Source organism: Scylla paramamosain, chromosome 31, assembly GCF_035594125.1.
Source record: "Scylla paramamosain isolate STU-SP2022 chromosome 31, ASM3559412v1, whole genome shotgun sequence".
In the NCBI taxonomy this organism is placed as follows: domain Eukaryota; kingdom Metazoa; phylum Arthropoda; class Malacostraca; order Decapoda; family Portunidae; genus Scylla; species Scylla paramamosain.
In genome coordinates this window covers 6,702,156-6,833,839 of record NC_087181.1, presented here as the reverse complement: position 1 = coordinate 6,833,839, position 131,684 = coordinate 6,702,156, and the positions used below count along the sequence as shown (strand labels likewise).

At 38.1% G+C, this 131,684-nt stretch overlaps 3 protein-coding genes and 1 long non-coding RNA gene across 11 annotated transcripts; 1 reads left to right on the top strand and 3 right to left on the bottom strand.

Moving 5' to 3' along the window:
* The first annotated feature begins 30,166 nt into the window (after positions 1 to 30,166).
* Positions 30,167 to 30,961, top strand: LOC135116312 (uncharacterized). Its single transcript, XM_064033664.1, has one exon. The coding sequence runs from the start codon at positions 30,167 to 30,169 to the stop codon at positions 30,959 to 30,961; it is 795 nt and encodes a 264-aa protein (XP_063889734.1).
* Positions 30,962 to 34,647: 3,686 nt separating this feature from the next.
* LOC135116311 (uncharacterized) lies at positions 34,648 to 35,777 on the bottom strand. Its single transcript, XM_064033663.1, has 3 exons — positions 35,384 to 35,777; positions 35,150 to 35,263; positions 34,648 to 35,108 (listed from the first exon to the last, which is right to left on the bottom strand). Exons 1-3 carry the CDS (start codon positions 35,775 to 35,777, stop codon positions 34,648 to 34,650), a joined length of 969 nt encoding a protein of 322 aa, XP_063889733.1.
* A 5,781-nt stretch (positions 35,778 to 41,558) lies between these two features.
* On the bottom strand, positions 41,559 to 115,619 carry LOC135116431 (SUMO-activating enzyme subunit 1-like). 6 transcript variants are annotated; one of them, XR_010276315.1, is made up of 7 exons: positions 115,346 to 115,619; positions 97,939 to 98,110; positions 91,549 to 91,805; positions 82,063 to 82,244; positions 62,964 to 63,108; positions 44,657 to 44,851; positions 42,560 to 42,700 (listed from the first exon to the last, which is right to left on the bottom strand). XR_010276315.1 is itself a non-coding variant. In XM_064033884.1 (6 exons), exons 1-6 carry the CDS (start codon positions 115,465 to 115,467, stop codon positions 42,541 to 42,543), a joined length of 1,065 nt encoding a protein of 354 aa, XP_063889954.1. In that variant the 5' UTR covers positions 115,468 to 115,619; the 3' UTR covers positions 41,559 to 42,540. The 6 variants fall into 6 exon arrangements, 5 of the variants coding, with proteins under 5 accessions (XP_063889954.1, XP_063889955.1, XP_063889957.1 ...); XM_064033884.1 differs by lacking the exon at positions 44,657 to 44,851 and having other exon boundaries at positions 41,559 to 42,727; XM_064033885.1 differs by lacking the exon at positions 44,657 to 44,851 and having other exon boundaries at positions 41,559 to 42,700; positions 115,346 to 115,618.
* Positions 115,620 to 119,229: 3,610 nt separating this feature from the next.
* Positions 119,230 to 125,524, bottom strand: LOC135116430 (uncharacterized). Of its 3 annotated transcripts, none has more exons than XR_010276312.1 (4): positions 122,269 to 125,524; positions 120,456 to 120,558; positions 119,932 to 120,094; positions 119,230 to 119,559 (listed from the first exon to the last, which is right to left on the bottom strand). It is a non-coding gene; the product is annotated as an uncharacterized LOC135116430 (long non-coding RNA). The 3 variants fall into 3 exon arrangements; XR_010276313.1 differs by having other exon boundaries at positions 122,317 to 125,524; XR_010276314.1 differs by having other exon boundaries at positions 120,456 to 120,555; positions 122,317 to 125,524.
* Between the last annotated feature and the right edge of the window lie 6,160 nt (positions 125,525 to 131,684).

Below are 131,684 nucleotides of genomic sequence, written 5' to 3'. Positions count from 1 at the left end.
AAGCACACGTTTTTCGTAAAGTTATACTGTTTCTTCATAAAGGGTCTTTTTGCAAATGTTTGAGCGTTTTGTTACGCAAAAAGCTGAAAACACTGAAAAGAGACGTTTTAAATAACTTTTTTTTCTATATATAGATAGGGCTTTCATGCTTTTTTTTTTTTATCGTTTTGGTGCCTAGCACGCTTATAAACATTCAAAAGACACGTTTCTGGAAATCTCATTTCCTTTCTTCATATGTGATGCTTTGCATGTATTCTGGCGTTTTGGTAACTAACAACCTAGAGCTAAAAAAAAAAAATCATAATACACGTTTTTTGTAATGTGTTTTCATTTCCCAATATTGGGTACTTTGCATGCATTTTGGCGTTTTTGTAGGTAAAAGCTCAAAAACACTCTTTTCTTCGTAATATAATTGTGTTTCTTAATAAAAGGTGTTTTGCATGCGTTTTAGTGCTTTGGTATGAACGTAGCTTTAAAACACTGAAAAGAGATGATTTTGGTAATGTTGTGTTTTACTTTCCTAAATTTTTTTTTTTTTTATGTAGGAAGGACACTGGCCAAGGGCAACAAAAATCTAATAAAAAAAATGCCCACTGAAATGCCAGTCCTATAAAAGGGTCAAAGCAGTGGTCAAAAATTGGTGGATAAGTGTCTTGAAACCTCCCTCTTGAAGGAATTCAAGTCATAGGAAGGTGGAAATACAGAAGCAGGCAGGGAGTTCCAGAGTTTACCAGGGATGAATGATTGAGAATACTGGTTAACTCTTGCATTAGAGAGGTGGACAGAATAGGGGTGAGAGAAAGAAGAAAGTCTTGTACAGCGACGCCGCGGAAAAAGGGGAGGCATGCAGTTAGCAAGATCAAAAGAGCAGTTAGCATGAAAATACCGGTAGAAGACAGCTAGATATGTAACATTGCGGCGGTGAGAGAGAGGCTGAAGACAGTCAGTTAGAGGAGAGGAGTTGATGAGACGAAAAGCTTTTGATTCCACCCTGTCTAGAAGAGCAGTATGAGTGGAACCCCCCCAGACATGTGAAGCATAATCCTTACATGAAAGGATACGGCCCTTGTACAGAGTTAGCAGCTGGGGGGGTGAGAAAAACTGGCGGAGACGTCTCAGAACACCTAACTTCATAGAAGCTGTTTTAGCTAGAGATGAGATGTGAAGTTTCCAGTTCAGATTATAAGTAAAGGACAGACCGAGGATGTTCAGTGTAGAAGAGGGGGACAGTTGAGTGTCATTGAAGAAGAGGGGATAGTTGTCTGGAAGGTTGTGTCGAGTTGATAGATGGAGGAATTGAGTTTTTGAGGCATTGAACAATACCAAGTTTGCTCTGCCCCAATCAGAAATTTGAGAAAGATCAGAAGTCAGGCGTTCTGTGGCTTCCCTGCGTGATATGTTTACCTCCTGAAGGGTTGGACGTCTATGAAAAGACGTGGAAAAGTGCAGGGTGGTATCATCAGCGTGGGAGTGGATAGGACAAGAAGTTTGGTTTAAAAGATCATTAATGAATAATAAGAAGAGAGTGGGTGACAGGACAGAACCCTGAGGAACACCACTGTTAATAGATTTAGGAGAAGAACAGTGACCGTCTACCACAGCAGCAATAGAACGGTCAGAAAGGAAACTTGAGATGAAGTTACAGAGAGAAGGATAGAAACCATAGGAGGGTAGTTTGGAAATCAAAGCTTTGTGCCAGACTCTATCAAAAGCTTTTGATATGTCCAAGGCAACAGCAAAAGTTTCACCAAAATCTCTAAAAGAGGATGACCAAGACTCAGTAAGAAAAGCCAGAAGATCACCAGTAGAGCGGCCTTGACGGAACCCATACTGGCGATCAGATAGAAGGTTGTGAAGTGATAGATGTTTAAGAATCTTCCTGTTGAGGATAGATTCAAAAACTTTAGATAGGCAGGAAATTAAACCAATAGGACGGTAGTTTGAGGGATTAGAATGGTCACCCTTTTTAGGAACAGGTTGAATGTAGGCAAACTTCCAGCAAGAAGGAAAAGTAGATGTTGACAGACAGAGCTGAAAGAGTTTGACTAAGCAAGGTGCAAGCACGGAGGCACAGTTTCGGAGAACAACAGGAGGGACCCCATCAGGTCCATAAGCCTTCCGAGGGTTTAGGCCAGCCAGGGCATGGAAAACTTCATTGCGAAGAATTTTAATAGGTGGCATGAAGTAGTCAGAGGGTGGAGGAGAGGGAGAAACAAGCCCAGAATCGTCCAAGGTAGAGTTTTTAGCAAAGGTTTGAGCAAAGAGTTCAGCTTTAGAAATAGATGTGATAGTAGTGGTGCCATCTGGTTGAAGTAGAGGAGGGAAAGAAGAAGAAGCAAAGTTATTGGAGATATTTTTGGCTAGATGCCAGAAATCACGAGGGGAGTTAGATCTTGAAACGTTTTGACATTTTCTGTTAATGAAGGAGTTTTTGGCTAGTTGGAGAACAGACTTGGCATGGTTCCGGGCAGAAATATAAAGTGCATGAGATTCTGGTGATAGAAGGCTTAAGTACCTTTTGTGGGCCACCTCTTTATCATGTATAGCACGAGAACAAGCTGTGTTAAACGAAGGTTTAGAAGGTTTAGGACGAGAAAAAGAGTGAGGAATGTATGCCTCCATGCCAGACACTATCACCTCTGTTATGCGCTCAGCACACAAAGACGGGTCTCTGACACGGAAGCAGTAATCATTCCAAGGAAAATCAGCAAAATACCTCCTCAGGTCCCCCCAACTAGCAGAGGCAAAACGCCAGAGGCACCTTCGCTTGGGGGAATCCTGAGGAGGGAGTGGAGTGATAGGACAAGATAAAGATATGAGATTGTGATCGGAGGAGCCCAATGGAGAAGAAAGGGTGACAGCATAAGCAGAAGGATTAGAGGTCAGGAAAAGGTCAAGAATGTTGGGCGTATCTCCAAGACGGTCAGGAATACGAGTAGGGTGTTGTACCAATTGCTCTAGGTCATGGAGGATAGCAAAGTTGTAGGCTAGTTCACCAGGATGATCAGTGAAGGGAGAGGAAAGCCAAAGCTGGTGGTGAACATTGAAGTCTCCATGAATGGAGATCTCTGCAAAAGTCAGAATGTCAAAAGTCAGAAAGTCAAAAGATCAGAATGTGCTCCACTTTGGAAGTTAAGTAGTCAAAGAATTTCTTATAGTCAGAGGAGTTAGGAGAGAGGTACACAGCACAGATAAATTTAGTATAAGGTGCTTTCCAAACTTTTTAGCTCAAAAGAGTCGTTTCTGGAAAACTTGCGTCATTTCCCCATATAGTGTGCTTTGAGAGCATGTTATCATTTTACAACAATGTGAAATACACTCAAAATACACTTTTTTTTTGTGTCTGATATTTCTTCATATAGAGTGTATTCATACGTTTTCCCGTTTTGGTACCTTAGATTAAAACATTTATAGTACACGATTCTCGTAATGTCATTTCGTTTCCCCATATAAACTACTTTCCATTCATTTTGGCGTTTTTGCACGTAAGAAATAAAAAAAAAAATCCGAAAATGCTTGTTTTTGTTAATGTTAATCTGTTTCTCCATAAAGGTTGTTTTGCTTGAATTTTTGCGTTTTTATACGTAAGTCGCTGATAAACACTGAAAAGCGAAGTTTTTGGTATTGTTTTGTTTTCCCATATAGGGTGCCTCTCATTTTTTTTTTTTTTAGCGTATTAATGCCTAACACGCTAATATACTCTCAAAGACACATGTTTGGAATTTTCGTTTCCTTTCTCAATATATGGTACTCGGAATGCATTTTGGCATTATGGCACCTAACAATGTGAAATACACTCAAAATACACGTTTTTTTTGTAATGTTCTTCTCTTTCTCAATATATTATGTTATCATGCGTTTTAGTTCAAAAGCACTCATAATATACGTTTCTCGTAATATCTTTTCGTTTTCCTTTATAAGGAACTTTGCATGTTTTTTTTTTGTTTTTTTTTTGCGTTTTTATACAGAACAAGCTCAAAAACAATCAAAATTTTCGGTAGTGTTCTGTTTCTCCATATAGGGTAATATCAACGCGTTTTAAAGTTTTCACAATAAACGTTTTCGTAATGTGTTGTTTCACTATATTGGGTACTTTACATGAATTTTGGCATTCTTCTACGTAATAAGTTCAAAACCACTGAAAATACCTGTTTTTTGGTGATATTATTTTTTTCTCCATAAAGTGTTTTTGCTTATATATATATATATATATATATATATATATATATATATATATATATATATATATATATATATATATATATATATATATATATATATATATATATATATATATATATATATATATATATATATATATATATATATATATATATATATATATATATTATATTCAAAAGACACGTTTTTCTTAATGTTGTTTACTATTCCTTTATAGGGTGAATTCCATGCCTTTTAAGCTTTTAGTGCCTAACATCTTTAAAACACCCAAAAGTCAATTTCTCGTAATTTCATTTTGTTTCCCCACATAGGAGGCTTTGCATGCATTTTACCTTTTTGGAACCTAAAAACGTAAAAAACACCAAAAATACACGGTTTTGTTAATGCTGATATTTCATCTTGATATAGGGTGCTATTCATGCGTTATATCATTTTCGTACGTTTTTCGTTTTTCGTTTTTTCGCTTTTCGTTTCCTCATATAGCGTACTTTGTATGGATTTTGGCATTTTTCTACCTAACAAGCTCAAATACACTCAAAATACACGTTTTTCGTAAAATTATACTGTTTTTCCATATTTTTTTTCCATGCCTTTCAGCGTTTTAATACGCAAGAAGCTGAAAAAAAAACTGAAAAAGACGTTTTCGGTAACACAGTTTCTTTTTACTTTTGTTGTTTTACCATATAGTGTGCTTTCCATGCCTTTTATCGTTAATAAGCGTGCCTAGCACGCTTATTAACACCCTCGTTTCCTCTTTTCATACAGAATGCATTCCATGCATTTTGGCGTTTTGGTACCTAACAATGTAAAATACACTCAAAATACAGGCTTTTGGTAATGTCGATCTTTTGCTTTATATAGAGGGCTATTCATGCCTTTCAGTGTTTTGGTACCTAAGAAGTTCAAAAACACTCATAATACACGTTTCTGGTAATGTCTTTTCGTTTCCCAATATAAAGTACTGACCATGCATTTTGGTGTTTTTATACGGAACAATCTCAAAAACACTCAAAATATTTTTTTTTTTATAATGCCATTGTGTTTTTTTTTTTTTTTATGAAGGGTGCTATTGCATGTGTTTTTGCGTTTTTGTACATAAATAGCTCAAAACACTAAAAAGAATTTTTTGGTAATGTTTTTTTTTTTTTCCTATATTGGGTACTTTCCATGCTTTTATAGCGTTTTGTGTCCTCACACGGTAATAAACTCTCAAAAGAAACGTTTCTCGAAATTTCGTTTCCTTTTCCCATGCGCCATTTGTGTGTGTGTTTGTGTGGCGGATGCGCAGGCTATGTGTGTGTGTGTGTCATTCCTGGCTCTGCTGTGTTTTTGCTGGATAAACCCCGTTCCTTGAGCTCCAAACGCAGTTATTGGCTACAAACCTCTCTGTGAATGCAGTAAGTCCAAATTGAGAGTGTTATGGAGTGATAAGGGTTTCGGGATGAGTAGATATAGCCAGTTATACCTGAAAGTCCAGACTACACCTCCTCTTCGTCAGATTTTCCATGCCTGCACATGCGCATTAGAACTGATTTTTACCAAGACAAAGATAAAACCCTAAGCTATCTCCTAAATATCGAGATTTAAGAGGGAGTAGTCAGCTACTGGCACGTGCAGTCATGGTGAAGCTCCTCTCTGAGCTCAGGAAGATGCAACGCAACCAACTTAAGTCAGTGACGAAAGATGAGCTCATCGATAGTATCCTGTGCTCTCAAGAAGGTGATGCATTGCAAACTGTCACTGCAAAACTAGGCATGCTGATGAACGATGTGACTGATCAGAAGAAAGCAATTGCAACCAACGACAGCTAAACTCTAAAGAAAATTTCAGAACTTTAGTCGTAGGTCAACAAACAAGCTGAGATATTAGAGAGGCAGCAACGATTTCTCGAAAACATCGATAGGAAGGAACGAAAATGCAACCTGGTCATCACTGGGGTCCCAGACGAAAATGAAAGCTTGGAGGGCGCTACATCGGATGTTGAGAAGATCAAGAAGATACGGGAGAAGGTGGGTGTCGCTACGGATGTGAGTGCTGTTCGCCGACTTGGTAGCAACGCTTACGCCAAATCATTTTCCAAGTAAAATGTCTTATGAGCAAGGCAATATATGAGTCACAGAACTGGATGTATGTTTGGTATCTAGTAACATGATTGATTACGTAGATGAGTTTGAGGTAAACCAAACAGATTTTTTACCTTCTGACCATGCTCCAATTTCGTTACAGATAGAGGTACCAGGTACAGACATTCATAATCTTTTCAGTAGAGCGTGTCAACTGGGTGAACATCCCATCCTGGAATATTCTCGCCATAATTCACGTGTGAAAAAACCTATCAAATGGTCACGTATAGATCATGAAGCATTTGCTAATATTATTTCTAATATTGATGTGACTAATATCGATTTGACTAATGTAAATGTGCTTGCCAGTAATGTAGCGAATTTGTTGTATGAGTGTTCTGAGGCAAGTCAGGCTCCTGTTGCTGTTGCTGTTGCTGTTGCTGTGTTGCTGTGTAACGTAACTTCAGGTGGTAACCGCTGGGACAGGTTGCTGAATGACCGCGATGATGCAAGGGCATAGAAAGCCATCGATTGGCGAGGAAAATTCCAGAATAGTTCTACTAACGGTACCACCCCATCTGATGATGAATTTAAAACTTATTATGAGACATTTTGTAGTCCCGGTGTAGACGAAGATATCACTGATTCTAACCAGTCACCTCATGTACCATTTTTAGATGATGCTATCACAGTTGATGAGTTATGCCTGCAGATTCAGAAAATGAGACCTGATAAAGCTTGTGTCCTTTCTGGGCAGGAGCCCAGAAAGGACGAGGATATTTGGATCATATTGTAACTCTAAGCCTGTTAACAGACTTTGCAAAGAAAAAGAAACAAAAACTGTCTGTAACATTCGTTGAATTTTCTCATACGATTTAGTACCCAGACAAGTTCTATTTAAGATTACACAGAGGTTGGGTTGTGGAGGAATAATGCTGGCTGCAATAATTGCTATGTACCGTATTACTGATAGCATACTTGGCACAGTAATTATATCAGTCTCAGTGGGTGTACGTCAAGGGTCGCCTTCTTGCATTTTGTTCATTATTTATGTTAGTGACCTCATCAAGCTTATTAAAGAAAACTGAAACAGAGGGCTTTCTATCTTGGCTCCATGTACTTGTACTAATACTACGTACTCTTGGCTACTATGAAAGAGAACATGCGGAAAAAACTTAATATCTTGTTACAGTTTTGTGATAGTTATAGGATGAAAATTAATGAATCAAAGACATTTTTTTTTTTTTTTTTTGTTATCTGTGGAAGCCAGAGTGATAGAGAACCTTTTGAGTTGGGTGACTTTGTGGTGGAGCATTGTGAACAGTACATATATTTAGGTTCCCCATTCACATGTGATGGCTCGGTTTCTTCTTCTGTCAATGTTCACGCTAACACAAAGATGTTAATAAATTTGTATAATTTCTAAAGAAAAACAATGATGTTCTTTATATTGTTAAAAAGAGTTTTTACTGCAGCTTTCATGTCATCTTTGTTATATGGCTGTGAATCTTGGCTAAATGCTGATCTCCGACCTGCAACAAAAATTTACAACGTATATCTGAAGCAATTACTGGGTGTGAGAGGAACGACTTGTAACGAAATGTGTTATGTTGAGTTAGGGTATCCACCACTGAAGGAACTTGTTCGAAGCAAGCAAAGAAAATTTTTCGAGACGATCTGGCAAGAACGTGCAAACATAACTGATGACCCTCTAATTCTTGCAATCAGTGTAACTCTTAATGAAAGGTACAGCACAAAAATATATGCATCGGACTTACTATTCCATTACAAAGATGACATTACCGTAGGTATGGAATTCCTAAAGCAGAATATCTTTCTTTCGGACTCGTCAAGAAAGGTAACATACAAATAAATCCTGACTTAACGGTACACGTATACACTTGTAGACATGGAGTTAGAGAAGACCATTTAGCCGCTTTCGCCTGTCAGCACACTGGCTGGTTGTAAAGGTGGGCAGGTGGAACAGGCGGGGACGTGGCCGTCTACCGCTGGAGGAGCGGTTATGTCCCTGCGGAATGGTGCAGACAGAACGTCATGTCGTACAAGAGTGTCCCTTGTCACAACAAATCCATGACGCATATGGCTTAGTTGGACTTTATAATTTATTCTGCGGCACATAGATAACTCAACTGTATGTTTCATTGCAAATCCAGTTTTGAATTTGTATTCTCAGAATTAGCCATAGTCTCATCGTATCCTACCCTATACACATGATAAACCATATTGTTTTATATCTTTAGTGTATATGTTACTGTTGTTCTTTTTTTTTTTTGGTTGGTTAGATATTCCCTTACTGTAATTTTGTTCTTTGGTAACTAAGTTAAACCTTCTATGATTTATGTAATTCAAGATTATGATCTGGGATAGACCCAAAATTATTGTAATTTTAAATTAATGTTATGTATGTTGTTGTGGTCAATAAAATTATATATCTAACTATAGTGCTTTGCCTGCATTTTGGTCTTATGGCACCTAACAATGTGAAATAAACTCAAAATGCATGTTTCTGGTATGGATGTTCTGTTTTTTCATATACAGTGCATGCATTTTAGTTTTTTGGTACCTAAGAAGCTCGAAAGCACTCATAATACACGTTTCTCGTAATGTCTTTTCTGTTTCCCATATAGGGTACTTTGCATGCATTATTACCCTTGTGTGCGTAACAAGCTCAAAAACACTCTAAATACCCTTCTTTGTAATGTTGTTTTGTTTTTCCATATAGAAAAAAGTAAAAAAAAAAACCCTTTAAAGAAACATTTTTCGTAAATTCCTTTTCTATATATATTGTGAACTTCAGGGTTTTTTTTTTTAGTTTTTTTAGTGCCTAACATCCTTAAAAACACTCGAAACACACGTTTCTGGTAATGCAGTTTTGTTTCCACATAAACTAAGCTTTGCATGCCTTTTGGTGTTTTTTGCACCTAACAATGTGAAATACACTCAAAATACACATTTTTTGCAAATTTGTTCCCTTTATATCGAGTGCTATTCGTGCGTTTTAGCGATTTGCTACCTAAGATACTCAAAAAAACATTCATGATACACGTTTCTCGTAAACACTTTTTTTTCTTTTCTTTTCTTCATGTCTAGTACTTTCCATGCATTTTAGTTTTTTTTTTTTTTACGAAACAAGCCCAACACAATCAATCGATCAATCAATCAATCAATCAATATATATATATATATATATATATATATATATATATATATATATATATATATATATATATATATATATATATATATATATATATATATATATATATATATATATATATATATATATATATATATATATATATATATTTTTTTTTTTTTTTTTTTTTTTTTTTTTTTTTTTTGTGGGGGGGTAAGGTTATCCTTTTTCCTCATAAAGGGTGTTTTACATGCGTTGTTATGTGAGTAAAAAAAAAATGAAAAAAGACGTTATTGGTAGTTTTTTTTTTTTTTCTATATAGGGTGCTTTCCATATTTAAATTTTAGCGTTTTGGTGCCTATTACGCTCATAAACTCTCAAAAGACGTTTTTTTTTTTTAATCTCTTTTCATAAACTAGATAGGGCGATGTGCATGCATTTTGGCGTCTTGGTTAATGTTAATGTTAATGTTAATGTTTTCTGATTTTTTTTTTTTTTTTCCTATATACAGTGGTATCCATGGATTCTGACGTTTTCTACGTGACAAGCTCAAATATACTCAAAATACTTGTTTTGGTAATATTATTGTGTTTCTTAATAGAGGGTGTTTTGCACGCGTTTTAAGGTTTGGTATGTAAATAGCTCAAAACACACAATTTTTTTTTATATATTTATTTATTATTATTTTTTTTTTTTTATTTATACGGTGCTTACAAAGTTTTTTTTTTTTTTTTGCGTTTTATTACCTAACAGGCCCATAAACACGGAAAAGTCACGTTACTAGGACTGCCGTTTTCTTTTCCCATATAGGATGCCTTCCATGCATTTTGTCGTTATGTCACCTAATAATATGAAATACTCTAAATATACTCATTCTTGATGATGTTCTTTTTGTCTCTATATAGTGCTATTCATGCGTTTTACCGTTTTCGTATCTAAGGAGCTCAAAATTAAAAAATATATATATATATATATATATATATATATATATATATATATATATATATATATATATATATATATATATATATATATATATATATATATATATATATATATATATATATATATATATATATATATATATATATATCATTGAATGTGATAGCTAGTTGAGCATTTATTATTTTTCTTAAGATATTTTCCTTATATCTTATGATTGTCTTATATTCTTTTTTAATTGGCTGTATGACTTCGCCGAAGCTAGTCATTTTCGCTAGATCGCGATTTCGGGTCCTTGACCCTTCTTCAGTAGCGAAGGTCTGTCTGTGTTGAGGGTGTCGGAGAGAATGGCTCAAGCTGATTGCGGGGGTGTATTTATACCGGTAGGCTTGTCACCCCGCTGCGCGTCCTGGTCTCTGATTGGCTGACGGCTGTCGCGGGCTGTGCTGGGCTGCTATCCAAGCTGGGTCTTCGCGCGCTTGGTAATGCTTGTAGGTCTTCGGATTGTTGATTTAATGTAGGGTTTGTCTCTTTTATATATAGTGCTTCTAAGATGGGGAGACGCCTGGTGTCTGGGCATGTAGTTAGGATCTCCGTTTTATCTACTAGCATTCCTCACAAAAGGAATGCTAGTAGCGCAGCGGGGTGACAAGCCTACCAGTATAAGTACACCCCCGCAATCAGCTTGAGCCATTCTCTCCGACACCCTCAACACGGACAGACCTTCGCTACTGAAGAAGGGTCAAGGACTCGAAATCGCGATCTAGCGAAAATGACTAGCTTCGGCGAAGTCATACAGCCAATTAAAAAAGAATATAAGACAATCATAATATATAAGGAAAATATCTTAAGAAAAATAATAAATGCTCAACTAGCTATCACATTCAATGAGATATGTATTAGAGAAAGACTCCTGCCCATATACACCCTTAATATATATATATATATATATATATATATATATATATATATATATATATATATATATATATATATATATATATATATATATATATATATATATATATATATATATATATATATATATATATATATATATATATATATATATATATATATATATATATATATATATATATATATATATATATATATATATATATATATATATATATATATATATATATATATATATATATATATATATATATATATATATATATATATATATATATATATATATATATATATATATATATATATATATATATATATATATATATATATATATATATATATATATATATATATATATATATATATATATATATATATATATATATATATATATATATATATATATATATATATATATAGTAATGTTCTTTCGTTTCCCTCTATAGGATACTATGCATCTATTTCAGTCTTTTTTCACGTAACAATTTCAAAAGCACTTCAAGTATTTGTTTTTGGTAATTTTATTCGGTTTCTCTATAAAAGTTTTTTTTTAATGCTTTTTAGTTTTTGGTACGTAAGCAGCTGAAAAACAAAAAAACAACAACTCAAATTACACGTTGTTGATATTGTTCTGTTTTCCATACAGAGTAATTGACGCGTTATAGCGTTTTGGTACCTAAGAAGCTCAGAAATACTCGTAATACACGATAATCATAATGTCTTTTTGTTTCTCCATATTGGGAGCATACATCCATTTTGGCGTTATGGCACCTTACAATGTGGAATAGACTCAAAATACATGTTTTTGATAATGTTCTTTTTTTTTTCATATAGAGTGCTATTCATGCGTTTTAGCGTTTTGGTACCTAAGAAGCTCAAAAACTTTTATAACACACGTTCCTCGTAATGTCTTTTCGTTTCCCCACATATTGTATTTTTTTTAATGCATTTTGTATAACCTAACCTAAACAAAATACACTTTTTTGTTAATGTTTTCAGTTATTTTTTTTTTTCTTATATACAATGGTATCAATGGATTCTGACGTTTTTCTATGTAACAAGCTCAAAACGCTGATTTTTTTTTTTTTTTTTGTGTTATTCTGTTTCTTTATAAAGGGTGTTTTACATGCGTTTTAGCATTCTGGTACATAATAAGTTTAAAATACTCAAAAGACACATTTTTCGAAATGTTATTTTGTATTCCCATATAGGGTGATTTGCATTCTATTTAACGTTTTGGTGCCTAACACGTTCATAATTAATCAAAACACATGTCGTTTCGTTTCTGTGTATAGTAGGCTTTGCATACCTATCGGCGTTTTAGTACCTAATAATGTAAAACAAAAACAAAAAAACTCAAAATACACTTTTTGGATTTTTTTATATTTTTTTTATTTTACCATATACAGTATTATTCATACATTTTAGCGTTTTGGTATCTAAGCTGCTCAAAAAATATTCATAATACACGTTGCTCGTAAAGTCTTTTCGTTTCCATATTTAGGGTACTTTCCCTGCATTTTAATGTTTTGACTCTAAATGGTGTAACGAAATGCTCTTACCAGACACATGACTTTTGAGTGCCTTTGAGCGTGTTAGACACCAAAACTATATATGGGAATACAAATCAATATTAGCAAAAACTTGTCTTTTGTATGTTTTAAAGCTTCTTCCATACCATCACGCTCAAACTCGTGTAAAACATCCTTTATGGACACACGGAATAACATTACCAAAATCGTGGAAGGAGTGTTTTTAACTTCTTACGTAGATAAACGGCAAAATGTATGCAAAATGAAACAATATCAACAGGAACGTGTATGAGTGTTTGTGAACTCCTTAGTTACTAAAATGATAAAACGCTTGAAAAGCATTCTATATGAATAAACTGAGCAATATTACCAAAAACGTGTGTTTTGTTAGGTACCAAATCGGCAAAATGCATTCAAGCAAGTCATTTGAAGAAACAGAACAATATTACCAAAAAACGTGTATTTGTGTGTTTAAGTTAGTTAGGTACCAAAACGTCATAATGCATGCAAGCCACTCTTTATGGAGAAAAGAAAATACATTACGAGAAAAGTGTATAATGAGAGTTTTTGAGCTTCTAAGGTACCAAAACGCAAAACCGCGTGAAAAGTACTTTATTATGAAAAAATAGAATGTTATAATAAACATGCATTATTATTATTATTATTATTATTATTATTATTATTATTATTATTATTATTATTATTATTATTATTATTATTCATTTATTTATTTATTTATTTATTTTATTTTTTTTTCTTTATTTATTTATTTTTATTTTTTTTTTTTTTTTTTGTAAAGCTCCAAAACACTGAAATGCTTTCGAAGCACTCAATATAGGGAAACAAATGGACATTACGAGGAACATGTATTATGAGTGTTTTTGAGCTTCTTAGGCACCAAAACTCTAAAACGCCTGAATATCACTTTATATAGAGAAACATAAAATCACCAAAAACGTTTATTTATTTATTTTTTCATATTGTTAGACACCAAAACGCCAAAATGCATGCGAAGCACTCTATTTGGGGAAACGAAATGACATTACCAAAAACGTGTTTTTGAGTGTTTTTGAGATTGTTAAATACGAAAACTCTAAAAAGCATAGAAAGCACTCTTTATTGGAATACAAAACAACATTACCAGAAACATGTCTTTTGACATGCTGAAACGCACGCAAAACACCCTATATAGAGAAGCTGAATAACATCAGCAAAAATGTGTTTTGAGTATTTTCAGCTTGTTAGATAGAGAAGTGTCAAAATGCATGGAAGATACCCTATATGATGAAAAAATTATGTCATCAGAAACGTGTATTGTGAGGAGGGGTTTTTTTTTTCTAGATTATTTAGTACTAAAAATCCAAAAACGCATGAAAAGGATTCTATATGAAGAAACAGTACAACATTACCAAAACGTGTATTTTGAGTGTTTTTCACTTTGTTAGATACCAAAAACACCAAAATGGATGCAGATTACTGTATGTGGGAAAAGGAAACGATAATACCCGAGGCGTGTGCTTTTGGTATTCTTTATCGTTTTAGGTACCAAAACGATAAAATGCATGGAAGGCACTCTACATTAGAATATAAAACGATATTACCAATATATTGTTTTAAGAGTTTAGGAGCTTCTATGTATCAAAATGCTAAAACGCGTGCAAAACACCACCTATGGAGAAACAAAATAAGATTACCAACAATGTGTATTTTGAGTATTTTTGAGCTTCTTACGTAGAGAAACGGCGAAATGCATGGTAAAACATAATTAAATAACCAAAAACATGGTTCCTAGTGATTTTCGGCTTGTTAGAAAAAAAATTAGACAAAATGCTTGGAAATTACCAGTTATTGGGAAAAGAAAAGATATTAATTGAAACGTATTATATGTTTTTTTTTTTTTTTTTTAGATTCTTAGGTACCAAAAACGATAGAACGCATGAACAGTACTCTATATGGATAAATAGAATAACATTAACAAAAACGTGTTTGATGTTAGGTACTAAAACTCTAAAACGCATGAATAGTTCTATATAGAGATAAACAGAACAACATTACCAAAACCGTGTAACTTGAGTGAATTTCACATTGTTAACTAAACGCTAAAATGCATGGAAATCACCTTATATGAGGAAAGGAAACGAAATTTCCAGAAACGTGTGTTTTGTGATTTTATAAGCGTGCTAGGCATCTAAATGATTAAAAAGCAGAAAAATGGAAAACACCCTATATGGGAAAAAAAAAAAAAAAAAAATATTCTAACCTACTTATGAACCAAAACGCTGAAAAGCATGTAAAAGTTTTTTTCTATTTTATTATTGAGAAGCACTATAACTTTACTAAAAACGTATATTTTGAATGTTTTTTTTTACATTGTTACGAACAAAAATGACAAAATGCATGAAAACCACTCTATATGGGAAACGAAAATAAGAAACGTGTATCATGAGAGCTTTTCAGCTTCTTAGTTACCAAAAATGGTAAAACGCATCAATAGCACTCTATATCGAGAAACATCAACATTAACAATATGCATATTTTGAGTGTTTTTTTTCATATTATTAGGTAGCGAAATGCCAAAATGCTTGCAAAGCCGACGAAATGAGAAAACAAGCTACTTTAAAAAAAAATGTCTTTTGAGTGTTTTTGAGCTTCTTACCTACCAAAACGCTATAAAGTATGCAAAAACACACTTTATAGAGAAATGGAGTAACAATACCAAAAAACAAGGATCTTTGATTGTTCTCAGCCTGTTACGTACAAAAACGCCAAAATTCATCGAAAGTATCTGAAAAGGGGAACGGAAAAGACATTACGAGAAATATGTATTATGGGTGTTTTTGAGCTATATAAAAACAGAGAAACGCATCAATACCACTCTATATGGAGAAACACTATATCATGTCCAAATACGTGTATTTTTAGTGTATTTCACAGTTAGGTATCAAAACCCTAAAATGCAAACAAAGGACCTTATATAGGGAAAGGAAACGAGATTTTCAGAAAAGTGTCTTTAGAGGGTTTTTTGGGTGTTCTAGGCACCAAAACGATGAAAAGCATGGAAAGCACCGTATACGGTAAAAGAAAACAATATTACCAAAAACGTCTCTTTTTAGTGTTTTTGAGCTAGATATGTATCCATCGTCCCATCCTGGAGAAACAGCATAACTTTACCCAAAACGTGTATATCTAGTGTTTTTTTTTAGCTTATTACGTAGAAAAATGCACGGAAAACTACTTATAAAGGGAAACGAAACGACATTCTAAGAAACATGACTTTTGCATGTTTTTATACGTAGAAATAGCATTATGTACGCTATGTTTTAAAACAAAACATTATCAAAAACGTTCCTTTTTAGTGCTTTTGATGCACTTACCTACCAAAACGGATGCAAAACCCCCTTAATTGAGACACAGAGTAATATTACCAAAAACGAGTGTTTTGAGTGTTTATGAGCTTGTTACGTACATAAACGCTAAAATACATGCAAAGTACCCTATATGAGAAAATGAAACATAACGAGAAACCTGTATAAGGACTGTTTTTGAGCTTCTTAGGTACCAAAAAGCGATAACGCCTTGAATAACGCTCTATGTGGAGAATCAGAACAACATTAATAAGACGTGTATTTTGAGTAATTTTCTTATATTATTAGGTACCAAACTGCCAAAATACATGGAAAGCGTTCTATATTGGAAAACGAAGCGGCATTACCAGATGCGTGTATTTTATTTATTTATTTTTCAGCGTTTTAGGGACCAAAACAATAAAAATGCTTGGAAGTACCCTATTTTGGACTACAAAACATCACTAAAAAGGTGTCTTTTGGGTGTCTTTGAGCTTCTTACGTACCAAAACGCTTAAAACTCATGAAAAAACTCTCGTTATGGGGAAACAGAATAACATTATCAAAAATGTGTATTATGAGTGTTTCTGAGCTTGTTAGTTACAAAAACTGCAAAATGCATGCAATGTACCCTATATGGTGAAGCATAACAATATTACCACATGTACATGTGTTATGAATGTTATTAAACCATCGCTAAGAAAACGCACTCTATATATAGAAACAGAACAACATTACTAAAAACGTGAGTTATGAGTGTTAGTAAAATTGGTATGTACGAAAACGCGAAAGTATCATGCGAAGTATCTTATATGGAATAACGAAAGGACTCTACACAAAAAAAAAAAAAAAAAAGAATGTATTATGAGTGCTTTTGAATTTTTTTAAGGTTCCAAAACGCGAAAACACTTCAACAGCATTATATGTGGAGAAACAGAACATTACCAAAAGCGCGTATTTTGAGTGTTTTTTTGCATTGTTAGGTACCAAATTTCCAAAATGTATGCACCCTCTATGGGGAAAATAAACGAAATTTCCAGAAACATCTCTCTGGGGTGTTTATAAGCATGTTATGCACCAAAACCCTAAAATTCATGGAAATCACCCTGAATGGGAATACCCAACAACATTACAAAAAATGTATCCTTCAAGTGTTTTTAGCTTCTTACATGCAAAAATGCTAAAACGCATGTAAAACTCACTTTATGGAGAAAGAACAGCATTACCAAAAAGAAGTATTTTGAGTATTTTTTAGCTTGTTTCCTATAAAAAAACGACAAAATGCATGGAAATAAAACCCTATTTGATGTAATGAAAGACAATTACTATAAATGAGTGTTTTGGATCGTCTTAGATACTGCAGTATCGTTTCCCCATATAAGAGTCATTAAAAGCATTTTCGCGTTTTGGTACCTAACAATGTTAAAAACACTCAAAATACACGTTTTTAGTTAAATTGTTCTGTTTCTTCATATAGAGTGTTATTTATATGTTTTAGCGTTTTGATAATCAATAAGCTCAAAAATATTCGTAATTCACGTTTCTCGTAATGTAGTTTCTTGATATTAGGTGTTTTCAATACATTTCGGCGTTTTTCTACGTAGGAAGCTCGAAAACACTGAAAATATTTGATTTTGGTACTGTTATTCTCGTTCTCCATAAAGTGTGTTTTCCATGCATTTTAGTGTTTTGGTATGTAAGTAGCTCAAAACACTCAGAAGACAAGTTTTTTTGTAATGCTGTTTCCTTTTCCCATATATAATTATTTCCATTCTTTTTAGCGTTTTAATGCCTAACACACTCATAGACTCTGAAAAGAAACGTTACTGGATATGCCGTTTCATTTCCCCATATCTAGTTCTTTGCATGCATTTTGGCATAATGGCACATAAAAAATGTGAATTACATTGAAAATGGTTTTGGGATTGTTGTTCTGTTTTATCATTTAGAGTCCTATTCACGTATGCAAGCGTTTTGGTTCCTAAAAAAAAAAAAAAAAAAAATACACGTTTCTTATGATGTTTTTTTTTTTCGTTTTCCGATATTGGATAATTTGCATGCACTGTTACGTTTTTTGTATGTAGCAAGCTCAAAAATATTCAAAATACTTGTTTTTGGTAATGTTATTCTGTTTCTACATATAGAGTGGTATTAAACGCGTTTACTATACGTAAGCTAAAAAAAAAAAAAAAAACACTAAAAATACTTGTTTTTGGTAATGTTATACTTTTTCTCCTTAAAGGAAGTTTTACATGTGTTTTAGGGTTTTGGTTCGTAAGTAGGACAAAAACTGAAAAGATGCGTATTTTTTGTAAAGTTATTTTGTTTTCCCATATAAGGTGTTTTCCATGCTTTTTTTTTTCGATTTTGGTGCCTAACACGCTCATGAGCACTCAAAACACACCTTTCTGGAAATATCTTTCCTTTTCCCGCTATGGGGTGCTTTGGATGCATTTTTGGTGTTTTGCTTCCTAATAATGTAAAATATGCTCAAAATACATCTCTTTTCCTAAAAATGATCTATTTCTCCATATAGAGTGCTATTCATGTGCATTACCCTTTTGATAGCAAAAAAAAAAACACTTACAACACGTTTCTTGTAATGTCTTTTCTTTTCCTCATATTTTTCCAAGGAATTTGTCGTTTTCTACGCAACAATCTCAAAAACACTCAAAATGTTTGTTTTTGGAAATATTATTCTGTTTATCCATCATGGGTGTTTTGCATGCGTTTTTACGTTATAGTTCGTAAGTAGCTCAAAAAACATTCAAGAGACTTTTTTTTTCTATACACTAAAAAGATCACGTTACTGGAAATATTGTTCCTTTCCCCATATGGGATACTTTACATGCAGTTTGGCGTTTTGCTACGTATGAATGTGAAATATCCTCAAAATACACGTTTTTAATAATGTTGTTCTGTTTCTACATATAGATTTCTAGAAACACGTTAAATAGTTTTGGTGCCTAAGAAGATCAGAAACACTCATATTACACGTTCTCCATCCTTTCGATTCCCACAGAGGGCATTTTCATCGCATTTTGGCGTTTTTCTTCGTAACAAGCTCAAAAACACTGAAAATACTAGTTTTCTTTGTAATGTTATTCTGTTTCTCCATAAAGTATAATTTGCCTGCGTTTTAGCGTTTCAGTAATAAAGAAGTTCAAAACACTAAAAATACATGTTTTTCGTAAAGTTTTTTATATAGGGTGAATTTCATTATTTTTTGCGTTTTGTTGCTTAACACGCTCAAAAACAGGAAACACTCAAAAGACATTGTTCTGGTAATGTCGTTTCGTGTCCCTATTTAGGATTAATTGCGTGTATTTTGGCGTTTTATACCTAACAATATCAAAAACGCTCAAAATACATGTTTTTGCCAATGTTGTTCTTTCTCCATATAGAGTGCGGTTCATGCGTTTTGGCGTTTTGATACCTAACACACGTTTCTCGGAGAGTCTTTTCATTTCCCCATATAGGGTACTTTTCATGCATTTTGAGATTTTACTACGTAACAAGCTCAACAACATTTTTTTTTTTTTCGCTGTTATTCTTTTTTTTTTTTTCCATAAAGGGTATTTTGCTTGCGATTTTGCGTTTTGGTTAGTAACTCAAAAAAATTGCAAAAGCCGTTTCTGGCAATTTGCGTATATTTTGGTGTTTTGATACCTAATAATATGAAAACACTCAAAATACACATTTTTGGTAATGTTGCTCTTTCTCCATATAGAGTGCTATTCCTGCGTTTTGGTGTTTTGATACCTAAAAAGCTCAAAAAACTCTCGTAATACACTTTTCTCGTAATGTCCTTTACTTTCCCTATATAGGATGCTTTTCATGCATTTTGGCATTTTACTACGTAACAACATCAAAAACATTTAGAATACTTTTTTTTTCGTAATGTTATTCTGTTTTTCCATAAAGGATGTTTTGCTTGGGATTTTGCGTTATGGCTCGTAAGTAGTTAAAAACATTGAAAAGCCGTTTTTGCTAATGTTTTCTTTTCCCATATCGGGTGTTTTCCATAATCTTTAGTGTTTTGATGTATATCACGCTCATAAACACTCAAAAGACGCTTTTTTTTGTGGGGGAGGGAAATCTTATTTCCTTACCCTATATATGATTCTTTGAATGCATTTTGGCGTCTTGGTAATGTTATTCTCTTTCTCCATATGCAGTGCTATTCATGAATTTTAGCGTTTTGGTAGCAAGGAAGCTCAAAAACACGTTTCTCGTTTTTTTTTTTTTTTTTCTTTTCCTCATATAGGGTAGGTTGCAGTATTTTGGTGTTTCTCTATGTAACAAGCTACATAACCCTCAAAATACTTGTTTTTGTTAGTTATTCTCTTTCCCACATGTTTTACATATGTCTTAGCCTTTTTTTACGAAAGTAGCTCAAAACACCTGAAATATATGTTTAGGGTAATGTTTTTTTTTTCTTTTTTTCAATAGAGTGTGCCTTTTATCGTTTTGGTGCCTAACAAGCTCATAAACACTCAAAAGAAGCGTTTCTTGAAATTTTGCTTTTGTTTCCCCATATTTTGGGCTCTGTATGCATTTTGCTGATTTGGTACCTAACAATGTGAAATACTCACAAAATATACGTTTTTGGTAATTTCATTTGTTTTTGTTTTTTTGTTTTTTTTCTCTAAGAAGTTTGAAAGCACTCATAATACACGTTTTTCGTAATGTTCTTTCGTTACACCATATATGTTATTTTCCATGCATTTTTTGGCGTTTTTTCTACGTTACAAACTTAAAACACTCAAAATACTTTTTTTTTCTTTATATAATCATGATTTTCAATAAAGGGTAAATTACATGTGTTTTATTGTTTTGTTTCGCATGAAGCTAAAAAAAAAAAAAAAAAACCACGAAAGACAAGTTTCTCGTAATGTTGTTTTGTATTCCATATAGGGGGATTTCAATGCTCTTTAACGTTTTGGTGCTTAACATGCATATAAACATTGAAAAGACATTTTTCTGGAAATCTCGTTTCCTTTCTCCATATATCGTTTGCATAAAGCGCTTATAAACACTCAAAAGAAACGTTTCTGGAAATTTCCTTTCGTTTCCCATTATGAGGGGGGTTTGCATGCATTTTGGGGTTTGGTACCTAAGAATATGAAATATACTGAAGAAATGCATGTTTGGTAACGTTTCTCTGTTTCTTCATACTGAGTGTTATTTATGCGTTTTAACGTTTTTTGTACCTAAGCTTAAAAGCACTCATAATATACTTTTTTTCGTAATGCTCTTTCGTTACCTCATATTTTTTATGCATTTTGGCGTTTTCATGCGTGAAACGGTGAAAATACTTGTTTTTGGTAATGTTAATCTGTTTCTCTATAAAGTGTGTGTTTTAGAGTTTTGGTACGTAAGGAGATCAAAAACACTGAAAAGAGACGTTTTTGATAAATTTATTTTCTTTTCACATATAGGGTGTTTTCCATTTTTATTTTTATTTATTTATTTTTTTTTTTTTTGCGTTTTCGTGCCTAACATGCTCATAAGCTAACATGCTAACATGCACTAAGAGACACGTTTTTTTGGAAATCTCGTTTCCTTACCCCAAATAGAGTGCTTTGCATGCATTTTGTCATTTTGATATTTAACAATGTGAAATATACTCAATATACACGTTTTTGTTAACGTTGTTCTGTCTCTTCATGTAGAGTGCTTTTTATGCGTTTTAACGTTTTGGTATCTATGAAGCTCGAAAACGCTTATAATACGCGTTTCTCATCATGTCTCTTTCTATCTCCATATAGGGCACTTTCCATGCATTTTGAGGTTTTTATTCATAACAAGCATGAAAAAACTCAATATACATGTTTGTGTTTTTTTTTTTAGGTTTTTATGCCTACATGCTTGCAACACTCAAAAGACATACTCATTTCAGCCCCGTTCCATTTCATGATATACTCCAGTATAAACGTGTACGTTCTTGCCAGGTGGCAGGGCAAGTAGGAGGATTTGCTTTCCACTACAAAGTTGGGTGAGATAACTTCTGTAACTTTTTGTCCATGGACGTAGGTCAATGTGCAGGATCGCTGCTCAGGGACTGCATTGGCCGTCTCCGGACAGTTCACACGCGTCTCAATCATGATTACATCACGTACCGGGAAACCCAACCACTTTGTCATGACTGCCTTACAGTGAGACACTTTATAGTGAAGTGTCCCCATCTGGGAAGGGGACCACAAATGTCCCCAGGTCGGACTGCTCTTCCGATATCGACCCTAACTGTCTTGACACACCCTGCAACTTTTTCTTCATTAACTTCTGCAACATCCGCGTTCTAATATCCAATTTTCAATATATATAATACTACCTCTCCTCTACTAAACTTCTTCTTTTCCTCACCGAAACACAGGTGTCTGAGGAAATTGACATTATTCCCTTTTCTGTTCCCTAGTACTTTTTCTATCCTCATTTTCAATCCAGATGTTGATGTTGCATTTATGTGCACAACGACTTTACCTGCTCTCGTGCCCACTCTCTTGAATCCCCTGAGTTTTCCAACATCTTGCTACGACTACATAGTCACTCTCAAACTAAATATATCTGTGCTGTATATCTCTCACCCAACTCCTCTGACTATAAAAAATTCTTTGACTACATAATTTTCAAACTGGAACTCATCCTGACTCTCTTCTCTTTTGTGGAAATCTCAATTCTTCAAGATCTGGCTTTCTTCTCCCTTAACTAACCATCCTGGTGAACTATCCTTCATCTTTGCTATCCTCCACGACCTAGAGTAATTGGTGCAACACCCTACTCGTATTCCTGACCGTCTTCGAGATATGACTAACATTCTTGACCTTTTCCTAACCTCTATTCCTTCTGCTTATGTTGTCACTCTCTATTCTAGGTTGGGCTCCTCCGATCACGATTTCATATCTGTATATTGTTCTGTCGCTCAGATTCCTCCTCAGGATCCCCCTAAGCGGAGGTGCCTCTGGCGTTTAGCCTCTACAAGTTGGGGGAACCTGAGAAGGTATTTTGCTGATTTTCCTTGGAATGACTACTGCTTTCATGTTAGAGACTCATCTTTGTGTGCCGTCTTTGTGTGTCTTTCTAAACCTTGGTTTAACATAACCTGTTCTCGTGCTATACATGATAGAGAGGTGGCGCACAGAAGGTACTTAAGCCTTACATCACCAGCATCTCATGCGCTTTATATTTCTGCCTGGAACCATGCCAAGTTTGTTTTCCAACTACCCAAAAACTTTTTCGTTAATAGAAAGTGTCAAAATCTTTCAGTATCAAACTCCCCTCGTGACTTCTGGCATTTAGCCAAAAATATCTCAAATAATTTTCATTCTTTTTCTTTCCCTCCTTTATTTCAATTAGATGGTTCCACTGCTATCACATCAATTTCTCAAGGTGAGCTCTTCGCTCAAACCTTTGTAAAAATCTCTACCTTGGTCGATTCAGGGCTATTTCCTCCCTCTCCTCTACCCCCTGATTACTTCATCCTACCTATTAAAATTCTTCGCAGTGATGTTTACTATACCGTCGCTGGTCTTAACCCTCGAAAGACTTATGGATCTGATTGGGTCCATCCTATTGTTTTCCGAAACTGTGCCTCCGTGCTTGCACCTTGCCTAGTCAAACTTTTTCTACACTGTCTGTCAACATCTACCTCTCTTTCTTGCTAGAAGTTTGCTTATATTTAGCCTATTCCTAAAAAAAAAGGTGACCGTTCTAATCTCTCAGACTACTATCTTTTTGCGTTAATTTCCTGCCTATCTAAAGTTTTTTCATCTATTCTCAACAGGAAAATTTTTATACATCTATCACCTCACAACCTTCTAATTGATCGCCAGTGTGGTTTCTGTGAAGGTCGCTCTGCTGGTGATCTCTTGACTTTCATTACTGAGTCCTTGTCATCCTCTTTTATAGATTTTGGTTGCTTTGGAGATATCTAAATCTTTTGATAGAGTCTAGCACAAAGCTTTAATTTCCAAGTTACTCTCCTACGCCTTCTGTCCTTTTTTTCAGTAACTTCATCTCAAGTTTCCTTTTTGACCATTCAATTGCAGCTGTGGTAGACGGTCGCTGTTATTTTCCTAAATCTATTAACAGTGGTGTTCCTTAAGGTGCTGTCCTGTCACCCACTTTCTTCTTGTTATTTATCAATAACCTTCTAAGCCAAACTTCTTGTCTTATCCACTACTTCCCTGATGGTATCACCCTGCACTTTTTCACGTCTTTTCATAGAAGTCCAACACTTCAGGAAGTAAACATTTCATGCGGGGAGGCCCAAGAACGCCTGACTTCTGATCTTCCTAAAGTTTCTGATTGGGGCAGAGAGAATTTGGTATTGTTCAGTGCTTCAAAAACTCAATTCATTCAGATCTATCAACTCGACATAAAATTCCACACATCCATCCCCTCTTCTTCAATGACACTCAACTTTCCCCCTCTTCTACGCTGAACATCCTCAGTTTGTTCTTTTCTTATAATCTAAACTATAAATTTAACATCTTATCTCTAGCTAAAACAGCTTCTATGAAGTTAGGGGTTCTGAGAAGTGTCCGCCAGTTTTTCTCACTTCCCTAGCTGCTAACTCTGTACAAGGGCCTTATTCTTACATATATAGAATATGCTTCACATGTCTGAGGGTGTTCCACCCATACCGTTATTCTAGACCAGGCAGAAACAAATGCTTTTCGATTCATCAACTCCTATCCTCTAACTGACTGTCTTCTTTCTTTCTCTCACCCATATTATGTCCATCTCTCTCTCTCTTTCTCATGCAAGAGTTAACCTGTATTATCAATAATTCTACCATTTTTCTGGTAAACTCTTGAAGTCCCTGCATGCTTTTGTTTTTCCACTTTTTTCTGACATGAATTCCTTCAAGAGGGAGGTATCAAGACACTCATCCTTCAATTTTTGACTACCGCTTTAGACCCTGTTCTTGGACTGGCATCTCAGTGGGATTTTTTTTTTTTTTTTTTGGGGATTTTTGTTGCTTTGGCCAGTGTCCCTCGTACATGAAAAAAAATAAAAAATTCTGGTGAAGCTGAAAGAGCGATACTTTTTCCACTGTCGCGTTGAGGTATGGACATTCCCAAAGTCACTAATATTTGGAGAGAGGCCTCTATTAACGGGAGATGAGATTCTTGTTTGTTTTGGAGAAGACTAATCTTTTGAACAAATTATAAATTCCATTTTAATGATTTTTTTTAAATTATTTTATCAGTAATATAGTATTGGGCAGAGCATTATCCTTGCAGTGGGACAACATGGAGGTAAGTGATGAAGACACACAACGAACAACGCTTTGTCTTCATGCCTGGGTCAGTAGGACCAATATCTTAGCCATATAACGAACAACACCATGTATGTAGTTCAATGAGGTCAGTGCCTTGGGTACAGAAAGAACAACGCCAGTTGCACTGTTCTGGGCCACTGGGATCAGTTCCACGTTACTTTAAATCATTTATTTTAAAGACTATCTCTTTCTTTTTTTTACACTTAATGTTTGGGGAGTCCATCCCATTTCATTCACTATGCTCACATTTTTAGTGATTTCAATATTTTTACCGTAACATACTTTTGTTTTTTAATACTAATATTGTAACCTGTAATCATTGTTGTTTTTAAAAAAATTGTAGCAGCGCCATATGTCAGCGATGGTGCAGAGCCATTAGACTAATAAATCAATCTACTACAACTACTACTACTATTACTACTACTACTACTACTACTACTAGTACTCTTACTACTGTTGCTGTTGTTCTTGTTGTTGTTGTTGTTGTTGTTGTTGTTGATGTTGGTAGTGGTGGAGTTGTTGTTGTTGTTGTTGTTGTTGTTGTTGTTGTTGTTGTTGTTCTTGCTGTAGTTGTTTATAATCATTATCATTTGTTAATGCATTGGCTTCATGTGAACCTCAGAAAAATATATGAACCAATAGACAATCAAGACATTTATTAACTAGATCACAGTCCATGGAGATGTAGATTGGAGAGCATACAGTGCAGCCTGACTGTCAACAAAGAAGAATACATCCTTACGGAGAGGCGCCACAATATGGAGCGCCTCCTGAACAGCATACATTTCTGCCCTAGTGGAGGACATGTGTGCAGGGAGCCACCTGGAAACCTCAGTGTCAGTGCAGTGATTGGCAGAAATGTAGTCGCGGATGAACAGCCCACATCCGGACCTGCTGCCATTGACTGAACCATCACAATAAACATGAATAGCCTGAACGTGGGGGTACTTGGACAATTTAGTCATGAACATGTCTTGCAGCACATGAGGGAGCCAGCCCCTCTTGGGTTGATGCAGTGAGTGAATATCAACCCTGACACGGTGAGGGTTCCAAATGGGTTGAAGCGGTGACATAACAACGTTAATACAGGCCTCGGGTATACCTACCCTTGTAAGAACTCCTAAGATCTTCCTGAGGTATGGAGTTGTAGGAGTCCGAGGATCACGATACAAGGGGGTCAGTGATCCCTTCAGAGAGTCGGACCCTGTGCATAGCATCCGACCAACAGTACGACAAGTAGTTTCCTGTATCCTACACATAATACTCAGCAGGTGTAGTTCAGCTCTGAGGACCTCAATCCGAGCAGTCCTTGGGCATCCCAAAATTATTCTCATGGCTTCATTCTGAACAAGCTCCAGGGGACAGAGCTGAGTGGCACTAAACTGTATTAAAACAGGGGCTGCGTAGTCAATGAGGGACCATACGACAGATATATAGAACATCCTTAGGACTGGAATGCCAGCCCCAGGCCCCTGTTTGCTAGCAGCCGAAGTGGCGCTAGCCGTGGCAGACAAAGGTCTCGAACATAGTGTACAGCGTGGAGTGACTTCCTGAAACTCAGCTGTACACCCAGGTACTTGTGTGTATGAACTCTAGGGATGCTCATCTCTTCAGTACAAGACTCACAGTCACTGCGGGTGGTGGAGCCGGAGCCGGACACCAGCTGAGCCCACTTCACACGAGCGGATGGGAGTGACATCATAGTTGAAGCAGAGACCGGGTGCGGAATCCACAAAAACATACTAGTGTGAACCAGCCTTTAATGTCAACTCGTTGGAGATACCACAGATTCCTATAATAATTGTTGGTGTGTCCTACCCCTTCCCAACAAGAAACACCAATGATATTCACGATTCATATGCGATTGAACATTAAAAATATGATAATAAATCAATATATTTCTGTGCTAAAGGAAAATAGTATCCATCATCGTAAGAAAGAAAATGAGGTGTTTATAAATGAGCGCGTTTGGGTGCCTTTAACCGTGTGACTTATGTTTCGTTTGCATTGTGTGGATCACCCCACCAGATTGAAAGCTGTCAATTTCCATCATCTCTTCAAGGTTTACATCAACTTCATATGATAATTGCAACAGTTTTTTTTTCTCTCTCTCTCTCTCTCTCTTTTCTTTAATGCATAAAAATTTTATTTCAGTTATTCTTGGTCAGAAACATTATATGCTCCAACTGGGCTTTATCAAGCTTGAGCTAGCAAACAGCATTACGTAATAGATGGAAAAACTCGTATTTATTTAATTAGAGACGTCGCAGTGAGGCTGGTAGATACCTATCAGCGCCAGCATTTTTAATTGTCTCCAATTTCGTGGGGCAAAGGGGTGACTTAGCTAAATTTGAAATCGATGTGCAGGAAAAGTACAGCATGAATTGCTGCACAAGTGTATCTAAAATTAAAAACATAACCCTTAATATTAATATTCATACTTACTGGTGTATGATAAGGCTTTGTTAATTGAATTATAAGATAAAACTAAAAATAGGTAATGAATTTTTTTTTAAGTAAGTATAAACAGTAAAAATAAAAGGATGTTGACTTCGGCTTGTGCATTTTATCTGGGAATGTTGAAAAATATCAGATATCACTGACACGTCCTGTATATGAAAGTAATCAGTGAAATAAAAAAAGAACAGCACTGCTGGCGGACGTACGACGTACTTATCTTGATCATGATTCTTCAGTTAAAGAAAGCGCCGCGCGCCGTTAGGGAGTGTAAAGTGTAAAGAATAGCCTCTCAGTTCTGCCGATACAAAGGCCTTTACTTTGCTTTACTATATCCAGAATAGGGTATAGCTCGTTCTTTCAAGAATTTTCTTAATTCCGCTGTAGTCCATGATTGTGGCGGTGATGTATCCATTGTGCAGGGTAGTCGAGTGTCTGTGTTTTGGTTTGCTCGCTGCCCAAGTACCCGAGGATAGTGATCGTACCGCAAAAATAAAGTCTCTGATACAAAATTATATTTTCTTTACATTAAATGGATTTGCCTGTTGTTTAGTACATGAAAATGCAAGTATATATTAGTATACTTCCATTGAGGTCAGTAGAAAATTACAGATTGCCTGCCTTGATACACTTATAGGCTCTTTTAAGAATATTATCTGAAATTATGAATAGAGGCTCAAACAATGTCATGTGCTGTCAGTTATCACGAAATTAATTGACTTAAAATTCAGACGCATTACTGTGCAACGATACACCTTTGTAAGTGTAACGCTCCTTTTTATTATTTCTGTGTTTCTTTGAGTCTCCCCAATAATTGTTTTCTTTTGTAGCTTGCGGTGAAGAGGAGGATAATAGCGGTAATTAAAGGTTTAGTGATTATATGAAAAAGTATATTTATAAGGCGTGTATTCGTGGGAGTGATTTAAAAGTCTTGAAACATTTATTATAAATAGTCTTACTTATTTCAACTGTGGTTTTCTCTAATCAGTGGTAATACGAATAATAGGATTACATCATGTTGCGTCAGCCTACCAGTAACTCATAAGGTGTCATTCCCTAGCTTATAAAATATGTTAGTAATTTAGAATTCAATTATTAACTTCAACTAATGTCCAGCCTATATGCTCACCTTGCTAGCCAATTATTCCTGCATTTTTATTTAAACTCACGGTTCAGTAAAATTATTTGTGAAAGAAGAGAGAGAGAGAACTAGCTAAGGTTCCAATAACTTCAGAGGCCTGTGGGTGTTGAGGGAGAGAGCACAGAATGGCGTCTCCCTTCCCTCTGGCAACAGGTGGGTCTCGTAGCTCTGAAATATTTATTTTTTCTTTTATTTAGAAGTGAATATTACTGTGTTCATGTTTATTATTCATGTCTCTAGTGAAGATATAGTGACTGTACGTGTTGACAGAATGGCGTCTCCCTTCCCTCTGGCAACAGATAAAATAGCCGGTGTTGGTCCCACGTGGAGACAGGCCACAGAGTCTTGGGAAAGTGTTAGCCATGTAGTGTTTCTTTGGTCAAATGTAGTCTACTGTGAATGTGTTGTGGGCAATATTATTGCCGTAGAGAAGTGATGGATGAAGGCTGTGACGCTATTTAGGGATATAACGGTGCCCAAAATCAATGGTACTCTTGAGGAGTTATAAAAGTAATTATTTTCTTGTGTATTCGTAGTGTTAAGTAACGGAGTATAAGTGTATATGCCATACCAGAATTTCAAGTGCCTTTTTTTTTTTTTCTAGATTAACTACTCGATAAAGTGTCATAGTGGGTCAGTCAACCCAAAGAATCCCATCAGTATTATTCATATAATTATTTTTGCTATTTTTATATTTTTCGTTCCTCCTAATAAAGCCACACTGTAGGTACTGTGTGATAATTAACCTCTCCCTACCCTCTGGCCATGACGATGAAGGCGAGAACCATTACCAATCAAAAATGTTTTCTTTTTTTCTATTGTGTGTGCGTGCTTCACCTCTTCTCTCTTCCTCTTCTTTTTTTTTCTTCTTCCCCGTGAAGATCTTTGCCTCGTCACATTAGAGCTCTGATCGGACCGGTGAGGAGGAGGGAGGAGGGGGGAACCGGAGGAGGGGGGGGTGGCGTTACACTGGTGGCATAGCGGTGGGATGCGCTGTAGTCTTGGCCAGTCGTATTGGGAGAGACAGAGTACTGGCAGTTGGGTAATATTGGGTCAAGTAATGTTCAAAGTGTCACTTCTCTGCGGCAATGGATTTGCTCGCGGCACGTTCGCGGTGGACTGTATTTGACTGGGGAGGCATTGCATGGCTGAGCTTTCCCAATACATCTCTGACTTTGGCCGGCCACTCTCCATCCTGTGTGACAATGCCTTGGAGTTCACGGGACGAGAACTAAGAACCTGGGCTGGTCTTCATGGGATAGAACTGCTCTACACCACTCCCTATCACCCCCAGTCAAACGGACTCATCGAGAGAATGCACCGGACCCTGAAGACCGTGCTGTCCCAAATGTGCAAGGGTTACCCTTTAAGGTGGCCTGCCCTTCTCAGTGAATGTCAGTCACACATGAATCTGGCAGTACATAGCAGCACGGGGGTCTCTCCATATGTAGCATTCTTCGCAAGACAGCCACCTCGTTTCGTCACGGCGCCTCTCCTGACGGTGCAGTCTGAAGATAGTGACGTTCAGCAACTTAAGCGCATGATTAAAGACGCTAGTGTGACGTCACAGAGGAGGTACCGTGCAGTGGCGAACAGAAAACGACGTGATGAAAAGGTCTCAGTTGGGTCCTTGGTGTGGGTGAAATCAGAAACTCCGTTGCCTGGTACCTCTACCAAATTGAATGCTAAGTGGAAAGGACCATATCGAGTGAGTGAGGTAATCAGGGACGGTCAACTGTATGTAGTGGAGGACCCCTATTCTGGGAAGTTAGTACAAAGAGCAGCAGAAAAGGTGAAACCGTATGTGAGCCGGAGTGAAATTATTCCGGAGTTGGAGGAGAACTATTCAGACGGATGTGTTGAGGAGGAGGAGGAGGAGGATCAAGACCTCCCTCCCCACCGCCGTCGACCTCCCAGACGTCTTATTGAGGAGTGCTAATGTGATGCACAAACTCAGGAGTGAGAAGTGAACAGTGTTATAATGTATAGGATGTGAGGGTTAGGAATGAAGTGAGTTAAGAGCAGGAAATCCTCATCCGTCACAAGTGTTCGAAGGTCAGTGACACTGTCTCAGCCACAAATAGAGTGGGGCATTTCGAGAAAGTCGTCCCCAAATTCTCGTCGTGTCAAAACAGTTCATACCAGATGGTAGCTTATGTGTTCCAGTTCGGGGAAGTGTACCCCATTCTTGTGGGCTTTAGTTCGAGAAGTGAGGTTTCCAGGGAACGTCGTACTTGGTTACTTCCTCCTCAAGTTACAGTCATCACCTGTAACGGGTCCTAAGTTTCCCTTGAGGACGTATTACCCCAGTCTTCGTTGTAGTAAGAGGAATGATTTGTGTGAATGTTGGCGAATGTGTCGAATGCTGCGAATGTAATAGATTATTCCTTTTCTATGAGACGGGGAATAAAGAGAGTGACGGAGTTAGTCAGGTGACTTCTCCATAGATTACCCGTAGAGCAGAGGGTGACTGGGGTCCAAGTTCTCTTTTCCTGTAAGTATTCTGTATGTGAAAGGTGTTGGTACAATTTCCTACGGGAAGAAATGTACGAGTCAGGTGACTCAAGGGTAAGTGGTTGAGTCAGTGTCAGCTGTTTAGTAGACCTTATGTATGGATAGGATAGGGAAAGTGTATAGATAGGATTTTGCATGTATTCTTCACCGTGAGTTTAACTCTGGGAGAATGGGCGTGTGTAACGCTCCTTTTTATTATTTCTGTGTTTCTTTGAGTCTCCCCAATAATTGTTTTCTTTTGTAGCTTGCGGTGAAGAGGAGGATAATAGCGGTAATTAAAGGTTTAGTGATTATATGAAAAAGTATATTTATAAGGCGTGTATTCGTGGGAGTGATTTAAAAGTCTTGAAACATTTATTATAAATAGTCTTACTTATTTCAACTGTGGTTTTCTCTAATCAGTGGTAATACGAATAATAGGATTACATCATGTTGCGTCAGCCTACCAGTAACTCATAAGGTGTCATTCCCTAGCTTATAAAATATGTTAGTAATTTAGAATTCAATTATTAACTTCAACTAATGTCCAGCCTATATGCTCACCTTGCTAGCCAATTATTCCTGCATTTTTATTTAAACTCACGGTTCAGTAAAATTATTTGTGAAAGAAGAGAGAGAGAGAACTAGCTAAGGTTCCAATAACTTCAGAGGCCTGTGGGTGTTGAGGGAGAGAGCACAGAATGGCGTCTCCCTTCCCTCTGGCAACAGGTGGGTCTCGTAGCTCTGAAATATTTATTTTTTCTTTTATTTAGAAGTGAATATTACTGTGTTCATGTTTATTATTCATGTCTCTAGTGAAGATATAGTGACTGTACGTGTTGACAGAATGGCGTCTCCCTTCCCTCTGGCAACAGATAAAATAGCCGGTGTTGGTCCCACGTGGAGACAGGCCACAGAGTCTTGGGAAAGTGTTAGCCATGTAGTGTTTCTTTGGTCAAATGTAGTCTACTGTGAATGTGTTGTGGGCAATATTATTGCCGTAGAGAAGTGATGGATGAAGGCTGTGACGCTATTTAGGGATATAACGGTGCCCAAAATCAATGGTACTCTTGAGGAGTTATAAAAGTAATTATTTTCTTGTGTATTCGTAGTGTTAAGTAACGGAGTATAAGTGTATATGCCATACCAGAATTTCAAGTGCCTTTTCTTTTTTTTTTCTAGATTAACCACTCGATAAAGTGTCATAGTGGGTCAGTCAACCCAAAGAATCCCATCAGTATTATTCATTTAATTATTTTTTTGCTATTTTTATATTTTTCGTTCCTCCTAATAAAGCCACACTGTAGGTACTGTGTGATAATTAACCTCTCCCTACCCTCTGTCCATGACGATGAAGGCGAGAACCATTACCAATCAAAAATGTTTTTTTTTTTTTCTATTGTGTGTGCGTGCTTCACCTCTTCTCTCTTCCTCTTCTTTTTTCTTCTTCACCGTGAAGATCTTTGCCTCGTCTCATTAGAGCTCTGATCGGACCGGTGAGGAGGAAGGAGGAGGGGGGAACCGGAGGGGGGGGGTGGCGTTACATAAGCTTGTAAAACCTTGCCCCAAAAAGTATTTATTTTCCGGCGAGAATTAAAAATTCTGGCGCTATCTGGTATCAAAACGCTCACTGCGACGTCTCTAATTGCATACAGCACATCATATTGAGAATGTGAAATTTTGAACTGGATCGGCAAGTAAAATCAAGATAGGCTATATATGCTACAGGCGCAGGGGACTGTAGGCTACGCGGTGGTTAGTGAGTTGCTTATTATTAGCTAGTACGTAAGTACATCTAACCATTTTCAACATGAAACCACTATGGTAATATTCTAGAGACCTTTTCCCCCGTTATTACTGACTGTTTTAGCTCTATTCTTTCGCAGACACATTTGAATAGAATTCGGGGGTTACAGGGGAGGTGACATTTCCCCCCCACTTACGTTTTACATCTATTCAAATGTGTCTGCAAAAGAATGGAATTAAAACAACTAATTATAATGAATGGATTTTAGAATATTACTACCACTTTTTCCAGATTGATTTTGATAGTCTTGTCAATCAATCTCGTATTCACAAGCACAAGGCACCATAACCTGATTTCAAACTAACTACAGTAGTTGGCAACTAAGAAATATTTCTACTATAGTTTTGAAAACTCTTGAAAACAATTATTAAATTGCATACATTTGCAGCACACTTAGAACTCCTTGATCTTGTGTATCATGCTGAGGAGGTGGGGCTTCCCAGAGTTGTTCCCAAAGACGCACAAACTCTGTTCACTTGCCTCTGAGGAGAGGCTCTCACCTGTTTGTACAGTGTACACTCCAACTATTAGAGATTACAGAGTGTACAACCCTAACCAAGTAAAAAAAATGATAAATAGGTAAGTGTGTGTGTATATATATATATATATATATATATATATATATATATATATATATATATATATATATATATATATATATATATATATATTGTCACATCGCCCACCCCCTCGTCAGGTAGGCCTTCTAGAACACACCCGCAGGTTCCGTCTGACTCTTGAGGTGAAGATACAGGTGCCAGGGCAGGGCAGCAGTACTTATTACAGGAGTCTGGGCTGGAATGAGGACTTATTTAGCTATTTCCCTACAGTCTGGTTGTTCACACACACTAAGGGAAAGGGTGCAAGCAAACACTGGAGTCCTTTGCTGCCTTATATTGACAGAAACCACACACGTTCAAGTTCAAGGTCACGGGGGCAGGAAGGGGCACAAGGAAAAGGGTGGATGCAAACAGTTTTACCCCTAAATCACAGGTCACAGGCTACCACCACAGTCACTGTTGCTTATTACAGTCAGTGTCTCTCAGCACAGGTGTACACATGGGTTACAGTTGCGGAGATAGGGCACAAAAGCGAAGCAGAAGGTGGGGCAAGGCGCCTGAGGGAGCTAGACATCAAGGCATTCCTTCTGTCTCTCTTCTACACAACTCACTGCTCCCTTTCCTTGCCCTCTTAACACCATCCCCTCCTTCAAAAAGGGGTGGATGTCCTTGTCCCATGACACAGTATAAGTAAATACAAAAATAACAGAAATAGGAACCCTTTCCATGGTACAAAAGAAAATTACTAAACAAAATGTGTCCTCATCACAGCTCTTCCTCAGAGGACATCACATAGTCCTCAAACCTCTGAGGTCTTTTAACTCTCCTTCTTGGGTTTGACGTTTGGATGGAAGGCGACAGTACAGACTGCTCCTCTGCCCCAGCTGCATATGTCTCCTGCATCTCATCCATCTCATCATCGCCACCAGTACCAGCCGCAGCATCCTCTTCATCTTCCTGCAGTTCTTCATGACCAGACACCTCTTTGTCTTTGCCATCGTCACCACCAGGACCCCATGTATACTGCCCTGGTCCATAGTACCTCCACATACGGTTGATGTGCACAATCCTGAGTTGGCAATGACTTCCTCTGGTAATTCTGTAGGTCACTTCAGAGATTGGCTCCACCACTGTATAAGGACCTTCCCAGGAGCTTTGTAGCTTGGGTGAGAGTCCCCTCTTTCTTCGGGGATTGTGCAACCACACTAAGTCACCCTCAGCGAAGCCTGTGGACTTGGTGCCTCAATCATACAGCCTCTTCATAGACTCCCTGCAAATCTCAGGTTGTGCCTCACTTGGAAGTGTGCCAAGGCCAGATGCTCCTGCAGAGCCACAGCATAGTCTGTGCTCACTGTAGGCAGCTCCTCATCTGGTGGGCAACCTGTGATCAGATCCACCGGCAGGCAAATCTCTCAGGCCAGCATCAGCTGGTGTGTACCCTGTGGCTTCATGCTCAGCAGAACGGTAGGCCATGAGCAATGCTGGCAGCTTCTGGTCCCACTTGGTCTGTCTTCACCACAGTACTTGGCCAGCTCCTGTGTCAGCATCCAGTTGAACTTCTCTACCATGCTGTCTGACTGGGACCACAGGGGTGTTGTCCTTGTCTTTCTTAACCCCAGCAGTTGACAGCACTCCTGGAACACAGCTGACTCAAACTCAAGTCCTTGATCAGAGTGAAGCTCACCCAGCATACCAAACCGTGTGAAATACTGTTCCACAAGGACTCCAGCAACAGTCATGGCTTCATGGTTAGGCAGCACATGGGCTTCAGGCCACTTCGTAAAATAATCCATGGCCACACAGATGTAACAGTTCCCTGCTGTAGTTACTGGCAGTGGTCCAGCTATGTCTACTGCAGTATGCTCCATGGGTGCCCCAACCTGGTACAACTGCATGGGGGCCTGTGTCTTGCATCTGGGGCCTTTCTTGGCACTGCAGGTGTCACAAGCCCAGCACCACTCTTCTACATCACGCCGCAGTCCCACCCAGTAGAAACGCTGCTGTAATCAACTCAGTGTCTTCTTCACGCCCAAGTGGCCACTCGTGACGCCTTCACATGCTTCCCGCAACACCCTTGTCCTTAACTTCTTAGGCACCACTGTCTGCCAGAAGCGTATACATCCATCGGCAGTCATCCACTTCTTCAGAAGCACTCCTCCACCAAGCCGCAGACTCTTCCACTGAGCCCAGTAGTTCTTGGTAGCTGGACTTAATGCTGCAACCTCCTCCCAGGCTGACTTGTTGGTGTCCTGCCCCATTAACTTAAGGATGGGGGCCAATGTCTGGGTCTTCGCGCTGAGCCTCCTCCAGATGCTCATAGCTGCCCGTCGTATCTGCCAGCACCACAGTCTGGCGACGCTTCTCTACACGCTCTTCCTTAGGGCTGCAGTGCTGACAGTCAGGCTCATAGGGTCGACGGCTAAGACCGTCTGCATTGTTGTGCACCCTGCCAGGCCGGTGCTCCATCCTGTACTTATGTTGCTCCAGCTTTCCAATCCATCTTGCTAGCTGCCCTTCAGGATTTTTCAATGTCTTGAGCCATCTCAGCACTGCATGGTCAGTTCTCACTGTGAACTGAGTGCCATACAGGTATGGGTGGAAGTGGTCTAAACTCTTCACCTCAGCTAACAACTCCTTCCTGGTGACCCAGTAGTTTCTCTGGTGGACTGAACTTCTGGCTGTAATATGCCATCACATGCTCTCTTCAATCCTTCTCCTGGGAGAGCACTGTCCCAATTTCCTCAGCGCTTGCATCACAATCCAGGATGTATGGCAACCTGAGTAGGACAACACTGGTGCATCTACCAGTCTTTTTAGCTGCTCAAAGGCTGTTTCACACTCTTCATCCCACCGAAACTACACACCTTTCCTAGTCAGCCGATTCAGAGGTGCTGCAACAGTAGCAAAGTCCTTCACAAATCTCCTGCAGTATGAGCAGAATCCCAAGAAGCACCACACCTCCCTCACATTCATCAGAACTGACCACTCCTCCACTGCAGCCACCTTCTGAGGATCAGCTTTCACTCCATCTTGACCTATGATGTGTCCAAGGAATAGTACCTCCCTCTGGAACAGAAGGCACTTCTTAGGGCTGAGCTTGAGGTTTGCTGCCCTAAACCAGTGAAAGACTTCCTCCAGCCTTCCTATCTCTTGCTCGAAGGTACAGCCAAAGACCACGACATCATCGAGGTAGACAAGTGCAGTCTTCCAATGCAGTCCTTCCAACAATCATTCCATGAAATGGTCAAATGTGGTGGGTGCATTGTAGAGGCCAAAATTAATAACATGGAACTGCCAGAGGCCTCTATCAAACGTAAAGGCTGTCCTCTCTTTGTCCTCTTCAGCCATCTCGACTTGGTGGCAACCAGGCTTCAGGTCCAGCGTCAAGAACCACTTCGCTTCTGCCAGTGCACCCAGGGTGTCATCGACACGAGGTAAAGGGTATGAGTCCTTCACCGTCACCTCGTTCAGGGCCCTGTAGTCCACACAGCACCTTGTTAAGTCAACCTTCTTTTTTTACTAGGACTACAGCTGATGACCAAAGGCTGCTTGACTTCTCCACCAGTCCCTGCTTGATAAGCTCACCCATTGCCTTTTCCATTTCCTGATGCTAGGCAGGGACAACTCTCCTGGGTGGTTGCTTGATGGGAGGGTGGTTGCCAGTGTTGATGTGATGCCTGACCAGTTTTGTGCACCCCAAGTCCAAGTCACCCGATGAGAAGACATCAGGGTACTTCTGCAGCAATTTCCCTAGCTGAACTGCCTGCTCCTTGTCCAAGCACACTATACTCCTGTTCCATAGGTCCTCCAGGTGTGTTGACAAGCCATGGGTAACTGCTGTCTCCTTGAAGCCTGAGCCTGGCACCTCATGTACCAACTCCATAGCCTCGCAGCTCCCCACCACAGCTCCAGCTGGTATGTGCCACTCCTCATTGCCCAGATTAGTGACTAACACACGTACTTGCTCATCATCAGGCCGCACCAGTGTCTTCCCTACCAGCAGTCCACTTTGAAACTGGGAGAGGGGTGAGGACTCCACCAAACAGATTTAATTTTCCATATCACGACTCAGTCTGCAACTCACCCAAGTCTCCATCCTCGGTGACACACAAGTAATCTTGGCAGCTACCACCTGAGTGCTGGCATTCGCCTTCAACAGCGGCACCTCCTTCCCCTGGACCTCCATGCGCATCTCTCCAAAGACCAGACAGGCATGGCTCTCCAGAAGGTAATCCAGACCCAGAAAGCACAGGTCATCAATGTCTGCCACATACACAAGCAGCTCTTGCTCCACTGGACCAACCCATATACTGGCCTTCACTGGTCCTCAAAGTGTCGTGCAGTGTCCAATAACACCACATAGTTGTTGCGCTGTCACAGGAAGGCTCCTCGTCGGTCACATCCAGCCTCACAAACATTCTCTCTGATGTAGTATCCACTGTGAGCCAGCACACCTTCCCATCAACCACACCTTCTACCTGCATGCTGTGGGCAGCTGCCTGAAGACATCTTACCGGGAGACAGGCCTGCATGGCACCAGCTGGTTATGGCCCCCATTCCCCAGCTGGCTGCTGTTTCCTGCATCCACTGACTTGCCCCTCTGAGCTTTCTCAGATAATGGGAGAGGTGACCTACCTTGCCACATTTCCAGCAACAAGGCTGGTACACATACTGCCCTCCTTGCTCTGCAGGTTGGGACTGTGGGGAGGTGGGCATCTCTGGACAGTCTTGCCACTTGTGACCCAGTTGGGTACACGACCAGCACTGTCCACAGAACTGCCTTGTGCTGGTCTTCTTGGGTCTGCTTTTAATTTGACTGCACCTAGAATGCAGCTCCATCTTCATGTCCCCCTGGGCCTGCCAGAGCTAATCTTGATAAAAGACTCAAACTCCAGGGCGCATGCCAGGGCCTCCTGCAGGTCACCTACATGTGCCTGCTTCAACGTAGATCTTCAACTGTGAGTCCTCCAGTACGATCACAAACTGGTCCCTCAGCAGCACTACCGTCAACTCCTCGGAAGCCCCTGGGTACACCTTACATACCAGATACTCAAGTCGTGAGCCAGCTGCTGCAAAGTCTCTCCACAAGCTCTGACTATGGCCCGGAAACGAGCCCAGAACACTTCAGCTTGGTGGAGGTGGCCTTACCACCTCTCCAGCACACTCACTAGGCTGGGGTAGGAGGTGCACTGAGCAGTGTCCAGCTGACTCAGCACCTCCATCGCTGGTCCCTTCAGGTTTGACGCCAGCTGCACAGCCTCTTCCTACTCAGCACCTCCATCGCTGGTCCCTTCAGGTTTGACGCCAGCTGCACAGCCTCTTCCTGCTTGTCCCATCCCTGAGCTTCAGCCAGCATCTTGAGGTGGGCAAGGTAAGCCTCCAGCAACACTCATCCATCAAACTCCTGAGGGTTATGTCTTACTATGCTGCTCCTGTAGCCATGAGGAGAGGGAGTAGGAGTGTAAGGCAAAGGCACAGGAAACACAGAAGCTGAGGTGGGCTGAGGAGGGGGCCATGGCAGAAAGGGATGGGAGCATGCCAGCCCGTCTGGCTGGTCCACGCTCGACTGAGCCACCTGTCCCGCCATTGCAAGCTAATCTCCCAGCCCCATGGTGATACTCCTACCATCCCATTCACTCCCTTCTGCTTCTTCTTTGTCTCCATACTCAGTCTTTACATTTACAAGATCCCTCAGGGCTTGCTGTGTGTGGCCATCACTGAGCTCCACAGCGCTCACTCAGTCCTCTAACCGCTTTACAGCCTCAGTGAGCCCACCCACCACAGAGACACTGACTGTGGTGCCACTTGCCTCCAGAGCAGTCACTCTGTCACCCAGCTGACCCACTATGCCTCTTAAAGTGCGTGCAGCAACCTCTCTGTGCTGCAGTTCTGCCTTCACCTCCTTTACTTCACTCCATACCTCAGTTTTCACTTCGGCACACTTAGTGATTATTTCTCCCTTTATTGCCTGCAATGCGCCACTTGCTTCCTGTCTCATAGCCTGTTGTGCTTCACTCATATCCTGCTGTCCTGCACCAAGAGCTTGTCTCATCACCACAACATCACCCAGAGTGTGCTCCCCACTCAACTTGGTACTTGTCAGGTCCACCATCTTGTCTTCCCCCGAGCCAGACAAAGGAATTCCACTGCACTAGCCTTCTTCACCTCAATTTTTCCAGCCAAATCCTCACTCCTTACGCCAAACTTGTCACGTCGCCCCCCTCCTCATCAGGTAGGCCTTCTAAAACACACCCGCAGACTCCGTCTCTTGAGGAGAAGATACAGGTGCCAGGGCAGGGCAGCAGTACTGATTACAGGGATCCGGGCTGAAATGAGGACTTACTAGGCTATTTCCCCTACTGTCTGGTTGTCCACACACACTCAGGGGAAGGGGGCAAGCAAACACTGTAGTCCTTTGTTGCCTTATATTGACAGAAACCACACACGTACCAGTTCAAGGTCACGGGGGCAGGACAGGGCACAAGGAAAAGGGTGGACACCACCACTGCAAACAGTTTTACCCCTAAATCACAGGTCACAGGCTACCACCAAAGTTACCGTCACTTATTAGTCAGTGACTCTCAGCACAGGTGTACACAGGTGTCACAACTGCAGAGATAGGGCACAAAAGCAAAGCAGAAGGCGAGGCAAGGCGCCTGAGGAAGCTAGATGTCATGGCATTCCCTCTGTCTCTCTTCTACACAACTCAACACTCCTTGACATTGCTGCCCAACCCACCAGATTTAAACAGCATAAACAAACATTTCCTTGCCCTTGTAACAATATATATATATATATATATATATATATATATATATGCTAATGCAGTATTTAATGTAGACTGTTTAGGCAGAAAAACTGTAAAACATTGATCAGCTGATTGCTTTGGCAGGCATATGAGACACCTCAGAGCTGCCAACCTGTGCGAAGAGTGCTGTTGACATTGGGTTCTCTTAACACCACATCATGTCTCGTTCCCGGTTTAAAAAACGCTTTGCAAAGTCGGTAGGAGATACATGGGGCTTGGTGTTGGGATTTACTAACACCAACATTTAAAAAATCAGGCCATTATTATCATATATTCCAGATAATGAAAACTTTATTGAATTACAGCTTCATTCCAAAAATGAAAGAAAAAAAATTCATAACTGGTTACTCTCAACACTCCACTTTCCTTAGATGACATTATGGACACCTGGCAAATAGGATTATGAACTGCATACAAGTTGTGATATCTCCAATTCTCTGGAATTACTGAGAAATATTTAAGAATAATTAATAATAAACTCTCCAGTAGAATGATATAATAAGGTTGCTAGATGTAAAAAAAGAGCTTTATATTAGCATTTATACTGCTAGCAGTAACTTTTACTTTGAATAGAAAGCTGGTTTTTAAAAAAATAATTGTAAATGCACTTGTATGCATGATTCTAGCACTACTCCTAGGATTCTTTATTAATATAGGTTCAAGCTCTTTTGCAGTGACAGCACACTTTGGATAAGCATCAGTAGTTATGATAAACCACTTGGTAATGAGAAGGATGCCTCTAGTTACTTGTCTTTTTTGCCAAATTTTCTATGGATAGTGATGTTTATGACAAACTCACACAATGGATTACCACATTGATTACTAAAGTTTCATTTCACCAAAGAAATTACTGGAAAGAGAAACTCTATTCAACTTAAACTGAATTTATTGACAATGTTAAGCTAAATCTTACAAGTAGAAAACTACTACAAAAAATAAATAATTAAATTTAAAAAAAATAAATAATAACAATAATTCAGTTGACATTCCATTTTAAGTAAATTGGTTTAATGGACTTCAGATTTACAGACACTACATTGCCCAGACAATAATCTCAACAAATGACTTGGAGTAGCCTAACCTACATCCGAGTCATGTACATAATCGACACAACCTTCCAGACAACTATCTCCTCTTCTTCAATGACTGGCTTCTCAGTGGGCCTTTTTTTACTGGATTTTTATTTTCCTTGGTTGGTGTCCCTCCTACACACAAAATAAATAAATAAATAAATAAATAAATAAATACATAAATAAATAATAATAATAATAATAATAATAATAATAATAATAATAATAATAATAATAATAAAATAAGGTACGCAAAACATTTACTGTATGTTTATACTGATCTGTATTGCTTTACTTTATTATTTAATATATACATATGTACGTAGTGTCCTGAATAATAATATCTTTAATATGCATGATACGTTTAAGGCAGGGTAGGAGTGGTACTTTACATGGTGATACTGAACACAGGGTATGGTTTTCCAGCAACAGACATTTTTCACTAAAAGACCATTGGTAGTCATCTTTTGTACATTAAATGGAGGGGTGACTGTAATAAAAAATAAATAAATAAATAAATAAATAAAATAATAATAATAATAATAATAATAATAATAATAATAATAATAATAATAATAATAATAAATAATAATAATAATAATAATAATAAATAAATAAAGTAAATAAAAAAATCATAAAATAATACTTAACTTAAAATACAGGTTTAATTTATCTAGGCAACAGATTCTCCCCCTCCCCAGTAAATCAGCCATTAACACTGGTAGGCATTCAGTTGCTTAATTCTGCTAGTATGAGAGATGAAGCAGCACTGAAATAAATTCAGTGTCCAATGCATTCCACCACCCCAGCACCATCCAGAGTAGAAAAGAAAAAGAAATTGTTGTGTGGTAGGTCCTTCTGGGAGACTGCCTTTATGATCTCCTGTGCCAGCACACCACCCACAATAGCACAGACTGGACTCAGCTGCCCAAACACAATTCTGATGAATACAAAAGAAAAGTCTCCACTGAAATATAAGTATATTAAATATTATTAATTATACCATTCTCAAAAAATCTTTTGCTCTCTTTTTTTTTCAAAAACTAATTTCTGTACCCCCTAACCTTTAAGAAACCACTCACAAGTGATAAGTCTGGTGATATTCACAGGCAGCATGGTAACCAGAAATAAAGTGAATCTAACTGCAGAAGCAATAAACTGACTTCTCTACTATGTATATTCTCTCTAAATACTGTAAAAAAAAAAAAATATATATATATATATATATATATATATATATATATATATATATATATATATATATATATATATATATATATATATATATATATATATATATTATATATTCAGTCAACATTTATGTGCTTTCAAGAAACCCACAATCCTTAGCATAATTGTTAGAAAAGATGCATTATTTTAATGAAATAATAATTTTCAGATTTAAATACTTTTTTCCCTACAAGGTAGGATCTCATCTAACAAGCAATAGGTAAAAAATCACTCATTATTTTATAGATGTGGATACTGTACATATGCATGTGATGAAAACTATAATACAGAGGCATCTCAACTGAATGGAACTAGATTTGTTGAAACTTGATTTAACAGAACAATGAATTTCATTTAGGTAATGTTCTATTTATTAATTTCTTTCTGGTATATTTCCTCTTCTTATAATCATAAATCAATCTGCCCACACTGCCCATTAAAAAATAAAGGCAAACAAGGGCTGATACAATTGTTAGTCTCTCTCTCTCTCTCTCTCTCTCTCTCTCTCTCTCTCTCTCTCTCTCTCTCTCTCTCTCTCTCTCTCTCTCTCTCTCTCTCTCTCTCTCTCTCTCTCTCTACACAGTCACATATGGACTGGGCCAACCAATATATGTCTCCCTCTGCATATGCAAGGCAGTCCAGGCTGACTGAGTATGGATGGGAGCAATGGAAGATGAGGTGAAAAGCAGAATGAGAGATTTTAAGGAAAAAAAACAATTAAGTCAAAATAAATATGAATGCAAAGTTGAAGCAAATGAAGAAACTGTTAAGGCATGGGAGAGGACAGAAAATGTAGGAGGACCAACAACAAAAAGAAGTGGCTTTAAAAAAAGTGATGCAACAACAGATAACTGAGAAAGAATAACCAAATTCTGTAGTAAAGATAACCAAGGAAAAGTCAAGACTGGTGACATAGTTAAAAAGAATATATATATATATATATATATATATATATATATATATATATATATATATATATATATATATATATATATATATATATATATATTGTGTTATTTGGAGCCAAGGAAGAAGAGATGGCAATGAAACATAAGAGAGAAAAGCAAGCAAGGAAAGTAGCAGAGGGTATTAAAGATTCAGGACCTGGTCAGTAAGCTAGGAGAGGAGATTAAGAAAGTATACATAATGGGAAAATGTAAGTCATCCTATGAAGATCAGGTCTAGATCTCAGGTTGCAGTTGAGGCAGTTTTGGCAGGATTGTGGAAGCTGGCAAACCAAGACAAATTAAAGAATATATGATCAGGAAGAACACAAGTGTAGAGGAGAGAACTAGAGTAACTCAAATGAGAAATGAAACAGAGAGAGAGAGAGAGAGAGAGAGAGAGAGAGAGAGAGAGAGAGAGAGAGAGAGAGAGAGAGAGAGAGAGAGAGAGAGAGAGAGAGAGAGAGAGCACATCGTCTGACTCACATCACACCCAGCCAGCAGTAAGGCAAAACTTACATATGCATATATTCCTAACTTCACCATGGCCAAACCCTTCACTCTATGAACTTAAAGTTTACTGCATATTCAAGAGGAAGGATAGATGAGTCTATTGCTGTAAAGTTACACCTGTTGGATGTATGTAGAGTTTCACAGTTAGGAATTGAAAATGAAAAATTTTTGGATAAAAATGAGAAATAGGAACTCACAACTCTACATACCCACTGTGGTGACAGAATTCTTGTTAGTAGTCAGGAATGTTTATGCCATGTCTGACTGCCCCTGATCCATTCATTCTGCCCTAGAGGCTCTGAACTTGCTTCTGGACACTGATCATGAGCTCAATGACTGTCATCTGCAGATGAGTATGAGCCAACTCAGGATGAACTGGCTGATGTTGAAACCCCCAATCATACCTATGACAAGAGCAGCCACACATGGTGATACCAGTGGCTTGGTGGAATTACCATCGTCACACCACGCTACGTACGGTAAAAATTCACACAAAGGAATAGTATGTATTTAGTTGTTTCTATAAATCTTACACAATTGTGCATGTATATAGTCAATCTTACTGTTTACAAACAACACTAAAGCAAGAATAATACAGCCTCAGAGTGGCACGCAAGATGAGGGAGGTTGGCAGCATAGCTGTAGGACACACCATAGAACATTCCATAACCATTCCCTATAGAGGCAAAAATAAGCCAAGATTAGTGTTTTTATACCTTTTCCTCTTAGTTTTAAATAATTTCCAATTGATTTATGCAATAAAAAAATTGACATGGGTTTGGGATTGAGGTAAAAAAAAAAGCTCCATCTAATGCAGTGTTGTACAGCTTAAATAAAGAAAATCAGTGCTTTAAAACCAAAAATATGCTGCCATGAGGGAGCCACAACCACAAACAACAGCACATCGACACCATTCCAGCACTTTTTTCAAGCAGATCACAGCTAGTATTCACCATGCATGGATCATAACTAATATAAAATTGACACTGCTGTTCTGCTGCTGCCACCCTGAAATGATCAAGAAAACCCATCTGGACTTTCTGGTCCAGATAGAGTGCTTTGTTTTGTCAATGTAGGTCTCAAAAGCATTGCACCAACATTATCACATAACCTCTTTTCCCTTCCCAGCTGAACACTACTCTTCATTTGTTATCAGTCACAAGAAGGCTCCTTGAGCATCTGAGCGGTAAAAAAATTAATTAATTAATTAATTAAAAAAATAATGGCATTCCTTCAGGAAGAACAGCCCAGCACCACCTCTGCCAACCCCTTCAGTTATTTCATGCTTCATTATATTACTTTACCATATTATTGTATTAGTAATTAATTAAAGGACTTTCTAGGTATCATATGAAAAATCATATCTTGTAGAAAACATTACTTTTCACTATGTTAAAAGAAGAGCAAAGTGATTTGGCCACAACACAGGTCTTGCTTTTTCTTTACACCTGTTCTTGTTTGTTTCTCAAGTGTGTGTGTAATGGTGTGGGCAACAGGATGCAACTACTTTACCATGACCTTAACTACTTTGAGCCACAACAGCTGACCTGGTGAACCTCAAGATCAAACTTCTGCTTTACCAAATGTGTCACTGCAAGCACGGCACTCCCACTGGTTAAGGGAGTCCTTCACTGACCTTAATATATGTAAAGCAGACACTTAAAAAAATGTTAGTGAATGTGTTTACTTCTCTTCACATCACCAATCTAAATCAAGTTGAGTGGTCACCTATTACCTGGTACTTATGTATGAACCATATTCTGAAGAAGGTTTTAAGACATTTATCCTTTAATTTTTGACAACTGCTTTTGACTGTTCAGGAACAGGCACCTCAATGGGCCTTTTTTTTTTTTCTTACAATTTTGTTGCCTTTGGCTGATACCCCCTCTAACATAGGAAAAAAAAAAAAGTCCCTGGATTCCCTGCCCTCTCTCCCACCAGCCAAATTATCCTTCAGCTCAGCTGTTAATTGTAGGATTTTTTATGCATCTTTTAACCCATCCATTATTTAATGACACTATTAAGTTTTAGAATATAAATCTGCATTGTATATGTGTTTACTTCTTTGGGTGTTGTGAAATGATGACCAGAAAATCACGGTGGTGGTGGTGGGTGGCAGGAATGCCTCCCCCATTATAATGGACTGGCTGTATGGTTTACTATTGTGTTTTTAAGAACATAACCCAATCTCATAGCTAGGGAGCAGTGAGCTACAGGGTCCTATAGACATTACAACTGCAGATCAGGTTCTGTTCCAATCCCATTCTAACTCAGGCCACAGGATTTTACTTCAGTTTTCCCAAGACATGACAGAGTGAGGACATGTCCTCTCTACTCAGTAATGAGGATATAGCCTGTGCTCTTGGAACCATCCTTGTTGCATACATTGCTGCAGAACTAGAGAAATTAAAGCGAAGAAGGAAAATGTCGGTTAAAGAGTGGCAGCAAGTCATAGTACATAAACTTGGCATGTAGCTGAAGCTCCTGACCATGGACTGCATTTTTTATCTTTTTTTTTTTTTCAGAAGCATTTTTTATTTATTTATTTTTTTCAGAAGCAACTCGAGAGCTTATTTATTTATTCAGTGGCCACTGCATCCTTTCCTTGTAATGTCTCTAATAAGATGTCATATGCTGCATTCCTTTTACTTTGTTGCTACACTCTTTACTTTTCACCTTTCAAAGACAATGTTATTCTTTATAAAGTCAAATGAAATCAGCCTAAAACTCCTTATCAGTGAACATCACCATTATATTCATGCTATGAATGTTGCTTCAGAACTGAAGTAGATCATACAACAATGCCATAGACGTTCTGGTTTCTGTCGCCTGATCTGAAACACAAACCAGGAACTTGGTGGTGGCAGGTTCTGATCGGGCTACTGACTCCACCCACTTTTGGTCATACAATCACTCCATACATGGTGAGATTTGCTTATGATTCTGGCAGCCAGATCTGGCAGTCACAACGTCTACTTTACTTATGTTCAGAGCCAATTCTAACTTGGTAAAACAAATACAGTGCTTTACACTTATGTGGATAAGATGAAACTGGAGGTTGGGAGGCTTCATTTGAAAATGTCTCCACGGCTGCCAACAGAAGAACTCGTATGATATTTTCTGTTAACATATGGTATATCACCATTATAATACACTGTTTACGTAATATGAATCAGAGAATATCTATCATCATTTCAATATATATAAATTAATTAATTCTCTAGTTTTCAAAGTTTGTGTGATTTGCACAAGTACCAACACAATAAGGAGCACCCTCTCACACACAGAAAAACAGAGGAGAATGTCTGTGCATATCTCAGGTGGGAAGCACTTTCCCTAGAAGACACTTTGCAGAAAGGTGAAGTGGTAGATTGATGATCACCAAATCTGTAACAAAAATAATACCTGCACAGTCTAATCAGTACTTTTAAATGAGTTCAGCATCACTCAGTTCACTGAGAACATCTCTCTTCTCACAAAATTCTCTTAGTTGACACACATGAACATCTTGTTCTTGTTTGACTGTGTTGGCTTATGGAACATTCTTAAAGCGGGGGATTGTTTTACCATGCAAGCATATTCAAGCAAAAGCCTACCTCACTTATATCTTCACTCCTACTCAACTCATGTGACCGAATGACATATTGTAAAGTGCATGGCCTTACCTGTCCTTTGAACATTATATGAACCATTATTAACATTATATGGTCATTGATAGAATGAGTACAGAATAATGAAGTAGGGTCACCAAAAAAATTACTATAGACAGTTTTCCTCCCCAAGTGGACTTCCTGTCTATTTAGTAATAAAAACATCACTTTTACACATTTTTTTGTGAAACACACCCAGAAAACACTTAACTTCTGTTTTATTGTACAAATCACTGGTTAGCATTATTTGCTAAATTTAACAGTAAGCCAGCATTTGTGTTAGAATGCCACATTTACACTGTGTAGCAAATGGAAAGATAAAAAACAGAAAACAATATCAGTTTTGTTTTCTAAAGCACACAGGATATAACTTTCATAAGTTGCTACAAATTGACTGTTGTGTCATTCACTGCACTGTAAACACTGTTTCAGGCAGAGGCAGCAGTAGCATAGCCTGTTATCTTCCTTACATGCTTCCTTGCTTTTCCACTTGGTAATTCCTCTTGACTGTTTCTTCATGATGCATGATGTGGAAACTGTGGTAGTGGTGGTAATAGACATAATGGTAGTGGTGGTCACAGAAGTGGGGTCTGTGGTGATGATGGTGGAGAGGCCGAGTGCCAGTGATAAGGCAGATGTGATACAACATAATTTTTCCTTCCCATGACCATGTGATGCATGCTTTCTCTCCTTCACAATCTTCCCCCTTTGTGGTATAGAGGGTTTTGGGCATGATGGTGATTCAGAAGAGGATGAAACAGCTAGGAGAACAGGAGGGGAAGAGGGGTGTAGTGCTTTGTGCTGGATTTGCACCACTGATACTTGGAGGTGGTGAATCTGATGCAACCCTCCTTCACTGATCCTTCCCATAGAACTGACCTTCTTTATTAGAGGATCTTTCCCCCCTCCCCTTACAAATAGATTCTAGAGAAGCAACAGTAGCACTGCTATCACTAGCAATCTCACATTCCTCACCATCACTGCAGTCACTCAGTATGGTATCTGTGTCTTTACCCATGATGATGCTTGTGACTGTCTTCTCTAGTTATCTATCTATTTCACTTATATTCAAGACCTTCCTGATGTCCTGGATGAGTGTTGAGGTCAAAGAGCCCTGTTTTGTGGATGAAATTGACTGGAAGTGGGATGTCTAGCAGACATCATATCAAAAGTCAGAAGTGGTGGAAGTCAGCAAACATCATCTCAAATCTAGCACAATGCAAACCCTGACCAGTACTTAGTCAAGGGAGCTTGGGTGGGTATTATTTGAAAGAAAAAGATATGCCTACTATACTTCAGGACAAACTAATTTAATTTGACTGTATGCTAATTAAGAAAATGAATTGCTGATTATTGTCAACACTCGCAGTTTGAGCCCAGGCGACACCCACTCTTTAAGGGCTATGACTTATGACACCTCCAGACCAATTTTAGTTGTGCAGCAAACTTATGAAAATTTCAGTGCTTATGGCAGATTTATACTGTTTATGAAAAATATCTGCCATTTTGAAGGTTTATGAATGATTCTTAGCATTATGACTTTTATAAGTACTACTCCAGGGGATTATGCACTACACAGCTGGCCACATTCATCCACTGCAAGGCCTGACTGCATACACTGGTTTACCCCTTCACATTCATGATGAGATGATGAGACTATTTCCTACCCTATACCTACTCAAATCCTGAGACCACAGCAGATGCAAGGTACTTCCTATTGAGTGCCTGCATCCTAATTGGGTTCACATGCCAATGGGCCCTGCCAAGTGTACCCACATCCTCTCCTGGGGATTTACAAGTCTGTGTCATTTTCATGCACTCACCAGAGGAGGAGGCAGTAGACACCTGCTGAAACAATAATTACTCCCAGTGAGGTTTAAAGCACTGTTCAGGGGGTGCTGTGAACTTATTAAACCCAGCTGTGACCTCACTGAACGTTTCCCTTTGTGTCTCACAACACAAGGGGGCAGTCACAGCCTGCCCTCTAAAGACAACTCTCTTCCTCCACACAAAACTACAAGCACCTAATAACACACACACCCTTCACTCAAAAATTTTAAAATCATCATGGCGACTCCTACACCAGCCTCGGAGTCCCCATCTGGGGAGGGGACCATAAATGTCCCCAGGTCGGACTGCCTTTCTGTCGACGACCCTAAGTGTCTTGACACCCCCCTCAACTTTTTCTTAATTAACTTCTGCAACATTCACAGTCTAAGATCTAATTTTCAATCTGTAGAACACCACCTCTCCTCTTCTAAACCTCATCTTCTTTTCCTCACTGAAACTCAGGTGTCTGAGGCAACTGACAGTAGCCCCTTTTCTGTTCCCTCCTACTTTCTCTATCCTCATTTTCGATCCAAAGCTGGATGCTGCGTTTATGTGCGCAATGACTTAACCTGCTCTCGTGCCCAAGCTCTTGAATCTTCCGTGTTTTCCACAATCTGGCTAGGACTACAGAGTCACTCTCATACTAAATTTATCTGTGCTGTATACCTCTCTCCTAACTCCTCTGACTATAAGAAATTCTTTGACTACTTAACTTCCAAAGTGGAGCACATTCTGACCCTCTTCCCTTTTGCAGAGATCTCCATTCTTGGAGATTTCAATGTTCACCACCAGCTTTGACTTTCTTCTCCCTTCACTGACCATCCTGGTGAACTAGCCTACAACTTTGCTATCCTCCATGACCTAGAGCAATTGGTGCAACACCCTACTCGTATTCCTGACCATCTTGGAGATACGCCCAACATTCTTGACCTTTTCCTGACCTCTAATCCTTCTGCTTATGCTGTCACCCTTTCTTCTCCGTTGGGCTCCTCCGATCACAATCTGATATCTTTATCTTGTCCTATCACTCCAATCCCTCCTCAGGATCCCCCTAAGCGAAGGTGCCTCTGGCGTTTTGCCTCTGCTAGTTGGGGGGACCTGAGGAGGTATTTTGCTGATTTTCCTTGGAATGACTACTGCTTCCGTGTCAGAAACCCATCTTTGTGTGCTGAGCGAATAACAGAGGTGATAGTGTCTGGCATGGAGGCATACATTCCTCACTCTTTTTCTCGTTCTAAACCTTCTAAACCTTGGTTTAACACAGCTTGTTCTCGTGCTATACATGATAGAGAGGTGGCCCACAAAAGGTACTTAAGCCTTCCATCACCAGAATCTCATGCACTTTATATTTCTGCCCGGAACCATGCCAAGTCTGTTCTCCAACTAGCCAAAAACTCCTTCGTTAACAGAAAATGTCAAAACCTTTCAAGATCTAACTCCCCTCCTGATTTCTGGCATCTAGCCAAAATTATCTCCAATAACTTTGCTTCTTCTTCTTTCCCTCCTCTACTTCAACCAGATGGCACCACTGCTATCACATCTATTTCTAAAGCTGAACTCTTTGCTCAAACCTTTGTTAAAAACTCTACCTTGGACAATTCTGGGCTTGTTCCTCCCTCTCCTCCACCCTCTGACTACTTCATGCCACCTATTAAAATGATGTTTTCCATGCCCTCGCTGGCCTAAACCCTCGGAAGGCTTATGGACCTGATGGAGTCCCTCCTATTGTTCTCCGAAACTGTGCCTCTGTGATTGCACCCTGCCTAGTCAAACTCTTTCAGCTCTGTCTGTCAACATCTACCTTTCCTTCTTGCTGGGAAGTTTGCCTACATTCAACCTGTTCCTAAAAAGGGTGACCGTTCTAATCCCTCAAACTACCGTCCTATTGCTTTAATTTCCTGCCTATCTAAAGTTTTTGAATCTATCCTCAACAGGAAGATTCTTAAACATCTATCACTTCACAACCTTCTATCTGATCGCCAGTATGGGTTCCGTCAAGGCCGCTCTACTGGTGATCTTCTGGCTTTCCTTACTGAGTCTTGGTCATACTCTTTTAGAGATTTTGGTGAAACTTTTGCTGTTGCCTTGGACATATCAAAAGCTTTTGATAGAGTCTGGCACAAAGCTTTGATTTCCAAACTACTCTCCTACGGTTTCTATCCTTCTCTCTGTAGCTTCATCTCAAGTTTCCTTTCTGACCGTTCTATTGCTGCTGTGGTAGACGGTCACTGTTCTTCTCCTAAATCTATTAACAGTGGTGTTCCTCAGGGTTCTGTCCTGTCACCCACTCTCTTCTTATTATTCATTAATGATCTAAACCAAACTTCTTGTCCTATCCACTCCTACGCTGATGATACCACCCTGCACTTTTCCACGTCTTTTCATAGACGTCCAATCCTTCAGGAGGTAAACATATCACGCAGGGAAGCCACAGAATGCCTGACTTCTTACCTTTCTAAAATTTCTGATTGGAGCAGAGCAAACTTGGTATTGTTCAATGCCTCAAAACTCAATTCCTCCATCTATCAACTCGACACAACCTTCCAGACAACTATCCCCTCTTCTTCAATGACACTCAACTGTCCCCCTCTTCTACACTGAACATCCTCGGTCTGTCCTTTACTTATAATTTGAACTGGAAACTTCACATCTCATCTCTAGCTAAAACAGCTTCTATGAAGTTAGGTGTTCTGAGACGTCTCCGCCAGTTTTTCTCACCCCCCCAGCTGCTAACTGTACAAGGGCCTTATCCATCCATGTATGGAGTATGCTTCACATGTCTGGGGGTGTTCCACTCATATTGCTCTTCTAGACAAGGTGGAAACAAAAGCTTTTCGTCTCATCAACTCCTCCTCTAACTGACTGTCTTCAGCCTCTCTCTCACCGCCACAATGTTGCATATCTAGCTGTCTTCTACCGCTATTTTCATGCTAACTGCTCTTCTGATCTTGCTAACTGCATGCCTCCCCTCCTTCCGCGGCCTCGCTGCACAAGACTTTCTTCTTTCTCTCACCCCTATTCTGTCCACCTCTCTAACGCAAGAGTTAACCAGTATTCTCAATCATTCATCCCTTTCTCTGGTAAACTCTGGAACTCCCTGCCTGCTTCTGTATTTCCACCTTCCTATGACTTGAATTCCTTCAAGAGGGAGGTTTCAAGATACTTATCCACCAATTTTTGACCACTGCTTTGACCCTTTTATGGGACTGGCATTTCAGTGGGCATTTTTGTTTATTAGATTTTTGTTGCCCTTGGCCAGTGTCCTTCCTACATTAAAAAAAAAAAAAAAAAAAAAATGTTGTTTTACGTTCACCTCTATCATGCACAATCACTCTTGCTTGTTGCAGTTATTCCTTTCATTCAGTGGTCTCTTCACACACTTCATCCACTCCACGCATGGCCTTCCTCTTTAACCTTTCACCATCTACATCTGACTTCATTATTCTCTTTACCAGTTTTCTGTCTTCTATTCTCTCCACATGTCTAAACCATTTTTACACATATTGATCTGTTTGTCTCTCTGAAAACACCGGTTCCTTTCTTAGCTCCTCATTTTTATTATATTCCTTCATGTTAACCCACACATACTCCTCAAACACTTTGTTTCCACTTCATTTGAGTGTTTCTTCTTTGCTACTCCTATGTTCCATGTTTCAGCACCATACAGTACAATGGGCACCATTATTCCCTCATATAACCCTCTTTACACTCATACTCAGTGTTCTATGTTTAAGGACCACCAAGTACTTTTCCTGTTTCTTTCATCCTACACTTCACCTCTGTCTCTACTCTTCTGTCCACTGTAACTGTTGCTCCCAATTACTTGAAACAATCTGCCTTTTCAATCTGTTCTACACTTAATCTTACATCCATCCTTCCACCACCTATCTCTCTCTTGAGCATTTCACTACTTTAACAACATCCCCTTTCAGCTTCTGCCCAAACTCATCAACTAGTCTTTTCAACTTCCTCTCTGACTCAGCCACCAGAGCTGTATCATGAGCAAATAATAGCCAACTCAGATCAGATAATCTGAATAAAGATTTAAAAAATAAAAATAACAATTTAAAGAAAATGTAGACAATTGATAATTGATAAAGTACAACATTAATGGAGAAGCAGAAAGAATAAAAGAATTAAGAAAATTGGTCTGAAAATAGTGATAGCAACTGAGAAAACACACTAAATGTAGCACCTGCAACATTGCAAACCACTCAGCCTCTAGGAGAAGGAAAGCTGAGGCACCAATGTGAAGGAGACTTGTATTGTATGGTGATGTAGTTCTTCTACTTGTGCAGTTATATTTGTTTATGGTTCTCTCTCTCTCTCTCTCTCTCTCTCTCTCTCTCTCTCTCTCTCTCTCTCTCTCTCTCTCTCTCTCTCTCTCTCTCTCTCTCTCTCTCTCTCTCTCTCTCTCTCTCTCTCTACTATATGTGACTATATAAGATGGTTTTTCTGACATGACAAGAATTATGGGTGCTTGCTGATTGAAAGAGCAGGCCAAGGCAACACTGGCCTTGCCAGGATCAAGCATGGTACTCTTAAAAAATAAGGGAATCTAGAAGAACCATCAGGCCTACATGTGGCAGTCTCTATGAAACATACCACTATTTCCACCTATCATCCCCATCCATAAATTTGTCTAGTCTATTTTTAAAGATCCCTAATGACAGCACTAACAACCTGATTACTGAGTTCATTCCATTCATCAACCTATCTATTTGAGAACCAATTCCTTCCTCTTTCTTGAACCTAAATTTTTTAAGCTTGAACCAATTATTTCTTGTTCTATCCTCATTACTGATCATGAGAATTTTCCTTACATCCTCATTATAACCCATACACCACTTAAAGACTTCTATCAGGTCCCCCTCTTAACCTATATCTATCTAAAGAATGTAAATTTATTAGCTTCAGTCTCGTTTCACAAGGAATATCCCTCATCCCCTGTATCTTTTTAATCATTCTCCTTTGAATTGACTCATTTTGTACTCAGACTCACTAAACACAGATGCATCCATTTACTAGAAACTCTGACCTGACCTGTGTGGGAGTGGTGGATTTATGTTGTATGGACTGAGATCAAATTAAAGTGCCGGAGTTTGTGTTGTGCTTAGAGGAGAGCAGTATGGTGTGAGTGATTTCACAGTGAACCAGCACTGTCTGAACTACAGAAATACAGGTACTTCATGAGTTACAAATAAGTTAGGTTCCAGGCAGCTTTGTAAGTCGTTGTTTTCAGACAGCTTTGTAATTCATTATTTTGCAAAATATTTTGGATGTACAGTACAGTTTAGCACTTGCTTTCTTCCAAAGCCATAGTGCTAAACTCAAGGATCATGAAATAAGGGTATTGAAATAACTGAAAAATTATTATATATGTTAGCCACACAGCCTAGCACTTTGTGAATGTGTGCTTTGTCCACATATTTAGTGTGGTATGGCAGTCTACTTCTCTTTGTGACCTGTTTTGCTTCATAAAGCTTCTTAGGTCATCTACTTGCTTTTGTTATTCTTGTACTGCTTCTGTTTCACTATTACACTGCTTCCTAAGTCCTTTTTTCCAACTCTGTGTTAAAAACTTATTATGTTTTATCTTTCATCACATCTTGATCTTGATCTTGCTATTACAAGTGATGGGATTTCTCCTGAGCTAGTTTCAGCCACACAGTTACATCACATCACTCATCACAATTGGCCACACAATAAACCATATCAAACTCGATCACATCACGTGAAACACCACCACACCCAACACTGTACTACAAATAGCACCCAGCCACACCATGGAGACAAAGCCACATCATGCCACACATTGTATCAGCTGCACAACAGCCTATACCATACCCAATCACTTAGCAATCCATATCACTCCCAACTACCCCACCTATCACTTGCATCACAATAGCCACACAGTAACTTATATTACACAGTAATATTACACAGTATATTGCACTGTTTCAGTGTGCATTTTGTCCTCGTGTTTAGCATGTTTAGCATGAAGTGGCAGTGTGATCTTGATCATGATGCTATAGGTTTCTCAGGAGTAATAGTGAACCAGACCTTTTGTTCGCATCTGCGGAAGTTCGTAACTCAAATGTTTGTAAATTGGGGAGCATCTGCAGTCAAGAGCTTAGATGGTGAGAGGTGTGTGGGTGCATGAAGTGGTACATGGTTGCAGATGTAGAATGTGAGGGTGGTGTGTGTCTGAGTGTGTGTGATGTGTTACTGGGATGTCATGTTGTGTTTGTGTTGATGAGAGGTGGATTGTGAGCAGTGAATGAGGTAAGATCAGGCATGAACGAGGTGTAATGGGAGTTGAGTGATTTTGCAGATGAAAGTCTTTTTTTTTTCATATAGGAGGGACACTGGCCAAGGGCAACAAAAATCCAATAAAAAAAAAAAAGCCCAATGAGATGCCAGTCCCATAGAAGGGTCCAAAGCAGTAGTCAAAAATTGAAGAATAAGTGTCTTGAAACCTCCCTCGGAGATGTTGGCATACGAAACATGACAATGTTGAGAGTTGTTAGACAGGTGTGCTGAATGTTGTAGTGGAGATGAATGAGTGGGTTCAAGATTATTCTTAATTCTTTTGTAAATATATTTGTAAATATTGTACTTCTGTTTATTTAATACATTAACCCTACAGATAGTATCACAAAGTTCTGAGCTACAGTTTCACAGTATCAAAGTTTCCAATCCTAAATTCGTACCATCCCAACCAATGGGCCATGTACATCAGTGTGGCATGCCCTCATTCCAAAAATGAAGCATGCAATGTTCCATCAAAAAGATTCCAGATACCAATAAAGCAAGTCATCTGTGAATCTAATGCAATTGCAATCATGGCTCAAAATCATCTACAACTCAAAAAAAAATTCATTATGATATTTGGCATCTAAAAAATTCCAGTATTATATAGATATATATATGGATAAAAAGAGTGTGAGCATCCTTTTAATCTTTAAAGCCCCACATCTCAAAACTAACTTACTGTACTATTGAAGTGCATTCCTCTGCCATTTATTGTCCAGTTTTGATGATTCTGGTGTCATTAAAAAGATAATTAAAATACCTTAAAATATGTGACAGAATTTAGATTGAGTATTTATTTATTTTTTTCTTGCTTAAGAGAAATAACTGGTAGAGGGAAATTTTGGAATTTTTCTTAACGAAACCAAAAATGAAAATTCTACCATATAATTTTCTTAGAAAACCACCAAAGTATCTTGTGACAAGTTTTCAAGAAAACCCAAGAAAAAATGTTGTCAAAATATGCAAAAAAAAAACTATACCTCAATTTTTTGTATAACTCATCTGAAAGAATTTTATGCCTCAAAAATATGGTGCAATTTGGTTCATAAATAATGAAAATAGAAAATAACTCAGTCAGTCCCCTTCAGGTGACCCACTGAATTGAAAATCAAAAAAATGTTGAAAAACGCAAAAATCATCTCATGACATCCTCAGACCTTGTACTTCACAATACAAACACGACAATTCATCATCTTTGTTTATATGCCATTTAAACATTGCTCACGCTCAGTTACTCAAAGTCATTCATTATAGACGGGAGATGGTTGTAGAAAAATATTCACCCCCCAAAAAAATAAAGTTTATGAGGGACAGTTTTCTTTCTGGTGGTGTATGGAAGTTTCCTCTTACAACCTGGCAGAGTGGGGCAAGGAAGAGCCTCGCTGCCTCAATGCATGTTGTACACACTTAAGAGAGAGGGAGGGAGTTTGTGATGCTCTCTGTTTCATCAACTTTTGTACCTACTTAAGGTTCACTCCCCACTTTTTGCTCTCCTTCACCACAATGGGTAAGAGGAAGTCCTACCTTACCCAAAGGAGCAAGGTACTGGCAAAAGCATGCCAGATATTAGCTGAGAGCAGAGCACATGCATCAGTGTGGCACACCCTCATTATAAAAATGGTGTGCAATATTCCATCTCAGAGATTCCAGATGCCTACAAAACAAGTCTTCTATAAATCTAATGCTTGTAATTATGGCTCAAAATCATCTACAACTCAAAACAAATACATTATAACACCTGGCATCTAAAATTTACAGTACTATACAGCTATACATAGATGAAAAGTGCATGTCCCTTTAAACATTAAAGCCATGTATCTCAAAAATAATTTATTGTGCTATTGAGGCATACTCACATTTCTCTGCCACTTATTGTCCGACTTTGAAGATTCTGGTGTCATTAGAAAGGGAATCAAAATATCTAAAAAATTATGTGGCAGATTTTGACTGAATGTTAAGTTTTTTTTTCTAGCTTAAGAGAAATATCCAGATAAGGACTTTTTTTTTTTTTTTTTTCTTGAAACCAAAAAAAAGATAATTCACACAATTTTCTTAGAAAACCATCAATCTTAAGAAAACTATTGCTCCAAACTCAATGAAACTTATATATATAACTCATCTAAAAGAACTTCACAACTCATAAAAATTTGGTGCAGCTTGGTACATAAATAATGAAAATGAAAAATAACTCACAGTGCGCATAAGGTGATTGACCAAGTTATTTTCCATTAAAAGTTCTTTTAAAGTTAATTTTGAGATACAGAGCTTTAAAGTTTAAAGGGATGCTCATGTGCTTTTCATCCATATATAGCTATATAATACTGGAATTTTAAAAGTACCAAGTATTATAATGTATTTACTTTGAGTTGCAGATGATTTTGAACCATAATTGCAAGCATTAGATTCACAGATGACTTCCTTTGTTGGCATCTGGAATCTCTTGGATGGAACACTACACGCTTCATTGTTACAATGAGGGTGTGCCCCATTGATGCATGTGGCCCAGTGACTGGTGTTGAGTATCAAGCCTGGAATTTTTTAACATTTTGTTTTGGGACAACACATGTTGTCCACCAGTGGCTGAAGCTGCTCCAATGAAACTAAAACATTATCTTCAGTAAATGATTTCTTCATCGCTCTCAAAAATTTTTGATCTCTTCATTAAGATTCTCTTGCTGGTGGAAACAATGATGTTGAAGGCAGTGGCTGTAATTGTACAGCAGCAGATATAGCAGTAGTAGTTGGGGCAGCAGAGGCAGAAACATAACTTGTATATGGAGTGGGAGGTGAGGTGGTGGGAAGGGCAGAGCACAGCTGACGTGCCGCAAGGCTACATGCACACCCTCACATTGTTCTCTGCTCTCAGCTAATATCCAGCGTGCTTTTGCCACTACCTCTTTCCTTGGATAAGGTAGGGCTTCCATTATGGTGAAAGAGAGCAAAAAGTAGGGAGTGAGTGAACACTAAGCAAGTACAGAATTTGATGAAAGAGAAAGTATCACAAACTCTCTCTCTCTCTCTCTCTCTCTCTCTCTCTCTCTCTCTCTCTCTCTCTCTCTCTCTCTCTCTCTTTTTAAGCATCTACAACACACATTAAGGTTCTTCCTCACCCCCACTTTGCTAGGCTGTGAGAGTAAACTTTAATACTGTACCATAAAGAAAACTGTTCCTCATAAACTTTATTTTTTTTATTAATTTAATTTAATCATAATCATTTAATCATTTAATCATAATTTCAATTTTAATTTTTTATTAATTTCTGCATCCATCTCCTGCCTACAATGACCTTGACTGAGCAACAGAGAGTGAGCATGGGCCATTTAAATGGGTATTTAAATGGTATCTAGACATGTATGATGAATTATCATGTGTGCATTGTGAAGTACAAGGCCTAAGGATGTCATGAGATGAATTTTTCATTTTTCGATATTTTTCGGATTTTCAATTCAGTCGATCCCCTTAACTGAGGCAAAGGGTGTGATAGTTCACTTGCCCCTCATCTTTTGAGGTAACACTATTAACAGGATTGAGGTTTACTACTGTTATCCAGCACCTTCATTTGCTTAACATGGCTTTCTATTTTGGGAACCAGCCCTGTTAGCTGGGTTACAGGGCGAGGTAGACTCCAAGATATAGTGGTATGATCTCTAAGATCATGACTATATATATATATATATATATATATATATATATATATATATATATATATATATATATATATATATATATATATATATATATATATATATATATATATATATATATATATATATATATATATATATACACACACACACTGTATATATATGTATATGTGTATGTATTTTATAAGAAAAATAAATAAATGCTGAAATAAGAAAAAGGGAAGACACCTCAGAATTAAAGTTTATTTGTTAATTATTTAACTATATCTGTGTGTGTGTGTGTGTGTGTGTGTGTGTGTGTGTATATATATATATATATATATATATATATATATATATATATATATATATATATATATATATATATATATATATATATATATATATATATATATATATATATATATATATATATATTTATTTTTTATTTTTTTTTTTTTTTTTGAGAGAATATTGCTCTCTCTCTCTCTCTCTCTCTCTCTCTCTCTCTCTCTCTCTCTCTCTCTCTCTCTCTCTCTCTCTCTCTCTCTCTCTCTCTCTCTCTCTCTCCAGAATAAAACAGATGATCACAAGTCCAAAACCCTCAGGACTGAGGTGAGTTAAACACAACACACACACACAACAACAGATGAGAGGTATCAAGGAGGAAGCATAAAAGAAATAGAGAAGATAAATGAGAATCAACATGTGGAATAGTTACAAGTGAGCAAGAAATTATGTGAATATTCAAAAAGAGGGAAGGAGACATGACAAGATGTTTGACAAGTGCAAGCATCAACCCAAGGTATTCTACAGGCATGTAAACAGCAATTTAAAAAAATAAAAGAGGATGAAGATAATTTGAAAGTGGATGGATACACATGTGAAGAATTGGTATAAATGGCAGAAGTGACGGTTTCCATGTGACGGCTTCCATGAGGCTTAAAAGAGGAAAGAAAAAGAGTTCACCAGACTATCACATACAGAAGAAAATAGTCATAACTGAATTCAAGAGACTTGTACATGAGACTGAAAGTATTATGAAGGATTTAGATGTAAGGAAGGCATCAGGACCAGATGGAGTGTTGGAATGGATGTTATAAATGCAGTAACTAGCTTGCAGAGAAACTATATTGCGTTATGAGTGCCTCCCTAAGTGAAAGAATAGTTCTACAAGATTGAATTACAGACCTGCCTCACTCACAAATGTGGTTGCAAAGATATGCAAAAGAATAGTGAAAAACAGATGGATAGAGTTTCATGAGAAAAAAACCCTGAATGCCAATTTGGATTCAGAAGAGGAAAATTGTGGATTACAAATCTTGTATGTTACTATTCAATAATGACAGGCATAATGCAGGAGACAGATAGTTGGGCAGATTGCATTATCTGAACCTGAGAAAGGATTACAATAAGGTGCCACACAAGACTCATTTGGAAGATAAAAAATGTAGGTGGGGTAAATAGTGGCCTACTGAGATAGATGGAAGATTTCCTGAAGAAGGGAGATGAGGATGGTAATTAAAGATCCAACATCACAGTGGTGCCTAATGTTGAGTGGGATTCCAAAAGGGTCAGTTCTGGAATCAGTTATGTTCACCATATACATAAATGGCTTGGTCGAGGGCAACAATTAGATATGTGAGCCTGTCTACAGAAGAGGCAAAGTTGCTGAGGAAACTGCGAAGAATTAAGAATTGTGAAGCATGGCAGAGAGATCTAGATAGTGAGGGAGTGGAACTGTAAATGAGATGGCAAAAGTAACACAAGATTTGCATGTGATTATTGGATAGGAAGTGAGACAATAAGCATAGTAATAAAAGAAAAGAGACCTGGGGGTGATAATTCTGGATATCTATTGGGAAATATATGAATGGCCTTTGTGTACCTGGATGAGGAAATAATGAGAAAGATAACTGTGACAATGATACATTACAGACTTGAATGTGCAACAGTAGCATTGTCACCTCACTAGAAAAAAAAAAAGTTGGAAAGTGCAAAACATCAACAAAAATAGTGCTAGAACTGATAGATCAGTCTTATTAGGAAAGACTGGTTACAATGCAGCTCCCAACCCTGGAAAAAGAGAAGGGAGAGAGGAGACTTAATTGCAGTGTAGAGAGTGCTAAGTGAGATGGAGCAACTGGGATAGAGATGTGTGTAGGACAAAAAAATGAAACCAGAGGACATGGAAGGAAATTAAAAGCACCCACATGCAGAAGTGAAATACCTAAGTTTAGTTTCCCCCATAGGAGCATAGAAGCATGGAAATGACTGAAGGAGGAAATGGTCTATTTGAGCAATATTCATGATAAAAACAAAAAGTTAGATGATAGTGTATATTGTTGGTAGTATAAAGTTGGTGGCATAAAGAACAAAAACCCTCGATACAACAGTTCATATGGAGACAAGACAATATGAGAATAATTCTTTTCCTATATATGACAACTAAGAACTAAGTATATATACACCGAGAGAGAGAGAGAGAGAGAGAGAGAGAGAGAGAGAGAGAGAGAGAGAGAGAGAGAGAGAGAGAGAGAGAGAGAGAGAGAGAGAGAGAGAGAGAGAGAGAGAGAGAGAGAATCATTAAAACTGCAAGTAAAATAAATCCATGAAAAATCAGGGAAGACTTTTCTGAACACTTTTTTTATTCTCCCAATGACATGCAGTCATCATCAACACTTGAACAGATTATGTGCCATGTAAATAAAGTATCCTGCCGAAACTTCCATTGTTATCCTGCATATATCTCACTTTTCATGGATGGTTTCAAATAAAAATTTCAGTTAAACAAGTAAGACATTACATATAAGGACTAGAATGAAAGGCTGAGGAAGAATTAGAAACTACAAGAATTTAATAAGGTATGAATTACCCTAGTGAACTACCAACCAGTGAACCATGCTGATTGGTAGACATAAAATCTGTCACTATCAATGATGAGAAACAATACATTTCCTAGATTTTTTCTTACATTCTGTTGATTCTAGTTTTTATTTCTTCACAAAGCAGACTCTTCCTATGCTATCTTACACACATTCATGATGAGAAAGAAATTATTCAAAATAAATTATAACAAAACATATATAAAAACTTACCCAGCAAATTGGTTGCTAACTTTTTCTGCAGGGACATTCAGCTTCTCTAACAATGCATTTTTGATTGTAAGAAGCTCCATTTCATCTTCTTCTTGATGGCTTCGATCTGGATTCCTTCCATGTAAACTGATGAATTCCATGATTACTGAAAAGATTCAGCCCACTTTGTATTATATTACCAGTGATGACAAAGGCCTCCATTCTTGAAGTTATATTTAGACATTTTTAACAAAAGAAAATTATAATTTCTGACCCATTAAAAATACTTCCAGGAGAATTTTTCACCATAAATGAAATACAAAACTATGACTATGATGGAGTGAAATCCTATTCATGTAACATATTACAGGTAGTTGTCAACTTAAAACTGCAATTGCTTCCAACAGACCAGCCGAAAGTCAATCTGGTCGTAAGTCAACTTAAGTTATAATCCCCTTAGGTATATTAAACAGTTTAATGATATTATAATCATCTTTATGTTATATTTTATGAACATTTTCTTTTCTCATTATTGCTATAACCATTGTCACCACTGCCTTTGTAGTTATCAGCTTTCAACACATTCTACACAGTTTTGTTTTTTATTATTATGTTCATCAAGTTGGAATTATCTTATTGTTATGTTCATCAGGTTTAAGTCAAGCACTGTACAGCATAGTATAATTGGTTTAATATTTGTAAAACATACAAAAATACAAAATACATGTGCAAAAAAATAGCAAACATTTCAGTTACAAAACAAGCAAAAAAATATCTATTAGCCACTAGTGCTAGGCTGTGGATCATCGATGTTGTCATCTGAGTCAGCTAGGGCAGTGAGCAGGATAGCCTGAGAAATTGTTTTTTTCATAAACTTAGTGAGCTTTGTCTGAATTGTTAGTTTCTTCTTGTAAATTTCACGATATGGACGAATCGAATCGTGTGCCATCCATTCCAATCTTGCAAATCTTTTGATATCTGGGTCCATTCCTTCAAAATGTGCAAAAAGTTTATCCAGTAGAGATAATCCTTTTGACAATCTCTGTTGGCAAACATTGTTTTTGGCACCTCCTCTCCTTTTTCCACTGTTTCTCTCCTTTCTTCTTCTGCCACTTTTTCTTCTTGCAGTTCAAAGACCTCTTCATTTGTAAGTCCTCTAGATTCTTTGCCTAGTATGTCCTCAGTATCTTCCACTCTACACTCTTTTGCTAGTTTTACTATTCTTTCTCAAATCATATCAAGTTCATTTACTTGTCAAATCCAGCAAAAGTTTGAAGATCCTGCTAACACACTTTTTCCATATGCCATTCATGCTATTCAAGCACCTTTCCATCACAATCTCCCAGGCAGTAGCGAGATTCTTGATACACTGAAGGCTATTGTACTGTTTCCAAAAGTTGGCATCTATAGCAGTTATGGCTTGGGCAAAAGTGGTTAGTAGATAGTTAGCCTTGAAAGTACCAATCGAACCTTGGTCCATCGACTGCAAAATCAATGTTGTATTTGGTGGCAAAAAAAAAAAAAAAATTCACATTGGGATGAATTAGCATAATTGGGAAATTATGCTAAAGAGTGATTGTTATGGAAGATATGAATGCACACATAGGTATTTTAGGTGACCAAATGAATGTGAGGTGAGATGTTTGATGAGTTTGTGAATGAGATGTACCTAGAAAACCTGAATGAGACCCTGGCAGAGGAACTTGATGTGCTAGGAACCAGGAGTCAGTGACTGACTACATGCTAGTGAACAGGAGAATGTGTGATGTGCAGGACCACATGTGGATAGATGAGGATGGAATGATTGACATTGTCTCAGACCATAACATGCCAGTGCTAGAATGTAAATTGAATGGAAGAGAGAATGAATAGCAAGGCTAAGAGGAGAAAGTGGAAACTGAGGGATATAGGATAGAATTTTCAGATAGACTTGAGTGTGAGAAACTGAGAGAATGAAAGCTTGAATGGTGTGGATGAACTGAATAAGAGATTGGTACAGAATGTGAGAAACACAACAGCCAGCCAGAGAGAGTATGAAAGAGTGAATGCTAGGAAGCGTAGATGTAAGCTGTGGTGGGGTGATGAGATTAAGGATGCTAGGAAGGAAAGAAAGAGTCTAAATAGGGTGTGCAGGCAATTGAAAAAGAGGAGGCATGAGAGTGAGGAGGCTGAGAGTGATTACCAGAATGCATAGACAATGTATGTGAGCCAGCAGCAAGTGAGGAAGCAAAAGATAATGAATGCTAAAGTTAGATGTGAGAGAAGTGTGATTCAATCCCTAAGGGAGAAAGATGTTGAAGGTGGCCAGGAATGGTACAGATTTCTGAGGGATGAGAGGATACCTGACAGTGAGAATGTGGAGAGCCAGAAGGTGAATGGGACAGTGGTGACAGACAAGGAAGAAATGAGAAAGGCAGTAAAAAAGGTTTGGGAAGAGACTGGAGGTGTAGGTGAGGTATTTGATGTGAGAGAAGGGTGTGTGACACTGGAGAGGAAGGATGCAGATGAAGTGAATGAAAGAATCAGCAGGGAGGAAGTAGAGAGATATATGAAAAGGCAGAAGAATGGGAAAGCAACAGGGTCAGATGAGATACCCTATGAGATGTATAAAAATGGAGGGGAAGGTCTGATTAACAGGATGACTGAATTATTTAATGAGGTGTGGGAGGAAGAGAGTGCACCAAGAATGTGGAGTGAATGCAGGGTGACTCTGTTGCATAAGGGAGGATACAAGAGTAAGAATGACTTAAGAAACTAGAGGCCAACTGCCTTAGTGAATACAGTAGGTAAAGTTTTCAGTACAATGTTGAATGAAAGATTGTGTAAAAGTATTGAGAGAGCTGAAGTGTTAAGTGAAAAACAGAATGAGTTTCACATAGAAGAGCAGAGGATAACATGTGAATGAAATTAATGAAAGAGGAAGGATGGTAGTAAATTGTACTTAAATTTCTAGACATAGAGAAAGCATATGATAGGGCAAACAGAGGGATGTTAAATGGAGTCTTAGAAAAGATTGGGTTCAGTGCAAAAATAGTAAATAGTGTGAAGTATTATGTGGACACAAGAGATAAATACAGACTGAGACACAGAAACAGACTGGGTAGAGAGTGAGAGTAAGGAGTTAGGCAAGGATGTATATTGTCACCAATCCTTTTTATGTTGTATACAGAGAAATTGGCTGCCAGAATGAGAAGAATGAATGCAGGAGTAAGTGTGAGGATTGATAAGATATGTGCACTCTTATATGCAGATGATATAGTGATCATGAGTGAATTGGAAGATGAGCCTGAGGATGTGGATGAGTCTGAATGGCTGTGTGAAAGGGAAGAATGAAAAGATAGAGGCATGGTGAACCAGAGGGTGGATCAACTAATAAGTGCACCAAGGATGATAGCAAGTAAATATGACATGCTGCAAGTTTGGAAGAACATGGCAGTTCATAGCATTATGTATGATATGGATGTGATTCCATGGAATGAAAATGAACTAGAGAAACTAAAGGTACGACAGAATAGAGTAGCAAGAATGGCACTGAATGCACCAATGTATGTAGCAATAGAGGCTTTGAGAGGGGACATAGGATATAGTACTTTTAAAGAGAGACATGTAAAGGCAACCGTAAAGTACAAAGCTAGACTAGAGCGAATGGATGATGCAAAACTAGTGAGGAAGATGTTTCTATGGAATGTTAGTAATAGCAGGGGGGTGGAATAAGTGTGTTTAGATGGTAGTAAAGAGTGACTTTGAAACTAGTTGGGTTTTTCAGTGGTTTGAGTAGAGGCATGTTGATAGTGAATGGAGTATGATTGATAGAAATGGAGAGGTTTTAGAATGGGATGTAAGAAAGTAGAAGAGTGAGATAGACAGAGTGGTAAAATGTGTGGGACTAAGTGAATGGAAGAATAAAACAGAACAAAAGAGTACTTTAGAGTAGCACAGAAAGAAAGGTATAAAGAGGTATAAAGGTATAAAAGGTATAAAGAGGTCCCAATATATGAAAAGTGGTATGAGGGAAGCCTAGGTGGTGATCTTCTCTTCCAAGCTAGGGCACAGTGTATGGATGTGAATGCAAGGAGTTCCAGATGGTCTGGATCCCACAGCAAAGTGTGCCAGATTTGAGACATGGGAGAGGATGAGATGGTGGAGCATGTGGTGCTGGAATGTGTGAAGTATGCCAGAGACAGGGATGAGATGATTCAAGTAGTGCTGAGAGAGCTGGAGCATGTCAGATTGGAAGAGACAGGAAGGAAATAGATGGTGCTGCTGCTGGGACTGTGTGGAGAAATTAATGAAAGGGTGACTGAGGCTGTGAAGGAATTCCTGGAGAAAATGTGGCATGCTAGATGTAAGAAATAATGATGTGAAAGATACTGCCTGTTTTTCTGTTTGCCCTTTCTTTCCACCCCTACAGCAGCTGCCAATACAAAGGCCTGGCTCAGGAGTAATCCTGAGCCACTATAGAATCAAGATCAAGCTGGCTCAGGAGTAATCCAGGTGGCTCTCTTGATGACCCATAATGCTATCACTACAGCATAATTGCATTTTCCCAGAAGCTTTTCCCAGCAGCAAGATGTCCAAATGTTATGATCACCTTCATTTTGGTGATAAGTGGGTTGCTCCTGTCTCTCTCTGTGAGGCTTCTCTTGTTAGATCAGTGACAGAGAGAATACTTGCACAGTCTAAACAATATCTTCTGATGAGATCTATGTCACCAAGTTCATTCAATACATCCTTTCTGGATAAATAATTTTTGACCAGATGTTGCAGAGCGGCCATCTTGGCAGTGGAAGCATCTGTGATAAGCTGCTAAGACAGGTTGGACAGCTGTCTGGGAACAGATTAATCTATTTTACATTGATTCCTATGGCAAAAAAGTTTCAGTTTCCACACATTTTGGATTTCAAATGATATTCAGGAACCAGTTAAGTTTGAAAACTTAATATATATATATATATATATATATATATATATATATATATATATATATATATATATATATATATATATATATATATATATATATATATACAGTAGAACCTCAGTTACCAAATGCCTCCCTTTTTTAACAAATCAGTTTTTGATGAAAATTTTTAACTCCTAATTGCTTTGGTTACCATATCATAAGTCAGTTCTCAAATCAAGTTACTTGACTTTGAATACTAAAAGACAAAATAAAAGCTGCCATTCATTACTAATTTACAGTTGCTATATTTCCTTCATTTTTATGTATTTGGAGGAGAGACACAGTGGGTAAGACAGTAATTCAATCTTTGAAATAAGGTATATGTGATCCCAATGAAGAGCACCAATGTAAACAAAAGTTTTCAGCTGGCTCAGGAATAATCCTGAGCCACCTGTGTGGCTCTCTCGATGAGCCACAATGCCATCAATATTGCACAACTGCATTTTCCTAACAGTAAGAAGTCCAAGTGTTATTCATTTTGGCAGTAATTGAGTTGCACCTCTCTGTCACTCTGTAAGGCTTCCCCCACTAGATTAGCAACAAAGAGAATACCTGCACAATGTAAACAATATCTTCTGATGAGTTCCACATCATTAAATTAACTCAATACATATTTTCTGGATAATTTCTGAGCTAGAGATGGTGTGGAACAGCCATCTTAGCAGTGGGAATGTCTGTCATAAACTACTAAGACAGGGTGGATGGGTGTCTGGGAACAGATCCATCTTACATTGACTCCTATGAGGAAAATAGTTTCAGTTTCCGAACATATCAGAGTTTGAACAGCATTTAGGAACAAATTAAATTTAAGAACTGAGGAACAACACACTCTCTCTCTCTCTCTCTCTCTCTCTCTCTTTCTCTCTCTCTCTCTCTCTCTCTCTCTCTCTCTCTCTCTCTGTATATATATATATATATATATATATATATATATATATATATATATATATATATATATATATATATATATATATATATATATATATATGCATACAGTGGCACCTCAGGTTATGCCCACCCTGGTATACCCCCAAATCGACTTATGACCTTTACTGACTTCCATATTTTGCATCGACATGTGCTCACGCTACCAGTGGCACCACAGCTGGACATACCTCATGTTGTACCTTATTTATTTCACCCTTACCACCTTATTTTGTGATCATTCTACCCAGAAAATGCCTCCTAAACAAGTGAGAAGTGCTAATGTAAGTGGTGGGAGGAAGAGTAATGTGATAACCAATGAAAAAAAAAGGAAATCATTACAAAATATGAGTAGTCTTGATCTTGATGCTTAAGGTGGCTTGGGATTACTCCTGAGCCAGGAGTCGTCAGAGTCAGAGAGAGAGAGAGAGAGAGAGAGAGAGAGAGAGAGAGAGAGAGAGAGAGAGAGAGAGAGAGAGAGAGAGAGAGAGAGAGAGAGAGAGAGAGAGAGAGAGAGAGAGAGAATGTATCATAATTTTGACATTACTTTAAGACCTTTATGTTTCAGATACCTCATATTACTACCATTCTATATCCATTTGGTTAAAATGTAAGTGATGTAAGAGGAAATTTTTTTTCATATTCTGCTCTGGAGCGGATTAATAAATTTCCTGTTGATTTCAATGGGAAATGAAGATCTGATGTGCCCAAATCGGGTTGCGTCCTGGGTCATGGAACGGATTAAGGATGTAACCTGAGATACCATTGTATATATATATATATATATATATATATATATATATATATATATATATATATATATATATATATATATATATATATATATATATATATATATATATATATATATATATATATATATATATATATATATATATATATATATATATATATATATATATATATATATATACCATATATTAAGGCTTACAAGTCACTGCATCTTGGAAGACACACCCTAATACTGGAAAGAAATTTCTAAGAAAAAAACTCATTCTCATACAAGAACTCATTCATTATATACCCAACCACTGAACATAAAAACACAAGAAGCAAGGAGTCTGCAAGAGGCTGCTTGACCTACACAAGGCAGCTCCTGTAAACCTACATTTGACCATATATCATCATTATCCATCAATTTATCTAACCTTTTCATAAAACTATCTATTGCCTCAGCACTCATCACAAATTTGCTGGAGCACTCAATACAAATTACAACTACGTAAATAAAACTACCATAGGTAAATACACACAGTGAAACAGTGTGTCCCCCACACACAGACAGCACGTATTGTTTACATCAATCACTCATCCAATTTTGTCCCTATGGCAATGACATACTGGTTGGTGATTAGTAAATATACTATACATCTTTCATTGTCCAAGGGTGGTTTTATTTTCATAAAAATTAATTAAAAATTTCAAAAACATTAATGAAAAAATATAAAACAATCAAAGAAATTTTGTTTATCCTCAAATCCCAAGAACTCGTTACAATACAACATTCATCTTAAAAGATGCACTAGTATTTTTCAGGGTATTTTTTTAGGGAAAAAAAGTGTATCTTGCAAGCCATAAAATATGGTATGTAAATATATGCAGGTAAATCCCTATTTACATGACATATAGGTTCATTAAGACACCACATAATTAGGAACTGCAAAAGTAATTATGAAAGAAATTATGCCATTTGAATTAATGTATGTTGTTAGGGTATAGGGATTTGACTATGAAACACCACTTAGTACATCACAAAAATTTCTTTATTTGGTTACTAAACATACTACATAATGTTGAACTGTTATATGCTTGATTATAATAACTGCATAATTACTCATGTGTCCTCCAAAGACACACATACACACACACACACACACACACACACATGCATGATGCGCAGTAGACACCTGCCAAAACAATAATTACTCCCAGTGAGGTCTAAAGCACTGTTCAGGGGATGCTGTAAAGACCTGCCAAAACAATAATTACTCCCAGTGAGGTCTAAAGCACTGTTCTGGGGGTGCTGTGAACTTATCATTAAACCCAGCTGTGATCTCACTGAACGTTTCCCTTTGTGTCTCCTAACACAAGGGGGCAGTCACAGCCTGCCCTCTAAAGACAACTCTCTTCCTCCACACAAAACTACAAGCACCTAATAACACACACACCCTTCACTCAAAAATTTCAAAATCATCATGGCAACTCCTACACCAGCCTCGGAGTTCCCAACTGGGGAGGGGACCATAAATGTCCCCAGGTCGGACTGCCTTTCTGTCGACGACCCTAAGTGTCTTGACACCCCCCCCCCTCAACTTTTTCTTCATTAACTTCTGCAACATTCGCAGTCTAAGATCTAATTTTCAGTCTAGAATACCACCTCTCCTCTTCTAAACCTCATCTTCTTTTCCTCACTGAAACTCAGGTGTCTGAGGCAACTGACAGTAGCCCCTTTTCTGTCCCCTCCTACTTTCTCTATCCTCATTTTCGATCCAAAGCTGGATGTTGCATTTATGTGCACAAAGACTTAACCTGCTCTCGTGCCTGCACTCTTGAATCTTCCGAGTTTTCTACCATCTGGCTACAACTACAGAGTCACTCTCAAACTAAATTCATTTGTGCTGTATACCTCTCACCTAAGTCCTCTGACTATAAGAAATTCTTTGACTACTTAACTTCCAAAGTGGAGCACATTCTGACCCTCTTCCCTTTTGCAGAGATCTCCATTCTTGGAGACTTCAATGTTCACCACCAGCTCTGGCTTTCCTCTCCCTTCACTGACCATCCTGGTGAACAAGCCTTCAACTTTGCTATCCTCCATGACCTAGACCAATTGGTGCAACACCCTACACGTATTCCTGACCGTCTTGGAGATACGCCCAACATTCTTGACCTTTTCCTGACCTCTAATCCTGCTTATGCTGTCACCATTTCTTTGCCGTTGGGCTCCTCCAATCACAATCTCATATCTGTATCTTGTCCTATCACTCCAATCCCTCCTCAGGATCCCCCTAAGCGAAGGTGCCTCTGGCATTTTGCCTCTGCTAGTTGGGGGGACCTGAGGAGATATTTTGCTGATTTTCCTTGGAATGACTACTGCCTCCGTGTTAGAGACCCGTCTTTGTGTGCTGAGCACATAGCAGAGGTGATAGTGTCTGGCATGGAGGCGTACATTCCTCATTCTTTTTCTTGACCTAAACCTTCCAAACCTTGGTTTAACACAGCTTGCTATATATGATAGAGAGTTGGCCCACAAAAGGCACTTAAGCCTTCCATCACCAGAATCTCATTCACTTTATATTTCTACCTGGAACCATGCCAAGTCTGTTCTCCAACTAGCCAAAACTCCTTCATTAACAGAGTGTCAAAACCTTTCAAGATCTAACTCCCCTCGTGACTTCTGGCATCTAGCCAAAAATATCTCTAATAACTTTGCTTCTTCTTCTTTCCCCTTCTTTATTTCAACCAAATGGCACCACTGCTATCACATCTATTTCTAAAGCTGAACTCTTCGCTCAAACCTTTGCTAAAAACTCTAACTTGGACGATTCTGGGCTTGTTCCTCCCTCTCCTCCACCCTCTGACTACTTCATGCTACCTATTAAAATTCTTCACAATGATGTTTTCCATGCCCTTGCTGGCCTAAATCCTCGGAAGGCTTATGGACCTGATGAGGTTCATCCTATTGTTCTCCGAAACTGTGCCTCCGTGCTTGCATCTTGCCTAGTCAAACTCTTTCAGCTCTGTCTGTCAACATCTACCTTTCTTTCTTGCTGGAAGTTTGCCTACATTCAGCCTGTTCCTAAAAAGGGTGACCATTCTAATCCCTCAAACTACCATCCTATTGCTTTAATTTCCTGCCTATCTAAAGTTTTTTAATCTATCCTCAACAGGAAGATTCTTAAACATCTATCACTTCACAACCTTCTATCTGATCACCAGTATGGGTTCCATCAAGGCCGCTCTACTGGTGATCTGGCTTTCCTTACTGAGTCTTGGTCATACTCTTTTAGAGATTTTGGTGAAACTTTTGCTGTTGCCTTGGACATATCAAAAGCTTTTGATAGAGTCTGGCACAAAGCTTTGATTTCCAAACTACCCTCCTACGGCTTCTATCCTTCTCTCTGTAACTTCGTCTCAAGTTTCCTTTCTGACCGTTCAATTGCTGCTGTGGTAGACGGTCATTATTCTTCTCCTAAATCTGTTAACAGTGGTGTTCCTCAGGGTTCTGTCCTGTCACCCACTCTCTTCTTATTATTCATTAATGATCTTCTAAACCAAACTTCTAGTCCCATCCACTCCTACGCTGATGATACCACCCTGCACTTTTCCACGTCTTTTCATAGACATCCAATCCTTCAGGAGGTAAACATTTCACACAGAGAAGCCACAGAACGCTTGGCTTCTGATCTTTCTAAAATTTCTGATTGGGGCAGAGCAAGCTTGGTATTGTTCAATGCCTCAAAAACTCAATTCCTCCATCTATCAACTCGACACAACCTTCCAGACAACTATCCCCTCTGTCCCCTCTGTCCCGGTCTGTCCTTTACTTATAATCTGAACTGGAAACTTCACATCTTATCTCTAGCTAAAACAGCTTCTATGAAGTTAGGCGTTCTGAGACGTCTCCGCCAGTTTTTATCACCCCCCCAGCTGCTAACTCTGTACAAGGGCCTTATCCGTCCATGTATGAAGTATGCTTCACATGTCTGGGGGGGTTCCACTCATACTGCTGTTTTAGACAGGGAGGAATCAACAGCTGTTCGACTCATCAACTCCTCTCCTCTAACTGACTGTCTTCGGCCTCTCTCTAACTGCCGCAATGTTGCATGTCTAGCTATCTTCTACTGCTATTTTCATCCTAACTGCTCTTCTGATCTCGTTAACTGCATGCCTCCCCTCCTCCCGCAGCCTCACTGCACAAGACTTTCTTCTTTCTCTCACCCCTATTCTGTCCACCTCTCTAATGCAAGATTTAACCAGTATTCTCATTCATTCACTCCTTTCTCTCTTAAACTCTGGAACTCCCTGCCTGCATCTGTATTTCCACTTCCTATGACTTGAATTCCTTCAAGAGGGAGGTTTCAAGACACTTATCCACCAATTTTTGACTACTGCTTTGACCCTTTTATGGGACTGGCATTTCAGTGGGCATTTTTTTTATTGGATTTTTGTTGCCTATGGCCAGTGTCCCTCCTACATTACAAAAAAAAAAAAGTAAAAAAGAAAAAAAAAATTCCTCCATCTCCACTGCTGCCCCCCTCTCATTCATGCACATGTCATTAATCCTCTTCTTCCACCTCCTCAAAGTCATCCATTTCCTCAGGGTTATCCACCTCTTCTGAGTCATTAAAGTTGCATCCTTTCACTTTTCCACTTTTTTCCATTTTCTCTCCTGCCACATTTCCACTTTTTTCCACTTTCTCTTCTGACACATTATGTCCTTCCATACTTTCCACTTCTGATTCACCCACTTTTTCTTATTGCTTTGCAGTTTTAAAATAACTAAACAATGTGGGTTGAATTTGTTGCTTTTCCTGATCTTTTAACATTTGAGAGTAGCAGATCATGCCCATAACATTTCTTGCTACTGACAAACTGCGATCAACTTTGGGGTCATTTTCTTCCAACTCTGTCAGACCATCTTTTACTTTGGCCAATGCACTGTGCAGGTTATTCTTTGTCAGCAGCCAATCTTGTTCAGAATGTTGAGTCAGTCCTACAGCTTTTGGGCAATCACAGAGGTTTTCTGTCCCTTTTCATACTGGTCTAGAATTTCCATTTTCTGCTCCAGTGTAAGAGTCTTACATCGTTTTATCTCTTTGATGCTGGTCCCAGGTGAAGATAAAGAGTGTTTGGGTGCCATAATAGCTCATAATTGTACAGCAGCAGGTGAGATAGCCACCAAGACAGGTGTAAACACTGAAGTGACTGAACTTGTGGCAGGAGTGGTTACAATACTGTGACGCATACATGCATGTAGCCACATGGCCCAGCAGCTGATCTGGAGCCCTTTTTGAAAATGCAGTTGGCACAAAAGGTATTAAAGTGAAATAAAAATGTAATAAAAAATAATTTTTAGTATTATTAGAGGGCGTTAAAAGTGAAAATACACTAATAGAAAGCACGTCAATAGGGATTTACCTGTATATAAATATATAAATATATTCTATGTTTATATATTTATATTATATATATTTACATAAATAAACACTCACATCTTCACAACATGCTGTGATGAAAGACGCCTCCCCATCCTACAAGCACTGTACATAAAAAAGAATAATCCCACGCTAAATTTACAAGCCCAAGATCTTAAAGCCCTTCCAAGTTTCCACTCAACAAACCAAACAGAAGCCTCAAGGACACCGCAACATCCATCAACTGATACCACCAACAACCAATCAGAAACAGGATTGACTCAGCCGCCTCCCAACTAATCAGGAGTCAGAACCCGCGCCCAAGCAGCCCAGCTAGCGGTATAAGTACAGCCACAACCCCAACCTCCACCATTACTTCCACCAAAGTGAGAGGAACAACAATTACTGAGGACCCATAATTGGGTCTAGGACCCGAAATCGCGATCTAGTGAAAAATTACTAGCTTCAGCGGTCATAAAAACTCTTAGTAAAGAGAATAAGACAAAAATAAAGTGTTTGGAAAATACCTTAAGAAAGAAGACCAATGCTGAATTAGCAATCACATTCAACGAAATATGCCTTAGGGAAAATCTCCTGCCTGTATATACTCGTACCCTAAATATATAAATAAATAAATAAATAAATAAATAAATAAATAAATAAATAAATAAATAAATATATATATATATATATATATATATATATATATATATATATATATATATATATATATATATATATATATATATATATATATATATATATATATGGTTCCATTGATAGAAATGATGTTTGACTTTAAAATCCATTTTCCCAAGAAAACCTTCCCTTGTGATACTAAACTAGTGACATGTTTTGGGTGACTGGTGTCCTACTAATGGAAATGTGCCAACATCAATCATTATTTATAAAAAACAACACATTTTTAAAATGAAATAATACCTCCCCCAAAAAAAGGAGGATCAGGAAACAAAAATAGTTATAACTTTCTAAATATCAGCAACTTCTGCATGGTTTAAAATGGAAAGTGAAAATATCTATTTTGATATCAAAAGAGAACAGAAAAATGCATCTTGAAAAGCCCTTAAAACTTCAAGCCATTTTTCAAAACATGACTTTTCACCATTACAATTCATCTCCTCAGCAAAAGAATATTCCAATGAAACAGTGTCATATTTTACCTTTTTTTACACAAAAATTGATAATTTCTACTTTGGAGTTTTTTACAAAAACCTGATAATCTAATAAAAATTATTTTAAACCAAATATTAAACCAATTGTTTTGTTACATCAAAGACCATAGAATAACCTTTTTCTGTATGTGAAGCACATGATTGTGCAACAAAAAAAAAACTGTAGAGGGATATAAAATAAAAAAATAAATAAAAAATGGGGATAGAAAAATGTGGGAATGAGGGAAGCAAAAGTAGAGAGGACTTTTGTACAATGGTAGTTATTTATATAATAGTCTTGATTTTCCATTAAAAGTCTCATATCAATAAGATCACTAGTAAATATTTTGTTTTTAAACTGGCCACTCCCAATCAACATGAGCAGTGAGATCACCTGTCTGTTCCTGAGAATTCTCTATGTAAGAGTGTATGTGCCACCTATGACCAATGCTTGGCGAAAAGAAGAACATGAGATGTTGGTAGATGTGTTAAAAGGTCCTGAAAAGAGAGTGATGGAAAATAGTGATATAGTTATTGTTGGTGATTTTAATTGTAAGATAAATTGGGAAACATCTACTGGAAGTGAAAACTCATGGAGTAATAGACTATTAAACTGGGCAGTGGAAAACTTACTGACTCAATGGGTAGATTGTAATACAAGGTTTAGTGGAAGAGATAAACCATGAAGACTTGATTTTGTGTTTACCAAGGACATGGAAATTATCGAAACTATACACTATGATAGTCCTCTAGGTAAAAGTGACCATGTGTTGATGGAATTTAAAATGAAAAATGAAAATGTAATCATTGATAAAAATTATAAGGTGAAAAGATTTAAATATAGTAAAGCTGATTTTTTTAATTACAAAAATACTTCGTCGTTGTGGACTGGAAAGACTTTGAAAACACAGATGTTTTGGAAAAATGGGATGAATTTATAATATATAATTCTGCTGTGGAGAAATTTGTACCTAGAGGAGGATTAAGATGTAGAAAGGGTAAAGAATGGTTCAATACAAAATGCAAAGAGGCTAGAAATTGTAAGCTAAATGCTTGGAATAGATGGAAGAAGAGGAAAACTGAAGGCATCTAGATGACAGGAATATATTGATGCTAGAAATAAGTATGTTGAGATAATAAGAATGGAGAGAAGAAACTATCAAAGAGATATAATAGATAAGTGTATAAATGAACCCAAACTGTTCTTTAGACATATTAATGGGAAGATGAAGAAGAAGGAAGGTGTATCAAGATTGAAAGTTGAAGGAAAAATCTATGAGGATGCACAGGACATGGCAGAGGTTATGAACAATAGTTTCAGATCAGTATTTACTGTGGAAGGGGAGTCTGATGCTGGAAGGGATAAGCTGGTGAGGAATATACTAAGTACAGTCCCAGTCAGTTATGAGGAAATACTTAAGATGATGGAAGAACTTGATCTAAATAAAGCAACTGGTCCAGATGGAGTATCAAACTGGATACTGAAGGAATGTAGAGAACAACTGGCTGATAAAATTCACAGTCTAGTGGTGACATCACTATCACAGGGAAGAGTACCAGAAGATTGGAAGAGGGCAAATATTACACCAACATTCAAAGGAGGAAATAAGGAAAACCCACTAAATTATAGACCAGTGTCCTTGACTAGTGCTGTAGGAAAACTATGCAAAAGAACAATAAAGGAAATATGGATGGAACACTTGGAAATAGGTAAAGTTTTGGTAAATTGTCAATTTGGATTTAGGAGGGGAAGATCATGCTCCATAAACTTATTGTCCTTTTATTCAAGGGTAGTCAATATTGTGCAGGAGAGAGACAGATGGGTGGATGGTGTCTATTTAGACTTGAAGAGAGCATTTGACAAAGTACCACACCAAAGATTGCTATGTAAGATTAAAAATTATAGAAAAATTGGAGGAACTCAGTGAAGTTGTCAATGCCGTAACTATCCATGCTTTTAAGAACAAACTGGATAGGTATAGACAGGATACTATAAGATTACTCCCTCCCATAAACCACAACTAGGTAAACACACACATACACACACACACACACACACACACACACACACACACACACACACACACACACACACACACACACTCATTGTGTGATGTATGAGTGCAGGGGAAGTGAAATATCCAACAGGAAGTGGCCGAAACGATGAAAAGGGAGAGTAGTGAAAGGTAAACATTGTCAGTGACATCAACAGGCAGGATGGCAGCCGGCATGGTAAATGTTTTCAAAGGATTTAAGGATGAGGATCTCAGTGTAGCTCAAACAAATAAACAAATGTGGAAAATTTGAGTAAATGTGAAAATAAGAGAAAGAAATACGTAACTTAGGAGCAATAATAAAGACGTAGAAGGGAGAGAGAGAGAGAGAGGTGGGTGTGGTGACAATGTAAAAAAGATATCGAGTAATATAATAGAAAAGAAACAACAAAAGGAGGAGATAATATAGGAGATAATAAGGCAACAGCAACAGGAACACAATAAGGACATGAAAAGCAAGTGATTAAAATAATAAAGGAAAAAAGTAGTCTTGTGAGAGACATGGCACAGAGAAAGATGTGTATGTGGTGGTTTTTAGGGTGTAGAAGAACCTACCCGTGAAAATAACTAGAGAGAAAGAAGAGGCAAAATGGGCTATGGAAATTATAGAAGAGGTGGCAGGGCAAGAAGAGGAGATAGTAGAACAAATTGAAGAGGTTTATAGGACAGGAAAGTACAATGAAAATGGAACAAGACCAATGAAAATAAGGGAAATTGACAAAAGTAGAAGGAATGAAGGAAATATGGATAAAAAGAAACTTGAACAGAGAAGAGAGAAGTAAATTGAAAGAACTGAGAGTAGAGGCCCAGTCAAAAAAACAGGGAGAGAACACAAGAACAAATGAAAAGATTCACCGGGAAAGTTGTGGACATGAAAATGAGGAAATGGTGGCACAAAGATGCCATGCAAGATCACCAAGAAGTTTAAAGATTATGTAGACCAAGTATAAATTGTCTCTGTCCACTGGGAAGAAGTGATCATGTGATAATAGAAATAGTACCACAGGAGGAAAAGGTGTTGCACAGGAAAGAAATGGGAGACAGAATTATGCTAAAGCAAACTTTGCAGAACTTAATAAATTCTACAGAAAAATTAACAGGAAAGAGCAAAGTTCTGCAAACTTTGCACAACTTAATAAATTCTACGGAAAAATTAACTGGAAAGAGCTATTTGAAGGTAAAGTAGTGCAAGAAAAATATGAGATAGTTTTGAGCAAGTATAGAGAAGGGGTGCAACAGTTTGTACCAACTTATAAAATGAAAATTGGGAAGCATAAATGATATAATGCCAGGTGTGTAGAAGCAAAAAAGAAAAAGGACAAGGCATGGAAGAAAATGAGACAACTGAACAGAAATGCTAGTGAAGAATACAGAAAGGCAAGGAAAAAATATAGCAAAATAGGAAGAGAAAAAAAAATTTTAAAGTGACACAGTAAGAAGATGCAAAGAAGAGCCCAAACTCTTCTACAGATACACAAACTGGAAAATGAAACATAAGGATGGCATAAACAAGTTAAAAAGGGAAGGAAGAATTTATGAAACTAATGAGGAGATAAGTGAACTAATGAATGAGAGTTTTCAATCTGTGTTTACAAAGGAAACCAAATTTGTGGCACCAAAAGTGGTATCACAGAATGAGGGAATACAGGAGATACAGGTAAAGAGACAAGAAATCAAGAAACTGCTGGAAGAGCTGGATGTTAGAAAACTATAGGACCAGATCAAGTAAATGGATGGATATTAAAAGAATGCAAAGAACAAATGGAAGAACCTATATAGGATATAATTAACAGCTCACTGAGAGATGGAAAAGCAGCAAGGGAATGGAAAAGAGCTAACATAGTGCCAATATACAAAGGGAAATAAAATGGAACCATTAAATTATAGACCGGTGTCACTAACAAGTATTGTAAGCAAACTTTGTGAAATAGTAATTAAAGACAGATGGGTGGAATATCTAGAAGATGAAAAGATAATTACAGAAAAGCAATTTGGATTCAGTAAAGGGAGATCCTGTGTCACAAATCTACTGAGCTTTTATGCAAGAGTAATTGATGGAGTGCAAGAGAGGAATGGATGGGTTGATGCGGTATACCTTAATCTCAAAAAAGCATTTGATAAAGTCCCCCACAAAAGCCTTATGTGGAAATTAGAAAATGAAGGAAGACTAAATGAAGCAACATTGAGATGAATGGAGGATTATTTACAAGGGAGGGAAATGAGAATAGTAATCTGAAACTAAATCAAGTTGGCACAGAGGGACAAATAGGGTACCGCAAGGAACAGATTCTGTGTTGGCACCCATTATGTTTCAAATATATGTAAATGATAAGACAGAGGATCTAAAATAGTTATATAAACCTGTTTGCTGATGATGCACAAATAATGAAATTAATAAAGGATGAAAATGACTGCAAGGAGTTACAAAAGGATATTGACAAGATATATGCATGGACCCAAAGATGGAAACTAGAATTTAATGCCAGAAAATACCATGTGTTGGAAATAGGAAAAAGTAAAAAGAGACCTTCATGGAAGTACAAAATGAGAGGAGAAATAATAATGAAAAGTAATGAAGAAAAGATTTGGGAGTAATGTACATAAGACACATAAACAGAATATCCAGCTCTACATACAGGTTATTAACAAACATTAGGATGGTGTTTAACTATTCAGATAAAGAAATGATAGAGAAAATTATAACAAGCATGATACGACCTAAAGTGGAATATGCAGCAGCAGTTTGGGCTTCACACAGAAAAAAAAGATACATGGAAAATAGAAAGAATACAGAGGATAGCAACGAATATGGTACCAGAATTGAAGGACTTAAGCTATGAAGAAACACTTGAAGAGATTGGATTGCAAACACTACGAGAGAAGAGAAAGAGGAGACCTTATAACAATGTACAAATTAGTAAACAATATTGAAAGAATAGACAGAAATGACTTGGTACCAAAGATGGAGGGAGAGAGACAGACGAGGGGGCATGGGAAGAAAATAAAGAGTGGATGTTCAAGCAACATCAAGAAATACAGCTTCCCATGTAGAACTATTGAAATCTGGAATGATTTCAAAAAAGAAGTGGTTGTGGCAAATAGTGTACACATGTTTAAAGAGAAACTGGATAAATATGCTTATGGAGACAGGACAAAATGAACTTTGGCTCCTACCCTGTAGGTAAACACACACACACACACACACACACACACACACACACACACACACACACACACACACACACACACACACACACACACACACACACACACATTCACACACACACACACACTTTTTTTTCAAAAACTTTATAATACATAATTTTTTTTCCAAAAAATATCCTTGTAAACTGTCTTAAGCAGAAGTGCATCTGATATGGCAGCAAATACAGTATATGATAATTTCCAGTAAAAATTGGAGAAAGTAAAGGAGTATGTAAGAGAATGGGTAGAATGAGGAACTAGAGGATCAGATACTGCTAAAAATACAAGAAAAGGAATAAATAGAAACCCTTCTTTTATAGTCATTCAATAAGGGGATGACTTCTCATGAAAAGGCAGTAGATATACATGGATAAACAAAATAGAGTAAGAAAATTTCCACCTGTATGATGAAGGAATAAGAAGAAAATGTTGAAACAATCATATAGTTATAACAAAAGTATCACCTGATATGGCAGTTTCTATCTTCTTAGTGAAAGACATCTGAATACTTTCATGATTTGTCAAAACTGAAGTGAAATTTCAATACCAGAGAAATACACTTGTCAAAAGCAAACTAAAAATGCATGAAAATTATCAGAAACCTAGATCAGCATTGATTCATACTAAACAACTTCGGGCTCTTACTCTGCATGATGAAGTAAGCTGGAGAAATTCTGCGCATCTGACCACTATACTTTTTTGAGGTCCAGTCAATGTCCAAGGCCTGGCTTAGTGGAACAAAATTTTCTGTTTGTTTCACTACCTTGGTCTCTTCCACTATTTGTTTTTTTCCATTATGCTCCACTGGTTTCCTCTCTTTCACTTCCCTGCAATGATATAAGATCTGTATTTATTTGCAACATTTGCTAAAAAAAAAAAAAATAGTGCCTTGTAGTTTGTACAGCTACTTCAATTCCTTTCACTGCCTTCCACAAGTGGTCTGTGGGCCAGACCAAAAGGCCCATGTCACCATTAAGGTGACAATCTCCAAACACACACACCACAAGTGATGTTAGGCAATGCCATCTTTACTATAATATTTTTTTTTTCTATTTGATGCATGTTGTTAAGAACTCTCCATATATTCCCATTATAGCATTCTCTCCTTGTATGCTCTACTCCTCCACAGTTTGCCTCCAAGTCACAATGTAATGTAGTAATTCAAAACCCTAACACAGGAATGGACCACAACAAACACAATAACACGGGAGGGCAGCCACCACTACCACTGCCATCGTCATCCCCGCCACCTGCAGTGATAGTACTGAATGTGCTGCCACCATTGCCACCATACCTGCCACCTGCACTGATAGCACTGACCATGCCACCACAACCTCCACCATCCCTGCCACCTGCAGTGATAGTACTGAGCGTGCTGCCACCAACGCCAACATCCTCGTAACCCACAGAGATAGTACTGAACATGCCACCACTGTTGCCACCATCACTGCACCCAAAGGAATGGTATTGAGCATGCAGCTACCACCACTGCCACCATCACCATGCACATTGACAGTACTGAGCATGCAGCTGCCACAACTGCCACCATCGCATTGACAGTACTGAGCATGCAACTGCCACCACTGCCACCATCAACACCCACGACAGTACTGAGTATGCAGCTGCCACAACTGCCACCATCACCACTGACAGTGACAATACAGAGGATGTCTGAGTTACAAGATAAGTTACGAATGTTCAGAGATACAAGCAGTCTACTCACAAAATGAAACTGTGCTCTCGATATTGTTCCTTTTACTTACCAAAAGTTCAAATTTGGTGCTATGCACCCTATTTACCTAGTACACCACTTCGCTACAACCCGCACAGCACAGCAGCATAGCGAAGGAGAGCCCATGGCCCTAGGGCACAGGGCCTGTAGCAGCTTATTCTGAGACACTAGTTTAAAATTTAAATTTAATTTACAGACTTATCATACTGCACCACAGTGAGTCTGGCTTGAGATTCCATGGCATACGGACCTCCGCCAGTTGGCCTCTGACAGGCAGAAAGACAGGAGGGTTGTGCTGCATGGCGTAGAAAGCTTGCTCCATTACATAATTCTACAAATAAGCAAACATACCTGTCTTATGCTTTCAGTCAGCCATCTTAATGAATTATATGAATAAAGGCATGTATAAGAACATAAGAACATAAGAACATAAGAAATAAGGGAAGCTGCAAGAAGCGACCAGGCTTACACGTGGCAGTCCCTGTATGAAACACTCCTACCTATTTCCATCTGTTATCCCCATCCATAAACTTGTCTAATCTTCTCTTAAAGCTCTCTAGTGTCCTACCACTAACTACATGATTACTGAGTCCGTTCCACTCATCTACCACTCTATTTGAGAACCAATTTTTTCCTATCTCCTTCCTAAACCTAAATTTTTCAAGCTTGAACCCGTTATTTCTTGTTCTACCCTGGTTGCTGATCCTAAGAATTTTGCTTACATCTCCCTTGTTATAACCCTTATACCACTTAAAGACTTCTATCAGGTCCCCTCTTACCCTACGTCTCTCTAGAGAATGTAAATTTAACCGCTTCAACCTCGCTTCGTAAGGAATACTCCTCATCCCCTGTATCCTTTTAGTCATTCTCCTCTGTACTGATTCTAATAGACCTATATCTTTCCTGTAATGTGGGGACCAGAACTGCACAGCGCAGTCTAGATGAGGTCTGACCAGCGCCAAGTATAACTTTAATATTACTTCCGGCCTTCTACTTTTAACACTCCTAAAAATGAATCCTAGTACCCTATTTGCCTTGTTTCTGGCTTCTATGCATTGTTTCCCTAGACGGAGTTCAGAGCTAACTATAACTCCTAAATCTTTCTCGTACCCTGTACCTACCAGAGTTTGGGTGTTTAATGTGTACCTATTGTGTGGGTTTCCTCTACCTACGCTAAGCACTTTGCATTTATTGATATTAAATTGCATTTGCCATCTATCCGTCCATTCATTCATTCTATCTAAGTCTGTCTGCAAGGCGATGGCATCCGATTCTGACCTAATTAATCTACCTATCTTTGTGTAATCCGCAAATTTACTAACATCGCTACTAATTCCACTATCCAAGTCATTGATATATATTAGAAATAATAATGGCCCTAATACTGATCCCTGTGGCACCCCACTAATGACATGACCCCACTCGGATTTCGAGCCGTTTATTAGCACTCTCTGTCGCCTGTTACCAAGCCATGACCCTATCCAACCTAACACCTTCCCATCTATCCCGTGCGCCCTAACCTTTCTCAGGAGCCTTTGATGGGGCACCTTGTCGAATGCTTTACTAAAGTCCAGATATAAGATATCATAACTATCACCATTATCTACTGCCTCGTACACCTTACTGTAAAAACTTAACAAGTTTGTCAGGCAAGACTTCCCCTTCGTGAAGCCATGCTGTGACTGATTTATCAAGTTATGTTTGTCTAAATGTTCCCTAATGTTCCTGGCTATTATTGACTCTAACATTTTACCTACAACTGAAGTTAAGCTGACAGGTCTATAATTAGACGCTAAAGTTTTATCCCCTTTCTTAAAGATGGGTACTACATTAGCCTGCCTCCACATTTCTGGTACCTCACCCGACTCCAGTGATTTCCTAAAGACAGAAACTAACGGCTCACTAATAATCTCTTTACATTCCTTCAGTACTCTGGGATATATTTCATCAGGTCCTGGTGACTTGAACTTTTTTAGCCTATCTTTCTCCTGCTCCACTATCTCCCTAGTTATGGAAATATCCGTCAGCTTCTCATACTCATTTGCTCTAAACACCTGTTCACTATCTGGCATATCCTGCATGTTTTCCTGAGTGAAGACAGTTAAAAAATAATCATTCAGAAGTTTACTAATCTCCTCCCCAGAACTAACCAGCTCCCCATCTGCTGCCTTTATTGGACCTACAGTATCCTTATTTTTCGTCCTGTATACCTGATAAAATCCCTTGGGGTCTGTCTTCGCCTGGCTGGCTACCTTTAATTCATAATTGTCCTTAGCTTTCCTCGTTAACTTCCTGACTGTTCTAACTAATTCATTATACTGTGTCCTTAAAACTTCCTCACCTGCCCTTAATCTCTTATATATACTTCTCTTACGCCCTATATAATGCTTTAACCTAGCAGTCATCCATTTAGGGTCATTTTTTTGTGATCTTATTGTTTTATACGGGATATTTGCTAATTGACCTGTATGAACTTTATCTACGAAATATTTATACAATTCATCTACATTTACTTCACCTAAACCCCTCATCTCGTTTCCTACCATCCTCTCCCCTCCCTCATCAACTCGCCTCGACCTTACCTCTCTCATTTCAGCATGACCTGACATTCCAACATACTCACACCTATCTCCCCCCTTCCTCTTTCCTCCTCCCTTCTGGAGCCTCACCTCACCTCCCTCATCCTGCCTTATCTCTCTGAACTCCGTCCCTGACCTGACCTCACCCTGCATCCTTTGCCAGTCCACTCCTTGGAGGTGCCTTTTTAATTCTTCAAAATCTGCTCTCCTAAAGTCAGGTATTTTACTAGTGTTTTTATTTCTAACAGTTTCTTCCCATTCTAGATTGTACCTAATTTCCCTATGGTCACTGTTACCTAGCTGTCCTCCAACCTCTACCTGCGTGACTGCTTCCTCCCTGTTAGTAAGAATTAAATCTAGAATATTATTCCCCCTTGTGGGTTCTACGACTACCTGTTTTAAAAAATTATCCTGAATTACCTTAAGGAATTCCTCTGCTTCCTTGTTACCCACAATCAGACTCCAGTCGATATTCCTAAAATTAAAATCTCCTACCACACATACCTGACTGTACCTGCCTGCTCTATTTAATTCCTGCCACAGTGAGGTGTTAATTTCCTCTGTACTGGTCGGTGGTCTGTAAACTACCCCTAGTACTACTGACTGCGATCCTTCCTTAATATCTACCCATATCGACTCTGCTTTGTTATCTGTTTTAATTCTATTGTTCATACAGCACTGTAATGTGTCCCTAACGTATAACGCGACACCTCCTCCTCTCCTGTTTTCCCTATCTTTATAGAACATTGTATACCCATCTATCTTAACCTCTGGATTAAATACTTTTCCTGACATATCTAACCAAGTTTCAGTTAAAGCAATGATATCAAATTTCTCTACACTCGCTATTCCTCTAAGCAAGTCTATTTTATTCAGAATACTTCTACAATTTGTGTAGTAAACACTTAAGCTATTTCTCACCATCCCTAAGCTAGCTTCCCTTCTAGATTTAACTAATTTGCCCCTTGCCTTCTCCTCACTACCCCTTCTTCCCTCCCGACTAACGAAAAAAGTGCTGGAGTGCAGTTACCTCCCGCTCGAGTGTTTCGGCCAAAACACGAACACCCTGGCGTGACAAATGCACTCCATCCCTGGCGTACAAGGTGTCCCTGCCATAGAAAAGGTCCCAGTTGTCGATGAACGTCCATCCATTACTCCTACAATGATTCGCGAGCCTGCGATTCACTGTAATAGCCCTGGACAGCCACTCAGCACCAACTCCCCTCCTCGGCAAGACACCACATACCACGGGGATCCCTCCCTTGTCCCTAATCCTGTCCAAAGCCTGTCGAAACCTCCTGATAAGCTCCTCACTCCTGACCTTACCAAGGTCATTCCCTCCCGCACTGAGAAAAACAATGGGCTTGGTCCCATCTTTTTCCAAGCACGTGTCTAGCCTATCAGCTACCTTCCCTATCCCGGCCCCCGGCAAACACACCCTCGACCTACGCTTCCTATCCCTAGCACAGAACGCACTATCTAAGTGCCTAACCTGACTATCACCAAACACAAGCACTCTACCTTGGGGCAGGGTAACTGCATCTGCCCCCTCCTTCTTGCCTCCTCCAGTCCTGTCCACCTCCTTCTCCTTCCCCTCCTCCAGCACATTGAAGGGATTCTTCGTCTCCACGCAAGGTGCCCTGAGCACCTTCACCCTCTTGGCTCCCCTGCACACAACCGACCACTGCTCCTCCGTCGCCTTACTAGGTAAGGTGACGGTGGGGCACGACCCTCCCACAGGTGCTGAGATCCTCTCATAGAACTCAACCTGCAGGTCTGAGATCCTCTCACGAAACTCAGCCTGCACCTCCGAGATCCTTCGATGGAACTCAGCCTCCACCTCTGACACCTTCGCAACAAAGGCCTCGAGAACAGGAGAACTAACACAACCTGTCGACTCAGCAACACAAGGCGCCATGTCTACACTAGCCAGCTATATTAGCGTCAGGTCACTGCTCACTAAACACGTCCGTTCACTAGGAACCCTGACCTGAGACTGAGGAACCCTGACCTGAGACTGAGCCCAACTGATAACCCAAGGAGAGGGACAGAAAGGAAAAATGTGCATGAGAGAGAGAGAGAGAGAGAGAGAGAGAGAGAGAGAGAGAGAGAGAGAGAGAGAGAGAGAGAGAGAGAGAGAGAGAGAGAGAGAGAGAGAGAGAGAGAGAGAGAGCACATCTGATAATTTGGGACTACACCGGCCAGACTTTGGCTACACCCGCCCCTAAGTCCACAAATAGGCAAACAAACCTGTCTTTTGCTTTCCATCAGCCATCTTAATTAATTATATGAATAAAGGCATGTATAACCTGAAAAGGAGAGAGAGAGAGAGAGAGAGAGAGAGAGAGAGAGAGAGAGAGAGAGAGAGAGAGAGAGAGAGAGAGAGAGAGAGAGAGAGAGAGAGAGAGAGGGGCATCTCATTTTAACCCAGGTCATACACCTGGTAAATTTGAGTCTTGCATCTGACAGAAGCTTCAAACCTGTCACATCACCCATAAGGCAAGATTTTCTCTCTCTCTCTCTCTCTCTCTCTCTCTCTCTCTCTCTCTCTCTCTCTCTCTCTCTCTCTCTCTCTCTTTCATGGTATTAAGTATCAAGTAAGCATTACATTGTTTGTGGAACATATAATACTTTTTTTTGTACTGAAAAATTACAATAAGTTACAAGCAAAATGATTTATGAGCAGCCTTCCAGAATGTATCTCGCTCATAACTCAAATACCCTCTGTATTGAGCATGCATCTACCACCACTGCCATCACTACCCACATTGACATTAATGAGCATACAGCTGTCACCACTGCCACAATCACCACCCATAGTGACATTACTGAGCATGCAGCTGCCACCACTGCCACTATCACCACCCACAGTGACATTACTGGGCATGCTGCCACCGCTGCTGCCATCCCGACCACCCAGTGATAGTACTGAGTGTGCTACCACCACAATCCCAACCACCTGCAATGATAGTATTGAATGTGTCATTGCTGCCATCCCCGCCACCCACAGTGATAATAAAGGAACTCCCCGATTTACAAATATTCAAGTTACAAACTTCTGCAGATACAAACAAGAGGCCTGAATCAGGATTGCTCCTGAGAAACCTTTAGTATCAAGATCAAGATCACACTGCCATGTCATGACAAATGTGAGGACAAAATGCATATTGAAACAGTGCTAGGCTGTGTGATATGAGTTATTGTGTGACTCTTGTGATGCAAGTGATATGTGGTGTGGTTGGGAGTGATATGGATTGTTGAATGATTGAGCATGGTATAGGCTGTTGTGTGACTGATACAATGTGTAGCATGATCTGGCTTTGTCTCCATGGTGTAGCTGGGTACCTGGGTGCTATGTGTGGTGTGGTATGGTTGAATATTCAGTGACATGCTGTGGAAAGTGAGATGTGGCTTGTCATGTGGTTAGATGTGATGTTGGTTGTGGTGTGGCTGGGTGTGATGTAACTAAATGTGACATGGTTTATTGTGTGGCCATGATGTAACTGCATGGCTAAGTTGGTTCAGGAGAAATCCTGTCACTTGTAATAGAAAGATCAACATAATAGAAAGATCAAGATGTGCCATGTTTACATTCTGCACACAAACAAGTCAGGAAAGATGATAAAACATATTAAAAGATTTTCAACACAGAGTTGGGAAAAAAGGTCAGAGGAAGCAATGTACTGTAATTGTGAAACAAAAGCAGTACAAGGAGTGGATAACCTAAGAACTAAGAACCAAAACAAGTCACAAGAAAACCAACACATCACGCTGATTGTGTGGACAAAACACTCACACAGTGCTAGGCTATGAGGCTAGCACAAATAAGCAAGCATTTTTCAGTGATTTCAATACCCCTAGTTTCCTGACCCATGAGTTTAGCACTATGGCTTTTGAAGTACACACAAAACTCAAGAGGATACCGTACATCCAAAATATTTTGCAAATTAACTTATGAACATAACAATTTACAAACTGCCACCAGTAACCTAACTCGTTCATAACTTGGGGAGTGCCTGTACTAAATGTGTCACCACTGCCATCCCCACCAACCAGAGATAGTACTCATTGTGCCATCCCACCACCTGCAGTGATAGTACTGAGAATGCAGCTGCCACCACCACCACCATCCCCACCACCCACAGTAATAATACTGGGCATGCAGCTGTCATCACCACCATTTGATGGCGAAATCAACGAATCAATAACACAGGAAAAATAATTATTGAATGACCAATAACATGATATTGTTATCGTGATAAATTACCGTGATAATACCCACCTATGAATAGTACTAAGCATGCCACTGGTGTCATCCCCGCCAACCAGTGCAATAGTACTGAGTGTGCCACCACCACCATCCCCATCACACTGCTGCCATCCCTACCACCCACTGCGATAGTAATGAGCGTGTCACTGTCACCATCCCCACCACTCACTGCAACAGTATTGAGTGTGCCACCGCTGCCATCCCTGGCACCTGCAGTGATAGTATTGAACGTACCACCGCCACCATCTCTACCACCTGCAGTGGTAGTACTGATGCCTCATTCCTTCTAAGATCTTAAGAGTCCTCTAAGTGGATGGCCACACCAGAAGAACCTTCACCTTTCCTGATTAAAACACTCCCTTTTCTTGTTCAATTCCTCTTCCTGTACTATCATCTCTTTTACACCCTTTACACTATGCTTACACCTTTCAAGCTACTTTTTTTCTTATTAGTACCCTGAATTTTACTCACATACATATATCATTACACTTTTAGAAAACTCTTCATCCTCTCAATGAGATCAAACTACATAAACATACTTCTTTTCATCCATTTCATCACTGCTTCTGCACAGGTCCCCATACCACATTTTTAGTAAAGGTTTTCACAGCTCTCACTATAGCTTTTACTATCACAGCAAAGCAATTGTTGCATTAATGACAGCAATAAATAATACCTAAAACACAAATTCTCAACTATGCTTCTCTTGTACACTGGACAGGGCCAAACATCATTCCTGTACACGGGCACTAAGTCAAAACTTATATTCTTAGGTGTTTTGCTTACATTAACTCTGAATTCCACTATCTCTCCTTATCAGTTCAACATTTCATGTTTTACCAAAGATATCAATAATTATGACTAAATGACCTTTATAACAGGAATTCCCAAGAGGGCACAGTTCTAAAGTTTCCATATTTAAAAAAAAAATTAGAAGCTCAGTAGTAGTATATTGAGCATATACATTTACTACAAACTCTTGAATTGAATAGCTAACAGATTAGATAGAAAGAAGAGTAGTGCAGAACAATGCAAAGGGAAATTCCCACAGTTGCCACACCTAAACATTCAATATAAAAGTTTTACTCTATTACTGTATTCTTACACTATTTCTGAAACCACTTCACAATACAGTTATGAATTGTAGTTACCACTTATTCAAAAGGCTTTCAACAGCATTAAACCATCCCTCTATGCACCTTATGAAGTCCTTTTTTATGATAGTGAGCTCAAATAAAACATGCACTCTTCATTTTTATCATGTGTCCATCTGGCAGATCTTATTCTAGCTTATACACCATGCATCCATGTACATTCCATCCGGCACCTAAATTACAAACTTAACAAAATTATACGTCATTCACATTACTTATTTGAAAAGCATATGGAAAGTAAGAGTTACCAACCAATTCTGACATTATTCTGCACTAAGATTATTATTGAATAAATAAAAAGTAAATTCAATAAAGTTACAAGATAGGCTCTTTGTGCCCAAAAAATTACAAGCAAACTAAATGGGCACATAAATAAATAAACAAAATTAAACTTACTCCACATACTGATGTTCTTGTAGATCTGCAAACATATAGCCAAACATTCCAAATACATCACCAGCAAAAAAGATGATCTTATTTTGCCGACATATATCATTGATTCTAATCAGTTCATCTTGCCGACATCGTGTGACACACACAACATCAAACTGAGTAAAAAACTCAGTAGTTTTATCTACAATATTGCTTGAATCTGCTGTAACTTGCACCATAGGATTCAATATTTGGGTTCGCTCTTGTGAAGCCTCAGCAATCTGTAAGGAAAAAACAAAACTATACATGCGTGTATATGGGGCCTGCTGAACCAAAGGGAGCTAAGGAACAAAGTTAAGAAAAATGAGTTAGTTGCACCAACATGTTCTACTGGCTATTCATGGTGGGGATGAAGCACTATGGATCTCTCTGGCTCTGTCTGAAGTAAGCTAAATTTCACTTTATACAGTAAAATCCCTCTTATCCGGCATCAACCGGACTGCCAACATGCCAGATACTTGAATATTGCCGGATACTTGAATAGAAGTGAAATTATGTCCACAATCACCACCCTACACTCACGCATCTTACCATAACAAAGATCAGCTGATCTGATCAGCTGCTTAAGTGTAAGCACAACACGCTTCCTCTTTTCTACAACTTTAGGCATGATGAAGGCGTCAGGCGATAAACAGTGCACACGCGGGACTGAGTCACTGAGTAAACACAGTGCAGTGGGCCGTGGGTGGTGTGAAGCAGTGCGCTCTGGTGGCGAGGACAAAGTATGCCTCGCGCAGGAATTTTAATTGATTTTACGAGTACACATTGATTTTTTATTGATTTTAAGGCTCGGAGAAAAATGTGCCGGATACTTAAAGCTGCCAGATACTCAAATGCTGGATGAGAGGGATTTTACTGTAGCAGAATAACAAAAAGCTGAAAATTCCTTTAAGATCATTCAAGAATGAAACCAAACAAAACAAAGCTACAGGACACCACACTGATTCCAACCAATGGTGGATTTTGCTTATCATCATGTCAACAGCTCTCAGCCAATCACATCATATATCACTGGCAAATGATTGAGGCCTAACTGTCTGATGCATTGTCAAGCAGTAGTAATTTGTTCCTTAACAATACCTATTCACAATAGGTTATGATCATGTCTGATTGAGACACTGAAAAGATAACACTTCCCCAACAATCCTGCACTAGAACATGGCAGAGAGGAAGAAATGTTGGAGAATGGAAGCAAGAAGTTTGCAGACATAAAAGGAACTCGGACTACAAATATGAGAGCCAGAAAATGCAATTAGATAATTTCTGGGGGGATTACTAAATATTTTAACATAAACAATGAGATGAAAATCTTTTTTACATGGAGATGTTTCAGCTGGCTTCACTCATTTAGACTTGTCCTCTAGTGAAGTAAGACAATACCCAAATTTTGATTATAACCTAATTATGGAGGTAATTATAATTAGTGTACATAAAAAGTTCAATAGACAACTTCATGACAATCATTTTATAGTAATATTTCTCTGTACCGCTTGTACTTGAAAGAGATATCAATCCCCAAACAAGACAAAGCTTCAATTGTGTTTTTTGGCATTTCACAATTATGTACCTTAGCTCCCTCTGATTTGGGAGCAGCCTCATATATATATATATATATATATATATATATATATATATATATATATATATATATATATATATATATATATATATATATATATATATATATATATATATATATATATATATATATATATATAATTCAGACATGGGCATGATTATAAAAAAATATTATGATTTGGTTTTGATTATGGTCTGGAATACTTTTCTGATTGTGATTAAATTATGTTTAGTTTTGCTATTTTTGATTATGATTTTTTTTGTGAACTATTAGGATTAAATTATGATAATCACATTTTGCTGTGATTATTTATAAAAAAATAATGATTAGCAATGATTAAGCACAATGCCTAAATAGGTAGCAAACTACATCTATTTGATGCACTGTTCCATATATGAGCACAGTAATATAGCCATTTAAATCACTTACTAACTAATGGTATTAAAAACATACATTGTGTGTAAGAGGTTTGATTTGTTTTTTGCTTTACAGTACATATATTACTTCTATGAATTTATTTTCAATCATGATCACAGGCTTTCACAGCAATAATGAAAACAAAGTATTTATCTTTGAAAAATATATAACTTGTTATACACATGATTTCTTATAGGCTAGATTATTTCTCATGTAATGTCTAATTTACTATATGCTGGTTACACTTGATAAACATCAACTCCTCAAAGTGAACATCAGTCATTCTGCATCATTCAGGATGAAAGAATTTCCCATCAATAGAGAAAAGTCTCTCAACTGGAGCTGATGATGCTGTGATACACAGATATCGGAGAGCCAGTATAGTTAGCTGAGGTAGTGTTGGCCAATTCTGTTCCCAGAAGAGATCACCATCATCCACTGTTCTTGGCTGACTCAGATAGGATTCTACTTGTGATAAAGTTGATGGTAATGTACAGAGGAAAGAGCTCATTGATGCTGATGGTGTCATGAATTTGAACAGCTTTCACTTCTTTGTAGGGGCCTCCTAATTTTCCTGAAGGGAACCTTTTTCTTCAGTAGCAGTAGGCATAATTTCATCTACTTTAGACTTCAGTAGGGATTTCATGAACATGACTTCTTCTGGTGAGCACCAGTCCATCTTAAAGTGTGGATCTAGGAGAGAAGCCAGCTGAAACATCTCCATGTCTTCAAAGATCTTCAATCTTTTCTCGATTGAGCTTTTGAGAGTAGTAATCATCTTTGACTTGTATGTCTGTGACAGTTGTTCAAGCTTAGCTTTCAGTCCATGACTGCAAGGAATTAATTTGCTTGATGTTACGACATTCTTTCCCTTATGGCGCTAGAGTTGCTACTTCAAATGGTGTCAAGATGTCTGTTATTTCCTTGATGAGATATAGTTCATATTTGGTTATTTTTACTGGACGGTTTAACTGATCAAGCTTGGCTGAATCAATATTCAGAAGAGAGAGAAGCATCTTGTTACTGCTGTTCCATTGGCTTGCATTTTTGGCCTGAGGTCTGCATTCACCTTCGAGAATGTCAGATGCCAGTGCAGAATGACAAATGTGTGATATTAGACATGAGGCTTTTACAATGACTCCTGATACAGGCCCTGTTTCTTCGTACACACAAGCAGCATGTGCATGTACAAATATGTTGGATGATATAATACTACAACACACACACACACACACACACACACACACACACACACAATGATAGACAGTTCCACAATTGATACACACAGTACAGTGATTACACAGACATGTTTCATATGTAACCCTGCAGCTGTGCACTCCCATGCCAGCCTGGCAGCAATAACTTTTACCAGTACTGCATTTCAAGTCTGCTGAAATATGTATAGGCTTTGTGTGCATTTGACTGTTACTCATATATCATGGGACACAAGCAAGTAAAAACTTGAGATGCTGTTAAACTTTCAAAATATACTTGGACTTGAAACCAAAATCATTCATGGATATTACAAAGAAATAATCACAATAATCACATTTCAATAATTGATTATTCTCAAGAAAAATATGATTATGACTTGATATGATTACACAAGTTAAATCTTCTTTTGATTATGATTTAATTATGATTACATAATCAGAACCATGGATTATGATTTTTTTGATAGTAATCATAATCATGCCCATGTTTGGCATGTATAACCTGAAAAGGTTATACATGAGAGCGAGCGAGCGAGAGAGAGAGAGAGAGAGAGAGAGAGAGAGAGAGAGAGAGAGAGAGAGAGAGAGAGAGAGAGAGAGAGAGAGAGAGAGAGAGAGAGAGAGAGAGAGAGAGAGAGAGAAAGAGAGAGAGAGAGAGAGCAATCCAACTTTGAAAAGATCTGTAGCCATTTATCATTATGATTTGTATAAATGTATTTCTTAATCTGAACTTACTGCGCTGAAATCTATCATGACAAGTGATTAAGTCACACGATCAGTGTTGTCTTTGGCTGTGATAAGTGATTCTCACGCCTCAGTCAAGAGAATAATGCTGCCAGGCATACGATGATGTTTGTCAAATTACTGGCAGTGAATATAATGGACATCAGTTCTTGAATCTTTGGAGAGGTGCATTTCCGTTTCTTTTTTAGTATCTAAATGACATTTTTTTTTTAAAGAACATGGAGAAATCCAAATACCATAGTGAAAGGATTAATGAGAGAGAAGGAGAGAACAGTTAGCTGAGTTTTACTCATACTGTTCCTGCTTCTTTTCCAAGTTCCCACTACTGCTGAAGTGCCAGGGTGGATTATCAGTTGCTGCTTACAGCTCAAACTGTGTACTATTGTATCTTATATCATCACTCGATACATACATTATCTAAGACAAAATTAAGAATAAAACAACTGCTGCAAAAAAGAGAAAAATAGAAGATGAAAACAGAGAATTCAAGTGACTGGACACTCCTATGCATTCATGCCAAACTCTAGAGGACTTCCATGCTGTCTAATTTGTAATGAAGCACTTTCCAATAATAAAAAGTGCAATCTTGAAAGGCATTTTCTCAACAATTCTCTGGTAATTTTGCTAATGTGTCTCCCTGGTGTCAAATTTCCATTCATCTTAACACCCAAATCCTTTTTCTCTTCTGCTCTACTCAACTTCTCACCATTTAACACATTATTTCCTTTTACTCTCCTCTTAGTCTTTCCAAATTCCATTACTTTACACTTCTTAAGGTTAAATTCCATTTCCCATCTATGACTCCATTCTGATATCTTGTTCAAATCCTATTGCAACACTATGATCTTCCTCACTCAACTTTTTTCAGCAAATTGGCATGATCCACAAAAAGGCTTTTGTAGCTATTCATTCTGTCATATAATTTATATAGACAGCAAACATGACTGGTGCCAGTAATGAGTCTTAGGGTACTCTGCTTTTGACTTTCCTCCATGATGATTCTGAATCTTTTACCACTGTTCTCATTTCTCTATCAATCAAGAAATTTTCCATCCATGTCAGCAGACCATCCCTCAGACCACCATCATGTTCCAACTTCCAAATCAGTCTCCAGTGGGGCACTTTATGTACAGTCTGCCAAACCATTTCTCTTTCATATTACATCCACCACTCTTGAATAAAAACTCAGCAAAAATTTTCCCTTAGCTTTGCCTAGGCTGTGTGCACTTTATTTATTTTTTGTTATTCCTAGGCTTATGGCTCAGGCAACTTTACCACGAGCCTGCAAGTTTACTTTTTATTTTATTTTATTTATTTATTTTTTTTTTTTGAGAGGGTTCATGCAGCATATGTTTGAGGACAGAAACCACAGGGAGATACTTTTTCCACCCGTAGCAAAATATTCATTTGTTTGGATCTTCATTAAAGTTATATTTTCTTATTTTGGCATTCATGTTTCCATAGCACATTACTGTCTTTTTATTAATTTGCTTACCATCTTTCAGTTAGGACACATGTTTATCCATTGTCTTTCCTGCGTAGGGGTGACATTGGCAGAGAGGGAAATTGAACCCGTGTCAAGCCAGTACCCAAGACTTTCCAACAATATTGACTAATCTTTTGATGACATTTTACTACATAAAGGTCACAAGCTGCTTACACTGAGTAGTTACTGGAAGCAGGTGCCTGATATATATATATATATATATATATATATATATATATATATATATATATATATATATATATATATATATATATATATATATATATGGATAAATTCAGATTTATTCACATAGTTTTATATATATATATATATAGTTTTTATATATATATATATATATATATATATATATATATATATATATATATATATATATATATATATATATATATATATATATATGGATAAATATAAGATTTATTCACATAGTTATTGCTCTTTTTAATGAAGATGTGACACTGAATTCTGTTTGGACTAAATACCAATTAATCAATTCTTTTGCATTTCTTATATTATTTCTTTTTACCTTTATTCATAATTTTTTCCAGGTATTTGTGATAAAATAAATAAATAAATATGAAGAGGTATGTAAAACTGAATCAATCATTAGTATATAGTTATACCTTCAATAAAGGCAAAAAACAAAAACTTCTCAGAAAGTTAAGATAGATTATATGCTCAAGAAAGAAAAAAATCAGTAAAACAAAATATGATATACTCAAGAAAAAACTATCCTTTAATTCTGCACTTGTTTTGAATAATTATCAGAGGGACTTCTCTATTTCTTTCACGATATACAAAAATGATACTTCATTACAAAATGATTATTGCATAAATTTACCCAAAACAATGGAATACATTTTTCTGTTCTTGTTCTTGCAAACTTAACAACTTACATTTTTTCCAACTGAATCATGAGGAGCAAGAAAGTTGGAATGAATTTCAACTTCTGTGACAGTGCGATGATCTAACAGCACAAGAGACTTCACACCTGACAAAACCAAGTTTTTTGCAACTTCAGCTCCAAGACCACATACTCCTGCAAGTAGCACACGGGCTGCTCGCAACCTGAAAATAGAAAAATCATGTTCAGATGATAGCTAAAGTATCAATAAGTAAGAGTGTCATTACTAGATGTACAGTCAGGTTACCACTAACACTGAATATTTCAACCCAAATTGCACGTAATGTAGAGGGACAATTTGCCCCCAGCTCATACTCTAACACGGAGTTTTTAATCTTAATATGGGGATAGGCCTCAATAAGCAGCAGAGAAGTTCATAATGCAGTAGATAACTCTAATGCCGGTTAAGGGAGCAAGCCACCCCTACCATCTGCAATGATGTCAATTTAGTGACTGACTTCTACTTGCATGCCTCACAACTATAAAATTCTCTTTTGGGTCCTGCAGCAACGAGGTCGACCCAGCTTGCAACATTATAAAACTACTGTTTATCATTTGTATTTAGTAACAAAGGCCATGACTTTTCATCCATATAACACAGTGAGAGAGAACACCCACTGGGGAAGATATAAGGATTGGATGGACTGAAATCTAGGTGATATAAACAGTGAGCATCTTCAGAAATATGTATAAACAATGGCTCAGTATGCATTTTATGATTGTTTCTGTACTGTATTGGTAATCCAATGTTAGTATTAGCATTTAATGGTGTTCATAAATATCTAAAGTTAATGAGGAAGTGATTATTTAGTCAAGGATATAAAATATATAAAAATATATGTAGATGATATTGGTATGCTGATGGAAGATTGCAAAAAGGAAAGACACACTTGCACTTTCTGGTTGTATGATCACTAAGATGGCAACAAAAAGCAGTGCACAGGGTGAATACAAATGAATGGTCCAGCAGGCCTAGGCAGAAGCAACGAGAGGTTTGGTGGTCAGCTGCTCTGACTTCCCGGCATCAGCAGGCTTGAACTTCACTTCACACATCCTCGTTTCTCCACTCAACTCCCAACCACATAAATCTGCTTGTAACATCCCCAGTCAATTACCTAAATACCACTTAACTATTTATAGATTAGACACAGTAGTCTGCTTGTTATATATCAGCAGTGAGTGCTCATCAGTGTGTGTGTAAAAAATAGCTCAGCATAGTTTTTAATAATTGTTACTGTACTGTACTGGTAGTCCAAGATGAGTATATTAGCATTAAATAGTGTCTGCAAGTATCTAGAGTTAAAGCCATGCTATGGTCTCCATCAACACAGACAGTTATGTAATGAACATGGTTATTCAGTACATATAGATAATTGTAATATTTTTTTATGAGTACATTTTTGGGGGAGCAATGTACTATCATGCAACAAAGATGTCAGCTTCAAAAAGAAAACACCTAATAAAAAGAAAAAAAATCTTAAAATCAAACAGGGTATTCATTACATCACTCTGCCAACCTGTCACCACCCACATGTGATGTACACTGACAAAAACAGTTTTCTCATATTTCATTTACTAACCTTTCAATATTTTATGAACTCCTATGCATTTCTTACTTTCATTTATACATATGCATAGCAAAAAATCAATCAACAAAAAAAAAAAAAAGCAATGTTGTAAGTAGTTTGGAAATACATTTTAATTTTTTGGCAGGCCTATCTCAGCCAGGTCAGAACCATATTAACTTTCTGCTAATGCTTTACTTAAAACTCCAACATAAATCATTTAACATTTAACACAAGCCTTTAGTGGAACCTGTGCCGATGGCAACCTAACTATATTAATAGTACTAATAACTGAGTAGTTCCTAAACTCAATTCCTCCATCTATCAATTCAACACAACCTTCCAGACAACTATCCCCTCTTCTTCAATGAAACTCAATTGTCCCCCTCTTCTACATTGAACATCCTTGGTCTGTCCTTTACTTATAATCTGAACTGGAAACTTCACATCTCATCTCTAGCTAAAACAGCTTCTATGAAGTTAGACATTGAGTCGTCTCCACCAGTTTTTCTCATCCCCCCCAGCTGCTCTGTACAAGGGCCTTATCCGTCCATGTATGGAGTATGCCTCACATGTCTGGGGGGGGGGGGGGGGAGTGGTTTCACTCATACCACTCTTCTAGACAGGGTGGAATCAAAAGCTTTTTTCTCATCAACTCCTCTTCTCTAACCGACTGTCTTCAGCCTCTCTCTCATAGCTGCAATGTTGCATCTCTAGCTGTCTTCTACCGCTATTTTAATGCTAACTGCTCTTCTGATCTTCGTAACATGCCTCCCCTCTTCCCGCGGCCTCGCTGCACATGACTTTCTTCTTTCTCTCACCCCTATTCTGTCCATCTCTCTAATGCAAGAGTTAGCCAGTATTTTCAATCGTTCATTCCTTTCTCTGGTAAACTCTGGAACTCCCTGGTTGCTTCTGTATTTCCATCTTCCTACAACTTGAATTCCTTCAAGAGGGAGGTTTCAAGACTTACCCTTCAATTTTTGACTACCACTTTGGACCCTTTTATGGGGCTGGCATCTCAGAGGACTTTTTTTATTTATTGGATTTTTCTTGTCTATGGCCAGTGTCCCTCCTACATAAAAAAAAAAAAAAAATGGTGTGTGACAAGAGTATTTTTATAGCTCTTGATTTGCTCACTTTAAAAGTATGGCTTGGTTTCAGGTTACAATCAGTTTATAATCATTTTTTGCTACTTTTAAAAGCTAATAACCTTATAAATCACTAAGGGTTACAAAGAGTTGCAAGGAATTAGATCTTAAGTGGTTGAGTGCTATGAGTGGACACAGTGGCCCTTAAGATCTTCACAATTAGTAAGGGTAGAGGAAAACATGGCATTTCTAGTTCCCTTTGGCAGAAATATATTGCCATAGTATTAATATCCCCTTCCCCGTCCTATCCCTGACCTCACACATGGGGCTGGAGTAAGTGAGAACAGCTCCGTGCCCTTTCTGTGCCTGGGGATCACGACAGTGGCCAAGATTAATGTTGGTAGCCCTTTCGAACCAATAATTCTGAGAAATGAGACAATGAATGCATTCTTTGTTTACATTTTCACTAATATACATTATATCATGTAAAATAATACATAAAGTTGATAATCTACAAGTAAATAGCTAATGAAAAAAAATCAGACACATGTTGGTGAACTTGAAGATCACTCCTGAGGGTCCCAGAGGCTGGCTAGGCCTGCCACTTTCAAGTTGCCACTTTTGCCATGCTAGGTGGTTTATGCATTTATATACACCATTGTATAATACATCCCAGTAATGCTCTCTCTATCACACTTTGCCACACACACATTTTTTTTTTTTTTTGTGTGTGTGTGTGTGTGTGTGTGTGTGTGTGTGTGTGTGTGTGTGTGTATTTACCTAGTTATATAATACAGGGTTCAAGCAGGGCTCATAGTGTCCGTCTCCTTATCTATATTTATCTAGCATTTCCTTAAATGTATGGAGGAGACAGTAGGCACCTGCCAAAATGATAATTACTCCCAGTGAGGTCTAAAGCACTGGAGAGGGGTGCTGTGAACTTATCATTAAACCCAGCTGTGACCTCACTGAACATTTCTCTGTGTATCACAATAAAAGGGAGCAGTCACAGCCTGCCCTCTAGAGACAACTCTCTTCCTTCACACAAAACTACAAGCACCTAATTACATACCCTTCACTCAAAATTCAAAATCATGGCGACTCTTACACCAGCATCGGAGTCCCCATCTGGGGAGGGGACCACAAATGTCCCCAGGTCGGGACTGCTCTTCAGGTATCGACCCTAAGTGTCTTGACAACCCCCTCAACTTTTCTTCATTAATTTCTCCAACATTTGCAGTCTTAGATCTAATCTTCAATCTGCAGAACATCTCCTCTCCTCTAATAAATCTCATCTTCTTTTCCTCACTGGAACACAGGTGTCTGAGGCAACTGACAGTAGCCCCTTTTCTGTTACCTCCTACTTTCTCTATTTTCATTTTCAATCCAAAGCTGATGTTGTATTTATGTGTGCATTTATATGTGTAACCTGCTCTCGTGCCCACATTCTTGAATCTTTCGAATTTTCCACCATCTGGCTATGACTACTGAGTCACTCTCAAACTAAATTTATGTGTTGTATACCTCTCACCTAACTCCTCTGACTATAAGAAATCCTTTGACTACTTAACTTCCAAAGTGGAGCACATCCTGATTCTCTTCCCTTTTGCAGAGATCTCCATGCTTGGGGACTTCAATGTTCACCACCAGCTTTGGCTTTCCTCTCCCATTCACTGACCATCCTGGTGAACTAGCCTTCAACTTTGCTATCCACCATGACCTAGAGCAATTGGTGCAACACCCTACTCATATTCCTGACCATCTTGGAGATACACCCAACATTTTTTATCTTTACCTAACCTCTAATCCTTCTGCTTATGCTTGTTACCCTCTCTTCTCTGTTGGGCTCCTCCAATCACAATCTCATATCTGTATCTTGTCCTATCACTCCAATCCCTCCTCAGAATCCCCATAAGCAGAGGTGCCTCTGGTGTTTTGCCTCTGCTAGTTTGGAGGTACATGAGGAGATATTTTGCTGATTTTCCTTGGAATGACTACTGCTTCCATGACAAAGACATGTCTCTGTGTGCCGAACGCATAATAGAAGTGATAGTGTCTGGCATGGAGGCATACATCCCTCACTCTTTTCTCAACCTAAACCTTCCAAACGTTGGTTTAACACAGCTTGTTCTCGTGCTATACATGATAGAGAAGTGGCCCACAAAAGGTACTTGAGCCTTGCATCACCAGAATCTCATGCACTTTATATTTCTGCCCAGAACCATGCCAAGTATGTTCTCCAACTAGCCAAAAACTCCATTAACAGAAAGTGTCAAAATCTTTCAAGATCTAACTCCCCTCATGACTTCTGGGATCTAGCCAAAAACAACTTTAATAACTTTGCTTCTTCTTTCCCTCCTTTATTTCAAACAGATGGCACCACTGCTATCACATCCATCTCTAAAGCTGAACTCTTCTCTCAAACCTTTGCTAAAAACTCTACCTTGGACAATTCAGGGCTTGTTCCTCCCTTTCCTACACCCTCTGACTACTTCATGCTACCTATTAAAATTCTATGCAGTGATGTTTTCCATGCCCTCACTGGCCTAAACCCTCTGAAGGCTTATGGACCTGATGGGGTCCCTCCTATTGTTCTCCGAAACTGCACCTCTGTGCTTGCACCCTGCCTAGTCAAACTCTTTCAACTTTGTCTGTTTGTCTGTCAACATCTACCTTTCCTTCTTGCTAGAAGTTTGCCTACATTCAGCCTGTTCCTAAAAAGGGTAACCATTCTAATACCCCAAACTACCATCCTATTGCTTTAATTTCCTGCCTATCTAAAGTTTTGAATATATCCTCAACAGGAAGATTCTTAAACATCTATCACTTCACAACCTTCTATCTGATTGCCAGTATAGGGTTTCGTCAAAGTTGCTCTACTGGTGACCTTCTGGCTTTCCTTACTGAGTCTTGGTCATCCTCTTTTAGAGATTTTGGTGAAACTTTTGCTGTTGCTCTTAACTTATCAAAAGTTTTTGATAGTGTGTGGCACAGAGCTTTGATTTCCAAACTACCCTCCTACGGCTTCTATCCTTCTCTCTGTAACTTCATCTCAAGTTTCCTTTCTGACCGTTCTATTGCTGCTGTGTTAGATGGTCACTGTTCTAAATCTATTAACAGTGGTGTTCCTCAGGGTTCTGTCCTGTCATCCACTCTCTTCCTATTATTCATCAATGATCTTCTAAACCAAACTTCTTGCCCTACCCACTCTTACAATGGTGATACCACCCTCCACTTTTCCACGTCTTTTCCTAGACATCCAACCCTTCAGGAAGTAAACAATTCATGTAGGGAAGCCACAGAACATCAGAATTCTGATCTCTCCAAAATTCCTGATCGGGGCAAAGCAAACTCAATGCCTCAAAAACTCAATTCTTCCATCTATCAACTCAACACAACCTTCCAGACAACTATGCCATCTTCTTCAATGACACTCAACTGTCTGCTTTTATAGTGAATATCCTTGGTCTGTCCTTTACTTATAATTTAACATCTTGTAACTAAAACAGCTTCTAAGAAGTTAAGCATTCTGAGTTGTCTCTGCCAGGTTTTCTCACCCCCTCTTGCCCCCCCAGCTGCTAACTCTGTACAGGGGCCTTATTTGCCCATGTATGGAGTATAATTCACATGTACAGGGGGGTTCCATTCATACCACTATTTCGGACAGCATGGAATCAAAAGCTTTCCATCTTATCAGCTCTTCTCTGACTGATTGTCTTCAGCCTCTTTCTCATCACCATAATGCTGCATCTCATACTATCTTTTATCACTATTTTCATGGTAACTGCTCTTCTGATCTTGCTTACTGCATGCCTCCCTCCTCCTGCAGCCTCACTGCACAAGACTTTCTTCTTTCTCTTATCCCTATTCTGTCCACCTCTCTAATGCATTAATTAACCAATATTCTCAATCTTTTATCCTTTTCTCTGGTAAACTCTGGTACTCCTTGCCTGCTTCTGTAATTCCTCCTTCCTATGACTTGGAGGGAGGTTTCAAGACACCTATCCTTCAATTTTCAATGATTCTTTTGATGTCTCTTGGGACTTGCACCTAAGTGGAATTTTTTTTCCCGGTTTTGTTTCCCTTGGCCAGTGACCCTCTCACATAAAAAACAGACTGCTTAGTAGCACAGGAAGAGCATTTACATGGCATTGGGAGGTCATCTGGTAATAAGAACTGACGTTCTCCCTCAAAGATGCTGTCAGCTGCGCTGTAGACAAAATTTCTTGGATCAAGGTACACTTTCTCCAGACAGTATAGTTGCATGTACATTCCATAAAATGCCCCGAGAATATGCCCCTTGATGAATGACTGCCAAGGGATAGATCAAGGATAGTCTTTTTGCTGTGATGTTGTATCTTAGTTCATCCATTGTTTTGCATGGCATTCCAGACCCATACCCATTTCTAGTAAAATAAAGTAAAACACAGCATATGTGTATAGAGTATTTTTATCTTGGAATTACTTGCACTATCATATCCTGAAGTATGCACCTTAACTCACAGGACACCTTGTATACTGTCAGCATCACTTAAGGGGGAATGTCTGGCATGATGGGTTTTTGCCATTCTATTTATTTATTTTATATAAAATTTTACAGCATGGTAGAGCAGAGCATCTATAACACTTATATACTTTTTAATTTTGAAAATTTTTGAAAAATTAAGACCCCTTTTCAAAATCCTAAAATCTAAAAAATTGTTTTCAGATGATATTGTGGCACACACGTAGGTACACCAATGATTTTTAACCAAGCACGTTTCAAATATTTATTTTTATCATTGAATTTGAAAAAAAAAATTTCAACTTTCAGCAAATTTTGACTCATGAATATTTTTTTCAAATATGAAATAATTAATTTAAAATTATAAATGTGCATTTGTAGATTTTAGTCCATTCTAACAATCCTGAGTTTGATGGGAATCTATGAAGAAATGGCTGAGTTTTAGGCATGTACAGTGTTCCCTGCTATTCATGGGGATTATATTCCAAAGCCTCCACAAATACCAAAAATCCACAAATTGGGAAATCACCTCTACAAGGCTCAGCAATACCTATGTTTATAATTTCAGTCATAAAATATACATCTCACACTTATTAAACACATTTAAAGTTCACTTTAACACAATAAAAACAATTGTTATGCATACAGTATATAATATTTTAATTTCAAAAAATACAGTAAACTGTAAAATGAAAGAGGACTAAAGTAGTATATACAGTAAACCCTTAATATATTGGACCTCTATTTATCATATTTCAGGTATAATGCCCCCTTTAGGGTTGCTGCCTGCCTCTCTCTCTCTCTCTCTCTCTCTCTCTCTCTCTCTCTCTCTCTCTCTCTCTCTCTCTCTCTCTCTCTCTCTCTCTCTGTGTTAACCTATCTGAGAGAGAGAGAGAGAGAGAGAGAGACAATGACAACACTCTCTCTCTCTCTCTCTCTCTCTCTCTCTCTCTCTCTCTCTCTCTCTCTCTCTCTCTCTCTCTCTCTGTGTTAACCTATCTGAGAGAGAGAGAGAGAGAGAGAGAGAGAGAGAGAGAGAGAGAGAGAGAGAGAGAGAGAGAGAGAGAGAGAGAGAGAGAGAGAGAGAGAGAGAGAGAGAGAGAGAGAGAGAGAGTGTTGCATCATCACCCATTGTCAAGGTCGCTGGCTGACATACACAACCAGAACTCTCTCTCTCTCTCATCAATGGCAGCATATTACCTCATCATGGCTGAGGGGTTTCAGAGCCAGGTTTCTCTCAAAAGGCACCACTTTCATATTCAACTTTGTATGCATGGGCATCCTCAGAATTGCAAGAAACAGGACGAGATAATTATGTGGCGCCTCCAAGGAAGAGACATATGTCCTCCCTCAACTCAGGCTAGCAAGCCACTAAAACTGCAAGTGAGGCAGTAAGCTGTGAGCACCATACTCACTCCCTTTAAGTGTTAACATATTATGATCACCCCCCTCACAAAAAAAAAAAAAAAAAAAAAAGGAAAGGAAAGGAAAAAAACTTGCTAATGATATAAGTAGACAAAAGTGCATAGTTGAATATGGGACCTTTAAATGGAATTCAAATAGAAAGAATTGTGTATTTTGCCTTAAATCTTTGTGAAATAATAAGGAATGCATATGGCTTCTATATATTTGTGGAGCCCAGATCAAAAAAGGCAGAATATCCATCCACACCAGAAGTGCTTTTTCTTCATAAACGTTAGCCACAACCACTTAATTTTTGGTTGGAGAGGATATTTTGGCCTTACCATACTATCTATAAGGTCTAAAGTTGTATTGTTTGAAAACACTGCCTTCTGCCATGAAGCCGGAGTGAGTTCATTTTGAGACCTTTGCTCTTTTAGTTTTCCTTTAAAAATCAATATTCATTTTTTTTAAATCTTGTGTAAAAATTTAAAACAACAATATTAAAAAAAAGATATCTCAAAAATGACACCACAAGCATCTAAATATTTTTAACACTTTTTAAGAAAATTGTCATTAGAAGTTTCACAAACTTTGAAAGCATTTTTCTGACAAAATTTTGGAAATTATCTATTCTGTCTTTTCTGCACCAGGCCCTTCATCTTTTCCCATCAGGTCATATTTGCCCCTCATTTTTTTCACAATAGGTCATATTTACCCCCTTTTTTTTTTTGTAATAAGTCATATTTTTCATATTTTTTGATCTCCCAACTAGACATCCCTCTTAATAATGTGAGAAATACTATAGTTACAAATAGATTCTAAACAAGATGGCCCCAGACCATAACTGCCCTCACAAATGTCATCTATTTTCAATAACAACCTTAGTCACTTGACTGAATGAAGTGCATTAATGATTTGATTTATCTAAATTTTTATTGCAGTCTGACTAATAATATCAAGCAAGATAGAGTTGAAGTATCAAACTGATAAACATTCTGACAAGTGTATTTCCACAAAGATGAGATTTTTGACAGAAGTGACATGATGCGTCTTTTCCACCAAATTTCTAAGCATAGCATCTTTTCTGCCAAATTTTTTTAATGTTAAGTGAGGCAATACATCTTATCCACTACACTTTTGATAGTGACAAGGTGGTATAGCTTTTCCACCACACTAATGACCATGGCAAAGTGTTGTGTCTTTTCTGCCCCTTTGGGTAATGGTAAGGTAATGCATCTCCTCTGCCAGACACTGATGGCATTACAAGCTAAGGTAAAAATTTCAATTTTGTGAATAATATACAAACAAGTGAATTTTATACTTTATATCATTAAGTACAAGGAGGAAGAGAAGGAAACTTCTAACTTGCACTGATTGCAGCAACAGCTTTCCTAGATGCTTTATGACTTTGTCACTAACTTATTAATAGTTTTATCCTTGGAAGAAAGAAAAAAAATTGCAATAAAGTATGGAGGCAAATCATATAATGTGGGTTATATCATAGATGACCTTCATCTGATGTAAAAATTACCACCTTGCCATAATAGACAAATTGAGAATCTGGCCTCATGTAAAATATACCTGATAGCTATTACCAGCAAATATGAAGCAATTAAAATAACCAAAGAGGAGACAGCACCTTGTTTTATTTACTGCCTACTTGCCTGGAGCAACAGGATGTAACAAATCTTCTAGATTTAAATAAAATTAAAAACAAGTTATGATAATAGTTCATTTAAATTATCATGTATAACCTGAAAGTGAGTGAATACTACTTTTTGTAAATTTTAGACAATTATACCATTTAAATGTTGGTCTTCATTTGTAAAGGAATTGTTTTCAGAAAGCCTATTCTCATGAGGTGGCCCTAGGATGCCCGGACATCCCTCCAATCTCATCCCATTCGATACTTTTACAACCAAAGCATGAACCACTAATGAGCATGATTGCCATATGCTAAATATTTTCACCAATGAACTAGAAATAATGGACAAATTAGTAAGAAAAAAAAAGGGCAGGGGCTAAATTAAAAGTCCTCTCTCGGCATTTATGGGCCTGAACTGGTGCTAAAACATTGAATATACTGAAAGATCAGATGTGAATTTCATGAGTCATGTTAGCAATTACTAAATGGGAATATAGGCTACCATTCATTTACTTGTTTGCAGAAAACACAACCAATGTCTTCAAGACATACTTATATAGAAATCACAAAAACTTTTCAAGGCAGATTTCCAGTTCAGCCTCAGCAAACTGAGATTTTCTTCTGGCATCTACCCACAAACTTTCTGTGTCTTCTACCTCACTTTCCTTTTCTTTCATCTCCAAAGCAGCAGGATTTGTCACACTAAAAACCAGTAAAATGCCTTAGAAGGCAACTGACGATCAAAGCTGTTAGTTGACAGCAATTTCAGGCACTGTGCACATTGCACACTTGCCTACCATTCAAATCACTCTTGCTCGAAACTTTGCAAGAGCCTAATCGTTAGGCTATATACCGTTGGACAGGAAATTTCATTCCATGTTTAGTGCTACATATCCGCTCTCATTAAGACAAAAAGAAATTGATGAAATTTGCAGAAAACTGATGGTCACTTAAAAAAAAGGTTTATACTGTATTTTGCTCATGTGCAGCAGTGTTGCAAATTTGACACATTTCGTTATAACACATATTACTCTTATTAGCCCATTCACCCCAAGAGATTCAAACTGCTCCAGGCCCTGTACCCAGGGTATCAGCTGCATGCACCAACTTTGAAATACATCATCCACAGTCTCTTATATAATTTCCTTTTGCGCCATGAGTAATTTCCACAGTTTCGTATATAATTTCCTTTTGCACCACGAGTAATTACTCAATTAGTTTGTATTATACACCATTGGACTGCTGAATCAATTCTACATGTTACTGAATTGTGCAATTCATGTTTCACATCAATATTATAAAATTTCTTTTGAAAGAAAAATGTGTGTGTGTGTGTGTGTGTGTGTGTGTGTGTGTGTGTGTGTGTGTGTGTGTGTGTGTGTGTGTGTGTGTGTGTGTGTGTGTGTGTGTGTGTGTGTGTGTGTGTGTGTGCATTTACCTAGTAGTGGTTTATGGGAGGGGAGTAATCTCATAGTATCCCATCTCTATATATCTATCCAGTTTGATTTGAAAAGAATGGACAGTTTTGGCATTCAAAATGTCTTCACTGAGTTCATTCCATTTGTTCACACTTCCATGAGGAAAAATATACTTCTTGATGTCTCTTCCATAGTTAACTTTCTTCAGCTTCTTACTATGTCCCCTTGTACTCTGCGTGTCTAAATTCATAAAACACTCTCTCTCTCTCTCTCTCTCTCTCTCTCTCTCTCTCTCTCTCTCTCTCTCTCTCTCTCTCTCTCTCTCTCTCTCTCTCTCTTTCCTATTTTCAAGGGTAGAAATTTCCAACATTCTTAATCTCTCTTCATGGGTCAAATCTCAACTCTGGAACCATCATAGTGACTGCTCTTTGTACTCTTTCCAATTTTATAATATTCCTCCTTGTATGAGGAGACCACACCATTGCCACATATTCCAATCTTGGTCTATCATGGAAATCAACAACTTTATCATTCTTTCATCCAAATATAAGAATGGCATTCTTACCCTTTTTAACAAATTCATCATCTCTCTAGTAATTTTATCAATGTGTCCATCTGGAGTCAAATTTTCAGTAACTGTTACTCCCAAATCCATTTTTTCTTTATGATTTCTTTAACTTCACACCATCCATCTCATAATGATAGTGTATTTTTTTCACTCTTACCAAACTCCATTACTTTACATAAAATGAATTCCATTTGCCAAGATTTACTCCATCTATTTATTTTTTTTAAATCATCTTGCAGTACCATACAGTCATTTACATTTTCTATCCTTCTCATCAGCAGCAGCTTTAGATTGAAAATGAAGATAGAGAAAGTAGGAGGGAACAGAAGAGGGGCTACTGTCAGTTGCCTCAGACACCTGTGTTTCAGTGAGGAAAAGATGAGGTTTAGTAGAGGAGAGGTGGTGTTCTACAAATTGAAAATTAGATTTATATATAGAGAGAGAGAGAGAGAGAGAGAGAGAGAGAGAGAGAGAGAGAGAGAGAGAGAGAGAGAGAGAGAGAGAGAGAGAGAGAGAGAGAGAGAGAGAGAGAGAGAGAGAGAGAGAGAGAGAATAGGTACACCACACAGTTGCTCAAACTTCAGGAAAGAAAGTAGATATCCCATGTTTGTCTGAGTGACAAGCTATGAAAACATCAGATGGGGTTGTCACATACTCAGGTAAACACAATGTTGTTATCTATTTTCTTTCCTTGTAACAGAGGGATTTCCTGAGAATATCACTAAATACTAATGTAGCACACCACGTTGCAAGTATGTTCTGGCACAGAAGTGCAGTATTACGTGCACTTTCAGATTATACATTAAAATTTAAATGAACTATTACCATATTCTAATCATAAATTTTTCAACTCTGGAAGGTTTTCTGTAGCATCCTGCAGTTGGATATTTTCCAGCACGATAATAATTTAACGATAATAGGCATTATTGTCAATTTAAGTTTAATAATCCACCTTCCTGAGTGGATGAACCAGCAAGGATCTGGGACCACAATTCTGAACTCCCAGACCCAAGCCTTTATTTGTGAGCCCACTCTGAATGCAGCACATTTACACTCAAATAGCGGACAGAATTACACCCTAACTACCACACAGAGTAGCCACTCATTCACTCTCATTCAGCCTACTACTATGCTCTCATTCAGCCTACTACTACTCCAGGTAAACATTCCACTCAAGATTTCAGCTAAGTAACTTATATGTTTCAGACCAGTGTACTATAGGGTACTTAGCTTAATTTAGGTCTGCCTCTTTACAAGGTGAATTGCACATTTTATAACCCGGCTTCAACCTATTCATGCTAAGTTTGGCATACTGCTTTTTCTGGCACTAAATAAAACAATGAATAATCTCTTATCATTATTTTCATTGTGTCACATTTCCTGATAATAACCATGAGGTATAGTGGTTTTACTTAAGCCAACAGATTCCCTACTTGGGTCTCTCATTGCAAGACAGCCATTTTTGTCAGTTCTAGGCCTACTGTCATCTAAGGATATATAAATGAACTTCTATAGTTCTGATACATTTCAGTTTAATAAATTTACTACTTGTTATCAACAAAATGAGCAGCAAAACTACTCCTTCCCTGGGATAAAATCAACAAGATGTGAAGCTACAGAGGTGCAAACACTACAGTATGACCAGGCTAATTTGTAGGCTACCTAGGGTGGGGTCAGGGTGTGGGTGAAGTGCTGGCTCTTTTTTCCAAAAATAAAACCAAGTGGATCCTTCTGTGACACACAGAAGGTGATTCCTGTCAGGGTGAGGTCACCTGCACCTTGCCGTTCCCAATGAGTTCAACATTTTATTTTCAATGTTATTTATTTTTCATTAAGTAAAAACATTTTATTTTCAATATTATTAATTTTTCATTAAGTAAATGGTATATTTCCAACTTATATTCTTTCAGATTACCCTATGAATATTATTAAATATAACATACTTGCTCACATTAAACTTGTAGTGAGTTAATAAGAGTAACCCAGGCCTCACTGAGGCCTGGGTCTGGCTGGGTGGGTGAATGTTGCCCATCATGATGAGTTTTAACGTATTTTTCTCACTAAGTAAATGACACATTTCACAGTTGTATTCCTTCAGATTATCTTCTAAATATAGCTGTACATAACACAGTTGTCCACCTTAAGGCAACCATAAAAGTTAATAAGAATAACATTTTCCTAGCAACACTGTACAATATTTATGCCACATTTCTTTATTGATGTATAGATATACATGTATAATGACTAATTTTTTGTGGGATATTATAATATTTACATGATAATCATATTCATTATTTCTCCACTTAATTTCTAATGCCTTTTACATGTATCACAGATGTTACTTGACATAGCTTTAGGAAAAGTGGCAGTGCTGTATCCACACCCTGGTCTGTGGAACATTCCAAAGTGAATCAAAGTGTGTAGTTGAGACCACCACCATATTATTGCATCTTTGTGAGTGAAAATATTTTTTTTCTGGTCAATTTCAATGTGTTTTATATTAATCTAATAGTAGTTTTTATTGCAAATCAGGAATTCCAGTGGGGTGAGGGCTTAAAAAAAAACTGATTGGTGGAGGAAACAATTAGTAGATCAATTAAAAGCCCACCAAAATCTTCCCCTAAAAATATTTTTGTCCTACAACTTGAAATAGGCAAGATATTTAATATTTACCACTCTCAGTAAAATATGACATTTTTTACTTAAATATTAGGCTTGATCTACAACAGTTAGGTCAGTTGTTTGTCACATGAACTCTGTTACCTATGTAATTTCCACTAATTGCCAGGCAAAGCCCTACCTGCCACTTAATTTCCTAATGCCCAAAGAATTAAAAACATTCTAAACTAAAATCAGAATTGGCCCAGCAAGCTTCCTGGTTGGGTAATTCGTCCCCTATACAATTTAAGGTAAATATTTACAACAGGACCAAACTGCATTTTGAGTACAAAACTATGATATTCATTTTTTTTTTTTTTTGTTACCTAGACAATTTTGAGCATAAAACAGATCAGAAAATACTTCATCTTGCCCCTTCTCTCCTCATCCCCCTACGAACTTAGGGACTTGTTGGAAAGTAAGGTTTGTGGGTAGGGAATACAATGGTACATTAACAGAAGGCAATGCTAACCTAACGACTTGACCTGACCTAACCTAACCAACGCACATCACTTAACAAAAATTTCCTATATCACGGAAACTATTAATTTGTGATGAAAATTTCAATAAGTTTCTCATTATCCATAAAGGTAATCAAATACAACATTCCTAGGTTAATCTGATATCACATCCGCATTAAATATAAGCATGAAACTCACATTTCATGGAGAAGGGTTCAGCGACCTTGCCATAAACGTAAGAAAATTGGGGGGGCACATGTCTAGTATGGCTGTAATAGCAATTGGGAGTCTGGGGAAATACAATATTTTCTAAATCCAGCAAGCTCTGCACCAGTCAAGAGTAAACATTGAAATGATTTTCTGCCGTTTATAACTGGGGTTTGTGGGTAGCCTCATATTAGGATTTCATGATATTTATACACCAGATCCCTTCAATCACACGTTGCCACTCGCCAGGCCGTTCGTGCGGGCACCAATTACAGTAAAATCCCTCTTATCTGGCATCAACTGGACCGCCGACATGCCAGATACTTGAATATTGCCGGATACTTGAATAGAAGTGAAATTATGTCCACAATCACCACCCTACACTCACACATCTTACCATAACAAAGATCAGCTGATCTTAATCAGCAGCTGATCTGATCAGCTGCTTAAGTGTAAGTACAACACGCTTCCTCTTTTCTACAACTTTAGGCATGATGAAGGTGTCAGGCAATAAACAGTGCACACACGGGACTGAGTCACTGAGTAAACACAGTGCAGTGGGCCGCGGGTGGTGCGAAGCAGTGCGCTCTGGTGGCGAAGGAACAAAGTATGCCTCACGCAGGAATTTTAATCGATTTTATGAGTACACATTGATTTTTTATTGATTTTAAGGCTCGGGGAAAAATGTGCCGGATACTTGAAGCTGCCAGATACTCGAATGCCGGATGAGAGATTTTACTGTACAACTTTCCACGGTAGGTTCAGTTACGCTTTTCACTCGTTTTAGGGACACGTCTGGCGTTCTGATAGAGGTGAAGAGAAAAATGCCTGTGTTTGGGAGGAGGAAAACTCACTATGTGGATTATTTAGCTACAGCTATGTTTAAGATGTGGCACTGAGACATGAAGAGGTTTCAAGTCTTTATCAACAAAGCCGCTAAACTGTACCCATCTGCTAAACTGTACCCATCTCCATTGGTTTGAGAATATCAACACCACACCGGTAAGGCATAAGGGTATACTTTTTGAGCTCCTCATTAGGTTAGGTTATGCTAGGTTAGGTTAGGTTAGGTTATGCTAGGTCAGGTTAGATTAGGTTAGGTTATGATAGGTTAAGTTAGATTTGGTTAGGTTATGTTAAGTTAGGTTAGGTTAGGTTATGCTAGGTTTGGTTAGATTAGGTTAGGTTATGCTAGATTAGGCTAACTTCCCAGCAAGGGGGGAGGGTCCATGGGAGCCCGTTAACCTAATCTAGCCCCAGCGGCTAGATTAGGTTAACGTCCTAACGAGGTAGGTGTCTAGGGTAGGTTAGAGAAAGGTTAGAGCTAGGATAGGTTAAGGAAATTCGAAATATTAAGATAAATTTCCTTAGAGTTTTTTAATGTTCATATTTCACTTATTTTTCATCCTCCCCCCTCAAACCCCCGACTTCCCACTGGTCCCCAAGCTTGTCTGAGGGGTTAGGGGGGGTTGGGGAGAATGAGAGAGACTTCTTATCAAGAAATACCCATTCCTAAATGTGCAGAGCATTATGGTCCCCCTAAAATGCCCAATATAAACTTTAAATTTCAACGTTTATTTATAAATTTGCTCAGTTTGACTGCCCAAACACTCAGAACGACGAAATCTATGCGAAGCTATAATTAAATATTTAGTACTTGAAAAATGCCGCTTAACAAAGCACTTGAACTAAATCATGAACCACGATGCTGTCAATCAGGCCATAACTTGTTGAGGCCGTACTCCCGTTTGGTTCGGTTGACTGTCAGATTACATCTAATTGAGATTAAAGTCGTTTGGGTTGGTAGGGTTTGGAAAGATAAGACGTTGGAGTAAGAAAAGAAGGCGCTCACGGCCTGAATACTGGAATAAGCCTCACCTCTTTTGTGCATCCAGACCCCAAAGTCTTATCTGGCGGTCATAAAGAGCCGCTTCGTCTTCAGTTATATTCTCAATGTTCATATTTTTCATCTTCAAGGGCGACTCCCTCAAATTATTCATCCAATATCGGTTAAATTATGAGATATGATTCGCAGATCGTTGTTCTGACGTCCCGCCTGATTTCCTGAGTATATGCCAGGCGGCGGCGGCTGTGGGAGCTTCCTTGCGGTTTGTCCTGGCACCAGGCGGCGGCAGGTAACCGAATGCTGCCGGATTGTCGTGAACGGTTAAATATATTGATTCATATATATATATTAGTGTTTTTGTCAGACATAATCGTGCTAAATTACGTCAACAAGTCTCGACAATTTTATTAATATTTTTTTTTTTTTTTATAAAACTGGATTCACTCTGAGAAGAGCCGAAATAATAGTCGTCATAGAGATGACAAACGTAAAAAGATTCCCAGTGATTGTGATTTTACGAAAGTATCATTTTGATACTTTTTTTTTTTGCTGGTACCGGTACGTTTTTATTTATTGGTACGAAACTGAAACTTAAGAAAAAAATTTTTTTTTTACCATTTTATGTAGTAATATATGCTAGCTGGGTAGCGCCCGGCAGGTCTGATTTGCCAGTTTTGTATTTTCCTTGCACTGTTATGACATCGGGAGAGGATACTCCCCCTTTCTCTCTCTCTCTCTCTCTCTCTCTCTCTCTCTCTCTCTCTCTCTCTCTCTCTCTCTACTAGAAATATTATTACGGACGACACATCGGCACTATGGTCATAATGTGTGTGTGTGTGTGTGTGTGAGAGAGAGAGAGAGAGAGAGAGAGAGAGAGAGAGAACACACACACATTATGGCTATCGTGTCGATTTGTGGTCCGTGATAATATCTCTTATCTAGTGACACACACACACACACACACACACACACACACACACACAACAATAAAGGAAAGATGGATGGAACACTTGGAAAGAGATAAAGTTTTGGTAAATTATCAATTTGGATTTAAAAGGGGATGATCATGCTCCATGAATTTATTGTCCTTTTATTCAAGGGTAGTCGATATCGTGCGAGAGACTTTTTTTTTTTTTATGTAGGAAGGACACTGGCCAAGGGCAACAAAAATTTAATAAAAAAAAATGCCCAGTGAAATGCCAGTCCCATAAAAGGGTCAAAGTAGTGGTCAAATATTGGTCTTGAAACCTCCCTCTTGAAGGAATTCAAGTCATAGGAAGGTGGAAATACAGAAGCAGGCAGGGAGTTCCAGAGTTTACCAGAGAAAGGGATGAATGATTGAGAATACTGGTTAACTCTTGCGTTAGAGAGGTGGACAGAATAGGGGTGAGAGAAAGAAGAAAGTCTTGTGCAGCGAGGCCGCGGAAGGAGAGGAGGCATGCAGTTAGCAAGATCAGAAGAGCAGTTAGCATGAAAATAGCGGTAGAAGACAGCTAGATATGAAACATTGCGGCGGTGAGAGAGAGGCTGAAGACAGTCAGTTAGAGGAGAGGAGTTGATGAGACGAAAAGCTTTTGATTCCACCCTGTCTAGAAGAGCAGTATGAGTGGAACCCCCCCAGACATGTGAAGCATACTCCATACAGGGACGGATAAGGCCCTTGTACAGAGTTAGCAGCTGGGGGGGGGGGAGAAAAACTGGCGGAGACGTCTCAGAACACCTAACTTCATAGAAGCTGTTTTAGCTAGAGATGAGATGTGAAGTTTCCAGTTCAGGTTATAAGTAAAGGACAGACCGAGGATGTTCAGTGTAGAAGAGGGGGACAGTTGAGTATCATTGAAGAAGAGGGGATAGTTGTCTGGAAGGTTGTGTCGAGTTGATAGATGGAGGAATTGAGTTTTTGAGGCATTGAACAAAATACCAAGTTTGCTCTGCCCCAATCAGAAATTTTAGAAAGATCAGAAGTCAGGCGTTCTGTGGCTTCCCTGCGTGATATGTTTACCTCCTGAAGGGTTGGACGTCTATGAAAAGACGTGGAAAAGTGCAGGGTATCATCAGCGTGGGAGTGGATAGGACAAGAAGTTTGGTTTAGAAGAGCATTAGTGAACAATAAGAAGAGAATGGGTGACAGGACAGAACCCTGAGGAACACCACTGTTAATAGATTTAGGAGAAGAACAGTGACCGTCTACCACAGCAGCAATAGAACGGTCAGAAAGGAAACTTGAGATGAAGTTACAGAGAGAAGGATAGAAACCGTAGGAGGGTAGTTTGGAAATCAAAGCTTTGTGCCAGACTCTATCAAAAGCTTTTGATATGTCCAAGGCAACAGCAAAAGTTTCACCAAAATCTCTAAAAGAGGATGACCAAGACTCAGTAAGGAAAGCCAGAAGATTACCAGTAGAGCGGCCTTGACGGAACCCATACTGGCGATCAGATAGAAGGTTGTGAAGTGACAGATGTTTAAGAATCTTCCTGTTGAGGATCGATTCAAAAACTTTAGATAGGCAGGAAATTAAAGCAATAGGACGGTAGTTTGAGGGATTAGAACGGTCACCGTTTTTAGGAACAGGTTGAATGTAGGCAAACTTCCAGCAAGAAGGAAAGGTAGATGTTGAGAGACAGTTGGAAGAGTTTGACTTGGCAAGGTGCAAGCACGGAAGCACAGTTTCGGAGAACAATAGGAGGGACCCCATGAGGTCCATAAGCCTTCCGAGGGTTTAGGCCAGCGAGGGCATGGAAAACATCATTGCGAAGAATTTTAATAGGTGGCATGAAGTAGTCAGAGGGTGGAGGAGAGGGAGGAACAAGCCCAGAATCGTCCAAGGTAGAGTTTTTAGCAAAGGTTTGAGCAGAGAGTTCAGCTTTAGAAATAGATGTGATAGCAGTGGTGCCATCTGGTTGAGGTAGAGGAGGGAAAGAAGAAGAAGCAAAGTTACTGGACATATTTTTGGCTAGATGCCAGAAATCACGAGGGGAGTTAGATCTTGAAAGGTTGGTTGGTAGAATCTCAGATAGTATTTCCTAGACCGAAAAAGACATTCTATAGTATGCAAGGAGTTGGTCTTGGAGATTTACAATCCCCATATGCTCATAATACATTTTGACAATACTGGGTACAGGAACTTCAACTTCTTTTCTTTTTCCTATCATATCTGACATATGTCTCTAGTGGCTAAGAGGTAGCAAATGTTGAAGTTAGGCACACTCCTTTACTATCATACGATTTGATTGCATTTGTAGTAACTCCCTCTTCATTTGTTGTCACCCATTCATCATAACTTCCTCTACCTTTGGAGGCTAGCTGTTTATCAGGCTGGAATGACAAACCTGGAAGTCTTCTACTTTGAACTGTACCACAGCACTAAATTCCTTGAGTTGCCAAGTATTCTACTAATGGGAGAGAATTGAACCAATTGTCAAAGTACAATCTATGGTTCTTGTGATGAGGTATCACTTCTGCTAAATGTAAAACTACATTGACACTTGGACCAAGGTCGGGCACATCACTACTCGTATTATCTACAAGGTAAATTTTACCTGTGTATGGCCTGAAATCATACACATAACCCTTATCACCTGCTAGTACAAATATTTTGTATCCCTATTTAGAGGGTTTCTTAGGATTGTACTGCTTCATGCCTCAAACCCCATTAAATGGAACAATTTGTTCGTCTATACTCAGATTTTCTATCATGGGAACTTTTCTAAACTCTTTTTTCAGATGGTCAACCAACATTCTTACTTTGCACAATTTATCAGTCTTGTCAATGTTATTATTATTTACTAGATAAAGACGAGACTTGATCTTTTCCCACCTATTTTTACTCATGACTGATGATACAGTGTCATTCATTGTATAAGAAGACCAATGAAGACGTGTATTGGGGATCTTACTAACTGACATGAAGAAGGAACATCCTAGCCATTGTTCCAATTCAATTATTTATTCAGATTTTGCTGCAGAGTTTACAAATTGCATAGTTCAACAGTGTCTTTGAGAAAATCATCAGACAAAAACTTTTTGAAATATTGCAAAGGTGTCAACAAAACCTCATCTTATTGTTCTGCACTATCAAAAACAGGAACTGAAGATGGTTCTCTTGTTTGAGTGATTTATTTCCAAATGACGCATCTCTTTCTTTTACGTTTAGATGGAGGATGACGAGCTTCAATAATTTCTGCATCATCCACTACCAAAACAACTTTGTCTTCATCCTCTTCTTCCTCACTTCTGCTGCCAATATCTGTTGAAAATGTTATTTTACACATTAGTGAATCATGAATAATTTAAGACTTTCACTACTGTCGTTACTATTTGCTTCTCTTATAATGATCTTAATTCTAACCTCATAAGAAAACTATGTAAATAGTTCCTTCCCCATTATTTTTCTAGTTACTCGTTAGATTACATATTATTTATAATTTAAGCATAATAAAGCGTACTATATATATATATATATATATATATATATATATATATATATATATATATATATATATATATATATATATATATATATATATATATAATCATTACCATCACCATGTATATATGATATCACACACGCACAAAAAAGAATAGACTGTCATTGTAAGGTAAGGTGTGTGTCCATTACCTGATATTTCTGGTTCGCCGATGTCATCAATTTCATTGTCATCATATTCACCCATATTTTCAGTGTCACTACAGGTGAGGCTGTCTACTATTTCTTGACTGGTCAATGCCTTCTTCCTCTTCTTGTAAAAATGTTTTTGGTATTACTTTTACTACTGAAGGACCTGAAAGGGAGAAAGTTACCATTGCATTATTTGTTATGTTGCTATTCAAGTATTGGGTCCTTACAAAATAATTACAGTACACTTGTATCAATAAAACACTTCATATATGCTACGTTATGATAGCACTGAAATGCAAGGAATATACTAGTCATATTCATGGAAAAAAGCAGAGGTAAATGCTTGCTGTTGTTGACAGTATAACTGAGCAACAACCTACGAGCGTGACCAATGGGACATTCGTCACTTTTACTGAAAACCTAGTGATACCTCAATTTATACTTATAAATTGATATATACTACTTTATTCAGTTGTCTATTCATTGAAATATATACAGTGTTTTATTAGTACAAAAGGAATTACCTGCAACAGCATCCATTGTGGATCAAGTGACTGGGGCAAAGCTACGTTAGCGACAAGTCCTCTCCTCACATCTTTGTGCTTCATACTGGCGGGAATCCATCTGCTACCGTAAACTAATAGTATCACGTACCTCACAAAATACGACCAAACAGTAATGATGAACATATGGCATGAAAAAAACGTGCACAGGTTCCATAAAGTTAAGCTAAATAAAAGAGGACCAAAAAGTCCTTTTGGGCAAGAGAGGGTTAAAAAAAAAAATATGGAAGAATTGAAGGAAGACTGCTGGAGTGGATGGAGGATTATCTGGATGATAAAGAGATGAGAACTGTAATAAAAGACCAAAATTAATCTTAGCTGAAAATAACTATAGTGGTGTCCTACAGGGATCAGTGTTGGGACCGATAATATTTGTGATATATGTACATGAATGAAGAAATAGATTGCTATATGAACTTAGTTGCAGATAATGCTAAGCTGATAAGAAGGATAAAAAATGAAAATGACTGTATGATAATGCAAGATGATTTAAGAAAGATAAATAGAAGGGGTAAATCTTGGCAAATAAAATTAAATTTAAGTAAATGTAGTGATGAAGTTTGGTAAGAGTAAAAAAAAGAATACAATATCATTATGAGATGGTGGTATGAATTTAAAGAAATCAAAAGAAGAAATGGATTTGGGAGTAACAGTTAATGAAAATTTGACTCCGGACAAATACACTGATAAAAGCACTGGTGAGATGATGAATATGTTACAAAGAGTAAGAATGGCATTCTCATATTTGGATGAAAGAATTATAAAAAAAAAAAGAAAAAAAAATGTTGTTGTTTTTATGAAGACCAGGATTGGAATATGCGGCAGGAGGAATATTATAAAATTGGAAAGAGTACAAAGAGCAGCCACTAAGATGGTTCCGGAGTTGAATAATTTGACCTATGAGGTGAGATTAAGAATGTTGGAAATTCCTACCCTTGAAATTAGGAGAGAGAGAGAGAGAGAGAGAGAGAGAGAGAGATTTAATAAGCATCTATGGAATGATAAATGGTATGAAAAATGTGGACAAACAATGTTTTATAAATTTAAACACACTGAGTACAAGGGGACACAGTAAGAAGTTGAAGAAAATTAATTGTAGAAGAGACATCAAGAAGTATAGTTTTCCTCACAGAAGTGTATACAAATGGAATGAACTCAGTGAAGACATTCTGAATGCCGAAACTGTCCATGCTTTTAAGATAAAACTGGATAGATATAGAGACGGGATACTAAAAATATTAGTCAGGCTTTGTCCCCAAAAAGGATGTACTTCTTTCGTGCCCACGAAAAAAAAAAATTCCCTTGTGGCAGACGATGATTACAAATCCTATCACTGGATTAAAAGAAATACAAATATTGACACTTTAATAGATTTTTAATTGATAATGGAATAATCCCAATAATAATATATAAAAAAAAAAAAGGAATTCAGAAATACAAAATAAATGGTAGCGTACTCTTCAGTTACATAAAACTACGATGGAGATATTTTCGCGACTACTGAATTGCGGGGGAGACCAGAGAATAAATAAATAAATAACAAATATAACCAAAAAGTATGTATAAACCTGAGGACAGTCTCACACGGTGATCTCGAACCAGGTGGTTTCACTAGTCACATGGAGAAAAACAACAAAAAAGAACGAAAAAATGCGAATATCTATCCACTCAGAAATAGTTTATTAACAGGAATATCTGAGGAGAATCCGAGAGGGTCTGAGGAGAATCCAAGAGAGTCTGGCTTTAGTAAAATTATTGTTAAACAAACACTTACTTAATATTACAGGAAATGGAGGAGAAGATTATCAGACTGCATGCTCACCTGAGGAGAATCCAAGAGAGTCTGGCTTTGCTTGTGAGGAAATCGGCGGGAAACTAAGGATAAAGGTTTCCAATGGGGAAATTTATTAAGAGTTATAATTTTGTTTTTAGTGGGGGGGGGGCGACTAGGTTGTGAGTTCAGGGTTGAAAAATATGAATAATTAAGTTACTGTTTACTTTATAGTTGTTACTTTAAGAAGTTTAATTCAATGGACTTTTGAAATCAATTGGGGAATTAGTCAAAGTCTGGTATCTCTTCCTGGCTTGCGTAGCAACAGGGGTAAGAGGACGGCGAAGCAAAGAAGACTTATCAGATTCGTCAACCTCATTGGCGCGGCGTAATTATCTGGGATTTGTTTGAGCTGGTTTAAGACCTTACCATTATAGAATTAATTTTATCGTATTAAGGGCTCCCCATTCTCTGGGATTAGGTGAAAAATTCGCCTCTATAACCTGGCCAAGCAAGAGAAATTACGTTTATTCACGGGGTAAATTTATGATAGAAGTGGTCAACACAGTGACGCTGAGAGGGGGGGGGGGAAAAAAGCAAGGACAAAAGGACACTGAGGAGAGGAGGGGAAGGGGGGGGGGTTAGTCACATGGTACTGAGACTCTGGTCATCCCTGCACATTACATGGGCCTTAGCCTAAAAAAAAAAAGTAGAAATATACATAATTATTTTTCCAGCACTACACGAGCCTTTCATCCGTTCTAGAATTTTTCACCTCTCTTTTTTCTCCTAACCAAAAAAAAATAAAATAACACCTTCACATCCGAGTAATTAGAACCTCCCCTCACCACCACACAACCAAGCCAGGCTGACGAACTGCACGTGATCTCTGTCGGGAAATAATTCTGTCATTCCCTCCCATACAATGGCTCGTGGGCCATATCACCACAATGTCCCTTGGAGACATAACTCGGCTCTTTCTCTCATCTCAAGGAAAAAGAAAAGAAATTCCACCCCAACCAGCCTCTTGACCTCCTGTGGTGTGAGGACTTAACCTTAAGTCACTCCGTCACTCTCTGAAACGAGATTCGGCCACCCCAGTACTCGGTTCCTTCCACTCGAACAGTCATTTACTCATCCACACATTCACTCACACCACGAGATACTACAGATGATTATGCGAAGCGCTCGCCACGTCCTGAAGTAATCCACCACAGAATGGCCCGAACGGGTTGTCGAGTGCAGTAGTAGTCTGCGAATTAAAGTGGTTCCTTATTCCTTCTCAAATTCTTACATCACCTCTCACATAGTACACATACCCGTCATACCTCGATTCATTACAATCAGTCTAGCCAGACCATGCAAAGGAAAGGGGGGGGACTCTATTTACCCCAAGCACTCTGCTCTTTTCTATACCGTTCTTCCAGCGACATTAACATTCCTCAATATAGCGTCTGGGATGGTTACGCACTCTAGGCAGTAACACTTCAGTTTCTATATCAGGTTGGAACACTGTGTCTTGAGCCGCAACTACGTACTCTTCCTCACTGTGAAACTGTTTGATCTTTTCTGCCGCTCTTTGCACCATCTTTCCCGAGAAAGGGTCTTTCACCACATAACCACCGCCTCCTCTTAAAACTTCCACCACCTTATATGGGCCGTCCCAACGAACACACAGTTTCTTACACACTCCTGACTCTGTAGTTTCTCGCTTCACCCACACCAACGCCCCAATGTCTACCTTCTGCTCCTTGCGTTTCCTGTTGGCCGCATTTACGGTATTTCCGAGTCATTTTCTCGTGTGTTTCCCGGATCAGCCGGCGGACCACATCCACATCTTGCTCGTCACCATCAACTGCGGGTAGCCTGGCACCCACCACTCGGGGCGCATGCCGGGAGAAAAACGCGAAGAAAGGTTGTTGGGCGATACTGGTATGGACGGCGGCATTCATAGTGGCCTGACACACAGGGAGTAGGCGAGGCCACCGTAGCGGGTAACCTCGGCACATGGAAGCCAAGATGGATTTGAGCATGCGATGGAGTCGTTCGGTGATGGCGTTCCCTTGCAGGTGGTAGGGAGTGGTGTAACAGAGGGTGATGAGGTGTTGCTGGCAGAATTGTTGGAAGATCTGGGAGGTGAACTTGCCCCCGTTGTCCAGGACGATGGAGTGAGGAGTCCCGAAGTCGGTAATGTACTGCTGCAGCGCCTCTACAATTCCCTCTGATAGTTTGTTTTTGAGTGGATAGAACTTCACAAATCGGCTAAAGTGATCTACGATAGTCAACACATATCGGTAGCCACCACTGCCTGCAATTATGTCCCTCAGGTCTATACACACCCCTCAGGCACATTTCCCCATTTATTAACTTATTTCCAGTCTCCACCTCTTTCGGTTAGTCGCGAAATAAATCCCACCGCTGCCACCAGTTTCGTGCCCACGAAAAAAAAAAATTCCCTTGTGGCAGACGATGATTACAAATCCTATCACTGGATTAAAAGAAATACAAATATTGACACTTTTATAGATTTTTAATTGATAATGGAATAATCCCAATAATAATATATAAAAAAAAAAAGGAATTCAGAAATACAAAATAAATGGTAGCGTACTCTTCAGTTACATAAAACTACGATGGAGATATTTTCGCGACTACTGAATTGCGGGGGAGACCAGAGAATAAATAAATAAATAACAAATATAACCAAAAAGTATGTATAAACCTGAGGACAGTCTCACACGGTGATCTCGAACCAGGTGGTTTCACTAGTCACATGGAGAAAAACAACAAAAAAGAACGAAAAAATGCGAATATCTATCCACTCAGAAATAGTTTATTAACAGGAATATCTGAGGAGAATCCGAGAGGGTCTGAGGAGAATCCAAGAGAGTCTGGCTTTAGTAAAATTATTGTTAAACAAACACTTACTTAATATTACAGGAAATGGAGGAGGAGATTATCAGACTGCATGCTCACCTGAGGAGAATCCAAGAGAGTCTGGCTTTGCTTGTGAGGAAATCGGCGGGAAACTAAGGATAAAGGTTTCCAGTGGGGAAATTTATTAAGAGTTATAATTTTGTTTTTAGTGGGGGGGGGGCGACTAGGTTGTGAGTTCAGGGTTGAAAAATATGAATAATTAAGTTACTGTTTACTTTATAGTTGTTACTTTAAGAAGTTTAATTCAATGGACTTTTGAAATCAATTGGGGAATTAGTCAAAGTCTGATATCTCTTCCTGGCTTGTGGAGCAACAGGGGTAACAAGGCAGCGAAGCAAAGAAGACTTATCAGATTCGTCAACCTCATTGGCGCGGCGTAATTATCTGGGATTTGTTTGAGCTGGTTTAAGACCTTACCATTATAGAATTAATTTTATCGTATTAAGGGCTCCCCATTCTCTGGGATTAGGTGAAAAATTCGCCTCTATAACCTGGCCAAGCAAGAGAAATTACGTTTATTCACGGGGTAAATTTATGATAGAAGTGGTCAACACAGTGACGCTGAGAGGGGGGGGGGGGGAAAAAGCAAGGACAAAAGGACACTGAGGAGAGGAGGGGAAGGGGGGGGGTTAGTCACATGGTACTGAGACTCTGGTCATCCCCGCACATTACATGGGCCTTAGCCTAAAAAAAAAAAGTAGAAATATACATAATTATTTTTCCAGCACTACACTTCAGGATATACAAGTTCCACAATCTTTGACCCCCAAGAACACCTTGAGCATGTGAGATGTCTCACATTAAAATCGCGACCACAAAGAGCAAAGATCCTTGAAAGAGCACTCTGTTGGATATCCTCGCCAACAACGATGTTTTCATCTGGAAAAATTAATTTGTTGTTATTACAAGCAACAATCAAGACCAGGACAAACTTTTCAACAGTTCTACAAATAAAGCATTCAATAACAGCAATTTCTTTCCACAACTGAAAGAACTGAACTGAACTGAAAGAAAACCAATCTGTAATCATCCCAAATGTCGACAACCACATCTACAGCAGCACAGAAGCAATTAAAGAAAAAATCTCAGAAAAAAAATCCTGGACAGAAGGGGGAAATCGACTCCACCATCAAATTCTTCAACTCAAAAACAATCAAAATCACATTTACTGAAGCATCCATATCAAAGAAAGCTTAAAATACAGAAAGTAGCTTGTTTCAAATGAGTATGCCGGGGATCAATATCAAACAGGAAATATATTACAGCATATAAACATGCTTCAGATGTTATGCCATAGAGAAACATTGCACTAACCAATGTGATAGACCTCGTGATTACAAGATCTGCTTGGAGTATTCTGAAATAAGGCACACCTGGAGGGAATGTTCATCGACTAGCTAAAAATGTAAAAATTACAAAGGGGAACCCAGAACCCTTGCTGCAAAATGCCCCTTAAGGAAGCAATTAGAAATAAAAGAACAGCCATTCTAGGCTCGAAACAAACATAGAGGCAGGCAATCAGTCAAAATATAACCGACATGCCCAACCCTAACCTCAATAACAACACTTCTGTTACCAATGAAGCTCATGCAAAAATCTTCACCTGCATGATAAACGCTCACCTTTTCATCATAGTATCTCCAGGAACCTATCAAGAAGAGTTAAACAATATGCTGTCTCTCATCTAACTTTCCAATGTAAAAGCACCTGTAAATCCTCCCTCAAATAATATAATTTCTAAAATATACTTGCAACAAGACATACTCGTACAACACACAGCAGAAAACATAAAATAAATGAACACAGAAATACAGGAACATGACATCACAAACACCTAATATACAACAAGCCTCTCAGCCACGCAATACATCAAACAAAATAAAAGTCCAAAGACACCCTTATTAGAAATAAGCTAATCAAAGGTATCAAGGATAGAAAATACAAAATCGCATTTAATTCCCACTGTCTAGACTCCAAACAAATCCTACATGCAATAAAAAATGACAAAATAGAACTCGAAGACTGTTGGTCGACCCTGGAGGGCAGTCAGTTCCGGAAATTGCGTTCAGGTAAGGTCATGGAGAGAACACCACCTCCTAGAAATGAAACAACAAAGAAAAATTCAATATAGATCATTATATTCAAAGACACTAAACATTCTACAACACAACATTTTCACATGAAAGACAAGAAAATCTGAAGTTAGCAACACTTATAGAACAATAAATCCTGATGTAATACTGATTAACAGTTACTGACTACTGGATGACTCAACTTTGAAACTTCCTGGTTACCATACTTACCCAAAAAAAAAAAAAAAAAACACACTGGCATCACGAGCTGATGGAATTACAATAGCAGTCAAACACGGCATTAAATATAAAATTCTAGACAATTTTATTTCTGACCAATTAGCCATTGAAATTGAAATAATCTCAGGCAAAATCATAGTCTCTACAATATACCAGCCTCTTTAAGGAGACTATCTACCCACCCCAGTCTTCATCTCTCTATTCCACAGTAATATTCCAGTACACATGATTGTTGATCTCAACACCCACCACCCTAACCTAGGATATACTAACACAAACACGAAAGCCAGACAAATAGACAGACTAATTCATGACGGAAGAATATAACACAAAGGACCTCATTTCTCAACATTCTTTACACAGACAAGAGACACAAATCTTTAACCAGCTACAAAACTCACCATAATTTCTACATCTTACAAGATCCTCTCACCACCAGTGATCATTTTCCTATAATTCTCACTTTGTCAACATCTGTTCTTATTCCCACCTCCCCTAGACCAAACTTCTCTAAAGCCAACTGGACTGCATTTAAACAATTTACTGACCATAATCTCAGCCCGCAAGAACTCCCTGGAAGAAAATGATAATGCAATTTCTCACTGGTACTCCATTATAAATACCGCAATAAAGGAATCCATTCCGCAAACATTTTTCTGCCTTTATCCACTCATACATACAGTCATGACACCTAAGTAATTCTTACAGTTTTCATTGCCATTCGTCAGTTCTCTTACACAAGAGATTGGACTCATGACCACTATCGTACATATAAAACACTTCAACATCTACTAACTGAGAAACTCCATGAAGAGGTCAAAGCTGGGAGATACTCTTGAGGAAAACGTCAAGCATCCATAGAGATTCGAGACTATTCTGGTAAAAAAAAAAAATAAGGAAATTAGTAAGGCAATCAATTCCTGAACCTCACTACATTTATGACAAAAACAACATTGAAATATGCACAAGTCAAAGTAAAGAAGAAATACATAGAAGAGTCTGGAAAGAAATATAATAAATAACGCGGAGGAAGAGAAGGAAGAAGACACAGATGAAAGCCATGATAACGAACTAAACTTCCTAAACCATAATAAACAGACTCAATACCTATCACAAAGCCGAGCTCACCATACTAAATGGATTAATTAATCACTTTTGAAGAAGTAAACTCTACCATTAAACAATCGAAAAAAAAAAAAAGCTGTCCTGGTAAAAGTAGGATAAACAGAACAATACTAATAAACCTTCCTGACAAAGCAATCCAATTCATTACTTATGTTTACAACGCTACACTTTCCTCAGGATACTTTCCCGATATCAGGAAGGCCACCACTCTCAAATTAATTCCAAAATCAGGAAAGTCACCACATCATCCATGCAACTACAAACCCATTTCACTCCTGGAGATTCCAGGGAAAATTCTATAAAGAATTATAAACAATAGACTTAGATCACATCTGGAATTTCACGACCAATACAATAAAAATCAATTCGGTTTTAGATCAGGTAGAAGAACACTTCAAGCACTTGCCCTAATAACCAAACAGATCGCACAAAACAAAGGTAACAGCGGTCTTTGCCAAATTATGCCTTTAACAAGGTATGGCATCTTGGGCTGAAATTTAAAATTCTTTAATTAAATCTGCCTGAAACAATAGAAAAAATTCTCTGTGACTTTTTGGATGGCAGGAAAGCACAAATAAAAATCAATGAGCATCTTGGACCATACTTTGCACTTCAATCAGATGTACCTCAGGGCAGTGTACTTGCACCCATCCTCTTCACAATTTACACAAACGACAGCCCACCCTTCACACAAAGGAATAAACATATCATACGCTGATAATATCACACAAATCACAGCTTACTATGGTAAATAAAAAATATTAAAAAAATGTTAAATAAAATCAGAGAAAGAAATGTCGTTAACAAATGAATTTGAGAAAAAATGGAAAATTAAGACCAACATCAACAAATTCATACCTATTCACTTATCAACCACATCTACTATCCCACTCAAAATCGATGACAAAGAAATTGTTTTAAAAAAGAAAGCAAGTCTGGGCCTACAAAGACCGGATACTCAAAACATATACAAGGCAGGAAAAAAAAAAAAAAGGTGATTGCAGCACTTTCAAAACTATACAGACTATCAAAACTCTCTGAAAAAAAAAAAAAAATGCACCTAGTCAAGGCATTAGTTATTCCAATCATTCAGTATCCTCCCATTCACTGCATAAGCAAAAGACGAATCAGCTTCCTTCAAATAGTTCAGAATTGGGTATTACATTTTGCCACTAACCAAAGATATCCATTCGCCATGATTACAGAAAAAATGCACATACTACAAAAACCAAACCAATAAACATATTTCTTCACGAACAAGCATAAAAAATCTGGCAGACAATATAATACATGAATTATTGCATAAACATCAGAGTCAAAGATCAAAGAGAAAATATAAATCAATATAACCAAAACTTCCTGAGCAGCCTTTCCTCAATGGGGAGTTTTCAGAACTAGTGGTTGTCACCAGGTGGCAGCACAGATAAACTCTTCTCTCACATACAAGCAATATCAGATATACCTACAGTGTTATTCTATTTACATGAAGATGCAATGGGCTTATATAATATATTTTTCTACGTAATCCTTTCTAAGTAGTAACACAAGTAAAATCAAACTCTTTTCATGAACAAATGTATATAAGTTGATTTTCTAGTGAATCGGCATTTAGATTTATTTGGTCATCTTAAGATTTCCAAATGAATACACTCTTGATTGGAAACATCTTATTCTAGACGACAGTAAACATAAAGGCAACATGTCTGTGACAGTCAAAAGTCCAAATTACATAGATCTCCTTCCTAGTTTATGGAAACAGCAATTTTAATTAAAAAAAAAAAATTGGCAACTGAGTGTCCTGGCAATAGTAATGCTGTATCTCTAACCAAAACAAACACCTGACTTGGCCACCCTGGTTAAGTCTTACTGTACTGTTAAGTATTACTGTAAGTAAAGCGTATGTACCTCATGTCATTATTCCTAGGAATTTATAAGTGAAATGTTCAATAGTTTTCTATTTGCATGAAAACGTGTAATATGTGTAAATATCAGTATTCAATGCTATATTAAGCACCGAAGCCGATGTTCACTTGTTAGTAGAGTGTGGTCAACCCACTGGGCGTCACTCACAGCCAAGTCGCGCTCAGACAAAGATGGGCGGGATGGTGACCAAGGTAAATACTTTAATTTTGTAGTAAAAACTGATTGTCATAGTGCCAAGTTGATTGCATGTATTGTTAATGAATATTGTAATATGTTGAAAGTGTTTAATATCAGTGTATAATGTTATTTTGTAAGAAACTGAGACCGAGAACTTGTTTGCAGTTCTTACAGTCATGCCTACCTCATCAATAAACGTCAGAGAGAGAACTGCCTTTCCTCGACCCTACGATGATGAGTGTGATCAGTAAAACAGATCACCTGAGAGCCAATTGATGCCCAGCCGGTGCGGCTACATTAAAAAACACGTTGTTGGACAAGAAATTGAATGTTACTGCGGTGCCCATCTCTACTACATCCTAAGCAATGGATGACGGTAGCTGGACACTACAGCAGCAGCAAGATCGCCTGAGAGATGTTTGTTTTTGGTTCTCGATTATTTTGCCCTGTCGCTCGCTTCATGAGAAGGATGCTAAAATCCCCACAAAAAAGACTAGAGCCATATATCATGATGTTACTGAGTAGGTTGTGTCATGCTATATAGCAGTGGTTCTCAAACTTTTTCATGAGCGACCCTATTTGGAACATTTCATTCCTTCGCGACCCAGAGTAAAGTAATGAGAAAGAAAATGTACAATGATATATACACTTTATTTTGGAAAAAAATAAATAAATAATGTGTACAGCTTTTCATTCACAAAACTAAACTAGTGGGATCCATGGCAGTGCTTTTCCTATTCACAAAACTAAATTAATAGAATCTATGGCACTGCTTTTCATCCACAAAACTAAATTAATAGAATCCATGGCACTGCTTTTAATTCACAAAACTAAATTAATAGAATCCATGGCACTGCTTTTAATTCACAAAACTAAATTAATAGAATCCATGGCACTGCTTTTAATTCGCAAAACTAAATTAATAGAATCCATGGCACTGCTTTT

Coding starts and splice junctions, on each gene's coding strand:
- LOC135116312 (XM_064033664.1), top strand. CDS start 30,167: ATGGCTGAGCTTTCCCAATACATCTCTGACTTTGGCCGGCCACTCTCC.
- LOC135116431 (XM_064033884.1), bottom strand. CDS start 115,467: ATGAATAATTTGAGGGAGTCGCCCTTGAAGATGAAAAATATGAACATT. Junction 98,111..115,345: donor GGTCTGGATGCACAAAAGAG/GTGAGGCTTATT, acceptor TTCTATTTTCAG/GTTGCGAGCAGCCCGTGTGC. Junction 63,109..82,062: donor AGCTTACTTCATCATGCAGA/GTAAGAGCCCGA, acceptor GAATCTTTTCAG/TAATCATGGAATTCATCAGT.
- LOC135116311 (XM_064033663.1), bottom strand. CDS start 35,777: ATGCAGTTGTACCAGGTTGGGGCACCCATGGAGCATACTGCAGTAGAC. Junction 35,264..35,383: donor CTGTGGTGAAGACAGACCAA/GTGGGACCAGAA, acceptor ATCTGATCACAG/GTTGCCCACCAGATGAGGAG. Junction 35,109..35,149: donor CAACCTGAGATTTGCAGGGA/GTCTATGAAGAG, acceptor CCAAGTCCACAG/GCTTCGCTGAGGGTGACTTA.